Below are 144,179 nucleotides of genomic sequence, written 5' to 3'. Positions count from 1 at the left end.
CCACAACCTAAATAACCAAGGTGGAACAATATTAGTAAACACAATTAAGTTATCACAACCAAAAAGTAATTGATTATGGATACCTTAGTTGTAATAGCCCTAACGAGTCTTTTCGGCCATTGAATGAAATGATTAAGGGCATGTCCCACTATTTGCACTTCATCAATAAGGAAAAGAACTTGAGCATTTGAATCTATAACCTCTTCGATCACCACCCTGACATTATCATCCTCTATTTTCTTGCGGTGTATGGTTGACCCCAAATTGTACACTTTTCCAATTTCCACTAAAAGGGGAGGATCAACATCAACATATAGCTCACATAGCTTATGCATATCAATGTGTCTGTCTTCTCCCGATGGATCAACATCAATAAAATCCCTCTTGTGCTTATATGATTTACTAATGGTTCCATGACATTATTTTGTTGAGAAAGATTAGAGGGAAGTCTACCTTAGTTGTGTTTGTACAAAAGAGCTAAACAACAGTATTACAATAGCATCTTAGCAACAAGTTCTGAAATATTTTACAAAGCATAAAGTTAGAAACATACTTGAGATTAAAACCATTAAAGAAATTGACTAATGTTCATACTTAGCACTAGACAATTGAAATTTAGTAGTGCTTATAATTAGAAAGGTAGAATTAGACAAGTAGCAGTGCTTATGAGTTAAAACCTAAGAAAATCTAAGAATGTGTGTAATAAAGAGAGAGTGCAGAAAATCTAAGAATCTAGCAAAAAATAAAAATAAAAATAAGCAACACATATCTACAGCTTCTAACTACTAGAAAAGTTCCTTTTTACGTCGCCATATCTATATTGGTTATATAAAAACCGATGTAGTAAATGATACAGTGGCATTTTTGAAAATAAAGCAAACTTTTTTAATCCAGCTACGATGGTATTATAAAATTGCCTTCGATGTGAATGTTACGAAGGCGGTTTTATAAAAACTGTCTTTGTTAGTTGATCTAACTACTACGGTTTTTAAAGACCGCCTTTGATTGAAGTTATAATTTTTTTAATTATTTTATTTATTTCATTTTCCCTTTGAATTAATAAAACATACAAAACACAGCTAGCAACAACCCTAATGCAAAGCTCGTCTCGCTCCCAAGACCTCCACCGTCTCCCTCGTGCTAGAGAGAGAGGCGGTGATGTCTTCAATTAGATTCCTATGGATCCTGATGGTGTCTTTGAAGGTATCATGCGTGTTAAGCCAACCGCAGAAGCTATCAGCCTACGATGTTCTGATGGAGTACGGGTTCCTGGTGGGTCTTCTTCCCAAGGGAGCCATAGGGTATTCGCTTAACAGAGACAACGACAAGTTCGTAGTGTATTTCCAAGGAGCATGCAGCTTCGACATAGAGTCCTACACACTCAAGTACAAATCCACCATCACGGGTGTCATCTCAAAGGGCAGGCTCTATAATCTCAAAGGTGTCATCGCCAAAATCTTGCTCCTTTGGCTCAACATCACTAAGGTCTCTTGTCAAGGGAACAATATTTACTTCTCTATCGAAATCACTTCCGTTGATTTTGGTGTCAAGAATTTCCTCGAAAGCCCCCAGTGTGGTTGTGGTTTCGATTGCAAACCACTACCCTTAAACGGTGACGTTTCCGTTTCCTCAATTTAATTACACTTTTTTTGTGGTTCAGGATCCTAATGATTCAGAAGACATGATGGTATAGTAATACTATTTAGTGTAAATAGAGAAGATGTGATGGTGGTAGTGCATGTGATAACGTGTAGCTTGCTTTTGGCTTCCAAAATGCTGCGACTTTTATCAAATATGGATTTGTGTTCAATTATTTCAATTTGCATCATGTTTCTTTTTTTTTTTGTCATGATCCTGAATCATCATTTCTAACATTTTGTTTGGAGAAATAAATGATTTTTTTCTTGGAAAATGTGTACATTTGTCATTTTATTGAACATCTTCAGAAGATCAAGTTTATTTTTTACTGCAACTCAGTGAACTTAGTTAGTCCTTCCAAAAAGGTTGATGTTTCTTGTGTCTCCACCTTAGTGTGATGTGATCAGGTTAAAAGTGAGAAACATGCAAGTATCTTTGCTTGAGTTGGGTTATCACCTGGTCTAGAAGAATGTATAGTAATTCTTTTGTTGTGCCTGCATCTCATAGATGTTCATAGTTTGCTTTTTGCATGTTGATTGCATGTCAAGTTCTCACTACTTCCTCTGTCTTTGATTGCTAGGTTATGCAAGTTGAACCCCTGATATCAAGAATTCACACTTCAGGGCTCAATATTTTCCAATAGATGAAGGATTCTCAGCATTGTCTCCCTAATGAATTAAGTTCTGAATATTTACAGGTAAAATATTCTGCTGATCAAGTAGTTAAATTGAGATCCCCTTTTAGTCGGATTTATATGCTTATTAAAGGGAAAAAACATTGGATGTATAATTAATGTAAAAATTGCAGCTCTATTCACAAAAACTCAAGCTTCAATTCTCAGTTGGAATCGCGATGAGGACAAGCTCCAATTCTCAGTTGGAATCGCTTATGCGGACTTTGCGGCTAGTAGCATCTATGTATGAGTCCCACTTGTAGTTGTAGCATAGACTGTTTGATGGGGTTGCAAGTTAGATGAACAAAGGACTGGTCCAATAATAAATAAGGCTTAAAACAAACTTTAAGATATTTTAAAAAAAAATTAAATGAGAGTTATATTTCAGACATCTTTGCAAACATATGATGTTTTTTTTCAATATATGGACCCTTTTTTCTTTATAAAAAATAATAGAAAATATTTATTTGTTTTATTCTTGGCCAGCCTTGGATGAACCAGCCAAGTGGTTTTGTGTTATCTTGTATTTTTCTGTTGTGATGCTTATTAAATAGGATTATTATGTTTATGATTTGTTGGATGTTTAGGTAGAGCTTCAACATCATAATAATGTGAAATTTAATGTCAATTTTCCAGTTGAGAAGCAGGTCCAAAACCAATAGATGGCTTATGGGCCCCTTGGTGGTATAAAAATGTACACAAATCTACTGGCTTTAAGGAAGAAAACAAGTATCCTCAGGTATGCATTTGTTTTTTGGTGTGCCTTCACTTTAGTTCTTGTTGCAAGGAGTCCAGGCCATTAATTCTCTCCCTTTGTAATATTTTATTTTTTCCTTTTTCTTCTTTGCTTCTCTTTTTATATAGGAAATAATTAATCTCCATGTAATGATGTCATGTGCTTAATGGCTGCTTCAGAGTTGAGAATTAAGTTCTGGTGCTGTGTGCTTGCGAATTGACTTGGTTTGAGACTTTTCCAAATTTTATTTTCGTAATCTTACTTGATGAAAAATGTTTTATATATTGATTGTTTTTGTGTAATAACAATTGTCTAGAACCAACTCTTCTAAAAGCTTAAGACCCAAACATTGCAGGAATAAGACCCATTGCAAGAATAAGACCCAAACATGTCCGTTACATTTTTTTTATCTAACAAATTTTATAAAATAGACCTCTTATCCAAATTATGTTAACATTTTTTTATTCATTCTATTAGCCTTATTTTTTTTTATTATCAGTGGGATAGAATCAGACGCTTCTTTCATCCAAAATCAAACTTTAGTTTACAATATTGTGAAAAAAAAGCCTTATTTTGTCCGCTACAGCAATATCGTTGGTATTTTGTTACCCTTGTTTGTTGATTATTCTCTTTTTGTCTATTTTTTTGTGAAGGAAAAACTGCACTTTTCATACCTTAACTGCACTGTAGATATTTTGTGTCCTACAACTAATCTCATTTTTTTTTGTCAATTAGTATTCAGTAGTTATGCACAGGACTCCAACTTCTAGTGGCCTAGTCTAAAGACTAAAAGTAGAAAATCATTTTGTTGTTACCATTATGATTCTTTTCAACTATGTTACAAACATTTTGAATTTTTCTTAGGGACAATTGGCTAGTAATGATAGGGTTATGTCCTTTCTACACTAGTTATATATGACTATGAGCCCTGAAAAGAGTGGCCAACATCACACTCACGACAGATACGTATGAATTTCGTGCATGGGAAATCTTTTATGTCTTTGTTTGGTCAAAAGAAAGTCAATTGTCTAATTGCTAGTCTTGATGAGTCAAAGATTGCCAATGAAGGGCTAAACTCTTGTGTGGAAATTTCTTTATTATAAATTATAGTTACCACTTGAATTTGGATGGAATTATTTCCAGGTAATTAGAAAAAAAAATAAAATTTATAGAATAATTTACACTGGATTAATCTTTCATGTTGTGTGGTCATGCTTTTAGGTCCTGTGGCTTGGTGGTACATTTTTTTTTAAGAGTTAGGACTCCCCAGAACTGAAACTGTCCTTGGCTTCTTAGCTTTCAGATGATGCTAAGATACTTGTATATAGCATTTGAATCAATGTGAATGAGATCATATGACACTACCTCAATGGAATTTTCACTTTCTCCCTGTTATGCTTGTCCCTTGTTGTAGATTTTTTGGTTGCTCGATTCACTCATATCACCCTCAAGAGAGAGGCTTGGGTTACCTATAGTGCCCTTATTCCTATTGTTGCTGGAGTTGTCATTGCACGTGGGGTATGTCTTGTTCTCTTTAATTTAATCTCGCTGCTTTCTTTTGATTTGTTGTATTTAAATGTTATGAATGGTCATGGATGTGTTTCTTTTTGAGATTGGGATAGGGGACTCTTGATTGATTCATATTGGTGTGTGAAGGGTTTTTGTGTGACTATAGAGATATGTCAATGTTGCATCATGTTCCTTGTGCCACTCTAGATCTGGAGTGGTGTTGGACAGATTAGGTGGTGGTGGTTTGTGTGATTTTGTTGATTTGTGATCGTTTGAAAGGTATAAGGAATTTGTTTTTCATGAAGTGAAACTTGCTTGGAAGTTAATGAGATCTCAACTTTTCAAGAACTACAAATCTATGACAATCACTGGGAAAATGATGCTTCTTGGCATTATTCTTTGTTGTCTTCTTCTTTTGGATCTGCACTGTTCTAGTTTATTAGCTTATATCATATAGCTAGGTTTTTGGGATTTTTTTTAAATAATCAACTAGCATTGAAGTTACTTAATTATCATTTTATTTTATCTAATCACGTTATAGATATGATTATGATGCCTCCCCTAAAGCTTTTCATGAATTAGGCTCTTTGTAGTTATGTACTTATTAAATGTCATGGCATTCATAGTATTACACACCATAATATAATATGTTATACCACTAGCAAGTGGCAAGATCATAGCAGTTCCTTTCGACTAGCATCATGTATATTTTTCTTTTTGTTTTCCCGACTTATTCATTTTGATTCTATAGAGCTTCATATTTTTCTTATTGCTTGCAAGGCGAGCTAGGGTTTCACTTATTTGGATTCATTATGTGCCTAAGATTGCAAGCTTTGCTTCAAATAAATAGGACATTTTCTGACAAAGGTGAATTAAATCTTCATTTAATATTTGTTGATGTTTTGTGAATTACTTTTATTAGCTAGTTTGTATTTATCATACTTTCAAAAAAATAATAATTCTAAGTCGGTTATGCAAAAAAAACCGTCTTAGTATGAAATATCTACTAAGACAGTTATTCAATAACCGATCTAGAAAGATAGACACAGTATTCAATTTTTAAGACGGTTATACGCATAACCAATGTAGAGAGGCGGGTAAACTAATGCATATCTAAGACGGTTATACGTATAACCGATGTGGAAAGTAATACAGTTTCTAGATTGGTTATCCAAATAACCGTCTTAGAAACACTGATATACTAAGACAGGTGGAAAACCGGCGTTGTAAAGCACACCATATTTTACGAAACCCTTGTTTAAGACGGGTGAAAATCGATGTAGAATGGATTGAATAACCGATATAAAAAAACTTATTTGTAATAGTGTCTCTGACAATAAAGTATATAAAAGCTAAGAATGCAACCTAACATCCTTATCCTCATAAGAAGAAATAAAATAGAAGGTAAGTTCTAGGATATCAACATGCTGTAATATAATATTACAAAAGTCTTTTAAAAGAGAAAGGAATGACATTTTAAATTTAAAATGGGTCTAGATTGCAAATGAAATAAATGTGACACCAACTTAAGCTAAATGTATGAACTAGAATCCCTGATTCTGGTGTCACATCACAAAATTTATTGGCTTTAATAATAAGAGAAAGAGATGATAATATATTAAGTAAATGTAATATTTTTAAAAATAAATGGAACAATTTTTGGTGAACATACAATTTTTTTATTTCTATATTAAGTTACATACGAAAATAAGATATTTTCTCAAATCAATTTTTTGTCTATTAAATTGTAATTCAATTATTATTTTTAAATAAAATTCAACTGAAATTTTATCACGATTATCTATGTTATTCTAATTTTTGTTACTTTATTAATTTTAACATGTTTTTAATAATTATTTTATAAATAATTTATTTAGTGCAATCATTTTTTTAATACCGAACAATAGCCCAGTTGTTATTCCATGGACCAAAATTTGCATGAGTCAAAATTAATAAGGGATGAATATAAATATGTGACTATTTATAAAATTAGAATGTCTATTTAAACTATTTCTATATTTTTTATTATCACCCAATTTATGCATTTAATAGATTTTTGATAGACGTCTCAAAAAAATTGATTATTAATTTAAAGTTAACTATTAATTTGACCTAAAACTGCAATGTTCATTTGTTAAAATGTAAATGGAAAAAATTGTTGACTTTTCTTATAAATAATATTTTAAATAGAGATAATTTGTTTTTTCTTTCAAATTTACCCGTGATTAACATCCATATCCACTTAGATAGTTATAATAATTAACATAATTTCAAACTAATACTCCTATATTTTAATTTGAATTAATTAACATAATTATGACATGTTTTAATTAAAAACGTAAGATTATTTTATATTAAAGATAAGAAAAAAAAATAACAAAACAAATAATCATTGAGACAAAGAATATCAAATAATCAATTGTGCAATACATTTTACACTGATAATGAATCTTGATTAAACTTATTTTGTAAAGAAACTAAATCATAAAATTTAATATAACATATTTTTTAAAATACACAAATTTTCACATTAAAATTATATAAGATGCGTCAATATAAAATTATTTAGATTTATATTAATATTCATAATATATTCATATACATATTTAGTTATTTACTTGACAGATATTTTTTGTAAAACTAAAAAATAAATTATAATGTCATAATAATATAATATTATAAATTATAATTATAAATTTAATACACGCGTGCAATGCAGAGTTGTTACACTAGTATGACTAAATGGAAGTTGAAAAACTCAAAAGTATTTTTATTTTTTAAGTAACAAAATTTCCCGTTCTTATTTTGTATCTTAAAATTCAAAATATATATTAAAATCTGCAAAAACACATTCATTTTTGGTAAGGCATGAAAAGTTCAAAGATTTTAAATGAAAAATTAGTATATGATTCAATGCTAATTAGAAAAGGTCATATATATATATATATATATATATATATATATATATATATATATATATATATATATTAAATACATATACATTTAAATTGTACAAATTTCCTTTTTTTATTTTATATTTAAAAATTCTCAAAATCAAATCCCTAATTTAGATCTCAGTGGATGTTTCATCCTATTAGTCTTGAATGTAATAAAAGATTGAGATAAATATTCACATTAATTCTTGAAAGATGAAAAAATAAAATTTGTTATCAAATGCATAAAAAATGATAGATTGATCATTAAGTTATAATTTTAAAGGATTAATTTAATAATAAGTTATATTTTTTAAGGATTAATTTAACATTAAGTTAAGTTTAAGAACAAATTATGCGGGGGATCCGTATCATTTTTTGTATATTCTAAAATTAAACTTGAGTGTTTCATCTTTTTTAGAGACTAATTTATTCTTGTCCCATGCGACCAAAACGAATATTTAAGGGAAGGTTTACGTATTTACAAGATAGTGGTAGTAATTACTAATTAGAGCAATGCACGCAGATGAATTTGAAAATGAAAAAGGGAAATGTGTATCCATTGTCGTAAATGATGTTTCCCACGTTATAACATGGCCTTTGCTAGTTGGATTTCAACCCTACCACCATCTACCTATTCCTCTCCCGAATCCCCGCGTCCTCTTTTTCATTTATTTATATCTCCCTCTGATCGAGGTCATACCCGAATCAAATAAAAATAAAAATTAAAATGTAGTAACTAGGAAGTGATCCTAGGTCGTTTCCCAACGAGCAATGATAAACCAAATGTTTATAACAGATAGTAGGAAATAGTAACAAATTGGGGGGCGGGGGGGGGGAGGGGGGGGTTGTTTGCTTTTGTAAATTAAACAGCGAGTAAAATTGAATTAGAAAATATCAGAATTAAAATGCGTTGCTTCCCCTTGATTCACAAGCAAGTCTCTTATCCTAGGTTGCGAGAATTTATCCTTTATTAGTTTAACCACTTAATCCAACCCTAAATTAAATTACTAAGCGAAATTTAACATAAGACATTCATTATGTGATTAAGCAACACATACACCAATTATTCATAAACGATCATTAAGAATGAACGTAAATTAAGCGCAGAGACAATTAATCAAGCACTAAGCATGCATGAATTAATAGCAACAAATTCAGAGTAATTAGTAAAGAGGAAAAACTGAACAAAATTTAACAGTAATAATAGAACATCAAAGAGAACTGTGCTTGATCCTCAAGAGAAAACAACGCTGGGGACTTAGCATTCCATTAATCAATAGAGAACGAAATTATAGATTGAAGAACGAAATTTTATTGATAAAACTAAAAGTCAGAACTGGAATTGCCAAAAACGAAAAAAAGGAGAAAGAGAAGAGAGAGAGAACTAAACTAGAACCTTGGTGCTGTTATATAGTTTTCCAACCGTAAGGCTTACAAATCTGTTTTAAATCCAAGCCCATAAATAAAATAAAATCAAATCTAGATAAGATAAGATAAGATCTAGATGAAATAATATCTAGATGAGATCAAATCTAAATAATATCTAGATAAGATAAGATAAGATCTAATTTTGTAGAATAAAATAGTCTGCCCTCTTCAAGTCCAAGTCCAATTATGGATTCAAGCTCAATGCTTCATTAATTCCTGAAATTAGATTAAAAACATCAAATTAGTTGAATGGGCCCAAATAATAAAGCTGCCTAATTAATTTGACAAGACTAATCAATAGTAAAAATGGTGCAAAAAAGGGTTAAGAAATAGGAGAAAATAATGACACATCAAAACCCCTCATACTTAGCCTTTTGCACTCTTGGGCAAAATGAAATAAAGAACAAAAGTCAAGGATATCAAAGAGAGACAAACACAAACATTTACATATTTCTCAATGAACATCAAGGAATGAAAGGAATGGGTAACATCTAACATGAAGAGATCCAAAGAGTCAAGACATTCGTGAAAATCATCCAAGCACCCAATCATGGAAAAATAGTTAATCAGCTCAAGAATGAAAAGTGATAAAGCCTCATAAGATATACACTTTATCTCTCAAGTGTCTAGGCTACTGTTTACTCTCGAAGCACCCATGAAAACAAGCACCACATAGACTTGGCAAAATTCTAAAATTGACAACTTGACAAACACATGCACATGAGGATCAAAAGGTCTTTAAAGGTTGTAATGGGGCCAAGGACAAGGTAGGGAAGAAAAATATGGAACAAGTAGCTAAATCCCAAAGGAATAGAGGAGCAATGGGGAATAAGTGGAAATTAAGCACAAGTAGTAAACCCAAACCCTTTAATATTAACAAAATCAACCAAGGCTCTCAAATCAAGTCCTCATAACAAGACCTCATTTATTCAACTTCACTTCTTTTCTTCTTCTCTTTTTTTTTTGAACAATACAAATTTGCAGAATCTGCAGCAATTGATTTTTTTTTTTCATTTTTTTTGCAGCAATTGAAGACTAAAGCAAGAACTAGGCAATATATATACATAAAGCATGGCCAAAATAAAACATTAAGCATGGCCAAAAATCATATCTTCCAATGAAACATACCCCCCCACACTTATTCCCAACTTATTACCAAAACAATTCCAAAGCTCCAAAATTCCTTAAGGGTAATGGGATATCATGGTTTTTCACTTAAGGCTTGTAATGAGCTTCAAAACAAAGAAAGGGGAACATAGGCTCAAAGGGGCTATCAAAGGAATTAATTCAAGGTAAGTTCATTTGGCTAGAAGTTTATAAGAATAAAATTGCCTAAATCATTTCCAAATATGCATGTGAATTAGGAAGCATCAACAAGAATCAAGCCAAGGCTATTGTGCAAGCAATCAATGGGGCGAAACACACCAAAAGATTATGATGATGGATGGCTCAAATTCTCATAGAGGTAAACTTATCAATTTCAAATTGAGCTTTCAAAATTATCATGATATGTAGAGGAAAAACAAGGATATTAAATCACAAAATGTCAAGAGACTTTTATTTTCAGAACAATTACCCATTTCTTGAACATATCCTATAATTCAAAGAAAAATATGCAAAGTTGTACATGCAAACAGAATTGACCTAAAATATTAAACTAGAAACCCAACAAAACTAACAAATTTAACACAAACTAACTAAAAAAATTACTAAACCAAAACCAAAGAACACTCCCCCCCACACTTAAACAACACATTGTCCTCAATGTAGCACAAGTAAAAGATTAAAAGCAATTAAACCATCAAATAGAATCGGACAAATGTAATAAAAGTAAAGGAGGAGATAGGAAAAGAAAAACTCCCTAAGTCATGGTGGAAAAGAAGTAAGCTGAAGTAAGGAGATCTTTTGAGCAAGGACAACCCCCAATGTGTAATTGGATGCATCGCATATTAGCTCAAATGGGGTTGTCCAATCAGGTGCCTGAATGATAAGGGTGGTAGTTAGTGCTCTTTTGAGGCAATGAAAGGCCTCTTTGCATTTATCATTAAATTCAAACTCCACCTCCTTTTGCAACAAGTTGGATAGTGGAAGGGCTACCTTGCTTAAATCTCTTATAAAGCGCCTGTAGAATCCTGCATGACCAAGAAAATATCGCACCTCTCGCACGCAAGAGGGGTAAGAAAATCATGAAATAACATAAATTTTTGCAGGATCTACTTCAATGCCATCAAGGAAACAGTAGTGAGATTTACCTGCCAGGCGTTCAAGCACCTGGACGGGACTCACCCATTGGTTGTCGGAGATAGAATAAATGATTCTAGCTTGCAAAAGCTTGGTTACCTCCTTCTTCACTACATCAAGAATCACCGGGTTGAGTCTTCTCTATGACTGTCTTACTGGTTTAGCTACATCTTCTAAATTTATTCGATGCATACATGTGGATGGGCTAATACCAGGAATGTCTGCCAGGGTCCAGCCTATAGCCTTCTTATGCTTCTTGAGAACTGATAACAACTTCTCCTCTTGCTCATCAGCAAGGAAGGCAAATATAATTACTGGAAAACTTTTGCTATCATCCAAGTAAGCATATTTTAAATTTGATGGCAGAGGCTTCAATTCTGGTGTGGGCGGCTGGATAATGGTAGAAAGAGATGGTTTCTCAGCCTGTACCTCATAAAGAAAGTCAGATGTATATGTACTTCTTGAAACATGGTTAGTTCTATCTAACTCTATAAAATCAATCTCAAGAGGTAAAACATCACCAGACATGTAATCAATATCAAATTCAGATTCACTCTCAGCATCAAATTTAGATATATGATCAAGTACAAATTCAGATGCAATGCATGAAGAGTGACAGGCATGCAGATTAGAATGAAGATCAGTCATGTATTCATCAACAATATGGTCAATTATTTCAGCATGAAATACAGAAAGATCTTCAGATGGGTGTTTCATAGCATCAAAAATATTAAAATGAACAGTTATATCACCAAACTCCATAGATAGTGTGCCTGCATATACATCTATCTTAGTTCTAGCAGTTTTTATAAAAGGTCTGCCTAGAATGATGGGAACTGATCATTTAGAAAATCCCTCCTCCATATTCAAAATATAAAAATCAACAGGAAAAATCAGTTCACCAACTCTAACCAAGACATCCTCTATGAAACCAGCAGGATAGGCAATACTTCTATTAGCTAAATGAATTACCACATCAGTTGACTGCAAGGGACCAAGAGATAGAGAATTAAAAATAGATAGAGGCATAACACTAACAGAAGCTCCTAAATCTAGCATGGCATTGTCAAACTTACTGTTCCCTATAGTACAAGGTATGCTGAATGTACCTGGATCTTTACATTTTTTAGGGATTTGGGGAACAGATTTACCAATCAATGTAGAGACATTTCTGCCCATACTAATTCTTTCACTTCCTTTAAGCTTCCGCTTATTAGTCCACAACTGCTTCAAGAATTTAGCATATCTTGGAATTTGCTTTATTGCATCCAGCAGAGGTATGTTTACCTTTACTTTTCTAAATGTTTCCAATATCTCCTTCTCTGTCTCTTCCATTTTTTTGTTGGAAATTGCTCTTGGAGGGAATGGAAGAGAGATATGCTGCTTCTCTTTAGATTCACTTGCATAGAAATTGTTAGGTAACTTACTCTTTAAATTTTTGTCATCATCTTTTTCTGGAGTAGAGTGAAGTTGGGCAGGTTCATTTGCGGATGAGGAAGATGTTGCTGGTTGAGGTTCTTGACACTGCTTTCCTGACCTCAATGAAATGGCACTCACATTTTTGGGATTCTGGACAGATTGAGAAGGCAATCTGTCAGAATTCTAGGACTGTTGTTGATTTAACTGTGTAGTCAATTGTCCCATCTGATTAGTTAAGCTTTGAATGGAGGCTCTGGTCTCTTGTTGAAACTGCACGTTTTGCATAGTCATTTGCCTCACAAGTTCTTCAAGGGAAGGTTGCGGATGAGCCTCAACTGTTTGCTATTTCTGGGGCTATTTCTGTTGTTGCTGCTGGATTGGTGGAGGAACGTATGGTTTGCTTGGGCCAACAACATTTTGAAAATAAGGTTGTTGTTGCTGCTGTTGTGAAGAATTCGACCATCTAAGGTTGAGATGATTCCTCCACCCGGGATTGTACCTGTTGCTGGAGAGGTCATAATTGTTCTGTTGTGGCTAATTTTGCTCCTGAGGTTGAGGAGGTTTGTTGTAGATGTTTGCAGCATAAGCTTCAGGCTGTTCAATTGCTTCAGATTGTTGCACAGAAGGGCAAAGGTCTGTGTGGTGGTCGGCAGAGAAGCATAAACCACAGAGTCTGGCGACAGGTGCAGATTTTTTATTCATGGCCAGTTGGGTTACCAGGTTAACCAAGGTATCTAGTTTACCTTCAAGCTTCTTAGTCTCACCTGATGAATATGAATTCGTGGTTACTTCATGCACTCCTCTAATGACAATAGCATCACTTCTGGCACTAAATTGTTGGGAGTTTGAAGTCATCTTCTTAATTAAATTTCTGGCTTCAGCAGGGGTCATGTCTCCAAGGGCTCCACCACTGGCAGCATCTATCATACTTCTCTCCATGTTACCGAGTCCTTCATAAAAATATTGGAGAAGAAGCTGCTCAGAAATCTGGTGGTGAGGACAACTGGCACATAGTTTCTTAAATCTCTCTCAATATTCATATAAGCTCTCTCCATTGAGTTGCCTAATTCTTGAAATATCTTTTCTGATGGTCGTGGTCCTGGAAGCAGGGAAATTTTTTTCTAAGAATACTGTCTTGAGGTCATCCCAGCTCGTGATAGACCTTGGAGCAAGGTAATGAAACCAGTCCTTTGCCACTCCTTCTAAAGAATGAGGAAAGACCTTCAAAAATATGTGATCCTCCTAGACATCTGGGGGTTTCATGGTGGAGCAGACAATATGAAATTCTTTCAGATGTTTGTGCGGGTCTTCACCTGCAAGGCCATGAAACTTTGGAAGCAAATGGATCAGTCTAGTTTTAAGAACATATGGGACATCCTCATCAGGGTATTGGATGCACAAGCTTTCGCAGGTGAAATCAGGTGCAGCCATTTCCCTTAGAGTCCTCTCACGGGGTGGAGGTTGTGCCATGTTCTCAAAATGTTCAAAATCATAATGTTCAAAACAATAATGCTCAAAATCACCAATAACAAAATGCTCAGGATCAAAGGGTTGTAAGTCAGATGGATTGCCTCTAGTCATACACTATATTCAGCATGCACAATTAGTTGCCTTCTTATGCAAGTAACTGTGTAGGTTTGAACTACAACTACCTTCAAATGATATCCAAATGACTTGAAATTTTTGAGCAACCTTATAAAATGATGAGAAGGTAGCACAAAAAATTTCAAAAAAAAAATTCAAAGTCTAACTATAGAAGCTAAAAATGACAAGTTAAGAAAAATAAGAGAATAATACTTGGAAAATAAAAAACTTTTGACAGAATTGCGATTTTGGAAGAAGGAGACCTCAGCCGGCCTATGGCCCGCTGCCATGGCAAGGGAATTTTTTTTCTACCCCAAATACATATATAATAATTGTGATTCTGATAATCGGAGCAAAAGTTATGGCCGTTTGAAGTTTTGACAAAAATCAAATTTCCTACTTTTTTGGAACTTTCAAATCTGACCAAACTAAGGGCTCCAGCTATTTTTCCCACATAATATGGATCAAAAGAAGTGATCACAAAAAAATTCAGCCAAAAATAACAACTATAGCTACCAAAACAAAAAATCCAAATTAATTCAGCAAGGGTGGTCTCTAAAATCTGTCGCTAAGGGATTTCCACTACTACCCTGTTTTCCAGTAAGTGTTCTATTCAGCAAAAGTGGTCGTTAAATCCGTCGCAAAACACTATTCACAGCAAAACACCAAAACTAAAATAGGGGAAGCACTGAATGGAAAAAAAAACTAAAACAGAACGCACAATAAACAAAATAACAAGGTACTAAACAATACTAACACAACACGAAAGAATTAAACACTAACACAACACTAGCTATTATGAACCTTTGGACACTGCTCCCCGGCAATGGTGCCAAATTTGATTGAGGTCGTACCCGAATCAAATAAAAATTAAAATTAAAATGTAGTAACTAGGAAGTGATCCTAGGTCGTTCCCAACGAGCAATGATAAACCAAATGTTCATAACATATAGTAGGAAATAGTAACAAATTGGGGGGGGGGGGGGTTGTTTGCTTTTGTAAATTAAACAGCGAGTAAAATTGAATTAGAAAATATCAGAATTAAAATACGTTGCTTCCCCTTGATTCACAAACAAGTCTCTTATCCTAGGTTGCGAGAATTTATCCTTTATCAATTTAACCACTTAATCCAACCCTAAATTAAATTACTAAACGGAATTTAACATAAGGCATTCATTATGTGATTAAGCAACACATACACCAATTACTCATAAACAATCATTAAGCATGAACGTAAATTAAGCGCAGAGACAATTAATCAAGCACTAAGCATGCATGAATTAATAGCAACAAATTCAGAGTAATTAGTGAAGAGGAAAAACTGAACAAAATTTAACAGTAATAATAGAACCTCAAAGAGAACTATACTTGATCCTCAAGAGAAAACAACGCTGGGGACTTAGCCTTCCATTAATCAATAGAGAACGAAATTATAGATTGAAGAACAAAATTTTATTGATAAAACTAAAAGTCAGAACTAAAATTGCCAAAAACGAACAAAAAGGAGAAAGAGAAGAGAGAGAGGACTAAACTAGAACCTTGGTGCTGTTATATAGTTTTCCAACCCTAAGGCTTACAAATCTGTTTTAAATCCAAGCCCATAAATAAAATCAAATCAAATCTAGATAAGATAAGATCTAGATGAAATAATATCTAGATGAGATCAAATCTAAATAATATCTAGATAAGATAAGATAAGATCTAATTTTGTAGAATAAAATAGTCCGCCCTCTTCAAGTCCAAGCCCAATTCTGGATTCAAGCCCAATGCTTCATTAATTCCTGAAATTAGATTAAAAACATCAAATTAGCTGAATGGGCCCAAATAATAAAGCTGCCTAATTAATTTGAGAATTAAGACTAATCAATACTAAAAATGGTGCAAAAAAGGGTTAAGAAATAAGAGAAAATAATGGCACATCACCCTCCCTCTTCACCCCAATTTAAATCACATTAACTTTCTTATTATTAAAGCGCATAAATGTGACACCAAAGTCAGCGATTGATGAACTTAAAATCAATTGAAGACAATGGGAGGAAAGATGATTTTTGTGATGTGGAAGAGAACATTGTATATATTTGCAAACTATATACTTACCAAAATATGGAGGGAATTGACGTAGTCGGGATCGGTTCTACAATCTCCCACAAATTTACAGATGTCCTCCACCCCTGGGGAACACGAGGGGGACCTGCAAAGGGCTTCGACGCTCAAGTAAGTAACTGAATTAATTGAGAATGAATCCAAAGGGGGAGATATACCCTAGTATTTATAGTGTTGGATGAAAGCGTCATGTTCTTGATTGTAGGGACTGTTATAGTAGCATAATTAACAACTCTTAGATAATTCATTACTTATTGACTTATAGATAATTCATTGCTAGTATATAAGTATGTACCTACAACTTGATAAGAGAATAACAACATTATCATTAGAATTCAAATATATAGATATATATTAACAATTTATCGGTCCAATAGCCTGGGTGCTAAGGACGTTCTGTGCGTGCTCCTGTACAAAGATTGATGAGGAGCGTTGACATGCATATTTTAACGCCAATTTTGTAGACCCCAATACACGAAGAAATTAAGATTGGTGCAAGGAGAGTACTGCAGAGTACACAGAACATGTAAGTCAAGGTTCTTTTGTTTTGATATGAACTTTGCCTTCCATCTTATTTAACTAAAGTAGACAAAATTGAAATTAAATAAATGAAAAGTAATAAAAGTAAAAGAAACTAAAATGAAATAAAAGTAAATTCAAAAGATTAGAAAAAGAAATTAAATGATGCAAAAAAAAAACTATAGTAACTAAAAGTGAAGAATAAATAACAAGTTTTTATCCAAGCAATATTACCTTGTGAAGAGAATATGCATGGTTTTTTTTTAAAAAAAAATTAAAACTAAAGTAACATGAAAGATTTCTTGAAAATATCCAAATTTTTAAACAACTTTTGTTTTCATCACAAAGAATAAGACTAGCTAACACACGAAGCTAACACAAAGAACTAGCATAAAGTTTTAAAACAAAATTGCATCTGAATGCAACACTGAAAACCCAATCCTAAATCATAACTTAGTCATCTAATAATTACTTAACTTTCTACCCCACTTTGAGGCATGGGTTTTATTTGTCAAGATGTAGGTATAGTATAACAAAGAATTAAATGTTAAATGACGAATAGAAGTCGCATAAGCTGTAGTTCTCATGGTTATCAAACATAGATTTCCCCCAAATCAAAACAAACCCCAAAATGCTAAAGCAAAGTGACAAAGGAGAGAAGAGGACATGGAAGCATACGATTATGGAGTGGGGGGCTTTTCTCACACTAAGATTATGACGAATTCAGGCATAGAAGAAACAAAATACAGAGAGTAGAGAGAGGGTTTCAAAGACAAATGAAAAGGTGTAGCTGAAACGTCGAGAGCAGAGAGTCGAGGGTTTTGAAGTTATGCTTGACGACGGAGACGCAAATGTCATCGCGATGAGGGTCTTGCGTCGGAGTTTAGAGTGGGGGTGTGCAACGTATGGTGTGCAATGTGGGGAGGGTTTTCTGAAGAGGCGTGCGCTATTGTTTTAGGTTTTGTTTGAGAGCATAGTTTTTAGATAAGATCGGTTTTGAGCTAATCTAAATACAACTTTCTAAATCAAGTTAAACTAAATATGACTTAAAAATCATACCAATGTATAAATTGGTTTAAAAAGTATTTTTTACATTAGATACACTACATCTGATCTAAAAAAGACATTTTATTTTCAAAAATGTTACCATATTTTTATTACAATAGTTATTTTTGAACTAATGTAAAAGGCTACACAAAATTCTATTTTTTGTAGTTGTGTAATAACAATAGTCCATAAATATAATTTCTTTTGTTGGTTGCAGGATTTCCTGGAAGAGCAGTCTGCACAGGGTAGCTTTGTTTCTCATGGACGTCAGAATGTATTGATTACTGTCATTGGGTGACCAGAGCAACATGGTTGTGTCCATGCTGCTGGAGTCGATGTCACCATCAGACAATGCTTTGGACCACCATCACATTGCTCCTACACATGTACATTGAGAGACCCAAAAGAGTTGGATCGACTGAAACAAAATCTTAAAGAGGAGTTGACATAGAATATTAGAGATGAGTTGGAACAATCGATCACCGAAAAGTGATGAAACAACTAATGTTATCATTTAGTCAGATGCAATCCTAGCAACCACATCTAGTTGAGTCAGATGTAGCTCTTTCTGATGCCCATGTGAGTTCAAAGGAAAGTTGTGTTGATATTAATGTTGATCCCTCAAGGCAGGACCCTGACACTAATATCTCAGATAGGTATGGGTTGTATGTTGATGGCATTCCTCTCCGCTTGCTTGCCCTTGGGAGAGTTTATGAGGGGTCATCAATCATACACCACGTTCGTTTGGCCAATGATATGGTGAATGTGGGTGTTGAAGAAGTTCGAGATGCTGATGTTCATGTCCCTATACCTATTGAAGAGGTTAATTCGGTGGGGAAGGCCTTGAATACCTTTATTGCATGGCCAAAAAAACTTGTAAACCCTTTTAAAAAAAATATATTTCCTTTTTGTTGTGTTTATTGTTATTAAAAAAGGGTTTGACCAAAATAAAGTTTTGACTATCATTAACTTATGTTTATTAACTGTGTAGGATAAGCAAGTATCAAAGAAATCGAAAAAGCCTGTTGATAGGCTGGAACCTGATGATGATCCCATATAGTAAATGACTTTGATGATCCCAAAACTTTTTCTCAAGCCTATGCAAGTGTCATGGAATGCAATTATGTTTGGGGTGTACAATGATAATATTCCCTTGTACATAAAGCAGGAAGATATTGGAGAAATAACACATGATGGTCAATGTCAAACATCGCTCTTATGCAATTATGGATTATGTGAGTACATTTTAATTATAGTCCATTACCTAATTGATTGTATTAAATTGTTAATAATTTGCATTATTTCAACAAAAATAGGCATATGAATGAGCTAAGTATGCAATCGGGGAATGGTTCTGTGTATGGATTCCTTGAGCCATAGTTCATATAGAAATCAAGGCAATCATAGTTTGAATGTGAGAATTATATTAAAAGATGGATGTAGAAATCATAGAGAGAGAGTCTTTTTGAATAAGTAAGTAAAACTTAACAAATACATTTAAATAATGTAGGCATTATAATAACTCAATATTCTCCGATGCATTGGACATTGGCAGCTGGTGATTATATGTCCTAAGGAAAATGTTGTCGCTTGGTTTTGTTCCTTGCACAATAAGCCTGACAACTACTTTAAAGGAATAGTTAACAGACTAGTTTTAATTTGTAACACATTTACTTTATTCTTAGTATTATACATACATATTTTAATTGTACAATATACATGCATGTTTCTCTTAACAAGTGCTTTGAAGGGGTTTGATGGTAAACATGGAAGCAAATCCAAGGCAAATACTAAATGCATTTTAGTTAAAGTAAGTAATTTAAAAAATGCTTGATCTCTTCAAAATGACATTTTATTAGTTTGTACAGCAATTTGGGGATAAAATTGAATTTCTTATTGAATATAGTGTAATAAGCAAAAAGGAAACACTGAGTGTGACTATGACATTATGCATTGGATGTCAACCATAGTCCAAGGAAGTTTCAAGGATAACTGAAAAATGATAATTGTTTACTTTATAGTAGATTTTATCTATTATAGTTGTAATTATTTTGACTGATTAAGTTATGCTTTATTATATGATGCAAAATTTTACTAATCCAAGAGCATTGGAATCACAGAGAATAAAGACAATTTGCATTGAGTGGACAAAATATTTATTAAGAGTTAGAATTAATGAAGCATTAAGTGTTTAAGAAATTTTAGAATTGTTAAACTTATGTTTAGCATAACTTATAGATGACATTTATGCATTGAGGTCATTGTTTCTTTGAGTTTGGTATACTTGTTTTATGTACTTTTTAAACTTATGTTTAGTATATTTTATGTTTGCATTTTAAGTGTTTCTTTATTTAGTAGTTTTTATTCAATAATGATTTGAATATATACATATACATATATATATATATATATATATATATACATATACACACACACACATATATATATATATACCATTAATATTGCTTGGACTAGTTCTGATTTTAATTTACAAGTTTGGTTTCATTTAACAAACAAACAAAATATAAAAAAAAAATTGCAAAACAACAATGGTTTTAACCAAAACGATGTGGTATAGTACATTTCAACTTCGATTTTGACAACCGATGTTGTATAGCACATTCAACATATGTTTTCCTAAAACCGATGTTGTATACGACTTTCAACATCAATTTTGTCATAATCGATGTAGAAAACACTTTAGATATTACACAATTTTGACCACATATCTACATCAATTTTGGGAAGAATCGATGTAAATAATGATTTCTAATATCAGTTAAATTACCGATGCCAAAAATGACATACTTTTAACGACTACATTGGTTCAAAATCGATGTTGAATGTCCTCTAGAATCAATGTTAATAACCTATTATATAGTAGTGTTATTTATAACTATTCAACTTCTAGTTAACTTTTTAGCTTTTAAATAGTTTTTTTTGGATCAAAGATAAAAATATATTTCCAAAAAACAAATAAAGTACAAACCGATCATAACGATCCAGGTCTCACAACGACAACAGCGGACTACAAGACAAAGAAAAGGAAACAACGACTGCTATATATTACAGAATCAATTTAAATTCCTGTTGCTAGTAGCTCTCAATAGGATAATATCAATCACATCCCTGCTACGAATTGTCCCACCCGGATTTGGTTGGAAAATAATCTTGTTACGACAAGTCCAAATTGCATATACAACCTCAGCTAAAGCAATTTTCTAGAGACTAATTTTTCTACCTTTACCATTCGTCAATTGACAAATCCACTACAATTCTGAATGCCAGCCCCCAGGAATACGCATAATGCTAATCCACCTAAGGATATCCGCCCAAACTTTTTTAGTGGTAGCACACTCAAAGAAGAGGTGATCACATGTCTCAATTAACCCGCAAAAAACACATTTACTGTCAGTGACCACACCAAAGCGATGGAGGCGATCTTTGGTGGGAAGCTTATCCAAACAAGTCATCCATAAAATAAACTTAGCTCTCAGCCTAACCAAATTCCCATAGAAGATTTTTCTCCATGTCACTTTAGGCTTATCCCCTCTCAACATATGGTAAATTTTTCTCGTAACATACTTTCCTGTATTTTGGAACCCCTTCCAAACATCAGATTGCAAGAGATCATCCCGATGTTTGAACATAGCTTTTAGGATCCAAGAGCATTGGATATCAGGACAGCTTTTAAATAGTTGCTAAACTATTTTTGTCAAATAATAATAACAATAATAATAAATCGTGTGCATTTTTGTAAGTTTTATTTGATTCATACAATGTACGACAAAAAGTATTTAATAATATATTTTAATAAATGAAATGAAAATTAGATGTGGACATATTCAAATTCAATAACTTTTCATGAAGGCCGAAAGTTTTTTTAGAAAAATAAAATGAAATACTGCATCACAGACAAAAGGTTCAATTGTTATGATGAAAAATAAATAAAATATAAATAATAAAACGGGTTTGAGACAGTGAGGGGTTAAATCAAAGGTTATATAATGATTTAATGGCCCAAACAATGATTCAATAAACCAATCCAGGAGAATTCTATTAGTTACTAGTTAGTACAAAGTTTTGGTGAAAGTCCTAACTTTAAAAATGGTCTCTTGGATATATATCCCTCTCTTATCTCAATTGTGAACCAATTCTATATCAGAGAGAAATTAATAGCAGTAATCTCAAATTCTTATTTACACAAATTACACACAATGACCACAAACACAATTGTTACTCAGCAACCTCAACATTCAAGACTCGAGAAATACAAAAGATGGTTGCGAGTGTCCCTTTATACAATCCTTCTTCTTGCAGGCCAATGTTCAGGCACTCTCTTGGTAAGGTTTTACTTTGTCAAAGGTGGTAAAAGCATATGGATTCAAACATCTGTTCAGTCAGCTGGATTCCCTATACTAATTCCACTCCTATTTCACTCTAAAAAACATGACAAAACAAATGTGCCCAATAATGATACCTCCAAAACCAAACCAAAACTTCCCATCACATTTTTCTTGTACCTAGTTTTCGGCTTAATGATAGCAGCTATGGACCTTACGTATGCATGTGCACTTTTATATCTTCCTCTTTCCACTTTTGCACTAGTATGTGCATCCCAATTAATCTTCAATGCAGTGCTCACTTTCTTCATCAATTCCCAAAAGTTCACTGCATTGATCTTAAACTCTATAATCGTCCTTACCATATCAGTTACCCTGATTGCACTCAATACTGAATCTGAGGAAACAAAGAACCTTTCCAAACAGAAGCAAATAATTGGGTTCTTCTGTGCCCTAGGTGCATCTGCCATATTTGCATTGCATCACTCTCTTATGCAATTTTATTTTGAGAAAATTATAAAGACTGAAACTTTTTCTACTGTATTAAGCATGATTTTTTACCCAATGATCGTGGGTACAATTGGTGGCCTTGTGGGATTGCTTGTAAGTGGAGATTGGAGAACTATGGGAATGGAGATGAAGGAATTCGAAAACGGTAGTGTGTCATATGTAATGACTCTGGTTTGTACTTCTGTGACATGGCAGATAGGTTGTGTTGGTATGTTGGGGTTGATTTTTGAGGTATCTTCATTATTCTCAGTTGTAATAAGTAATCTGGAATTGACCATAGCTCCTATCCTTGCTGTTATGGTCTTTCATGACAAGATTTATGGGGTTAAGGTTATAGCCTTCTTGTTAGCTATGTGGGGATTTCTGTCTTATATTTATCAACATTATCTAGATGATCAAAAGGCCAAGGAAGATAAAAGTGATTGCCTTGAGATTTTAAAAGGAAATGGAGAAATTTGAAGATGGAATTTATAATAATGGACCTCTAATTTAGATATTGAGCTTATAGTAGAGTTTAGGGTCTTTGGTCATGTTGCTGTTGAAGCGTATGCAATGTATATTAGTTGCTAGAATTGGTATCCCAAGCATAACTTGGTTTTTGTTTATGTTGCAGAGGTGAAGTTTATATTTACAGAATAAAGGCCTCTGTAATTCTATTTTTTATTTATCTTAACTATAATATACTAACATAAAAGCTTTTTTATACGTACTGATATTTAATCCCACACAATATATATATATATATATATATATATATATATATATATATATATATATATATATATATAATACTTTGTTTACATTTATAATTGATAGATAAATATAAAAATATTTAGAATGAAAGTATATAAAAGATAACTAGTATTTCTTGGTTTCATATATAATTATAAAAAATTATATCGCTACTATTTTATTATTATGTGCATTACACAAAATAAATATTTATATTTTGATATACTGTTGTTTTAATTATAGATAATTTCTTTTTTAAAATATTTAAAATTTCAAGTTAAAATTAAAACTGTTAAATATGACATATTAAAAGAGATATATTGTTCGGCCAACTCGAAACCTTACTTAAAAAGAATGAGTTTAATATCGCTCAAACTAATAACTTATTTATTGATAATTGTTCAATTGATATTAAAAATATAAAATAATATATCAGATACATATTAAAAACATATTTGAATTTCAAACATTTTATATATATGTTTTTCATGGGGCTTTCTGTCCTATATGTATCAACATTATCTAGAGGACAAAAAGGCCAAGCAAGATAAAAGTGATGACGGCCTTGAGGTTTCAAAGGGAGAGCTATAAATTCGATGATCGAATTAATGGACCACAAGTAAAGTTACACAGGAATATCTATATTAGGAATTGAGTTTAGACTAGAGGTTGGATAGTTAAAGGACTCTAACTCTATTGGGTAAGTATGAATGTGAGTTTTGAATAGATAATTATTATAAATTCCTGATATCAATTTTTTATTACTTTAGATAAAAAAAATTAGAGGTTGAACAAGGGTGTGTTGCTCTTGGAATTCATGCAACGAATATTTCTTAGTATTCAACCACCATAATATAGTTTTTGTTCTTTGTTGTAAAGCGTAAAGTTTAAATTGAAAGAATAAAGCCTTCTGTAATTTGAAAAAATATATTTTTTATTTTGAATTTAATTAGAATATATTGACATGAAAGCTTTTATATTGTTATTTAATTACATAAAATTATATATGATAAGTTTGTTAATTTTTATAATAGTTATTTTAAAAGTTTAGACTTTTAATTGATCAATAATGTAAAAAAAATAATAATACTGAATTTGAATGATAATTAAACTCTAACTTGTTTTTGGTTTATATAATTTTAAATATATTATCTTATTTTATTTTGTTTTGATTTCAAAACTTAAATAAAAAAACTATAGAAAAAATATGTTTTTAGTGATTCCTGTGCAAGTTTTGAAATAAGAAACTAAATAAAAATCAGGTTTAATTGTAGATTTTACCATTCAATTATCATTATTTCTCAAAATTTACCGTCCAAGCTTTTTTCCCCACATTTTACAATCATATTTTTTAATTTTTACATATTTTCCCATCATGTTACTAACAAAATACTGATGATGTTCTTTAGAGTCATATCAACACTTCATTACACATTTGACATATAGGTAAAATGCACTAATAAAATTTAAATGATAAATGTGTAATTAAGTCTAAAAAATTAAGTCACATGTTTTGTAATTATCCTTGTCTAGTTTTAAATTTGATAATAAATATTTAGTTACCAACATTTTATTGTTCATCGGTTAAATCAAATATGTAGCTAAAAAATTGCAGTAATAAAAAATTATGAAGACATATATTTTGAAAATTTTATTTTATCTACACAATGGACGCTAAAGAAACTAAAAAAGTATACGTATATGAATATTTAATAAAAAAAAATTAAAAATATATATCTACAGATTCAAATTCAACAACTTTTCAAGAAGGCCAAGCGTGTTTTGTTCTTTGATAAAAAGATGTGAAATACTGCATCGGAACGAAGAGTCGATGGCTATGGTGAAAAATAATATAAAAAACCGGGTGAAAGAGTAAAAGGTTAAATCAAAGATTATGTAACGATTTAATGGCTCAAACAATGATTGAATAAACCAATTCAGGCAAATTCTATTGGTTAGTACAGAGGATTGGTGAAAATCTAAAGTTAAAGATTGTCTCCTCCACCCCGCAACTCTTCTCAGTTGTACACCAATATTTTTATAAGAAAATATTTGATAAACACTAAATGTGTTATTTAATATCTAGACAAGTTAAAAAAGAAAAAGAATATAAAATTCGTATTATTATTTATGATAGAAAGAGATTTATGATGTAATTGAGAAAGATTCATAAAGAAAAACAATAGATATTGATGAGATCTTTAAAATAAAGATTGATTTATGCATTATTATTTTTTTATTTCAGAAAGAAATTAATAAAAATTCTTATTTGTAATCCTCAGGAGATTACAAAGTGCACAACTTGCACACAATGTCCACAAACATAACTCTTACTCAGCAGCCTCAACATTCAAGGCCCGAGAAATACAAAAGGTGGTTGTGTGTCCCTTTATACTATCCTTCTTTTTGCAGGCCAATGTTTAGCCACTCCTCTGGGAAGCTTTTTCTTTGACAAAGATGGTAAAAGCAAATGGATTGCAGCATCTGTTCACCCAGCTGGATTTCCTACACGAATTCCACTGCTATTTAATTTGACTCTCCAAAACATGCAAAATCAACAAATAAGTTCACAAATGATATTCCTCCAAAACCAAACCAAAACATTTCATCATAGTTTCCTTGTACCTAGCTTTTGGCTTAACGATTATAGTGATGGATTTAGTGTATGTCTATGGACTTTCATGTCTTCCTCTTTCCACTTTTGCTCTAGTATGTGCATCCCAATTAGGCTTCAATGCAGAATTCACTTTCTTCCTCAATTCCCAAAAGTTCACTGCATCGATATTAAACTCCATATATAGTTGTGCTTACCAGGTCAGTTACCCTTATTGCACTCAATACTGAATCTGAGGACACAACACACCTTCCCAAAGAAAATTATTCATTTATTCTATATGTATGTACTTGTTAATTATCCATTTTTATATTGAATTTTACATATCGTATCTACAAGTATGCTTTTTTTTTTTTACATCCCTAATAAGAATTAATTTCTTCCATCTGAAGACCAGATAATTAATATAGATCATTTAAATGTATTGTTAGAAATATTACAAATTTAATTTTTATAGGAAGATTTAATATTTTAGAAAAGTATTTCATATATACTTTACAAAATTATATGCTAAATTATTTGTCTAAACTTAAGAATTTAAAATTAAATCTTACAAGCAAATTTTAAATTATTAAGTTTGGACAACCTAATCCAAACAAAATCACCAGAAAAAAGAATAATATTATATCTTCCTAAAAAATTTCTTACTATTGTAAAATAAAAGCAAAAGCTTGATAACTTAAAAGCAAGAAAGATAGAGAAATAATAAAATAGAGAGAGCAAGAGAATATGAATCATAAAATAATAATATATATGATTTAGTGTACGCACTAATACAAAAGTTATCTTCCACGAGAAGACCGTTGTTATTATAATCACGGTGGCATTTTCTTAATTAATTGAAAATGTTCAAGGACGGTTTTCGTAAGACCACTCTCTCTTTGCAGCTCTCTCCTCAGAAGACTATAAAATGCACACAATGTCCACAAACATATCTGTTACTCAACAACCTCAATGCCAGACACTAAAAAACTACAAACGGTGGTTGCGTGTCTCTTTATACCATCTTTCTTCTGGCAGGCCAATATACGGCCACTGTTTTGGGTAGATTTTACTTTGACAAAGGTTGTAGAAGCAAATGGGTTGCAGCATTTGTTCAATCAGCTGGATTCTCTATACTACTCCCTCTCCTATTTTACTTCCCAACACATGTCAAATTAACAAATGATCCCAACAATGATTCCTCCAAAACCAAATCAAAACCTTCTACCTTATTTCCCTTGTATCTAGCTTTTGGCTTATGTTGACAGCGTTGGACTTTATGTATGCCTATGGACTTTTATATCTTCCTCTTTCCACTTTTGCTATGTGCATCCCAATTAGCCTTCAATGTAGTATTCACTTTCTTCCTCAATTCTCAAAAGTTCACTGCATTGATATGTAGTCCTTCTTACTATATCAGTTTTCGTGCTTTCAATCAATGCTAAATCTGAGGACTCAGAGGATCTTCAACTTCCCAAAGAAAAGCAAATAATTGGGTTCTTCTCCGCCCTTGCTGCATCTGCCACATTTTCTTTACACCATTCTCTTGTGCAGCTTTGTTCTGACAAAGATATAAAGAGAGAAACCTTTTCTACTTTGTTGGGCATGCTAGTGTACCCAATGATCATTGTCTCCTGTGGTGGCATTGTGGGATTGTTTGCAAGTGGAGACGGGAGAACTTTAGGAATGGAGATGAAGGAATTTGAAAATGGTAGGGTGTCATATGTAATCACCCTGCTTTGGAATGTTGTGAGATGGCAATTAGCCGACATTGGTATGTTGGGGTTGATTTTTTAGGTATCTTTTTTATTCTCGGTGTTAGGAATTTTATAATTTTCAATTAATTAATTAATGTGGACTACATTTTATATTATAATATTTATATTAGTTATTTATATTTTTTATGCGCTTAATATAAGCGATCTAATTTGGTGAACCTATTAGACTATCAACAGAAAATTGATATGAGCTTAATGAACGGAAATCAGTTTAATCCATTAGGAGATAATGAGAACCTTAATAGGTTTAAAACCTGAGGTATGATTATAGTCCCTAATATACCAAATCAAAAAACCGTTTCTCCTCTCCTCATTTGAAGAGAAAACGACAATCTTATAAGGAATAAGGTGATTTGGTTGAAGAATGTCATTAAATCAATTGTTCATGATTGTTCTCCAGATTTCATTGCGCTTATTTGATCAATCACTATGGATCCAGATATTCTTAAAATTCTTTTTGATAATCTAACATAATGTATTCTTGATGATTATTGATATTTTATAAGAATCCCCTAAGATTCTAGCACTAAGTTGTAATAGGTAACATGGAATTGACCATAGCTCCTATCCTTGGCATCATAGTCTTTCATGACAAGTTCAATTGGGTGAAGGCTATAGCCTTCTTCTTAGCTCTATGAGGCTTTTTGTCCTATATGTATCAACATTATCTAGATGACCAAAAAGCCAAGGAACTTGAGTTTTCAAAGGGAGAGGTAGAAATTTGATTACGCAATTAATGAACCACAAATAAAGTTATGTGGAAAATCTATATTTAGGAATTGATTGAGTTTGGATCAGAGCTTGGACAAGGGCATGATGCTGTTGAAATTTATACCATGTATATTTTTCATGCTATTCCATAATAACCTACTTTTCCTTTTTATTTTTCTTTGTTGAAAATGGTGAAGTTTAGATTGAATTATCGAAAGAATAAGGGCCTTTAAAATTTTTAGGTAAAAGGCCCGTATAATTTGAAAAAACAATTATTGTTTTGAATTTAATTTAAATGGATAAATAAATTTTTATTTTTTATACTTTTAATCAAATGTGGTAAGGGTTCTTATACTTCCATATCAAAGAATTTGGTTCTCAAACCTTAAAATATAAGCTTTATTGCACTTTTGGTCTTTTAGATATCACAATTGTGTAATTTTTAGTCTTCTAAGCTTCAATTGTGCCAATTAGATCCTTGAGGTATCACAAGTTTGCAATTTTAGTCCCTTTGTCAATTGGAATATGTTGACATGACATTGATTGATGGCAAGCCTAAGAGACTAAAATCGTAATATTTGTGATGCCAGGGAGATACAATTGGCCTAATTGGAGCTCAGAGACTAAAATCGAATATTTACAATAAGTGGATGACTCAATTGACAAAATTGAAATCTGAGAGACTAAAATTGCACAATGGAAATACCTAAAAGACCAAAATTGCAATTAAAACCTAAAAGCTATGTGGACTAGTCTAACCTCTCTAAGAATTCATTATGATTTTTAAAGTTAAGATGGACTAAATGTTTATGTTTTTTTTTATATAGTTTGAAGACCAAATTCATCAATGTCAAAATAATGGGGCCATAACCATGTCTAACAAAAAATATAGAGACTAAAAATACATTTATTCCAAACTTAAGTATATTGGTAATACTTATAAACACTACTACATATATTGTAATTTACGACACAATAATTACGACGGTTATTGAGAAAACGTCGTTGAAGGATACGCAATGACAGTATTGTAATTTTAATGACTACATACAACGACGATTATTGAATAACCGTCTTAGAAAGTGAGTTTAAATTTTATAAATGTTTACAACGATAGGTTGAGAAAGATCATCATAGTTGTATGAATTTACAAAGACGGGCTTAACCTTTTAACCATCTTTGAATAATCTACTTTTTAATTATTATTTCCTGCAAATATTTGTTGCAGCAGACAAGCATCCAGCGCAACATCCACCACGTCCGCAAAAATCACACACCGCAATCCTAGGGTTGCAGTGACGATGCTCCCCTACGCTTCCATCCCAGAGGCCGCGGCGGCGCTAGGCCGCAACCTCACCTTCGCGGAGACCCTCTGGTTCAACTACTCCGCCGCCAAGTCCAATTACTTCCTCTACTGCCACAACATTTTGTTCCTCTTCCTCTTCCTCGTCTTTTCCCTTGTCCCCCTCCCCCTCGTCTTCCTCGAATTCAAGCGCTTCTCCTTCGTCTCTTCCCACAAGATCCAACCAAAAGTCCACTTGTCCCTCACCGAAACCTTCAAGTGCTACAAAGACATCATGCACATGTTCTTCCTCGTCGTCGGCCCCTTCCAACTCATCTCTTACCCTTCCATCCAAGTACGTTCCCCTCACCGTCACCATCACCGTGCTCATCGAGGGAAGAGATTTATTTATTGATTTATTAATCACTATCTTTTTTCTCGTAGAGGATTACACCAATTACTGGATCCATAGGTTTCTGCACAACGATTGGGGGTACGAGAAGATTCACCGCGTCCACCATGAGTACCATGCACCCATTGGATTCGTCGCGCCCTATGCTCACTGGGTCGAGATCTTGATCCTCGGGATTCCCTCCTTTCTTGGACCTGCCATGGTTCCTGGCCACATGATCACCTTTTGGCTCTGGAAAGCCTTGCGCCAGATTGAAGCCATTAACACACACAGCGGGTAACTAAAATATACTTTCGATCTCTAATAGTGCCTTCCTTGTTTTATTTTTCTTTGATTGTGAACCCCCCATGGGTCCTAGCATTAAATTATGTCCCTAAAACACGCATTTAAAATTGCACTTCCAACAGTTATACAGTAACTATCTAGATGTGTGCTAATTTGACTGCCCTGAATACTGTTTCCATCTTCCTGCTTTGCACATGGACACTCTGTTCTGTTTTGTTCTCCTTTGTTTCTTCCGTTTAGACGAGAAAGCGGGGTGTGATTTTTGCTACCCTTCCTCATGAAATACTGGACATGACAAACAAATTCATGACAGATCCAGTAAGGATCCTTGTAAAACGTGATGAATTGACATTGGAGGTAAGCAAATGTTTTCATATTCTTATTGATGTTTGATTTTTAAATGGATATGCAATTTTAATATTCTTATTGATGTTTGATATTTAAATTGATATTGATGCAATTGTCTCACCCCACAATGACATGGCATCAAACAATTTTTTGTTGCCGTTGAAAGGGAGGAATGGAAGTTTGATACCCTCTTTGATCTTTATGATACCCTCACTATCACTCAAGCTGTTATATTCTGTAACACTAAGCGAAAGGTAAACGAAAACTATCAAATATTCCTAGGATAGATTTTATACTATCTGTCTATGTTTGCTCATTATGATCATTTCTGTCACGTTAATATTTATATCCTCTTGGTACAGGTGGACTGGTTAACTGAAAAAATGCGTAACAATAATTTCACTGTCTCATCAATGCATGGTGACATGCCTCAGAAAGAAAGAGATGCTATTATGGGAGAATTTCATGCTGGAACAACCCGTGTACTAATAACAACTGATGTTTGGGCCCGTGCTCTTGATGTACAGCAGGCAAGTTTGTGGTTCCTGTCTTTCTTTGGGTCTTTTACTTTCCTATTTTTTTTTTTTTTTTTTACAGTAAGATGAATTCATATCATTAATGTCGCATACAATTTTTAGAGTATGTGATAATAAGTCATGACTCAAAACTCTATTCTTTGTTGCTTATAATGGCAATTTGTTTATTGGTCTGAAGAAACACAATCGAATGGAATTTTTTGATAACTGAGTATCTATTAAAATTTATTGAGAAATTCTTTTCTTAATTCCTATTGAATTGTACATGGAGGAATTAATTGCTGATATTGATCATTCATATGCTTTTGTTATCAGGTTTCTCTAGTTATCAATTATGACCTTCCAAATAATCGTGAGCTTTACTACATTCATCGAATTGGCCATTCTGGACGTTTTGGAAGAAAGGTATTATGATTGTCTGAACAAGTTCAATTTATGTTTATTAAATTGAGTAGTCACTTAGTCTAATTTTCATATGGGAAACTGTCTTGCACTTTAGGACAATTCTTAGAGAACCTCAGCTTTAATTCATCACCATCATTATCTAGTACGCATATCAATAGGACTTCAACCAAAAATGAAAACGTATACAATTAATAAATGAAGTGCAAAGTGATTTCTAAATCCATAATTAATGTTCAAGAAAAATATGAAACTATTAATTCAACCTATTTTATAAAGTCAAACCCCCTAGTAATAGATACCTAATCCTAAGAAAATCTAATAGTGTTCCTATTTATAAGATTTAAATTTAAAATAATATTTATGTCTTTTTTATAAAACACAATATATAATGCTCCTTACATTAATTATTTTTATACTAAAAATATATCTTATTAAAAAAGAAAAAAAATGTATTAATAAATCATTAGAAGAAAAAGTGCTAATAACAAAGATATTTTAAGTAAAAATTTATAAATTAAGATTAATTTATAATTTTCAACTAAATAATCACTTAATATTCATAAATTAAATAATTGAGTCTAGTAAATTTAAAACAGAAACCATTTGTTATGTATGAACACAATTGTTGCTTATGAATGGAAATATTTTTGGTTTTTAAAAAATTAAGCAAATTCCATTCAAAATTGTTGCTTATGATTTTTTACTGAGCTTAATTTGTTTTTAATTGGATTACATATATGAACGATATTTTGTTAAATTTCGTTACTAAATCGCAACAAAATATAATGACAAAAAGTTTACGGCTTACAAATTTCACCGCTAGTTATTTTATAGCATGAATTTCAAAATATTAGAGACAGAGGAATTATTTTTAATTGGATCACTTACGTATATATGCACGATATTTTGTTGAAATTTATAAAATGTTTTTTTTAGAATATACACGCCCCGGGCCCAGCGAGAGAAAGTATATATCAGTCTTAATAAATGTCATGATATATCCGGAACAAAGTCGATTTCACATGCGGCATAGCATATTTTTCAATTGAAATTGATAACATGTGTTTGTATGTTGCTATCTGTTATGGCCGAATTTCTAAACTACAATTCCTAGAGTTCGAGAGCTAGGACTCTCCGAAAGCAATAGAGGAGAAGATAAGTTTTATTTATTCTGCCCTTTTCATTACATAGTGATAGTTTTATAGAGTTTTGTGAATTGATACTAACAGAATTATCAATTCTGATAATAGGGCCTAACAGAAAAGTTTAAAAAAGATTCAAGAAGATTCTATCATAACGGAATTGCAAAGCTAGCAGACAAGATAATTCTATAATGGGCTAGTCCTTGCACCACATCAGCTTTCTTTTTTAGCCAACAAAGTCTTTAAGGTATTGTGGTTTGGTCATTCTTCTCTTCTGCCTTTGGTTCATCTCTGCTGATAACTGCTCTGTTTGTGTTTCTGTCGATAACAATTGTGTAGTTTCTTTGCCTTTCATAACACTATCTCTTTTCCTTGTCTCTTTTAAGACGGTCTCAGTTAAAAATCGTCTTAAAATATGTCATTTCTAAAACGGTAATTGTTAGCAAATAATTGTTTTAGAAAGTTTGACTTTTCTATTATGATTGTTTTATAATCGTCGTTAAAGATATTAACTTTCGACGACACTAGATATAAAAACGGTTTATAACTGTCGTTGAATGTTTTTATTAACTGTCGTTAAATGCCTCTTTTGCAGTAGTGAAATATTATCGCCCAATTACACATTATGGTAATGTCTGATAAGATATTGTAACTAACTTCAAACCTTTTTTGCTAATTAAAATGTTTGTTTCATTGTAAGGTAAACAAGTTTTTTTTAGTAACTTCTAGTATTTTTTTGAAAAGTTAAAATAGCATTTTTTTAAGATATTAGTTTCTAGCTTCTTATTTTTTATTTCCTTGTTGTCCTTGAATGTTTATTCGATTTCTTTTTTATCTTTTTCTATTTAAGGTAAGATTTTTTTTCTCTTCTATCACTCATATAGTGTAGGATTTGATTATTTTTTAATCTTTTTTTATATAAAATGAGTTTTTTCATATTACCTTTTTATTATATAAGATATATTCATAATGATATATAATAAGTTTTTTAATATTTTCATATTACATTATTTATTGTAAATATTCATTATACTATTCACAATATTTATTTTATTATTCCAACTTATACATCAAGATATTAAATTAATTGTAATATTAAATTATTTATTTTAACCATTACTCTATTCACAATATTTTTTGGCAAAATTACATTTTTGGTCCCTATAGTTGTTTTCAATTTTGATTTTGGTCTCCCTTTAAAATCATTGACGAATTTTGTCCTCCTATTTTATCCAATCACGCAATCTTGGTCTCCCAATTCAGAATTGGACATTGACTGTGACAAAGAAATGTTAACGGTCACGTGTCACGTTTTTACTGGATGATGACTACCACGTGTCATGTTCTAATTGAATGTCAATTCCATGGAAATGTATTATTGTTGTCATTGGTCAATTAGAACATGACACAAATTATTATCCAATAAGAACGTGACACGCGGCAGTCAACATTCCTTTGTCACAATTAACATCTAATTCTAGACTGGGGGACCAAGATTGCGTGATTGAATAAAATAGGAGAACAAAATTCGTTAATAATTTTAAGGGAGACCAAAATCGAAATGGGAGACAAATTTACAATTTTGCCATATTTTTTTATTATTTTTAATAATATATGTTAAGATACTCTCATGATATGTCAACTGTTAGACTCATGAACCCATAAGATTAATGTAATAATGTAAGATTTCATTGAGTTTAGATGTGAGAAAATAATCCAATTTGTGATAGAATGTATGTTCTATTTTTTTCATAAGTAAAATTTTCTTAAACACAAGCCAAGTATTGTAGACAGGATCTAATCTAACAAATAGAAGAGCACTCCTTACTATTAAAAAATATGTTTTCTACATCAATCTTTAATCGATGTTGAAAGTGTCAATGTTGAATGTATTATCGTTAACATCGATTTTAAAAAAACCGATGTTAACTACAACATCGGTTATTTAAATAACCGATGTTGATAATAAGAATTACACCCAAAAAAATGTATTAATGTTGATAGTTAACATCGATTTTTTAAAAAAATCGATGTTAACGTAACTTAACATTGGTTTTTTTTTTTTTTATAAAAAACTGATGTTAACGTATGTGTTAATGTTGATAATTAATATCAGTTTTTTGAAAGAAAAAAAAGCCTCATTTGGATAGATCGTGTGCCGCATAAGATCCTTAAACCAACGAATGTTAATACTCTAAAAATATATTTTTAATGACAGTAGAAATTTTCTAAGAGCTGAGAGAGAGCTATATATGTACGTCTATGCTTGTATCCTTTTTTGTGTGTTTTGTGAGCACGAAGCTAAATATTTGTAGGCAACGTGCATAAACAAATCAGCTACGTGCAGCAACTAGTAACGTTAAAAAAAAAAAAAAAATAGTACGTATAACTCAACGTGTGGAACAACTTTGAACTGATAATTAAAAAGCCAAAACTTTCCCATCGTGCAAGAGCTAATAATGTTTCCAATAATTAACTTAATGAAAAAGTGATGTCTACTTCAAATTAAGCATGTTATTTAATTTTATTTTAAATTTGATTAAAAATACTTTAGGACATAGTATAAAATGAGTAGTAAAAAACACAACATGTAAAAAGTGTAACAGTTGAAAGTAAAAACTATCATTAAAATAATTGAATTATAAATAAAAAAACTACAACCGTTTAAAATTAATAAAAACTAAAATTATAAATATTCCAAAATATACATTTATAAAAGCATTACATAAACATGTACATTTATGTTATTTTATATTTTTCAATTATTTTAATAGATAATTATGATTCACTAAAATAAATAAAAAATGATATTAAAAAAAACTTTAAATGAATAAAATAAAACTCCTTATTATTTTATAGGGATCGAAAGTTATTTAGGCCAAATAAAATAAAATAGATTTAAATTTTTTGCCTTGTATGTAAAGATGCAAAAAATATTTTGAAATCTCTTTGAAAATACAATTGTATATCTTCTTTTCGTAGCAATTCTATTTGAAGCACTATCAAACACTAAATTAATACTAAATATGTGAGGATTTTTTTTAACAAAAATTAGAACTTTCATTGGCCACGTTAATTCATTTGTGTATTTTTAATTTTATTGAATAAATCAATAAATTATAAAAATTATACAGTTGAATACTATTGAAAAAATTATTTGATTTGACCAATACAGTTTACATTTAGCTTTTCATGTGGCCAAAATTAAAACAGATAAAAAGGGTGAAACAATGTACAGCCGTACCTAGAAGAGCCAATGGGTGTGATGAAAAATAATATAAAATGGGTGAAGGTAAATAAAATATTTAAAAATTACACAATCCAAGCTGACTGTTAAGTTCTAATTCAAAAGATTAAATAAAATATTTGTCAAATAAAAAGTATGTTGAAGAAACATTTAACGGTCGAGATTTAAAAAGAAAATAACCTGAAATAGTGCACGAGGAGTCGAAGAGTTCATGCGGGTGATGAAAATAATATAAAATGGGTGAAGGTTTAAACAATTAAAATATTTTATTATTTAAAAATTACACAATCTAGCTGTCTCGTAAGTAGGGGTGGGTAAGCGGCTGGCCCGTCCCGTGTAAGGTCTACCTGTCCCGCGTAAGGCCCGCCCGCATAAGTTCGTATTGGTAGCGGACCGGTCCAATCCGCCCCGCTTCTTACACGGACCAAATAAATTGGTTCGCCCCCGCCCGCGGAACCCGCAGGTTAAACGGGCTGATCTGCCGGCCTAGTTTTAAGAGAATTTTAATTTTAATAAAAATATAATATAATCAAATTAAGTTCAATACAAATGTAAATAAAATTTCAATAATTAGTCAATTACATCAATAAAATAAATAATGTCTTAACAAAATAAAATCCAAACAATAAATATAAAATATGAAATTTAAACATCTCCAACAACAAATGATTTCATATTTGAAGTAGCTTGAGCATTTTCCATCTCCATATCTTCATCTTCTTTTCCTAAATCTCGAAATAATAATAAATATTAGAATAAAATCAAGTTAAGTGATTAAAAGACAATAATTATTACATATTATTTACCCGACATATCAAATACTAGTAACCAATTTTTAGTACATATTGTCAACAAGAAGCCTAATTCGATATTTCTTAAGCACACGTGAGGAGAAAAAAATGTTCTTAGCCTGTTACAACTACTAAATATGATATGAGCTATTTTTTATAATAAAAATATATTGAAATATCTTTAAAAATATTTATTTAACAATTATTTTTGGCTTAAATGATAAGAATTGATATTTTTATTATTTATGACTTTCAGATATGAAAATGATAGATTAAAAGAGAAAAAAATCGAGAAAATATCAAAAAAGAAGATTTTTAGCATGTCATCACTTATCTTTTTATCTTAATCTTTTATTTTTGTTATCTTTTATTTTTCTTATCTTATCCTTTTTTATCTTTATCATCTTTTAATTTAAATCTTTTATTTTTATCTTTATATCTTTATATTATCTAATATATTTCTTTATGTGTTATTTTAAAAAACAAGTTTAAAGTGAAAAAGAGAAAATCAAACCTAATATAATTGGGTCAGGATCACACAAATTAAACCTAATGTAAGCTGCAGGCAACCCGCGGACCTGTGGGCCAAACCCGCATAATCCGCGGGTTAAGCAGGGCGGGTCCAAAAATATGACATAACCATGGACCGTTTAAAAAAATTGGTTCGTAACCTGTGCGGACCGTAGGCCCCACGGGTCAGTCCAAGGACCTGAGCACGTTTACCTACCCCTACTCGTAAGTTCTATTTGAAACATTAAATAAAAGATTTCACAAATAAAATATTTTAGAAAAGTATGTTGAAGAAACTTTAGGAAAAAAAAAACTTTAAGAAGAAACTTTAATTTTGATTCATGAAGACAATGCTTAAGTATTTCTTTTAGAAAAATATTTTCAATTATATATTAGCAATTACTTTATGTGTTGTATATTTTTAATCCAAAATTAAAAATATAAAGTAATAGACACAATTCATTTCAATGGAAAATATCAATAAGTGAGACTTAAGTTTCACCTTTGTTTAAAAAAAATAAAAATAAAGCGTCAATATGAGTAGGGATTTAGAGTGACTTTTTTATGTAGTGATATCTCAACCCATAATTAAAAATAAGATAAAAAATTTAAATAATAAAAAATAAGGACTCTAAGTTTGGAGTTTTGATAGTGGAGATTTCCATGAAAAAACATCCAAATCAAAATCTCACTTGAGATGGTTCATTGCCCTCTAACTTACCGTCTAACTTACATAAAAGATAATTAAATTATTTATATGTATATTATATCGATTTTAATTTATATGAACATAATTTTATATTACTATGAATTTTGCATATATAATCTATGTGAAATGAATTTTTAATCCAAAACTAAGTTTTTTAAAATATATTATTAAGTTAAAAGTTATAAAATAATATAATAATTATCAACAAAATTTACATGAACAATTACACAAGGAAACACTACTAGAAAAATGTTTTCCACATCGGTTTTTTAGCACATTCCACAACGGTTTTAAAATCATCTTTGGAGCCGTAGTCGTGGAAAATGTCAATTCTAAGACAATTTTTTAGAAAAACATCTTAGAAACTTCATATTCTAAGATGGTTTTCCAAAAAAATCATCTTAGAATACAAGATTCTAAGACGGTTTTCATTGAAAATCAATGTTGTTTTTTTTGCATTTTTTTTAATTTTTTTTCTTTTTACATCAAACCAAACCTACAATTTTAGTAATCTAGACCCATTGTAATAAAATATTACTAATTTTTTTGTTATAATAATTATCAATAAATTATTAACTAATTATAATGTTTACAATAAACTTGTCATCTTCAATTAATCTAATTGTACCACTTTTGTTCCTCTACAATTGACTCAAGGAAATAATGAATTCATGAGGTAATAATATTCCTTACTAGTTACTACAAGAAAATATAATAGCAAATTATGCTAAACAAGTTCTAGCTAGTAAATATGTTGAAATGAAGCCGAATGGGACAATAATTAACTAAAAAAGGAAAAGAAAATAAAAAAATATATACTACATCAGTCAGATTGTATATAGAATGGTCACATTCACTGGCCAAGAGAACGGGAAGTTATTCAAAGGTTGAAACCTTTCCATGTCATATTTTCTCACACCACAATCGTTATTGAAAGCAATAATATGAGTTGCACTACTGCAAAAGTTTCCATGTCAACCAATGTTCATGTTCCAAATTGAGACAAATTAAATATACCATGCTCCATTCATTCTTCAAACCTCCACTGACTATGTTGTACATCCAATGCATGACATAATAGTCACACTCATAGCCTCCGCTTTGAACATGACTGTAAATTCAATATGAAATATATTTAAATCCCATAATTACAAAGTTACAAAATATCACTAGTTGGATTAAAAGCATTGATTAAATAACTAATCTTTACTTCAATCCAGTGAGGTGCAACTTGATCAGATTTAGCATCCATACTAGTCTTTAATCCCTTCATTGCACTGGTTGAAAAAAACATCAATGTATATATGAGGATAATTTTTTTTTACCTATTGATGCTAAGAATAGAGTAAATGAGTTATAATTTTAAACTTAATTTGTTAATTGTGGCTTTGATGTGAATATCAGGCTTCTTACTTAAGGAACAAAGCTAGACAACAAAATAATTCCTAAGACACACAATGACAAGCTGCCAATGACCCCTAAATTTGAGAATAATTAGCTACTTATACTGTAAACATTCTTTTAATGCATTTGTTAAATTTTACTTATTTTTTCAAGTAAGGTCTTAGGTAGACCTCTATTTTATGTTCCTTCACCCATGTTTCAATGTAATATTGACATTCATCGTGTCTATCCTTTGCATTATGTATGGACTGAAACTCAAGGAATCCATACACGAAACCATGACCCAACCTTATACTCGACTCATTCATAAACCTATTTATAATATTAGAAATGAAAATTGTTAATCATATATATCATAAGGAATATTAATTATTAGTTAATGAAAATAAACCTCGAAATAGAATTTACTTATATCATCCATAACTGTAGTATAAATATGTTCAAACATTTGTCACTTGATATTATTTCATTTACATTAAAATATGTTATGAAGAAGGATGTTTCTACATTCGGAATCCCAAATTTAGTCTCATCCCACAACAACTCAAGAGGCTCCTCGTAAAGATCATACAAATTTTGAATCAAATAAACTAAGGGATCAATTCCACCAATGGGAGTTGACCTATGAAGAGGTTCAACCTATTTCTTTGGATGAGTTTGTGAATCCTATTTAGTTAATAAACATAATAATTATCCTAATGTCAGTAAAGAGTTTTTAACAATATAAGAATGTCTTAATACTATTAAACATAAATAAATATCTCATGTGAAATAGGCTTTATAAGATGTGCCGGCCATACAATGAATGTGTCAAAGTTCTGTCTCACATACTGAATCTCTAATGTGGGAAAAAGGACTTGGGTGTTACCTTTGTAAACTTTTCCAACACTCACCTTAATCACATCATCTACATAAGGCAAGTTGTGTATGGTGGACACTCCCTCATATACTTTTCCCAAGGCCACCAAGCAGGTAGAATGATCATCTTGAACATACAACCCCATAGTAGGCATCACATCAGCGACATGTTCTTCCCTTGATGGATTGATGGCAGTATCAACACAACTTCCCTTTGTGATGACACATGAACCAAATACTTGTATATCTGCCTCAATGGGGGGTGAGTGTTGGGATGCCATTTGGCTAAACTCCTTCTTTATGGCCTCCTTTAACTCTACTTTCATTTTCTCTATACTACATTTGTTAACGGTTTGGCAAGTGTACCAAATGTCCAAGTAGTAAAGACTCGGAAGTCTGAGTGTCAATTTCCACTCTGACTTTGTTTTGTTCTTGCGTTGGAAAATTTTCAATTTATAGGAGGAAAAAATAAGATGAGGTAAAAGATGAGTAAAAAGAATAGTAACTAAGTAATAGATATCAATAGACAAAGGAAATAATAGAAGACAAAAGAATTAATAGGGAATTCAATGAGATGAGAATGTTAGGACCTAACATGCATTATTTGTCTAAGATATATTATTTTTTATTTCTCTTTATCAATAAGGTGAATTTATTCTATCCACATCTATTAGATTATTTGCCCCTGATATCTCACGATGACAAGCCTATTTTACCTATCTATCTCCCAAATGTCTTTGCAAAGATTTAATAGATAAAATGCATGAAGTTCTAATTCTAGATGGTTGCTTTGATGCATGTGCATAATGCAATCACTCTATGTCTAGCAATGATTTTATTAAGATACCCATTCCTTTTAGTTCTATTAAAAATTACCCTCTATCGAGAGACTAATTCCTAAGACTGATGCATGCAAAACCTTCCTTGTATTCCTATTAAGGATTATCCTTTGTCGAGCACCTAACCCCCGAAGATGATGCATGGATGAATGATGCATGAAATTAAAAGTAAGAAAGGATAATAGGAAAGAAAATACCTGTTTGCATTAATAAATATGAAGTGTACAATATATCTTTTGGCTTTTTAGGCCTGTCAGACCCTAACTAAGGGTTTAGCCTCTAATAGCCATAAGGGACCTTACACTAGAAAAATGGTATAGGAACTGATGAAAGAGAATGGATGGAAAAAGGGAATAGAAAATTATGAGAGAGAAAAAAGAATTCCCTAAGGAAGAGTTCTCAGGCTTTAGGTGTGTATTAGAGTGCTTTGAGACTTGGTGTGTCTTTTCTCCTTGGCTTGACTCCCTTTTTATAGTTGCAGGAGTGGACTTGGGCCTCATGCCAAAACTCTTACTTATTCATATTTTTGATATTTTCTGCATGTTTTTGGCTTTTAATCCTTCCTCTTTATATCTGCAAGCCATAAATAAGAAAAATATAAATTCCTAACATTTAAGACAAAAATAATTGCTAAATACATATTTTTAAAGATATTTCCATTATATTTTCATTATAAAAAATAACTCATATTTAATCGTTATCAAAATCCCCCAAATTAAAAACTTTGCTTGTCCTCAAGCAAAAACAAAAATGAGAGCAGGCTCTGAATGCTCCAACACTTTCAATAGCTGCAAATTTTCAAATTCCCTTAGTTGGACCTTCTTGCATTTGACATGTTCTTGCAATGGAAGCACAAATAACCATTGAGATAGAATTAGTTAGTAGTAGAAATCAATCAGGTCGACTTGCCTCACTTTTCCTCACAAGGCTTTAGTGTTTCTCTCTGCGCACAAGTGTCTTGGATGAGTGTTTAAAATCTCTACAACCTATAATTAATGTTCCTAATTTTGCATTTCATCTTAGTTAAAGTTATCCAACTTACATTTGGTGGATCACTAAGGACTTTTATTGGCTTGTAATGTGGCCTAGCTAATAAAAAAATTATGGTTTTTTCGGGATTTAAAAAATTAGGGTTATAAGAGAACTCTTATCCTAGAAAAACTTCCACTTATTCAGCGTAGACTTATTTGTTTTACAGCCTTAATTCATTGTTTTTTTTAATAGGACTTATGACACCTATTTATTTTCTGTCTTTTTTTTAATTTTTTTATAGAAACTTTGGGCTTACAAGCTTTTTTAGGGTGCCTTATTGTGTGCTGTTTTACCTTCCTGAGACAATTTTTTACCTTACCGCTCCCCCAAATTAGGGGCATATCATGACTAAAACCCTTATGCTCTCTTAAACCCTAAAACAAGGTAAGAGATAATTAAAGTAGGCTTAGGGGTTTTACAAAAAACATGATTATAATTTTTGACTCAAATAAGGTGCAAGTGATAAATTTTTGTCAAAGGTTGGCTTTTAGGCTAAGTGGTTGAAAATAAGAAGAAATAGAAACATGGCCTTCATCACTTCCACCTCATGTAATTAATCTAATAGTCTAAGAATGATGCAAAATCAGGAAATTAAAAACAGACGTTCTCTTATAAGTAGGTTTCGCATAACTCACTGGGATAAGACAAAGTTATTGGCTTACCGTACCATAATTTCTTCCAGACAGACTAACCTTTTCTCTATTTGTTGTGATTCATACTCCACTACTTAAACTAATGCTTGCCTTCATGGAATCAACATTTTCACAAAAATGGTATGCAACATTCCAAGTGTTTGAGTCCTTCAGAAAAAGATTTAGCAATGACTTCATAAATATCATGTAATTATTTGAGAGAAATAAAAAATAAAAACTAAATAAAATCTTGCTTTCTTCAACCTAAGTCTGGCCATGGATCCCAATCAACTGCCAAATCTGCAATGATGTCATCCCTAGCTCCGGCTTCAGTGGTATCTTTGACCTCAGAGGGCCCATCCCCCCCATCAGTAGAGGGTTGGACCCCTGGCCAAGCAACCTGCTAGATGAAGGCCTCTAGGGTGATCAATGGTGGATCCATCCACAGGTGGATTGAGGGTTTGTGAAGACTCTAAACAAAATCCTGCTTTTTTTATATAATTGAAGAACAAAAATTAACAAAAATATTGTGTTGCCTCCCAGTAAGCGCTTAATTTATCGTCTTTAGCTAGACGTTGTTCTTCATTTTATGGATATTCAAGTAGACAACACTTGTTAATCTTTCAAACTGGCCTCTATTGTAAATTTTTAAGTGTTGTTCATTGATGATCCATCTTTTCTCAGGAGTGCCTGCTGTAGGGTCCCCCAATTCCATAGCTCCATGGGGTCTTACTTCTTTGATCACAAACGGCCCTGACAACTTTGACTTCAGCTTTCCTGGAAATAAACCGGAGTCTGGAGTTGAAGAGCAAGACTTGTTGTCCTGGCTGGAAGTTTTGTCTTTGTAACTTCTTGTCATGATACGCCTTCATCTTTTGCTTATAAATCTTGGATGATTCATATGCGTTCATCCTTATTTCTTCTAACTCTAGCAACTGTAACTTCATCTTCTCTCTAGATGTAGCTTAATCAAAGTTAAGCAGTTTGAGGGCCCATTAGGCTTTATGCTCCAACTCCACCATATCTGCAAAAATGGCCAACATGCACATCTGAAATATGGCAGGTGCATTACATAATCCAAACAACATCTGTCTGTAGGCAAAGACACCAAAAGGGCATGTGAAGGTCGTCTTCTCCTGATCCTTGGGGTCCACTGTAATCTAATTGTATCCAGAGTATCCATCCAAGAAGCAGTAATAAGCTTGTCCCACAAACCTCTCTAACATCTGGTCCATGAAGGGCAAAGGAAAATGGTCTTTTCTTGTGGCTTTGTTGGCCTTGCGGTAGTCGATGTACATTCTTCAGCCAATGAAAATCCTTGTTGGGATTAGGTCATTCTTTTCAATCCGAATGACTGCCATGCCCCCTTTCTTTGGTACCACCTGGACTAGGCTTACCCAAACACTGTTGGAAATGGGGTAGATAAGCCCAGCCTCTAGAAGCTTGAGCACCTCTTTCCGCACCTCTTCCTTCATTGATGGGTTGATCCTTCTCTGGGGTTGTCTTACTGGTCTATAGTCTTCTTCCATGATTATCTTGTGCATACAGTAAGCAGGGTTGATTCCTTTTAGATTTGATATGTGCCACCCTATTGCCTCCTTGTGTCTCTTGAGGACCTCCACCAACCTATTCTCTTCCTCTTTTGTTAGCTCATTGTTGATCACCACAAGCTTGCTCATGTTCTCCTCCAAGAACACATATTTCAATTGGTTGGGTAGGATCTTCAGCTCTACCTTGGTCTTCTCGGATGGACCACCATTTTTCAATTCTTCAAAGCTGGTCCCCCTTGCAGGAATATTTTCTTCACGATCTAAGTCTTCAAAGTAAGCCCTCAGATCCTTCTCCTCTTCACTGGTTAGACAATCCATAACATTGATCAAAGCTTTCTCCAGTGAACTCTATGTGGTTTGAAGAGCACCGATGTCTTCTTTATCGATTTTCTCCACCTTGAAGCACCTTCTATCTTCCTCTGGGTATTTAATTGCTTCGAAAAGGTTGAAGGTTACCTTTTGGTCGTCGACGCACATTTCCAGATTGCCATTCCCCATATCCACCACGTAGTTGGCAATCGGCATGAAGGGTCTGCCTAAGATAAGAGGAATATTTGTATCTTCTTCTATATCCATGATGACAAAATCTACCGGAAAAGTAAAATGGCGGACTTTGACCAGGGCATCTTCCACTACCCTGTACGGTCTTGTGATTGATTGGTTTGCGAGCTGGAGCGTCATCTTGGTAGAGTCTATCTTCAAATTTCCAATTTTTCTACACATTGACAGGGGCATCAATTTGATGTTTGCCCCTAAGTCAATGAGAGCCTTCCCTACTGACTCATTCCCTATGGTGCAAGGGATTGTCATGCTCCCGTGGTCATTAAATTTCTTGGGTAGCTTCCTCTTTATCACTGCACTGCAATTGCCTCCCACCACAATGCTCTCTTTGCCAATGTACTTCCCCTTCTTGGTGAGGATGTCCTTCATGAATTTGGTGTAGAGCAACATCTACTACAAGGCTTCCCCAAATGGCATGGTTATCTCCAGCCCCTTGAATATCTCCAAGAAACGCTTAAAGTAGTGCTCCTTATTCTTCTTTGACAGTACTAAAGGATATGGGGGCTCCTTTAGAGGGGTTAGTGGCTCTTCTTTCCTAACCTCTTGGGCTAGCTGGCTTTTGGTCTTAGAGGTTAAGAACTTCTTCTCTTCTTTTCTCTCTTCTTCATTCTTCTTTTCTTCCTCTTTCTCTCCTTCTTTGTCTGCCATTCCTTCCTCAGACTGGTCTCCTTTAGCTTCCTCTCCTTCTCCTTGTGCTCTCCTCTGCCTTCTAGTCAACACTACCTTGCATTCCTCCTTCGAGTTCTTCTTTGTGTTGGCTCTAAAGCTGCTAGTGGGTCTTTCAACCATTTGTTTGGCTAATTGTCCCACTTGTATCTCTAGGTTCTTGATGGATGACTCTGTGCTCCTATAGTTGGACATGGATATCTGTATGAATTGATTCAGTGTATCCTCAAGCTTGCTGGTTTTCTCATAAAGATCAACCCCTTGGTTGGAATTTTGGACAAGTTGACTTCTTTGCTGCTTGTTGAATTGGTTCCCTAAATGATTCCTCCAGTTTGAGCCCTGTGTGAAATTCCTCCCTTGGTTGAATCCCAGTGGTCTTCCTTGGTTCCCCGAATGATTCCGTCAGGGCCTCTATCTGTTGGGTCAATAGCTTGTTTTGGGCTAGTGTTGCATCTTGGGTTATGAGTTCCAAAAGGTTTCTCTTTGTTGGCGTGTATGCTCGATCACGAAGGATGGCATGATCACTGGCCGCCATGTTCTCTGTCAGCTCCATTGCCTCCTCCAGTGTCATCAACTTGATTTTTCCCCCTACGGATGCATCAAGGAGTTGCTTTGACTGTGGTCGCAGACCATTTATGAAGATGTTTAATTGCACTGGCTCACTGTACCTATGTGTAGGCGTCTTTCTAAGTAGTCCTTCAAAGGAAATGGTCGAGCGCTTCAACTTGATGGAATGAAGATATTTCCATCTTTGACTCTAGGAAGTATTTCTTTAAGAATTTTTTGACAACTTCTTCCTAGGTCCTCAAGATATTGCCTTTGAAGGAGTGTAACCACCTTTTTGCTTCCCCTGCCAAAAGAAAAAGAGAAAGATTAAGGCCTATGTCATTCTCGGGAACATCAACTATCTTTACCATGTTACAAATTTCTATATAGGTGGTGAGATGAGCATAAGGATCCTCATTTGGTAGACCGTGGAAGAGGTTTCCTTGTATCAACTGTATGAAAGAGTGAAGATAAGATATGTTGGTCGCTTGAACCTCCGGCTTTGCAATACTGGTAAAGAATTATGGGGTAGTTGTACTAGAGTAGCCCTCTAGTGTCACTCGTCATGCATGCTCCTCTTCCATTTGATAGTAGCTTTGTGGAGAGGGTGGAGGTGAGGGTTGACTGCTCCCTTGTATTTCTTGCTCTCCTCTTTGTCTCGCAGCATTGTTACACTTGCAAGTGGCTTCAATTTCTGGATTTAGGGGAGATAAATCTTCAGTTGCAATTCTACCTCGCATACACAAAAACAAGCACTACCGTACAAATTATAGAAGAAAAATAATGGAGAAGAAAAATAATGGATAGAATAAAAATTGTAAAATAAAAAAAGAATAAAAGAATTAATACTTAAAAATTGAAAATGTATGGCAACCAAGTACTAAGAACAAAGTCCCCAGCAACGACGCCAAAAACTTATTAACGGTTTGACAATTGTACCAAATGTCCAAGTAGTAAAGACTCGGAAGTCCAAGTGTTGATTTCCACAGGGACTTTGTTTTGTACTTGCATTGGATAATTTCAAATTTATAAGAGGAAAAGATAAGATGAGGTAAAAGATGAGTAAAAAGAATAGTAACTAAATAATAGATATCAATAGACAAAGGAAATAATAGAAAACAAAAGAATTAATAGGGAATTCAATGAGATGAGAATGTTAGAACCTAACATGCCTTATTTGCTTAAGATGTATTATTTTTTATTTTTCTTTATCAATCAGGTGAATTTATCCTACCTACATCTATTAGATTACTTGCCACTGATGTCTCACGATGATAAGCCTATTTTACTTATCTATCTCCCAAATGTCTTTGCAAAAATTCAATAGATAAAATGCACGAAGTTCTAATTCTAGATGTTTGCTTTGATGCATGGGCATAATGCAATCATTCTATGTCTAGCAATGATTTATTAAGATACCCCTTCCTTTTAGTTCTATTAGAAATTACCCTCTATTGAGCGACTAATTCCTAAAATTGATGTATGCAAAACCTTCCTTGTATTGCTATTAAGGATTACCCTCTGTCGAACATCTAACCCTCGAAGATGATGCACGGATGAATGATGCATGAAATTAAAAGTAACAAAGGATAACAGGAAACAAAACACAAGTTTGCATTCATAAATATGAAGTGTACAATACATCTTTTGGCTTTTTAGCCTTGTTAGGCCCTAACTAAGGGTTTAGCCTCTCATAGCCATAAGGGACTTTACACTAGAAAAGGAGTATAAGAACTTATGGAAGAGAAAGGATGGAAAAAGGGAATAGAAAATGATGAGAGAGGAGAAAGAATTCCCCAAGGGAGAGTTCTTAGGCTTTATGTGTGTATTAGAGTGCTCTGAGACTCGGTGTGTTTTTTCTCCTTGGCTTGACTCCCTTTTTATAGTTGCTGGAATGGATTTGGGCCTCATGCCAAAAAAATTTCCTTATTCATATTTTTGATATTTTCTGCATCTTTTTGGCTTTTGATCCCTCATTTTCATATTTGCAAGCCATAAATAAGAAAAATATTAATTCCTACCATTTACGTAAAAAATAATTACTAAATAAATATTTTTAAAGATATATCCATTATATTTTTATTATAAAAAACAACTCACATTTAGCAGTTATCAGCATTTGTTATCCTCTTCTAGTTCTCTCTTCACTCTTCTTTAAGGTTTCCTATTATCTCAACCAATTGTTGTGGGTTGATCAATGTAGAGGAACTGTTGGAGGCAGGTCATGCCTATCCAAAGTATTGGTTGATTGTCACACCACCTCCCGCAGCATAAACACGACCTGGGTGCTCTAATCGTCCAATGCCAATATTAAGTATATCCTCACGACCATGGGGAACAAAGTGGTCTTGTGTCATCTGCTCTTGTAATGAGTCCTCTAACAACCACGACATGTACATAGATCAAATGCGGTTATTATTATACAAAAAGAACACATGAGACTGATATGAACTCATAATTTTATCAAAAAATTCTTGTGTCACCTTAGATGTCATCTGCCGATATAGCTTTCTGCGGGTCAACTTCAACTTCACATGTCTTTCAATGGGAGATGAAGGGTCAACAATCATTGTTGAATCCTCAATCAAAATTACTTCCTCTTTTCTTTTCTTCCTTTTCTCCTCCATGAGGTTCTTGTCAAGCAAATCATAACCCCTGTGAGACATTTAGTATGGACAGTCATTGTATTTTTGAATTTCCTAAGTCTTCTTTCTGATTCCTGTGGTAAATTACATAGAATTTTAGCAAGTTATTAAAATCAAATTATAAATTTCAATTCAAATTTAAAGAAAAACACATTCACATCTAACTTGCCAATTAGGGGTTTTGCGGCTTGTAGCAAATTCCTCCCAAGTTTATGGATCCAGACCATACTTAAAACAAGGAGCTTGATCATTTTGACCCTCATTGTCTGCATATACATATTTAGTGGCTACTAATGGCATCACCTTTTCTTGGCATTGGATGCTTCTGAGATATCAATTTTTCCCTGCATAAGAAATTGTTATGTAATAGTTAATGAATCACAACCCTTTCAACTTAAATGAAAGAAATTCAAAAACATAGATAAGTAAGTGCACATACCAAAATGTCATCCTACACTCAATTCTTTAGAGATTTCAATACAACTTTCCATTTGGAATGGACAATAGGAATCTTTTCTCTACCTACCACCCCCAAATAGCTATGGAATTTCTCTTTATGTGGGCTTAAACCTCTCCCAGTGGTAGGATTGACGTTAACGATTGGCCTGGGCTGAACCAAGTCTCTTACAGTCAAGCTTCCCAGTCATGTGAATTGTCTACTACTCATAAACATACACTTTGAAGGATCTGATGAATGGGGAGGGGACCTTGGGGGTGTTGCCATGACTCTATGCAAATAAAACAAATTTAAAATTAACATCAATTGAAAAGATACAAAAGTAATAAATTTTAAATATGAAAATTAAATAAATTGATTACATATCATGTAATATCATAAAATTTATTATCCACACACCAATTTAATATTTTCATTTTCTGAATATAGACTTAGATTGTCTAGATGGGCGACCACCTTTAAGGCATGGCTCTGCATCATTACCTTTTCTTCATATGGCCATGGCACAGAAAGTCCTTGGTAGGTTGAAATTGAATACTATAATTTATGTCTATTGTCTAATTCTTGTTTCATGATAACATCATCATTCATAATGAAGGACATGTTTGATTTACAAAATTTAGAGTATACTAGTTTTGGAAATACTTCACAAATGTCTCATAATCATTAAATAACATGAATGTATTAATCATTGTAATTAAAAACATAATCCTTTGCTCATTATGCAAAACAAGTATTTTAAGATTGGCCGTGCAAATGTGCATTTACCCAACGACTTTGAACCAAAAGCTACAATTCACAGTTACAAAAAAAGCTTTAATGGAAAACGACACTATTAAAACTTTGGTATTGTAACAGAAATGGATAGTGTTGTCTATATTTTCCCAAATAGGAAGAGTTATTTCTAGACGACTAGACCATGGGACTTCATAGGAATTTTGCAGCAAATCCAAAGAACTGGTTTAGAGAGTGACATAATTGTTGGAGTAATAGACTCAAGAGTTTGGCCAGAGTCTAAGAGCTTCAGTGTCATTATTTTCTCCTATTTCTTAATCTTTTTTGTCACCATTTTAATTACTGATTAGCCTTATTTGTCAAATTAATTATGCAGTTTATCATTTAGGCCTACTTGACTAATTTTGTATTTTTAATTTAATTTCAGGAGAATTATAAGCAATTGGGCTTGGATCCGGAATTGGGCTGAACCGGCTTGGACTTGAAGAGAGCAGACAATTTTATTTTATTTTGTTTTTGGGCTTGGACTTAAAACAGATTTGTAAGCTTTAGGGATGAGGACCTATATAACAGCACCAGGGTTTTAGTAGAAGGAGACTGTTGACATAGGAGAAAAATTTTAGGGTTTTGCATTTTCAGTTTCGTGTTACGTTCACGCGCACTGTTCACGTAGCAATCAAATTTCATTTTCTACTTCAAATTGCAATTTTGTTTTCTGCTTCTGCCTTTGAATTCGTTTTCGTTTCTGCTGATTAATGGAAGGCTGAGTCTCCAGTGTTGTTTTCTCTTGAGGATCAAGCACAAATCTCTGAGGTTTTGTTATTACTATTGAATTATGATCAGTTTTTCCCTTCACCTATTGCTCTGTATTTGTTGCTATATTAATTGTCTCTATGCTTAATTTGCGTTCATGCTTAATGGACATATGAGAGGGATTAATTGGTGTATGTGTTGCTTAATCACATAATGACAGCCTTATGTTAATTTTCGCTTAGTAAATTAATTTCGGGTTGGATTAAGTGGTTGAACTGATTAGGGATAAATTCTCGTAACCTAGGATAAGAGACTTGCTTTTGAATCAAGGGGAACAACATGTTTTAGTTTTGTTATTTTCTTATTCAAGTTTGCTTGCTGTTTAATTTGCAAAAACAAACAACCCCCCCCCAATTCGTTACTGTTTTATTGTTATATGTTATGAATGTTTGGTTGATCATTGCTCACTGGGAGATGACCTAGGATCACTTCCTAGATACTGCATTTTTAATGTTTATTTAATTCGGGTACGACCTCAATCAAATTTGGCGCCGTTGCCAGAGAGTAGTGGTCCAAAGGTTCATAATAGCATTTAGTTGTTTTGTGTGTAGCTCTGCTGTTTAGTGTTGTGAGTGTGTGTTGTTTTGTTTTGTGTAGTGTTCTGTTTTGCATTTCATTCGTGTCCCCTGTTTAGCGCTCCCCTGTTTCAGTTTTGTGTAATGCTGTGAATAGTGATTAGCGATTGATTTTGCAATTTAATTGGTGATTTTTGTTTTGATAGCTAGAGTTGTTATTTTTAGCTGATTTTTTGTGTGGTAGTTTCTTTTGATCCATATTTTGTGTGAAAAATACCAGAAGCACTTGGTGTGGCTGTATTTGAGAGAGACAAAAAATTTGGGAACTTGTTTTTAGCAAAACTTAAAACAGCCATAACTTTTACTCTGGTTATCAGAATGACTATTATTATATATGCATTTGGGGTAGAAAAAATTTGCCATACTATGATAAACAGCTTTAGTGGGTTGGGGTTTCCCAAACTTTAAAAATTAGTTGTTTACTAAGTTTTTTTTTATTTTTCAAGTATTATTGTCCTATTTTTCTAAACTTTCCTTAGGCAGTTTTCGTAGTTAGACTTTTAATTTTTGTCTGAAAATTTCTGTGCTATCTTTTCATGATTTTAGGGTGTTGCTCACAAAATTTTAGCTCATTTGGATATCGTTTGACTATAGTTGTAGTTTTAACCCTCCCCTAGTGCTTGTTTGAGAAACACATGATTTGCTGCATATAGTGCATGACTAGGGGAAATCTAGGTGATTTACAACCCTTTGATCCAAAAATAGATAGAACCTTTCATAGATTAGTTAGGCATAGTGTGCATTTTGAGCATTCAGAGTATTCTGTTGCTGGTGATTCTGAACATTTTGATTTTGAGCATTCGACTACTAATTTTCATACTGAGAACATGGCTCAACCTCCACCTCGTGAGAGGACTCTTAGGGAGATGGTTGCACCTGATTTCACTTATGAAAGCTTGTGCATTCAATATCCTGATGAGGATGTTCCATATGTTCTCAAGATTGGACTAATACATTTGCTGCCCAAGTTTCATGGTCTTGCAGGTGAAGATCCTCATAAGCATCTTAAGGAGTTCCATATTGTCTATTCCACCATGAAACCCCCTGATGTCTAGGAAGATCATATCTTTCTAAAAGCTTTTCCTCATTCTCTGGAGGGAGTGGCGAAAGATTGGCTGTACTACCTTGCTCCCAGGTCCATTACCAGCTGGGATGACCTTAAGAGGGTGTTCTTGGAGAAATTATTCCCTGCATCTAGGACCACTGCCATCAGAAAAGACATTTCAGGCATTAGGCAACTTAGTGGAGAGAGCTTGTATGAGTACTGGGAAAGATTCAAGAAATTGTGTGCAAGCTGCCCTCACCACCAGATTTCTGAGCAACTCCTTCTGCAATATTTCTATGAGGGACTTAGCAACATGGAGAGGAGTATAATTGATGTTGCCAGTGGTGGAGCTCTTGGTGATATGACTCCAGTTGAGGCTAGGAATTTGATTGAGAAGATGACTTCCAACTCCCAACAATTCAGTGCAAGAAATGATGCTATTGTCCTTAGAGGAGTCCATGAGGTGGCCACGGATTCATCTTCATCTGCTGAAAATAAAAAGCTTGAGGGAAAACTTGATGCCTTGGTCAACCTAGTAACTCAGCTTGCCATGAATCAGAAATCTACATCTGCATCTGTTGCAGGAGTTTGTGGTCTATGTTTTTCTGTAGATCACCATACAGATCTCTGTCATTCTTTGCAGCAATCTGGAGTCAATGAGCAACCTGAAGCTTATGCTGCAAATATTTATAATAGACCCCCTCAGCAGCAAAACCAACAACAACAGAATAATTATGATCTTTCAAGCAACAAATACAATCCAGGTTGGAGGAATCATCCAAATCTGAGATGGGCAAGTCCTCCATAATAACAACAGCCTGTCCCTCATTTCCAGAATGCTGCTAGTCCAAGCAGGCCATATGTTCCTCCTCCAATGCAGTAGCAGCAGCAACAACAACAACAAAGACAACAAGCAACTGAGGCTCCTTTTCAACCTTCCTTAGAGGAGTTAGTGAGGCAAATGACCATCCAGAATATGCAATTTCAACAATAGACAAGAGCCTCCATTCAGAGTCTGACAAATCAGATGGGGCAGATGGCTACTCAGTTGAACCAAGCTCAGTCCCAAAATTTTGAAAAATTGCCTTCACAAACTGTGCAGAATCCGAAAAATGTGAGTGTCATCGCCTTGAGGTCTGGCAAGCAAATTGAAGTGCCGCCACTAGTAGCAGCACCTGCACCTGAACCTGTCAAGCTTCATTCTACACCTGAAAAAGAGGATGAGATAGTTGCATAAAAGAGAAAGCTTTCTGATCATGAGGGAGCTAACAAAAATTTTCATGCAGGTGGACCTTCTTCTAGTAGTTCTGACTTGCAGTAGCCTCCTATCCCTCTTCCATTTCCACCTAGAGCAATTCCAAACAAAAAGATGGAAGAAATGGATAAGGAGATCTTGGAGACCTTCAGGAAAGTAGAGGTGAACATACCTTTGCTAGATGCCCTCAAGAAAATTCCAAGATATGCCAAGTTTCTAAAGGAGTTGTGCAGCCACAAAAGGAAGCTCAAAGGCAATGGAAGGATTAGCATGGGCAGAAATGTGTCAGCATTAAAAGGTAAATTTGTTCCTCACATTCCTGAGAAATGTAAGGACCCAGGTACTTTTTGTATACCTTGCATAATTGGGAACAACAAATTTGAGAATGCCATGCTAGATCTAGGAGCATCAGTTAGTGTCATGCCTCTGTCCATTTTCAATTCTTTATCTCTTGGACCTTTGCAATCTACAGACGTGGTGATTCATTTGGCAAATAGAAGTGTTGCTTACCTCGCAGGTTTCATAGAGGATGTGTTGGTTCGGGTTGGTGAACTTATTTTTCCTGCTGATTTTTATGTTCTTGATATGGAAGAGGGATTTTTCCGTGGTTCAGTTCCAATTATTTTAGGCAGGCCATTTATGAAAACAACCCGAACCAAGATAGATGTTTATGCTGGCACATTGTCTATGGAATTTGGTGATATTGTTGTCCATTTTAACATTCTTGATGCCATGAAACATCCATCTGAGGATCGTTCTATTTTTTGTGCTGAGATACTTGATCAGATTGTTGATGATTATATGTTTGATTTTGATTCTCTTCATGGTAGGAAACACCCATTTTTGTTTGATCTGCATACTTGTCATTCCTCATGCAATGAATCTGAATCTGAGTTTCAATTTGATCTTGTATCTGATTTTTATGCTGAGAGTAAATTTGAATTTGAGTTTAGTTCTGATTTTCTGGGTGTTGTACCTCTTGATGTTGATTTTTTAGAGTAAGAATGCACTAACCATGTTGCAGGAAGTACATATACTTTTGACTTGCTTTATGAGGTATAGGCTAAGGAACCTTCCTCTTCTCCTACCCTGGTTCCTCCCATTGTTCAGCCACCACCCACACCAGAGTTGAAGCCCTTACCAGCAAACCTCAAGTATGCTTACTTGGAGGACAAGGAAAAATTTCCAATGATCATCTCTGCTTCCCTTGCTGCTGAGCAAGAGGAGAAGTTGTTGCTAGTGCTCAAGAAGCACAAGAAAGCCATTGGATGGACTTTAGCAGACATTCCTAGTATTAGCCCATCTACCTGCATGCATAGGGTACTTTTAGAGGATGGAGCTAAGCCAATGAGGTAGCCACAGCGGCGACTCAACCCCGTCATTTTAGACGTGGTGAAAAAGGAGGTGACCAAGCTCTTACAAGCTAGAATCATCTACCCCATTTTTGATAGCCTGTGGGTGAGTCCAGTCCAAGTGGTTCCTAAGAAGACAGACCTCACAGTGATCAAGAATGAGAGGGATGAGCTTATTCCCACAAGAGTGCAGAACACCTGGCGAGTTTGCATTGATTATAGGAGGTTGAACCAGGCAACCAAAAAAGATCATTTTCCCCTGCCATTCATTGATCAAATGCTTGAGCGCTTGGCAGGTAAGTCTCATTACTGTTTTCTTGATGGTTTTTCTGGTTATTTACAAATTCATATTGCTCCTGAGGATCAAAAAAAGATGATATTCACCTGTCCCTTTGGTACTTTTTCCTATAGGAGGATGCCCTTTGGCCTATGCAACGCCCCTGGTACCTTCCAGTGGTATATGCTTAGCATTTTCAGTGACTTTTTAGAGAGTTTCATAGAGGTGTTTATGGTTGATTTTATTTTTTATGGATCCTCTTTTGATGCATGTTTGGATAGTCTGGATAGAGTTCTTAATAGATGCATTGAAACTAACCTTGTGCTGAATTTTGAAAAATGTCACTTCATGGTAGAACATGGTATAGTTTTAGGGCATATCATTTCCAGTAGGGGCATAGAGGTAGACCCTGCAAAAATAACTGTTATTTCATAATTTCCTTACCCCTCTTGCGTGCGAGAGGTTCGTTCTTTTCTTGGCCATGTAGGGTTTTATAGGCGCTTTATTAAGGACTTTAGCAAAATGGCCCTTCAACTATCCAATCTGCTGCAAAAGGAGGTGGAGTTTGATTTTGATGACCGATGCAAATAGACTTTTGATTGCCTCAAGCTTGCGTTGACTACCACCCCTATCATTTAGGCACCTGATTGGACAACCCCATTTGAGCTGATGTGCTATGCTTCCAGAACTTTGGATGCTGCTCAAGCAAATTACACTACCACAGAGAAGGAGCTATTAGCGATAGTTTTTGCTCTTGAGAAATTTCGTTCATATTTGCTTGGTACTCGTGTTATTATTTATACTGACCATGCAGCTCTGAAGTACATGTTGAAGAAGGCTGAATCAAAGCCTAGATTGATCAGGTGGATGCTTTGGCTCCAAGAGTTTGATTTGGAGATCCGTGATCGGAGCGGTGCACAGAACCTCATGGCTGACCACCTGAGTTGGATTGAGTATGCGTCTGAGGACTCACCCATTCGAGATGATTTTCCGGATGACCATTTGTACATTCTGTATAATATTTCTGATTCCTTCCCCACTCCTTGGTTTGCTAATATTGTGAATTATTTGGTTGCTTCTATTTTTCCTCCCTTAGCATCTAAAGCTCAAACTGATAAAATTAAAAGCGATGCTAAGCATTATATTTGGGATGACCCCTATTTGTGGAAGTTGTGCAGTGACCAGGTTATTAGGAGATGCATTCCAAACTATGAGATTGACTCGGTCTTGCAATTCTGGCATTCTTCCGCACCAGGTGGCCATCTTGGCATACAGAGGACAGCTCGCAAGGTGCTTGACTGCAGTTTCTATTGGCCCACCATCTTCAAGGATGCATGGAGAATCTGTAGCACTTGTGAGCCTTGTCAGAGAGCAGGCGGCTCACTTTCATGGAGACAGTAAATGCCTCAACAACCTATGTTGTTCTATGAGGTGTTTGATGTCTGGGGTATAGACTTTATGGGGCCTTTCCCTGCCTCTTTTTGTTTTGTTTATATTCTCCTTGCTGTTGATTATGTTTCAAAATGGGTGGAAGCCAAAGCCACTAGAACTAACGATGCTAAGGTTGTTGTGGATTTTGTTAGATCTAATATGTTTTGCAGGTTTGGAGTCCCTAGAGTCATCGTTAGTGATCTAGACACACATTTTTGTAATAGATCCATGTATGCCTTGCTCAAAAAGTATGGGGCGTGCACAAAATTTCCACACCTTACCACCCCCAAACTAATGGGCAGACTGAGATTTCAAACAGGGAAATAAAAAGGATCTTGGAGAAGATTGGGCAGCCGAACAGAAAGGATTGGAGCACCAGGCTGGATGATGCTCTTTGGGCGCATAGGACTGCTTACAAAGCACCCATAGGAATGTCTCCTTATCAGGTTGTCTTTGGCAAGGCATGTCATCTTCCTGTAGAGATAGAGCACAGAGCCTACTGGGCTGTAAAGACTTGCAACTTCTCTATTGATCAGGCTGGAGAGGAAAAGAAGTTGCAACTAAGTGAGCTAGATGAGATCCGTTTAGAAGCCTATGAGAATTCCAAATTCTACAAGGAAAAGACCAAGAAGTTCCATGACAGCTTGATATCTAAGAAGGACGTCGTGGTTGGATAGAAAGTTTTATTGTATAACTCTAGGCTCGGACTCATGAGTGGTAAGTTGAGGTCAAAGTGGATTGGTCCTTTTGTGGTGACTAATGTTTTTCCTTATGGTACAATTGAGATCAAAAGCGAATCCACAGATAAAAGCTTCAAGGTCAATGGACACCGACTAAAACCATTCCTCACAAATCCTTCCTTGGTGGATGTAGTGGTGGAGGAGACCTCCTTACTTCACCCTACTTCTCTTCCGCCATGACTTAGGGAGTCTTCTTTTTCTGTCTCCTTTTTTACTTTTATTGCACTTGTCCAAATTTATTGATTGTGCTGATTGCTCTTGATCTTATGATTGTGCTACATTGAGGACAATGTGTTGTCTAAGTGTGGGGGGGAGATTGTTCTTCATTTGGGGTTTTCTAGGTTAATTTTGTTATTTTGGTTTTATGTTTTGTGTACAACATTGTATGTTTCTCTTTGAATTTTGGGTTATGTACAGGTAATGGGTAATTGTTTTTGAAATAGGAGTTTCTTGGCATTTTGTGAATTGAAATCCTTGTTTTTCTCTACATGTCAAGTTAGTTTTGAAAGGTTGAATTGAAAGTGATAGATTTACCCTTGGTGAGATTTTGAGCCATCATCATCTATTTTATTCGGTGTGTTTTGCCCCATTGATTGCTTGCACAATAGCCTTGGCTTGACTCTTGTTGATACTTCTTGGTTCACATGCATGTTGGGAGATGATTTAGGCATTTTTGTTCTTATAAGCCTCTAGCCAAATGAGCCTACCTTGAATTAATTCCTTTGATAGCCCCTTTGAGCCTATGTTCCCCTTTCTTTGTTTTGAAGCTCATTACAAGCCTTAAGTGAAAAACCATGATCTCACCCTACCCTTAAGGAATTTTGGAGCTTTAGAATTGTTTTGGGAATAAGTGTGTGTGTGTGTGGGGGGGGGGGGGGGGGGGTATGTTTCATTTGATGATATGTTTTTGTTGGCCAAGCTTGATGATGTATTTTGGCCATGCTTGATGTATATACATATATTGCCTAATTGTTGCTTTATTTTTCAAATATTCAAAATGCTTTTAAATTTTCGTTTTCTGTTCTAAAAAAATTCAAAAAAAAAGAAAGACAAAAATAGAAAAAAGAGTGAAGTTGAATAAATGAGGTCTTGTTTTGAGGACTTGGACTGGTTTGAAGACTTGGTTGATTTTGTTGATACTGGAGGTTTTGGGTTTAGTACTTTTGCTTAATTTCCACTTATTCCCCATTGCTCCTCTATTCCTTTGGGTTTTAGCTACTTATCCCATACTTTCCTCCACCTTGTCTCTGGCCCCATTACAACCTTAAAAGACCTTTTGATCCTCATGTGTATGTGTTTATCGAGTTTGGTTGTCAATTTTAGTGTTTTGCCAAGTCTATGTGGTGTTTGCTTTCATGGGTGCTCTGAGAGTAAACAGTAGCCTAGACACTTGAGAGATAGAGTGCATATCTTATGAGGCTTTATCACTTTTCATTCAATTCTTGAGCTGATTGACTATCTTGTCATTTTTGAGGTGCTTGGATGATTTTCATGACTGTCTTGATTCTTTAACTCTTTACGTGTTGGATGTTGCCCATTCCTTTTATTCCTTGAGATTCATTGAGAAATATGTAAATGTTTTTGTGTTTGTTTGTCTCTCTTTAATGTCTCTGGATTTGTTCCTTGCTCTGCTTTTTGATTTTGCCCAGGAGTGCAAAAGGCTAAGTGTGGGGGAATTTGATGTGTCATTATTTTCTCCTATTTCTTAACCCTTTTTGTCACCATTTTAATTACTGCTTAGCCTTAACTGTCAAATTAATTATGCAGTTTTATCATTTGGGCCTACTTGACTAATTTTGTGTTTTTAATTTAATTTCAGGAGAATTATAAGCAATTGGGCTTGGATCCAGAATTGGGCTGAACCGGCTTGGACTTGAAGAGAGCAGACAATTTTATTTTATTTCGTTTTTGGGCTTGGACTTAAAACAAATTTGTAAGCTTTGGGGATGAGGACCTATATAACAACACCAGGATTTTAGTAGGAGGAGATTGTTGACAGAGAAGAAAAATTTTAGGGTTTTGCGTTTTCAGTTTTGTGTTACTGTTCACGCGCACTGTTCACGTAGCAATCAAATTTCATTTTCTGCTTCAAATTGCAATTTCGTTTTCTGCTTCTGCCTTTGAATTCGTTTTCGTTTCTGCTGATTAATGAAAGACTGAGTCTCCAGTGTTGTTTTCTCTTGAGGATCAGTCCCTAAAGTTTTGAATTAGTCCCTAAAGTTTACATTTTAATTCTCAAAAGGTACCTGACGCTAAATTTTTTTAATTCCGTTAGTTAAAGAATTTTAATGATAGGGACCTTTTGGGAATTAAAATGTAAACTCCAGGGACTAAAAAATCCACTTATTAACTATAGGAACTAAAATGGATAAGTTTGGAATTATATGGACTAAATAGGTAGTTAAACCAAAAAATATATTAAAACAAATGGTCGATTATAAGCGAACAAATATATATGTTCCAATCAACCACGCACAGACAAACTAATTATGAGCAACTTAACAAACATAGGAAGACAACAAAAGGGAAAGAAGGAAAATGAACCACAAATGGTGAGGCAGAGTGAAGCGATCGTGAGTGCTAGGGCAAGCGGTCACGACGATGAAAGCATAAACAACCTTTGACAGTGGCGTTGGACTACTTCAACGATGACTAACACAGAGAGAAAGAGGGCGCAAAGACACTGAGAGGCATGAGAACGAGTGAGGGACTCTGAAAGCTAAGGGTGCGAGACTGTACGAGAAACACTTCACTTTCGAAGACAATTTTCCAAAATCATATTTGAATTATCGATTTCAATGAAGGTTTCATTAAAAATCATCGTCGATTTGCGATTTCAACAATGTTTTTTGAAAAAATCGTTGAAATAGTACTATTATTTACAACAATGCTATCACCTCGAAAACTGTCGTTGAATCCCCATCATAAAAGCTATGTTTTCTAACAGTGAAAACAAATTTCTTGATCATCATCAAACAATAAGTCCTTCCGGAAAGAAGGACAAGGCTAAAAAATACCACCCCCCCAAACAAGCATAATCAGCCAACTTGTCAGCAGGTTTATTCCCTTCTCTATACGAAATTTCCTGAAAGAATCCAACAACTTATGAATAGATTGAACCAAAGTTCTCCTTGACATGTTCCCAAACTTAGTACGTTTTAAAGCACTAACCACTACTTTTGAATCACTCTGCAGCAAAATATTCTGGATACCCTTTTGATGCGCAAGCTATAGACCTTGCTAGACTCCCCAAAGCTTAACTACATAGACATAAGCTCGACCAATGCATTTAGCTAAACCACCCTACCATTGACCATGACAATTTGATAGGGTGCTTAGAAAAAAAGGAACTTCCTGCAATATGAGGTCAGGAAGGGAAACCTCCAGAAGCAAAGAGGTGAAATAGAATTTAAGGGTGAATTTTCCTGTCCTTATTCTATGATCATTCATGCTTATATAAGCAGCATAGTCCACTGCCTTAGACACAAAACGACACCGTGCTCCTAACAACACCACTCACTAATGGACACATGTACTACAGAATAATTCCCCCATAACAAAATTAGTGATTCTCTCCTAACAAAATACACGATCTCATCATTACAAGGGATTATGATTCCTAACATCCTAACAGCCTAATGGACATAGTCCTCCCAGCCTTGAGGCTTCTTACCCATATGCTTGGGCCTATGGCCACAATCACTCTAGTGCAAATTGCTATCATTATCTCTAATTAATCCCCCACAACCAGCTATACCACCATTACCTTTCACAGCCCCATCAGTGTTAAGGCACGCCCAACCTTTATTAGGATTAACCCACTTGATGTGAACCTCCTGTCTACCAATATCCCCCTCCATAGTATTGACTTTGTGAATGGATATATACTCCTGCCATCTATCTCTAATAAAACACCAAGGACGAATGAAAAAGGTATTATGAATCTGCTTATTTCTTCATAACCACGGGAAGTAACAAATGGAAGTCCAATTCTTAGCCCAAGGATGAAGATGATTATGACCTGCCAAATATGAAAGATTGGAACTTATCCACTCAGCCAAAGTTACTCCAAAGAAATTGCTTTTGTTCTCATAAGGAATAAAATGAATCCATATCTCTACCACAGTAGGGCAATCCTAGAGAACATGGAAAATATATATGTGTGTGTGCAGATAAATAGAGAGATAGACATACAAACAAACAGACAAACTAAAGAGACAAAAAGATAGATAGACAAATAATATACTAGTTTCTCAACTAGTTAATAACTTAAAGTTATTAAATGAGTTTTTCAATCATAAGTGATTGATAAAATTATTTGTTGAATATAAAATGAGAGAAATTGATATATTTATATGATATTTTTTATATAAATTCCAATTTTATTTTATTGATGACAAATATATTTTGGAATATATTTACAATTTTAGTTTTTAGTTAGTTTTAAACACCTGTAATTTTTATTTATGGATAAATTATTTTAATTATATTTTTTACTTTAAATTATTATATTTTTACATATAGTGTTTTTTTACTATTCATATTATACTATATCCGAAAGTATTTTCAATCAAATTTAAAATTAAAGTAAGAAATATACTTTTAAGTAAACTTGGCACTTTCAATCTTATAAAAAATCATCGCACTTTGTTAAGTTAATTAGTGTAATGATTAAAATATCTTATAGTGTAATTTTAAAATTAATAGAAAAATAACGTGAATAAAGTAATGCTTAAAATAAATAATTTAATATTAAAATATTATAAAAAACCAAACAAACCTACCATTTTATAATATCAATATCTTGAAGAATAAGCTGAAATAATAAAATAAATATGGCAAATAGTATGATGGTTAAAATAATTAATGTAATTTGAAAATATCCAAAAAAAATATTAATAAAAATAAAATAAAAAATGAACTTACTGTATATCATATGTAAAAAAAAAATCTTATTTTATAAGTGGAATATTGTAGAACAAAAAGAGGATAAATAAAAAAGATTAGAAATTCAAAACTAAATTTTAGGAAAATACTACGTGAAGTAGCATATCAAAAAATTATACAAGGTACTTATATATATATAAAAAAAATTATTTACTATTAATTCTAAATAAGATACACAACAAATAATAAATAGGACCAAGGTTATCAAGAGTGCATATAAATTTGCAAAATTATATGTTTTTATCATGGTTCAAATATAATTTTGTTTATGTAAGATATATATGCAATACAAATTCCGAATTAGTTCGGACCCACTGCCTTGTCTTCTTGTCGTGGGATGTAGTTCAGAATTCAGATAGAACAAACATACTATGAGGAGTGAGATATGAAGCTACGTGGGGTATAGGCATTGGGTGAGTTTGTTTAAAGTTATACAAAATAACTTTAAAATGAGTATTTTTAAATAAAAAGTATTTAGAGAAACACATTAAAAAAAATAAAAATCTGCTTATTTTATTAAAAAATATTTTTTTATAAATAAATTTAAGCAAATTGATTCTGGGATATATAACAAAAGTGTATGTACATGAGTTAACCAAGGAGTTATTCAAAAGAATGCTTTTAAAAAGGAACTAAGTTGCTTTTTAAATTAGGTTATTTAAAAAGAATTATATATTTTTTTAAAAATGCTTTTTAAAATTAAGTTGCTTCTAAACATGAGTTAACCAAGGAGGTCTAGCTTGGTTGAGTTGAGTAAAGTGTGTGATTCCTAAGAATAAATTAAAAAACAACATGAGTTAAATGTTAAAAATATTATGATTCCTAGCTTTGTTATAAATATTATTAATTATATTTAATAGATATTTCTCGACATATTTAATATAACTTTTATGAATCTTAAAAGTAATAAATACTTGTAAGGAAACCTCAGTAGTCAGTTTATTTGAAATTATTTATTTAAAATAAATAATTGTTTTGGCAATGTCTTTTGAAAAACCTCTAAAAATAACAATTATTTTAAGGGAAAAAAATACTCATAATAAACCAAAACACACTACATTATGTTATTGTGTATCTCAATAATTAATAGTGAAATCATTAAATGATAGGATACTCGTGTGTCTATCTTCTTGATAATTTTTATATGATATATAATTAAAATTTTCAATTTACTTAAAAAAGCTAATAAGATAAAGCCACTAAACACGTGAATTAGCCGGCATGGATGGTTTCAACTTCACAAGAAATCTCTTATTCAAGTCCTCAGTATGCAACAATCTTAAATACTGAGAGGGAAAGCTTTGTTACTCATGATGGTTGTACTCAATCCTAATACAATTGCCTCAAACGAAAAATATTAATACATATCGTATAGAAAAAAAAAACTATATAAAGATTAATTTGGTCCATCGGTCTTAGAAATGTAATGATTTTTCTCCTTATATGATATGTGATCATATAGGGTTAGTTTGTTTAAACATAAAGTAAGTATTTTTATATGTGTTTTTTTTAAGAAGTAAATATGATTTGTTTCTTAAAATAAATAAGTAAAAGTAATTTAGACCAACACCCTAAAAAATAAAAAAAATTACTTATTTTATTAAAATAAACACTTATTTTAACAACTAAGTTTAAACCAAGTTACTCATAATCCCAACTAATTTAAGCTTCATGTAAAATCATAATTCATGTGGAACAGAGATTGCAGGACCATATATAATAATTTATTCTCTCATATAAAGGCCGTGATGTGAACTTCACAAACGCAAAAAGGTCATGTGCAATCTTCAAGAGGCATTATAGGGTAATTAACTTGCTCGTACTATTAATAGAGTAATTATGTGTAATGTTAAGGTGGACTCGTATAATTACCTACCTTATAATCATTCTCATTCTCTTTTGTATTTTTCAGATGACAGAAGAGTGCACCGAAACAGAACTCACTCATCAGCAACCTCATCAACGTCCAAGGTTCAGAAATTACAAACGTTGGTGGCGTGTATCCCTATACATATTTCTTGCTCTTGGAGGCCAATCTGCAGCCACTCTTTTGGGAAGGTTATACTATGACAGTGGTGGCAATAGCAAATGGATGGCAACATTTGTTCAAACCGCAGGATTCCCTGTACTTCTTCCACTATTTTTATACTTCCCAACAACACATGACAATTCTAGTAACATGTCCAATGATAATTTCTCCGAAACCAAGCCAAAACTCTACACTCTTGTTTTCCTCTACATAGTTTTCGGCTTAATTGTTACAGCGAATGACTTGATGTATTCCTATGGACTTCTATATCTCCCTCTCACCACCTATTCTCTAATAGGTGCAACCCAATTAGTCTTCAATGCAGTGTTCTCTTACTTCCTCAATGCCCAAAAGTTCACAGCATTCATAGTAAATTCCATAGTCCTCCTCAGCATATCAGTTTCGCTTCTCGCGATCAACGGCGAATCTAACGACCCAATGGGCCACTCTAGCAAAGAAAAGCATATGTATATGTTTGGGTTCATTTCCACCCTTGTTGCATCAGCTACGTTTGCTCTACACCACTGTCTTGTGCAGGTTTTTTTTTGTTTTTTTTATCACTAAATATTAGTTTACGAGAATGTTAATCTTTTTAGGGATGTGAAAGTAAGTACGAACCCAATGAGTCAACCCGGCTCATTCAAGGGTTTAGGCTCAGCCAAATACAAAAAATAAAGCTAAATACAAAAAATAAGAATTTGAGCTGAGTTGGTTCACTTAAAAATATAATAATATTATTTACTAAAATATAATAAAGTAACTAATGAAAATAAGACTTTAATGTTATTGAACTATGACTAATATTTGAATGATTAAATTTCATTTTAAGATCATAGTATTTTAAGACTTTTAAATGATATTTATGTATTTGAAATATTTAAATAATTATTTAAATAATAATATTAGATTTTGAATGGTTACTTGAGACATTCACCTATTAATAATTATATTTGTATTTCAATTATTTGAGTGTTTTTATAAAAAAAATGATATTTTTTTTATAAAAAAATGAAAAAAATGTTTTATTTTTTATTTTAATTTTTTTTTACAATTTGAGAAGTGTCTAATCCATCAATCCATGGTGGATCAATTCAAATTAATATTTTCATAACCTAGGTGAGTTGGACTAGTTCCACCCATTTAACTCTCAACTCAAGGTATGGTGGGCCAAACTAGTTTATTTTGACCGGCTTAATTTTATTAAGAGAGGGGATGACAACCTTTTCTCTCAACCATCAAACTCATCATCTTATATCTCCTGGTGTATTGGCAGGTTGCTTTCGAGAAAGTTATTAAGAGACAAACCTTTTCAGTTATCTTGGACATGCAACTTTACCCGTCCCTGGTTGCTTCGTGTTGTTGCGTCGTGGGGATGTTCGCAAGTGGAGAATGGAAGAGTTTGGATAGGGAGATAAGGGAATACGAAGATGGAAAAGTGTCTTATGTGATGGTTCTGTTTTGGACCGCCGTGACATGGCAAATATCATGTATTGGTCTTTTTGGATTGATTTTTGAGGTGTCTTCGTTGTTCTCGATTGTAATAGATACTATGGAGTTGCCCATCGTTCCCTTCCTTGCTGCTATTTTCTTTCATGACAAAATCAACGCGATGAAGGTTATGGCTTTCGTATTAGCTTTGTGGGGCTTTCTCTCTTATGTTTATCAACAATATCAGGACGACAAAAAAGCCAAGGCAGATACAAATACAAGTGATGATGATGATAATTTTGTTGGGGGCTTGAGGTTACAAGGGGTTGAAGAAATGAAGGAATTACAGACCAACTGTTTGTGAAGTTAATTATAGCAATCTCTTTTGCTATTGAGCTGAGACACGGGCCTCGACAATGGTGGATGTTGTAATGTTGTCGTTTTGTCTGTGTTGTTTTGTCTAATGTTGTAATGTTGTCCTTTTGTGTTGATCAGTAGATGTAAAATGTGAAAGAAAATAAATTTAATAAACATTAATTTAAAACAATTTATTTTGATTGATATAAATGATTCCTTAATAATTAAAAAAATCAGAATGTAAAAAACTATGCTTTTAAAACTTTTAATTTTAAAATACTTTAAAATTTATTTAATTAATAGAATATCATTTTAATATGCTTTATAAAATCTAAACGTGCTTAGTTTTTATTCAATAAAATTAAGTATTGGTTAAATGAAGAATCCAAAGATATCCTATAATTGAATAACTATATATGGCAAAAAAATATTAATTTGGTTTTATATATATATATATGAGCTCAATATATTTTTTATATGGGGCTAAACGCCCTAGCTAAAAGAAAAACAGAAATTGAAGCATATAAGTGCAGTTAAAATTCTTATATATTTGTGTATTGATAAGAATATTTTTTTTCTCAATTCAAAGGACTACAAAGTTCATGGCCAAAAACCAAGGTTTTTAAGATTAGACCGATAATTGAATTAGTAAAGATACTCGTTCAAAGTTCAAATGATCCGATCGTAGTTAAATCTTGACTCACTACTACAAAAAGTAGTTTTAACATCGGTTTATTAACATCGGTTTTGTACAGAACCGATGTAAAGTTAAACGCGATGACATATTTGTAAATAAAGTATCATTCTTAACATCGGTTTTCTAAAAAACCGATGTTAATGCATACACGTTAACATCGGTTTTTCAAAAACCGACGTTAACTAATGATGTTAATATCGGTTTTTCAAAAACCGATGTTAACGTATAATATGTTAACATCGGTTTTTCAAAAAACCGATGTTAATACATACACGTTAACATCGGTTTTTTAATAACCGATGTTAACTAATGATGTTAACATCGGTTTTTGAAAAACCGATGTTAACGTATGATATGTTAACATCGGTTTTCTAAAAAACTGATGTTAATGCATACGCGTTAACATTGGTTTTTTAAAAACCGATGTTAATAGCATTAGTTAACATCGGTTTTTGAAAAACCGATGTTAACGTATTATATGTTAACATCGGTTTTCCAAAGAACCGATGTTAATGCATACACGTTAACATCGGTTTTTTAAAAAATCGATGTTAATATAAACTTTTTTTTAAGTATTTATATATTTTAAAAAAAATCATATATTGCGTTATTAATTATATTTTAATTAAAAAAATATAATAATTAAGAAACAATTATAAATTCAAAAGGTAAACATTTAAAAATTAAACTAAATTTTTAAAATGAATTTCGTAATTTTAATTTTATTATTATATAATCAAAAAAATTTGACCAGACTTCGCCATATTTTTTGTCATTTGACTAAGCAAAGTTTTTTCTTCACTGCTTAAATGACCAATATACAAATGGAAGTGAAATTTAATATTTTAGTTATTACCAAATGCATTGTGTTAAGAGTAAATAGTGGATGCTACTAAAAAAAAGAGTAAATAGTGTATGTTAATAATTTAATTTTTTACACTAATATTTAATAATAAATTATCATGTACAATTTTTTCTCATGTTAGTTATCCTAAAAATTGTAGTAATAATAAATTTTAACTAATGAATGATATAAAAAAATTATATGGTTTCTTTATAGAAATTAAAATCTTGCGTAACTTTTTTTTGTCAAAGATCGGTCTACCGCAAATGTCCAAATGTAGTGTGTGACTACTATTCAAGTAAGTGTAGGGTCGGATTGATTAATTTTTTTTATTTGTAAAAATTAAACATAAAAATATATAATAACTGTTCAACCAAGAAAAGACAAAAAAAAATAATTCTTTAGTCAGATCTCTTTGACTATCAAGTCAAGGGTAAGTCGTAGATACCATTTACGACTTTAGAGTTTTTTTATTTTTGGTTTTTTTAAAAGTCGTGAAAATTTCTTTGACTTTATTATGAAATCTGATTTTTTTAGAAGTTGTTGGGCCTGTGACTTTTTAGTTTTTTTTTTTTTAATATGTTTGAAACAGAGGTCGTAGAATATGTAGGGAGTTCTTTCTTTTTTGAAATAAGTATTATTAAAATAAAAATTTATTTAATTTATTTAATATGATTATTTTAATATTAAGGATAAAATATTTATTTACTAATAAAAGGTAAGAAAAATGCGAAAAAGAAATAAATAAATCATGGATAAACTCATGACTTCAAATTGGAATTAAACAAAAAAAATGAGGTTGCAAGGGGTTTCATGACTTTGGTGAGGACAATTTTTTTTAAGAAAAGAAAATTAAGAACATTTTAATATAATTTTTAGAACATAGATTTTACTGTGTAAATGTGGTTTACCAATTGTTTAGATTAATAAAGAGAAAAAAATTAAAAGGAATGAAAGAAAACAAATAAAAATTAAGGATAAATATAGTCGAAAAAGTGTTGTTTAGGCAAATATAAAAAAAGAAAAATAAGTGCAAATATTAATATTACTTGTTTGAATGAACGTAAAAGAAAACAAAAATAAATAAATAATTATATTAAAGCCTAATGTTTTTTGCATGTACTATAAAAAATGAGTGAGATAATGTTTTATCAGTGCCTCAAAAACACCAATTAAGGATGTAATAATAAAAATATTTTTATTAAAATCCGTAAAAATATACTCCTCATATAATTCATTAACTAATACCTTTAGAACTAGCAAAATCCAAAAGTTAATTACATTGAGGGGACATCGCTATCAGGACATTTTCATGCGATTTTCTAAAGCAGTCATGAACTAAACAAAGGTTTAAATGTCTTGAAAAATTAATTAATTTAAATTTATATAAATAATTAATATAATTTTATTTGAAAATATAAAATTAGGAAGAGAAAAGTATGAGATAAAATGAGTAATTAATATGATAGACAAAAATAAAAATAAAATTTGTAACTAAAAAATTATTTGATCCATAATTTCACTAGAATACATATTTTTAGTTGTTGAAATTAATTTATTCTACTAATCAATTATGTCATATAATCAATTTATATTAGCTTTGAATGATTTCTTTATCACGTTATTAGTTTATGTGATTTATCTTAGTATAAGAACCAAAAATATGTATTTTAATAAATTAGACGTTAAATAAAAATTATAAGAAATAAAACTAAAATTATCTAATTTTTAGGTGATAAACCACTTCTGGCATAAAATCTATTACTATTTTGAAACTGAAAGTGAATTTTAAAAGATTTAAATAAAATTAAAAAAAATGGGAATGATACATAGTTATTATAATTGGATATTATCAGAGTTAATATAATTATTATAAAAAATTAATAAACTTAAAGTTATTATATATAACACTTTCTGATTTAACACGTAAAAATCCTTTATACACCAAATGGTGATGGTTGTAATATTTTTGGTGGGATAGAGCATGGGCTGGAGGCCCAAATGTAGATAAAAATGAAATATCAGTTCGAAACAGATAAAAATGTAGAAAACTGCTACTTCTCGACCCACTTTTGAAGTTCAAAACTTAAACCCTAGTTCTCTCTCTCTCTTTCTTCTGCATCTTCAACCTTGGCAAGGGAAGCCACAGCTGTTGAGCAACATCAATGCCTGCACTGCCGTCGTTGACATCGTTCGCACCACCCTCGACCCTCGCGGCATGGACAAGCTCATCCACGATGACAAGGGAGCCGTCACCATCTCCAACGACGACGCCACCATCATGAAGCTCCTCGACATCGTCCACCCCGCTGCAAAAATCCTCGCCGACATCGCCAAGTCTCAGGACTCTGAGGTAACTTTAACTTCCCTTCGATCTCATGCAATGCCACTGCTTTCAAGATCTGTTCATTTTCGCTTCATTCAGATGCTTTACACTGTGGAATTGGAATTTTAATTTTGTTAGTAAATGAACTCTTGTATTGTTGTGAATGTGAAAAAGGTTGGCAATGGAACCACCACTGTGGTGTTGCTTGCAGTTGAGTTTTTAAGGGAGGCCAAGCCATTCATTGAAGATGGTGTTCACTCTCAAAACTTTATAAAATTAATATTTTATATAATAAATTAAATTTCATATACGGTAAAAAATATTACAAATTAGTTTTATTAATTATTTTTTTTACATTTTAAATTAAAAAGTTTAAATATATCTATTTAAATAATTTTATATATTTTTTGTAATCACTAAAATAAGTTCATGTTAATTAAATTTATTTAATATACTACAGTATTTTTTATCAACATATCCTTTCATTGATTGAGACAGTTATTTTATATATATATATATATATATATATATATATATATATATATATATATATATATATATATTTAAGAAAGAATGTATTTTTTTTATAATTTAAGAAAGAAAATATTGTATCTATAAAAATAGAAGTCCAGAAGCAAAATTTGTTCACGTAACATGATTTACTATATGATTTGAGTGTTTGAACTGATTAGTGGCAAGATATGGATAAGATTTATGCATATCCTAACTCAAATTATCAACGTTAATTAAATCCGCACTAGTGAAGTGAGTTGAAGCTAAATAAAAAAGAAATAGTAGCATAATATAGGTCTATTTTTTAGATGCTCCATGTGGGTCCCACTATAGGTCTAATTTTTAGATGGCATAATATACTTGGACCCCTTCATTCATTTCTTTTATTTATTTTTTAATATATATGTTGATTATATTAAAATAATTGCATATATTGTATTTTGTTTGTATGAGTGTAACATCTTGCACAGGAATTTGTATATTTTTTCTTTTTTTTTTCTTTTTGCTTTTTTTTGGGATTTTATTGTTTTCTTATTTATCAAAGACAATAGTATTTAGTTTTGGGGGCACACGGATAATATTTATTTAAAAAAAATGTGTTACAATTATGAGGAAAATTGGGGTATGAATCAAGATATGGTGCATGGTGGTAGAGAGGCAGGGTAAGATGATGGATGACAATTTGACGCTTTTTAATTTTTATCATTGGAGAACGTTAAGGACCATGTGGTCCTACGAGTGCCACGGTCAATTCCTCTTGTTTGCAGGATTGCAATTACCATTAACAATATCTTCTGCAATGATACCATGAATATACTGTGTATAATTGGACGCATCCAATTCTTGGATGAAATTAATGTTGGTTTTTGGCTTAGCCAATATCTCTTAATCTATTCTCTAGTTTGGACGCATCCAATTCTGTCTGTTGTCCGATAAATGTATAAAATATTAAATTAGCATTAATATAAATTATGAGGTATTTTATTATATTTTGTTTGTATTTACATACGAATACGAATTTTTTGCATATAGTTTAATTTTGTCCCTTGTGATCTCAAATTTTCCAATTAAGGAGACAGCAGTAACTTTTCTCTTATTTTCTAATTTCTAATTAGGTTAATGTATATAGGTGTGGATTTGGATGAAAGTGGTGTGTGACTGAAAATGTGGGGGATCCCGTGACTGGGCCTGTCCACAGTGCAGTTCTATGATCTTGTGAGAAGTAATAGAAGTTATTGGTGTCTGGTTATGTTATGTTGTTAAGGTACGTAATTGAAATAAAAGTTCTACTTATATATATATTTTATGTGTGTGTACACTAATTGTAGTTAACGTTTAATTAATATTCAAATTTCAATATGTATTTAGTGTAATAGACAAAAAGGAATCACTGAATGTGGCTACTACGTGATGCATTGGATGTCCACGATAATCTTAGGATCTTTCAGGAATAATTAGGAGACGGTAATTGTTTATTTCAAACAAAGTTGGTTTTTTTATAATTGTTATTACATTATTAATTTATTTTTTTATTTGATCATGCAGTATTTTAATGAAGTTAGACCATTGGAAGCAGAGAGATTCAAGGCACTTCGCATACAGTGGGCACAGTATTATCTAAAAGTTAGAGATCAAACATAGGATGTTAGGCAACTATGTAACTTTAGGTTACTTAATTAGTTTACATACTTTGCATTACATTTTTTACAATTGTTGTTTCATCTTAACATTCAATAACCTTTGTTGATAGCTAGTTTTTTGCTAAAACTTATTTGAAAACAAAATGCAAATGATATATGTTGTGTGCTGTGAGGTCTGATTTTAAATTTACGGGTTAAATTTTGGTTTTTTTGTAAAAACAGAGACATTATTTAAAAAAAATTCCTAAAAACAACATCGGTTTTTTTTTATAAAAACCGATGTTAACTGTCAATAATAACACATTCGTTAACATCGGTTTTCTGTAAAAAACCGATGTTAACTATTAACATCGGTTTTTTACAGAAAACCGATGTTAACTGTCAATAGTAACAAATTCGTTAATATCGGTTGTTTACAGAAAACCGATGTTAACTAACGTTAACATTGGTTTTTTAAAAAACCGATGTTAACTGTCAATAGGAACACATTCTTTAACATCGGTTTTTTACAAACAACCGATGTTAACTGTCAATATTAACAAATTCGTTAACATCGGTTTTTACAGAAAACCGATGTTAACTAACGTTAACATCGGTTTTTTAAAAAACCGATGTTAACTGTCAATAGTAACACATTCGTTAACATCGGTTTTTTACAAAAAAACTGATGTTAACTAACGTTGACATCGGTTTTTTCAAAAAACCGATGTTAACTGTCAACATTAACACATTCGTTAACATCGGTTTTTTGTAAAAACCGATGTTAACTTTCAACATTAATATACATTTTCTGGATGTAATTCATATTACCAACATCGGCTATTTATATAACCTAAATAACCGATGTTGAAAGTCATAAATAACCGATGTAGAAAGCATATTTTCTAATAGTTAACCATTTTTATATTTTTTAATATTATTATATAATATTTTGATTAATAAAAAATTTAGACATAAAAATTAAGATTTAAAAAATTATAAATCAATATAAATGACTAAATTATATGTTTTATTGATACAAAATTAATAATAAGACAAAATAATTGATATATATATATATATATATATGAAATATTTTATATATATATTTTTTTTATCTTAAAAAATAATTTAGATTAAATAAAAACTTTAAAAAAACTAAAAATTAAAAAAATTTAAGAAGAGATACTAGTTTTTTTGTCGATTCAACTCCGATTTTCACTAATTTTGGGCTGATTCACTGAATTCTTTACTGATTCTAAAATATTCTGATTTATAAGAGTGTTCAGACTAGACTGATTCTCAATTAAACCAATTGAATCCTAATATCCAATTTTCACAACATTGTCTAAAACACACAAAAACTAAGAAGAAACCGTAGAAGGGGACAAATACCCTTTCGCCACGTTCACAACAAGAAGAGGAGCATGAATATAAAACACAATTCCTTACTTCCATTGAAGACCATTCTTGGCGAAAGCATCAGCAGCGATGTTCCCCTCCCTGGGAATATACTGAAAAGTGAAAAGTGACATTCATATAATCTGAAATACTCCCACGTATAGCGTCCACAATATGGCTATAAGAATGGTCCTTGCGCACCCTTCATTGATCAATTTGACAGCATCTAAAGAATCAGAATGCATCTCTATGAAGTTGAATCCTCTTTCTCTGGCTAACCGAATCCCATGCAAGAAGGTTGACAACTCTGCTAACGACCCAAGTTACAAGTGAATCCTCAATAAATTCCAGCGCTATCTCTGAGTAGATCTCCATAAGACAAAATTGAAGTTTGATTTGATCTTACACATCAACATTAAGATGAATTGTATTTGCTCTAGGAAGGCACCATTTGACACTAAGTGCAATCCCTGCAGCTATGTTGCAAGTCTTGACAGACTCTTGAAAATTATTTGTATAAATAATCTCCTTCTGCAACTTGTTAATTTTCCCTACCATTTCTTGATGAGACCACTTTGTACCATGAAATACAAAGTAGTTTCTTCGTTGCCAAATAACATCCAGCACAATACCAAGAGTCCTTGGCCAATTTGGAGGAAAATATGTACCTCCTTTTAAATTTCTCATTAATTAACCACTTGGATTTGTCACCTGCAAAAAAAAAAAAAACGTTAGTAAAATTAGGAAGGATTCCCTTCCAAGCTTATCCACAAGGCTGCAGTCCCAAAGATAGTGGATCTCTGTCTCCTCATCCATCATGCACATAGGGCACATGGAAGATTCAACAATATATCTCTTCCACCTTGCAGTGTTTGTAGCAAGAGCACCCTTTGCTACTTTCCAATGAAAAGCTCACCCTCTTTCAAGACCCTTTTAACTCCAGACTAGGCGAAATAAAGGAATATCAATCTAATGGTGATTATTCGATATAACTCTATAACCACTCTTAACCTTATACCTTGTGTCATCAGAATCTTGCCAAATAAAAGAATCTTCTCCTTCATCGATACCACTAGGAGCATGATCCTTTACTACTAAGGGCCCGTTTGGATGTGGCCCAAAAGATCTTTTATTATCTTATCTACTGAAAAAAGATCTTTTTATTTTTTAAGAGTGTTTGGTTATTTTTTTTTTTTAGCTTTTACAAAAGCAAAAGCTCTCAGCAGATCTTCCTCTCAAGTTTAGATTCACAGCTTCTCAAATCTCCTTTTCGGGAATCTGATCCCAAAATAAGGCTTGGACAATAATGTCCTCAAGAAAATTTCAAAATGACAAGCATACCCTCCTCGTTTTTCTCTGAACCCTAAAATTTTCTCTCGTTCCTGAGAACTTGCGGTGCTGTGCCTTCCTCGGAATTTTTCTCCCATGCTTCCAATCTCCTTCGTCATCTCTTCCGATCATCCTTGGTCATCTCTTCCGATCATCCTTCGCCATTTTTTCTTCTTCCTTTGTTAGCATCACAGGTTCTTCATTAATTTCTTTTTCTTCTCAATATTGTTATGGATTAGGGTTATGCTTTTGTTTGTTTCATTAAGCTTGTGAAATGTCTCTCAATCAAGTTCCTGTGAAAAGAAAGAAAGCAGAATGGTGTGATAAGAATACTGAGATTATGTTGAAAGTGTACATAGAAGAGGTGAATGCTGGAAATAAACCTCAGAACCATTTCACTAAGCTTGGTTGGGCAAATATTGCAGAAAAGTTCAATAAGGCAACAAATTTGAGATATGAATATAAACAATTCAGAAATAGGTGGGATTCTTTGAAAAAGGAATGCCAATTATGGGCTAAGCTTATTGGGAATGACACAGGTCTTGGCTGGGATGGGGAGAAGAAAACCATTGCAGCTAGTGATGAATGGTGGGAAGCCAAAATTCAGGTATTTGTTATTCAACAAAAATAGAGTTTTTGTGCATTTTTGTTTTTATTTTGCTTCATCTCTGTATATCATCACAACTTCAGAGGCTTGGTTCTAGGATTCAACTTCCAAAGGCTTACTTACTCTAATATATCTCTGATTCAAATTGTTCTGTGAGTTTTCCTGTTTTAGTCTGAGGCTTTGAGCTTTGTTTGATAGATATGCCAAAGGCAAATTGCAGTTTCTAATTTGTTGAAACTACAAAGATTGAGTTTAGAACTGATAGAAGAGTTACTGTGTGTATCAAACTAGCATTAGAATTGGTTATGAGTGTTTGTTTTTCACGTTCTTAGTTCTTATACACTACTAGAAACTAGAAAGAAGTGATTGGAATTTCAATTACCATTGTTGGTTTAGAGGGCAGAGGCTCCATTGAGTTAAAAGAATTATATTGTTGTATGTGATTCATATTTAGGTGCAGAATTGGTTATGGCTGCAGAATTTTTAAATGCTTAATATTAAGGTGCAGATTCTCAATTTCACTTCTGCTTCTCTTCTTTATATTGTTGTATGTGATTCATTACATTGCACGGTTGCCAGATTGGCCACGCTTTGTTCAGTGTATTCAGCAAATTATTAAAGAGTAGAACTCTGAATTCTCTGCTCTGAGAGATGTTAAAGTTGGTTGTTTCTGCGTCTCCTCTTCGTTTGCAGTTATCCTCTCACCATTCCATGTCGTTAAATCTACCACATTCTGCCAATTCATTAGAGTGAGTGGCAGGTTTCCATGTAGAACTAAAAAACAAAGCACACTTCAAATCTTAGATAATTAATTGTGGCATCCTCCAAAAATCTTTTAAAAACATAAAATAAAATAAACCAAATCATCTTTGGACTTTTCTGAACCTTTTCCTTTTCCTTTTATGGCACCATAAGTTGGTTCCATATATAATTTTATTCAATATTTTGGTACTGTCACTGTCACATGTATCTTTCACCACATGTGGGGTTAATAACAATTCCAATTTTTATCATATATTCAAAGTCTATTTCCCTATTCATTCTATTTAATTTATTCTTTAGCTTTCCTTTGATTTATCCTTTCTTTTCTTTCTTTGCTGTTACTGGTTGATTTGGATCATGCTCATGTCCTCCAAGGTAATTGATTGCTTGCTTCTTATTTTGTTTTTCATCTCTCCTCTTCCCTCCCTCTCTTAACACCGGTTAGATTCATGGGGAAATATATTTTAAAAAAATAAAGTATATAAATAAGTTACTTCGTTAACAGCTTGTGCATATTCAGAATCTAGAACAAAATTTGTATCTTAAGCATAGATGCGGTATTTTGATCTTTTATGAGCATACTCATCAGTGATGGTAAATTTGAAGAGTGGTTCTAGTTAAGGAGTTTTAGTCCCCAAAAATCCCTTTCTTAACTGAATTTCAGGTGGTCTTCAGGATTTTTCTTAAAAATTTCATGACAAGAGGCTTTATTTTGCCATGTTCTTATGTTGCTTAATTTCAAGCACATACCTTCCAACAGATATGGAAACCGGGAAAGAATCTTCTAACATGGTGTGAAAATTTGGTTTTTTTGTACTCTAATTTGCTGCTGCATATAAAGCAAAATCATGTGATTCAGCACCGAAATTCTGATACTTAAGTGTTTTACTAGGATGTTGTAGGATAATTAACAAGTAGGCTACCACACGATCCTAGAGTTGCATTTCAAATTTGGAAATATTGGAAAGTCTGGTTGGTTCTCTTTGATGTTGTATATTTAACTCATACTCATAAATCTTTGTACTTTGTATTCTACGTAAGTATGTAATAGAGTTTAGACTTGACAGATTTGCCCTTAGCATGGCTGTCTAGGAAATTGGGATCCGAGTTTTATGTGTGTTTAGGAATTAGCATTTTGATTGTTTTACCACTGACATATGATCCTCTGGGAATAGATTCAGCAATTTCTAACTGATTTCAACTAATAGTAAGGAGTGCATTTAAAAGAGTGGGTAGTGTGTTTACTAATTCACTTATGGCAATAATTTATTCTGTGCTGTAAAAATTATCCTGTTACATTTGTGGGCTGAGAATGTGTTAGCTTGTAGGTAACATACACGTAACATGGAAAAAGAGTGAGCAGGTGTTAGATTTAAAACCTTCATGCTTTATTATGGTTTAACTCTTAAAGATTCATCTTGTCATACATAATGGTTATTTTGTCAACTTGTCATATTTAATATATAATAAGGGTGATTAATGCTAGAGAAACTACTAGTACTATGCTGAAAATCATAAGATTTTCCCCTTGAGTTGGTATTATTTAATTTTCACTCATAGTTAATGCCTATAATTAAGCAACATAATTAATGCCTATAATTAAACTTAAAACTAGTCTAGACTCAACTACACAAGTTTTGGCTTATGAATGAATTGCCTTTCAACTAAATGATTTAACAGAAAATAGTGCAGAGCTACAAATTGTTCAAGATGAGGGAGACATAACATTATTATTAACCCCAAACACTCTCAAATCATTATGTTTACTGTTTAAGCAACACATTACAGCTAAAAAATTGCTCACTTTTTCTTAAATCCTCACTATAAAATGAGTTGTAGTGAAGCATAAGAGTATCCAATTTTTACAGGTACATGTATAAGAATATTTTTGCTACTGCATATGCTAGTGAAGCATGTACTGCTAAATATTAATAAATGGCATCAACGTGGACTAGAATGTGTACAGTACAGAGCATAAATAAATAGGTTGACTCAACACTCTACACCAAGAAGTAATACTTAGAAGCCATAATAAAAACACAATTCTCTTGAAATATTAATTTAGGAATTGAAGGACGCCTTTGAGGCAAAGCAATCTAGAAAGTGCAAACAATTACTATGAATCTTATTATGTTCAAACAATTGATATTTTATTCTCAACTCACCAATGCACCTCTTACATCTTAGACTCAAATTAACCACACGCACGACTTCCCAACTCACTGATATATGTTTTTTTTCCTAATTCAAACACTTATGGTTGATATCTTACTATCAAAGTCACCACTCTGCTCTTCTGACTCCCGAAATGAATGATCCTACTTAATTCTCACAAGATTCTGATGCATGGTTTGATGAGGTATATATATATATATATATATATATATATAAGACTACCCTACTTTTACTTTGCTGCTTTTTTGGTCCAAAATTCAAACCTTGCAAGTTATGCTTGTTATATATATATGCTACACTTTGATTTTTAACTTCTGTGACTTAAAAATGCTTGTTTTCCCTTCTAGTTTCTCTCATTAGCCACTTCCTACTCATGAATGGGATCAAAGGAAGATCTTTTTTTTTTTGTTTGACATGTCAACTGATTGCCTCAGCTTCCCACACCACTCATGCTGCTGCTTCTTCTTTCTTGTTAGCTTTTAGTGATGTTAGTATTGCCAGCCTAGCCTACTACTCAATATGCTCTATGTAGTTCATGATGTGTCTTAGTACTAGCTATATCTAATATGCTTTTTTTCCATCACTATTGATACCTTTACAAACTCTGTGGCTTTGTGCATCATTGCGAATATGCTTGAAGCTGTGCACAGATTATCAAACTGTAATGTTGAGATCATAGTATAATTGCATTGCACCTCCGCTTTGTGTATGCCATGAGCTTTGTTACTGGTCTATTTTTCTCTGACATTAGAACATTTTCTTCACTATACAAACAGTAACATTTGCATGGAAGTAAAGATTCTTGTTGAAGATGCAAGAGGAAAAATTGATGATCATATATACGAATGGAACTTATTTTGACTGAATTGAACATCTGGTCTAAACTGCGGTTGCAGGATTTGATCAAAGTTTTTCTCTGGTTACAGGATTGGTTTTGCATGTTGAGTCAGCAATTGAGTAGTGGTTCTTTGTGTGATTAGAGCTCTTGTTCTGGTTTTCTCAGTATTTTAGATAGCTTAATGTTTAATGGATGATTGATGTGGATTATTTTTAATGGAACGAAATAATTTGTTTTGCTTCATTGCTTTCCTTGTGAGCATATGGTAGGACCTGTTCTATAAATATTCTTGGTTTGTGACAGCTTTAATGTGTTGGGTAGTTGGTAGGCACGTAGCTTTTATGGTATGACTTTTTGTAAATATGGGATTTTGAGTTATAATATTTGAAAGCAATACATGCGCCTTATTGTTAGACAATGGCATTATATTGAGAATTGTCAGGTTGTTGTTAGGAGGACTTATATTATTCCACAGGTTAACATATGCAAAAATTCATATTAGATTAGCTTTTGCTTAATTTAAATTATATAGGAATGTCAACCTTACCAAATATATTATAATGAGATTGATTTTTATCTCTTAATTCTCATGCCAAATATATATTATAATTCTTATTTTTTATTTTATAGGAGGATCCTGAAGTAGCAAAGTTTAGAGAGCAAGGCCTCAAATTCTTACCTGAGATGGAATTCCTTTTTAAGGGTACTATTGCTACTGGTTTTGCAGCATATGCACCATCTGAGGATTCAAGACAATATGAAGGATTCAACACAAGAACAGAAGAGACAAATGATAACATTGATGATAACACTGACATGGAAGTGAATGAGCCTGAGATAGACACGACAACTCAGAACACGTCTTCGGCAAAGGAAAATGGACAGAGGAAGAGAGGGTGATAAAAGAATTGGGGTTGCTGCCAAGCTTTCCTCACAATTAGATCGTATTATTCAAACATTTGAATCTAGTGTATCTGCTCAAGACCCAACTAGTATTACTGCATGTGTAGCAAAGTTGAAAGATCTACCAGGACTTGAGTGTGGGAGTGAACTATTTTACAAAGCCACTAAACTTATGAAAAAAAGGGCAAACATGATCACCTTTGTTGCTTTAGAAGAGCCTGAGCTACAACTTGGATGGATCAAATCTGAAACTTAAGCACAAATTCCTTAATTTCTCCTCTATTTGATATCATTGACACTTGCTAGTTTTGCTTGGTTATGAACCTTGGTTGTGTTATGGATCTTAGTTTTTAATTTTAGTTATGTCATGGATCTTTGATTTTAATTTTGGTTATGTTATGGATATTAGTTATGGTTTGGCTCTTGATTTTTTTATTTTCAGTTGTGTTATGATTTTTTTTCCTTCTACAGGATGTCTTCATCATTATCATCAAATGACTCATCACTATCATCAAATGACTCTTCATCTAACGATGACGATCACATTACGAAGAACAAAGTGTTGATGTTTGCTGTAGCTAATGTTACCAATTACTTCATGAAATATGTTGTGAAAAATCCATGTAGAGATTCAAGCATGACAGGCCATCATTGGGTATCTGAAATTCTAAATGGTCATCCAATATGTTGTTATCAGATGTTTAGAATGAAGAAACTTGTCTTTCTTGAATTATGTGATATCTTGGAAACCAAGTACAACTTAAAGAAAACTCGAAATGTCAGCATTTATGAGCAAGTTGGCTTGTTTTTATACATGTTGAGTCAACCAGGTTCTGTTCGTAATTGTGAGGAAAGATTTCAACATTCAGGTGAAACAATATCTAGACATTTCCATAATGTCTTAGAAGTTGTGTGTATGTTTGCAAAGGATATAATTAAGCCTGTTGATCCATCATTTAGGGATACTCCTGATGAGATTCTAAAAGATGCTAGATATCGCCCTTACTTTAGGGATTGTATTGGTGCAATAGATGGTACTCATATACGAGTTTGTGTTCCCTTTCATCTACAAGGAGTCTATATTGGTCGGAAAGGCTACACTACCACTAATGTCATGGCTGTTTGTGACTTTAGCATGTGTTTCACTTTTGTTTGGGCAGGTTGGGAAGGTTCTGCACATGATACTAAGATATTTATGGAGGCTTTACATAAGCCTGCATTGCATTTTCCACATCCTCCTCAAGGTACTTAAAATTTATATATTATAAATATATGTATCATTATAATTTTGTGTTCTAACATGCTCTATTGTTTTATTCTTTAGGTAAATATTATCTTGTTGATTCTGGTTACCCTACTTTTATGGGTTTTCTAGGACCGTACAAGAAAACTAGGTATCATCTCCCGCAATTTAGAATTGGGCCTAGAATCAGGGGAAGAGTTGAAGTTTTTAATTATTATCATTCTAGTCTTCGAAGTACAATTGAACGTGCATTTGGTTTATGTAAAGCAAGATGGAAGATATTGGGTAATATGCCACCTTTTGCTTTGAAGACACAAAACCAAATCATTGTTGCTTGCATGGCTATACATAACTTCATTCAAAGAAATGACAAGAGTGATGGAGAATTTGATTCGCTAGATGAAGATAATGAAAATATAGATAGTGATGAAGATGAAAGTGAAGTTGGTCCTAGTATTACAACATGGGAAGAACCGGATGCTCAAAGTACTCTACAAATGGAACGATTTAGAGAATCTTTGAAGAATATGTTTCCAACACGTATTTAATTTCTTTATTTTTTAATACTACAAGGTTGCATGTTTATGGTATGGGTACATTTGAACAATTTTATATTGAAAGACATTATTGATCGTATTATCACCAAGTTAATGATATTTTATATTTTGTTATAAATTATAATTACATAGATAATAATTAAATTATAAACTAGAATGTATGTGACCACATTACTAAAACAATAAATTAATTAGATTTTAAATATGAAAAGTAATTATGTAGAAAGGTGTATAACTATATTTTTATGAGATACATTTATTTTATTTTTATAAAAATAATTATTTTTTAATCAAAATTTCTAGAAAATATATAACAATATTTTAAATATAATGATAAAGTTAAAATATTTTTATAAATGAAATAGAAGAAGAAAATAATTTTTATTATTTTTAATAATATTTAATTATTTAAGGCATTTAATAATTATATAATAATGTTTAAGTATTTAATTATTAGTTTTAATAATGTCAAAGCATATAATATCCTTTTTGGTAATTTTAATTATGCAAAAGATCTTCTACAATTTCATCCAAACACCATATTAATTTAAATAAGCACTTAAGAGTTTATCATCCAAACATCAAATTAACTTATGTAAAAGTAACTTTTCAGATAAGAGCTTCTTGGATAAGTTCTTTCTCTATAAGGTCTTTTACAATAGTGCATCCAAACAGGCCCTATGTCCTTCACAATCCCGGGGAAACTATTGCATAAATACTCATCTTGCCAATCATTTTCTTCGGGGAAAAACGCCTCCACAGAAATTGAGTAGTCATCAATATCCAGTAATCGTACAACCACCTTTTTTAACTGGCCAATCTCCTTTATCCACCAATGCCCTCAGAATTTAATATTCCTTCCATTAGTGACACTCCATAGACAATTTGGTTCAAACACGTCCCAAATGACCTTAACACTACTACAAAAATTACTTTTTACTGAAAAATCGACTTAGAAAGAAACACAGTAATATTTTTGTAAATAAATGCAACAACTATATAACGGTTTTGCAAAAACCATCTTAAAAGGTTGTCATTCTAAGATGATTTTTATAAAATCGTCTTAGAATAATTTTTACTGTTTTTAATATTTTATTTCTCCTTCCACTCTTTCGCACTCTCACTCTTCAACTTTCCCTCTCACTCTTTGACTCCCCCAAGCCATCACAAGAGGGACCAAGGCCACCTCTCTGTCAACGCTTCCAAGAGCAAATCCAACACCTCAATTTCACCAAAAGCTGGTTATTCCTTCAACGCCAGCAAAGATGAAAGTGAAACCACAATGTTCGCTTTTCACTCTCTTTCCGCATAGCATAAATAAAAACCATTCTTCCTCTTCTCCACCATCCAATTTCCCCCTTCGTTCTTCAGCTGATGACGACATCATTTGGACCAACCACCACCTTAGCGTCGCTCAAGGACCACAAAGTTCAGATCCCAAGCTTCCATGGCTTGAGGTCTGGCTCCGCCTCTGCTCTCGCCCGCAATGCCCTCTCCCTTCCTTCATTGTTGAATACTAGCGAGAATAAGGACGTGAGGAAAGAAATTGATAGCACGTATAGTAAAAGGTGAGAAAGAGAGACAACAGTGTGAATAAGATTTCTTGTCAGCGACTGTGCAACTTCATTTGAGTTCCAACGAATGAGATTTCTTGGTTATCATTCAACTGGGCTATTATCTACATGTTTAATCATAAAATATTTATATTTTTTGTTTGTTTTCAATTAACTTGGTGGATGTACCGTTTATTAATTTTGTTGACTTTTTCTTCTAATGAAATGATGCCTTATTTTCCTTTTTCTTCCTTTTGGACCCATGTATTGCCTTCTTTGAGAGAGAAGCACGATGAATTTATGTTGAAAGAACCTATGAAGAGATGGGCGAACCATAAAATTGTGGTTCGGTGGCTTTCTCGATTCTTTCCTATTTGTATCGAGACTTTATTGCTCAGTTCTTTGAGAGAGAAGCACGATGATTTGCTTCCGTGATTTGGTAACATTACAATGAACCTTTTGTTATGCCGCGATAATTCTTTCAATTAGTCTTGTACATGTTATAAATAAAGACAAACTCTGTAGTGCTAGTGAAAATTGGATGGCTTTCCTATTATTTTCATTTCATTTAATGCAACTTCATTAGAAAAATAAATTCATGGGTTTTATTATTTGTAGGTTTACAAGGAACTAAATGTGAAAGTTAGAGATGCAATTATTTCACTTGTATGTTTTTCTTCCTTAGTATGCTAGATTTCCCATGTTTATAAATTTAGATCAATTAACAAATCCATTTTTGTTTATAAAGATTGATTAAGAATGGGAGGGAAAGCAGATTGATCGAGATCTATTAAAGAATGTATTAGGCATATTTGTTGAAATTGGAATGGGGCAAATGGATCACTATGAGAATGATTTTGAAGCTGCCATACTCAAAGACACTTCTTCTTATTATTCTTAAAAGGCTTCAAATTAGATCCTAGAAGATTCTTGTTCTAATTATATGCTCAAGGTGCGGCTTCTCATTTACGCTTACTGTAACTTGGTTTCTTCATTTGCATGACTTTTTTGTCCCTATTTGATCTTTATGTCTTTTATTACATGTTGAAGAGTGCTTAAAACGAGAGAAAGATAGGGTTGCTCATTACTTGCACTCTAGTAGTGAGCCAAAGTTATTAGAGGTTTGTTATTGACTTTATGATATTATTTCAGCTATTTGGTTTTCTGTTGTGCACGATGGTGTATTGTTATACAACTTCTAAAATTTTTCAATGGTTATAATGGTTTCTTTTGTTTGACTCATTTATAGTTTCTAAACTTTTTCTCGTCTTTTCTTTTGTTCTTCTAGAAATTTCTCGTTTAGAAAGTTCAAGATGAGTTGCTATCTATGTATGCAAACCAACTCCTTGAGAAAGAACACTCTGGATGTCATGCTTTACTTAGAAATGATAAGGTACTCATGAAACTCTATTTACTTGTTATGCGTACAATATTTTTAACCAAGAGTATGTTGTTCTCACCACATGTGTTCCTTTAAATGCTTAGGTTGAAGACTTGTCAAGAATGTTTAGGCTATTCTCTAAAATACCTTGAGGCTTAGATCCTATTTCCAGTATAGTTAAACAGGTTGGTCATGTTGAACCTATCTTTATGGTTTTTCCCCCTTTTATATATGTCAATGTCAATATTGGGCTCTCATGTTCTGCTTGCTTTCTTGCTCACTACTTATCTTTCTCTCTTCCCTTTCCCCCAACATGTTACCACTGAAGGTATGGCTTTGGTGAAGCAGGTTAAAGATGCAGCCAGCAACAAAAAGGTGAATGGTTTACAAGATTTTGAAGTTGTTTTCTTGACAAGGTGATGTATTAATTTCCTCTTTTACTTGTGATTTTCTTAATGCTGAAGTTATGAATGATGTCATATTTTGGGAGCAATTTGCTTTGTTACTGCCCTTTTTATTTTGTCCTTTTAAATGAAAATGTCTACAAGCAAAAAAAAAAGGATATTATAGGTCTGCAGAAGCAGGCAATAAAAAATTTTTTTTATTAATTTAACTGAATTTTTTATTCATTTGTGGAAATTAAAATTAGTCTCTTGCTTCAGGTTTTTGTTCAGAAGGTGATTGATCTACGTGATAAGTAGCTGGCATATGTGAATGATTGTTTCCAGAATCACACTCATTTCCACAAGGTCTTGTTTTGAATAGAAAGTAGCTTTACAATTATGGATTGATATGTGTGCATGCAAATCTAATGTTTTAATCATATAGGCTCTTAAAGAGGCTTTTAAGGTCTTTTGCAACAAAGGTGTTGTTGGAAGTTCAAGTGTAGAATTGCTTGTCTCCTTCTATGATAACATTCTTAAGAAAGTAGGAAGGGAAAAATTAAGTGATGAAGCAATTGAAGAAACTCTTGAAAAGGTCTGCATTATTCTTGATGTTCCACATATAGTTCTATAAACATGATTTAAGTTGCTTGCCTATATTAGTAACAAAGACTTGTTTGTTGAATTCTATAGGTAAGATAAAAGGGGAGGAAAATTTGTGTGATGATTACCAAGTTGGATATGCTTGGCGAAAAAGGAATTTATATTGCTTGGTTGGTGTTTCAATCTTTATCTTCCACTGTGTTGTAAAAATTACTTCCACTAATCCTTGGTTGTTTCTGACAATTAAATGTGCTTTGTAGCATGTGTTTCCTTGGTTTTGGTGATACAATACCAATAATGGGCCTTCATTATTTTGGGAGTTGGTCCTTAACATAATATCAGAGGCATGTATGATCATTTGGTTAGGAGTCAATCCTTGGCATCCGTATTGCTCTAGTTGAATCTTGGCATTGCCCATGTTTCAAACCCAAAATGATCTTACTTATGTTGGCATGTTAAAAGATATAAAACTAATATTTGGTCTTTACCTAACACTTTAAGCTATAAGGAGAATTGGTCCTTAATTTAATTCATGTTTACTTGAAAGTGTGATGAATATTTTTGGAAAAGATTAAAAATCGAGATGAATGGGTAGCTAAAATGAAATTGATAATGGTGGGGTAAAATATGGAAATAAAGAGATAAAATGGAGTGCAATTATTTCAAAAAGAAAAATTATCTTAGTTTTATTCTACTTTTATGCCTCTAGACCTTTTATCATTTTTTCTAAATGACATTATAACATGTTTACTTCTTGCTTGGTTGGTTTTAGGAAGAAGCTTGCTCGAAGGCCTCTCTTTGACAAAAGTGCCAATGATGATCATGAGCGAAGTATTTTGAAAAAATTGAAGCAACAATGTGGTGGATAGTTTACCTCAAAGATGGAAGGAATGGTCAGCTATTTCTAATCTCCGTAAACAGAAGCTGATATGCTATAATGAGCGTTTTGGTGAGTTGATAAAAGAAAATTTAAATGCTTTTGCTTTGCTATCAGGTTACAGAATTTACACTGGCAAAGAAGAGTCAAACTAGCTTTGAGGATTATCTAATCAATAATCCCAATGCAGACCCTGGCGCATAGACTTGACAGTTACTGCCCTATAATGCTAAAACAATGCAACCCATCTTGGAGACGAGATTGGTAGTTTATTATTTCTTCTCTTGATCTAAAATTCATTAGTATGTGCCTAGAGCTGGCATTCTCCTTCTTATTGTCTTGCATTATTTCTTCCATTCTTTCTCATTAAATTGGGGAGAAGATGATTAAAAAAATTGTATAGTGTGGTTTGGCCATGCAAGAAGGCTATAAAGGCTTGAATGTTGTTGCTTTATTAATATTGTTTGTTAATTCTAATTGTTTTGACTAGAAATAACCCATGATAGTTATCTAAGTTGTAAGAAGTGGATTTTCTACAAAATTTTGCAAATTAATGTAAGGAAATTGCCTCCCTAGAAACTATGAATGATTATTTATCTGCTTTGTACAGTCTGTCTAACTTATAATATTTTTAATTTTTTAATTTTTTTAAAAAAGACATTTTAAAATGATTTTCTAAAAAACCGTCTTAGAATCCTCATTTTTTTTTATAAAAAAAAGACATTCCAAAATGATTATCTGAAAAAGTGTCTTAGAAAGTCAACTTTCTAAGATTGTTTTTTTTTGGAAAACCGTCTTAGAATCCTCAATTTTTTATTTTTTTTTATAAAAAAAGGACATTCTAAAATGGTTTTCAAGTCAACAATGTCTTAGAAAAATTGTTATTCTAAGATGATTTTAACTTGAAAATTGTCTTAAAACGATACCTTTCTAAGACAGTTATTTACCAGAAAACTGTCTTAAAATGATATATTTTATAAGATAGTTTTTTAGGAACCGTCATGGACAACCTTAACTTTCCACAACATTGGCTTCAAAGATGATTTTGAACCATCTTTGAATGTATAAAATAACCATCATTGATTAACATTTTTCCAATAGTGTAATAGCATTCCACAAATTCAATCCTGGTTTTTTCTTATCAATATGGGGGAAAATATTATCACCACAACCATATTTCCATTTGAGAACTTCTATCCATAAATCATCATTTTTTGTGCTCAATTAAAAGGCTATTTTTTTTTCATAAAAGAGTGACTAACAAACTTGGTTTGCCTTAGTCCAAGGCCCCTTGCATTTTTGGCTTACAAAGGGATTTCCAAGACACCCAATGGATCCTCCTATTACCTTCAAAATCTCCCATAAGAAATTCCTATAAATTTGATCCAACTTTTCACACGCATTCCTAAGCACAAAATCGGACTGCATGGTATACATAGGCATAATACTTAAAACTGACTTAATAAGATTAAGCCTACTGACAAATAGCAAGGTTCTAGCTTTCTAGACACTCAATCTTTGCTAGACTTTATCAATGACTAGATTGTAAGTTTGTTTAGTAACTCCCTGATGAAGTTAAATACTAAGATACTTACCCTGGTCATCTATACTTTTAAATCCCAACCCCTAAAAAATGTCTTGTCCCATTCTCCCATTAACATTCTTAGAGAAAAACACTCTAGTTTTCTCCTTACTCACTTTTTCTCCCAAGTTCTCTCAAAAGAAGTCCAAGCAAGCAGTAATCACCTCCACTTGATCCATTGAAGCTTATGCAAACAAGAAGATATCATATGCAAAAGCTAGATGAGACAACAATGAACGTTTTCTGCCTAACTGAATAGGCTTCCACATCTTATTCTCCACCGCCACATAGATAATATGACTTAACCTCTCCATACAAATGGCACAAAGGTAAAGGGATATGGGATCCCCTTGTCTGATACTCCTAGTAGAATTTTCAAGCATTTCCCTATTCCACAACATCTAAAAAAAAGGCTGCAGAGATACAAGAACAAATAGAATGGATAAAAGAATCAGGCAAACCCATCTCCTTAAGCGAATAAACAATGAAATTCTAGTTAAGTCTATCATCTATTTTTCCAAGTCAATCTTAATGGTCATCCACCCTTTCTTTCCTCTTCTATTTTTCATTGTGCGAACCACCTCCTGCGTAATACTAATATTATCTATATTATGCCTTCTAGGAACAAAGCTACACTGATTCAGACTTACAATTTTCTCCATAACCCCTCTCAATCTACAAGTCAACACCTTTGTTAATGTTTTATAAGAAAAATTACACAAACTTATAGGCCCAATATTGATAAGAATATTTACTACTTCTTGAAGCTTAATCTCTTTCACGGATACTGAAAAAAAAGCACTCTCACAACCATTTATGTAACTATGATTATGCAACACTTATGAGGAATAAATATGTATATCCAAGACTCAATCCATCGACCATCATGTAACTAATTCTAGTTCTAATAATAAAGTATTATTATAGTTTCATTATGATATTCAACTATAATAAAGTTGATTTGACAAGGTCTTTGATTTTAAATGATGGACTTGTTATCATAATAGAAATTATGATAATGCGAAATAAGTCTTTTATAATTTTAATCTAAATTGTTCTTTATCATGAGATTATTGTTAATTGGATAAAAATTAATATATCTCATTTATCAATTTACACATATAGATTATGGACATGTGAATGTCATCATTGAACTGACTCAATTGAGAATTTCTAATGGTTAACATTACCTTAATCTATCAATAGGAAGTTCACAAGAAGAAATATAATAATAGTTTTCTTTGACAAATTATCATAGTAATTGACAAGTTATTTATAATATTTTAATTTCGAACATCTAATGTCTTAAGGCACTAGTTGAATGGACCTTGAATATGATTAAATACTTGTAGGGTTAATGATGAATCAAGAAGGAATCCATCAACTCTTGACAATGAGTTTGATCTCTATGATATAATTAAGACCTTGGCCAAAAAAATTAAATGAAGAAAAAATGAGTTGCTTAATTCATTTACTGATTAAATATAATGCGTTAACTTATTAGAGTTTGATAGTAATATCATACTCTAGAGTTAACTTAGAGCTGCAAATGATGGAAGAAAATATTATATTATTCTTTTATTGGTTTTTGAAGCTAAAAGATGTTATTTCATGTTGTCTGGAGGTTAAGGAGTGTTGCTAGTTGCTTACCTTGATTAGTAACTTAATTATAATTAATTTACTGTTGATTTAATATTGAACCTACAAGGTCACACACAAACAAGTGTTCAAATTTTGCATAAGAAAATAATTTATTTGATAATTAAATTAGAGAATTTCATTTAAGAAAATAAATATTTTAGTGGAATATTATTATATTTTTTGCTAACACCAAGAATATAACTAAGATTTTTTCTTAAATGTGAAAGTTGTCCATAAAAAATAGCACCAAATTCTATTGTTACACATAAGGATTAAATCATGTGATTAGTTACTATAATTAATCACGCAATTATTTAGAAAGTATCTTTGCCTTAAATCAGGAAGGTTCTTATAATAAAGAGATATGTGATTTTAAATCTAATATCTCCTTTTGAAAACACCCAAATTCATATCTCTTTAACACTAAATAAATTCCTCTAAAAAACACTATAAATAAATAAAAGTTTTTGCCTAAGAGAAAAATACACCAAACACAAATTAGAGAAGAGCTCAACAAGATTTTAGTGTCTAAGCTTGAAAAGTAGAAGGGGCTTCTTAGAGTTCCACTAATTAAAACAAAGATTGATGTCAGTGTGGATACAAGTAAAGTAATTGAAGAAAAATGTGTTGCTTCAAGAACGCACATCCGATTACACAATTCTAAATTGCTCTAGCTATTATTATCATAGTATATTTTGAATGCAAAATGCAAAATTTATCCTATTATTGTGTTGCAAGTGTTAAGAACATTCATTTATAACTATCAACAACAATACTTTGTACTTTGCTATTAAAATTGGTCACCGTATGAACCAATTTTGATTATTAATAAAAGTGTTCTTACCAAATTTACTAGCCGAGTAATCTAATCTTCTCTTTCATCTAGTGTTAGTATGATCTTTGATCCTCTTCTTACTGTGCGATAGGGGTACCTATAAAAGAGACTCTGACGATCAAGTTAGTTAAGTATGAGGTGTTTGTGCTTGAGAATGAGTAAAGCATACCTTTTTTCTTGGGTGGTCAAGTATATGTATAATGTAAATGGGAGGTTACTTTCTAGTAACAACTCTATACTGGTCCATAGTGTGCTTACCACATGCAGGTCATGTTGGGTCATGCTCAAGTATAGGACATTTGCCCAAGTAGGAACTGAGCTTATGACCTGTATTTTATGTCCAAGTACAAGTCGAGTTTGTGACTTGTATGGCACACAAACCCCCCAAGTTCTAAGTTCAGTATAAACAAAAAAGATTAAGATATTCACCGAGTATAAGCTGAGTTTATGACTTATACGGTACATAATTCAATATGAACGAAAGAGGTTTATGTTCATTTGACCAAATTCTCACACAAAATTAGATGAGTTATGATGTTAGTATTTGTCATAAGTTGTATTGTTTAGAGACATTGTATTATTTTATTGTATGGAGATATTTTAAATAGTTGTGACACGTGTTGCAAACCATAAGTGTGGCTTCTTACTTTTGAAATGACGTTTATGGGTGTTGCCTCGTGTAGTGCTCCCCATATTAATGATGACTATTAAAGTAGCTCTTGGAGAATGAAAAAGAACCACTAATGAGTTGTTTCTGGAATTGAAATGTTCTTAGATGTGAAGAGTTTTAACGATGGGATGTTACTATCGGTTAAGGAAAACAAAGAGTTTTTATGGTGAGTGACCAATGATTAAAGGGTTTTACTTTTGCTTATAAAGGAGTTGTCTACAACATTTGGAAGATATCGTTTCCTCCAAGCATAAACACCTTCAGCTTCTTTTCTTTGCCCTTTATTTCTCACATACAGAGTTTTGGGTTGTTCTTTTGTCCTTTGATGTTTTTCCCCTTGAACTAGTATAGTACGCCCTCTGTGTTTCTTCTCTTTTACTTCTAAAAAATTTTCATCTTTAAGTATGCCTTCCCATTCTGATTTTAGGGATGAGTCTCCTAATGTTCACCAAAATTTTCTTTTAGGAAAAATGGTTAGGAGTATTGGGGAATCTGGTAGTGAGGGTGAAGTTTCTACTTCTCCACCCTCTGATTTTGAAAAAATGAATGAGTTATTGAGAGATGATGAGGTTACAACTGTTAAGAGGAATAGGAATTGCAATTCTCAGGATAATCAACCTAATGTTGAAAATAATGAAGATAATGATGATGTCAAAGTTACTAAGCAAGTAAATAAGAAAAAAAAGAAGGTTTATAGGAAATCTCATGAAAAATGAAAAAGCAAAAATACGATAAAGAGTTTAAAGGAATTAAAAAGGATAGGAGAAGAAGGAAAGATAAGTTTTCTCCTATTATTGTTCCTGTGTATGAGTAAGCATTTGGGAGGTCAATTCTTATTCTACTCATTTTCAAACTCGTGAATCAATAGTCGTCCTTAAGAAAAAAGTCAATTTGACGATTTTTGATGATTCTGAGTTGTTAATCGTAGAGCCTTTAGCCCACATGAGTGTGTGTTTCTGAATGCTTATGAAGATGAATTTGACTTCATATATTTATATGAAGATGTGTTTAAATAGTTGCATGTTCAACTTCCCTTTACGAATTTTGAATGTGAAATGTTGATCAACACGAATATTGCTTGTATTCAACTCCACCATAATAGTTGGGTCTTTTTGTGATCTTTCCAAATTCTTTGCAAAAGTTTGAAAATCGTCCCTCTATCAATAAATTCATGTATTTCTATCAATTGAAAATAAGGGTTAAAATCAGTTGGACTTCCTTGAATGCTTATAAATTTGGGAAATTGTTCTTCATTTATAATTAATCATGGAAGAATTTTAAATCTAATTTCTTTCAAGTTTATCCTAATTCTGAGTGTAGAGACTTGAAAGAGTTACTTTTCAAGGAGGATGGAAAAACTCCCAAATTTCCTTTTTATTGGCAACATTTTCTATTTAAATTCAAATCTCTCTCTCTCTCTCTCTTCAAGTGTTGTCACCGTAGGAAATTAAGGATATTAAGATTATAGCAGAATGGCCTCACAAAATGTCTTGTAAATTCATTTTGGCAATTCCTAATTCAAATCATCCTGATCGGATTTTGAGCCATGATTATCTGTTTTATTTTTGCAGTGTTGATTTATTCAAATGTTTGTTGAGTTCTAATCGATTTGTTTTATCCATTTGTAGAAGTCATGAAGGTTTGTGATTACAATAGTTTAAGGAAATTGGTTGTTGATGACCAAATGTATCCTCTATTGGATACTAGTAAATAGAAGAAAAGGAAAAAAAGTAAAGGAATCCTCTAAGGCAAATCTAAATAAAGATTTTTTTAATGCCGATTTGGGAGTAGTCTCAAAACCATATGGTGGTAGCGATTTTGTTGGTGATGATGTGGTTGTTGGTGTTGCCAGACTTGTTCAAAATGAAAAGATTATCGGTTTGACCATGCCAAATGTTCAAGTTGAGGAAGAGAAAGGGAAATAAAAAGAAAAGCAACAAACATCTGATGACAGTGCAGATCTCAGAAAATAAAATTTAAAAGATTGAGTTACAAATGGTGAGAAGATAATGTCGTCCTCTACTACTCCTAATCTTCCTCCTCCTTCATCTCAAGACAAACAAGGTAGTAAAATAGGTGCTCCACCTTTGACTACGGTGCACCGAGAACGCGCCAATAAAGCCATTTTTCTGGAAGCAAAGCTTCATGATGAATCAAAAATGATTCAAAGGTGTTTTGATGATAACAATGATGACAACAAAAGATCATGACAAAGGTGTTGAACAAAAAGCTCAAAGATCAAAGAACAACTCAAGTGAATCAAGAAGAGTTCAAGAATCAAGAAGGATTCAAGATCTCAAGAATCAAGATCAAGATTCAAGACTCAAGATTCAAGAATGAAGAAAAGACTCAATTAAGATAAGTATTAAAAAACTTTGAATAGCACATGAGTTTTTGACAAAACCTTTACCAAAGAGTTTTTACTCTCTGGTAATCAATTACCATATTGTTGTAATCGATTACCAGTAGCAAAATAAGTTTGAAATAGTTTTCAAACTGAATTTACAACGTTCCAAATATTTTCAAAAGGCTGTAATCGATTACAAGGTTTTGGTAATCGATTACCAGTGTCCTTGAACGTTGAAATTCAAATTTAAATGTGAAGAGTCACATTGTTTCACTCAAAAGCTTTGTGTAATCGATTACACTTATTTGGTAATCGATTACCAGTGTTTGTTTCTGAAAAATCTAAAGATGTAACTCTTCAAAAAGGTTTTGACTCTTTCAAATGGGTTTTAAGTTTTTCTAAAAGTTATAACTCTTCTAAATGGCCTTCTTGACCAGACATGAAGAGTCTATAAAAGCAAGGCTTTGTTTTGCATTTTTAATCAATCTCTTACAATCCTTTACAAGCCTTGAATCTCTTTAAACTTCTTCTTCTTCTTTTGTATCAAAAGCTTTCTGAAGTTTTATGGTTTTCTAAACCTTGAAAACTTGTGTTATTCATATTTTCATTCTCTTCTCCCTTTGCCAAAAAGAATTCGTCAAGGACTAACCGCCTGAATTCTTTTTGTATCTCTCTTCTCTCTTTTCCAAAAGAACAAGGGACTAACCGCTTGAATTCTTTTGTATCTCCCTTCTCCTTTGTCAAAGAATTCAAAACGACACAGTCTGAGAATTCTTTTGATTCTTCCCATTCCCTAATACAAAAGCGTTCAAAGGTTTAACCGCTTGAGAATTCTTTTGTATCCCCATTCACAAAGTATCAAAGGTGTAACAGCCTGAGATCTTTGTCTTAACACATTAGAGGGTACATCCTTTGTGGTACAAGTAGAGGGTACATCTACTTGGGTTTGACTGAGAACAAGAGAGGGTGCATCTCTTGTGGATCAGTTCTAGTGGAGGGTACATCCACTAGGGTTTCAAAGAGAACAAGGGAGGGTACATCCCTTGTGGATCTTTGCTTGTAAAATGATTTTTATAAGGTTGAAAGAAATCTCAAGGACCGCAGGTCGCTTGGGGACTGGAGGTAGGCACAGGTTGTTGCCAAACCAGTATAACAACTCTTGTGTATTTGTTTCCTTCTTCCCTACTCTTTTACTTTCCGCTGTGCATTTAATTTTCGCTTTTACTTTCTGTTAAGTTTCTCTTCTACTCCATATTCTCTTAACAACAAAAGTAAAAGCCTTAAAAGAGTAATTTTTAATTGGTAAAGTTTTAGGAATAATTAATTCAACCCCCCCTTCTTAATTATTCTGAGGCCACTCGATCCAACAATTTTGTGTTATCATAAAGGTGAGTTGCTCCTTATACTATTACACTTTGGAATGATGATCTCATTGGTCCCTAATTTGTTCAATTTTCCATTTTTCTAAGTCAAAATGATCAAGATATGATGAAATATGTTGCCCTAGTGGAGAGTTTGGGTGCAACAGAAATTTTCCTTGGGCAAGCTCTTATTGTAGTTTGTCATTGGAAATAGACAATTGTTAATGCTAATGAAAAAATCAAAGCTGTGAAGATTCAACTAAAGAATATGAAAATCGAAGTTGAGAAAACTAAAACACTTGAGATGGCTCTTTCCAGTAGTAACAAATTGGTGACCAAATTGCAAAGAGATTTGGACAAGCATGTTTCATCATTATCTGCTAAGTCTAAAAAGAATGATACTTAGTGTATCTGAGTTGTTGCCTTGGAAAAATTTGTTGCAGATGCTAAAATCAAATTTGATGACGTGTCTTCACAATTTGTTGTTGAGCAAACAAAGAACAAAAATGTCGTGGAAAAAAAATAAGAGTGTTGAAGACAAATTGACATTTGCTAATGAAAAGGTTGCCAACTTAAAAAAGATTGTTGCAAGATTGGAAGGTGAATTATGTGACAAAGATAAAGCTCAATTTGACTTGATTTCTAATTTAGATGAAGTGAAGAAATTGATTATTACTAATCACCGAGAAGGCTTCCAAAAGGCTCAACTTCAAGTTGTTGTGTTTCTGCCATATTTTGATTACAAGAGACATGATATGAGTTACGATGTGGTTGATAGTGAGATTATTAGATAAACTCAACCCTGCTCTGATAAGGAGGAAGAAGAAGAAGAAGAAGAAAAGAATGAAGTAGACTTAAATGTGACTAATTAGTTTGTTGTTCGTGTTTTCTATTGTGTTTTGTATTTTTTTTTAACTGTAGGTTGGGTTTAATGTTGACGTAACCAACACTATTGATTAGATTGACATGTAAGTTTATATATGAATGAAATGATAAGTTATTATGTACGATCTTTTAAATTTATTGAGTTATAACATGGCTACATTAAATTGTAGTAAAAGCACAATGTAAGTTTAAATGAATTAGAAATAAATCAAGTTAGAGAAAAATAAACAAGGCTAAAGTGAGTTACTTAAAAATAAATCTAAGTTTTGAGTCGATCTTAGGTACAATTTGGATATGAATTTGTAGAGTTGCTTGAAAAAAGCTTAAGCAAGGTTCGGATATGACCTTTGGAGAGTTTCTTGAAAAAGCTTAAGTAAGGTTCATGCACAACCTTATGAAAGTTGCTTGAAAAAGATTACGGAAGGTTCGAATGCTACCTTTAAAGAGTTGCTTGGAAAAGCTCATGCACGGTTTGGATATGACCTTTAGTTTTAAGTATAGAATGATATTAAGTTTGGTGTCATATAAATATGGAAATCATACAATAGTATAATAAGATAACAAAATGAAACTTATCAAAAATAATTGTAACTCGAAAGTAATTTAAAATGCAAAAGGATTTCATTGATAACTTAGATCTTAAACAACATGAAAATGTAAGACCATCCTTTTACATTCATAGTTAGGTGTGCCTTGTTATAACCTCTTCAGCCAAAACCCTTATCTTTTTACATTTGGAAAAAAAAAGATTGAAGTAGGAAAAAATACACCACCTAGATTTAACTGTAATAAGGCTTTAAATGAGTTTCATTTTGAGTCCTAAGAATGACCTTTCCTGCTAGATCTTCGAATTTGCATGCTCTATTCTGCAGTGGTTCAACTACTTGAAATGGACCCTCCCAATTTGGTGAAAGCATTCCCTCTAAATGGTCTTTTCGAGCATCACCTCTCATTCTCCAAAATAGATCACCTGTTATGAAATTCCTTCTTCTCAACTTGGAGTTGTATTTCCTAGTTACTCTTCTTTTGCATGTTTCCTCTTGGATTCTTGCTTCATTTCTTACTTCTTCGACCAAGTCCAAATCTACTAGTAGAGCTTCGACATTGGCTACTACATTATATATCATTCTTCTAAGTAAGGGTTTCCCGATCTCTACTAGAACATGGTGTTAATGCCATAGGTCAACCTAAAAGGTGTTTCTTTCATGGTTGATTGTGGAGTACAGTAGTCCCAAACTATGCTTGGAAGTTCTTTAGAGTCCTTTTGGTGCTTTTGATAATCATTTTCTTAACTCAGTAAGAATAAATTTGTTATCCACTTTAGCCTACGCATTTGTTTAATTGTGTCCAACCTGTGATGCAAGATGTTTCACTTCGAGTTATTTAAGGAACTCTTCATATCCTTTTTCGATGAATTGTCTTCCATTGTCAGTTACAATAGTTTGAGGTAAGCCATGTATGCATATTATGCTCTTCCATGTGAAATTTTGTACTTTATGGGTTGTAATTGTCATCAAAGGTTATACTTCTATCCATTTAGTGAAGTAGTCTATAGCAACACGTAGGGATTTGAATTGACCTTTAACCACTCGAAATGGACCAAGTATATCCATTCCCCATATGGCAAAAGGCCAAGGAGATGTGATGCTATGAAGTTCCTCAGAGGGAGCAAGCTAATTATTGTTGAACTCTTGACATTCTTTACATTTCTTGATGTACTCAACATAGTCTGCTCAAATTGTTGGCCAATAGTATCCAACACGTATAACTCGTGTTGCCATGCTCTTGCCTCCTATGTGCATTCCACAAATTCTCCTATGCACTTCATCCATAACATATTGTGTCTGATGTTCATTGGTACACTTCATCAAGGGCCTTGATATTCCCCTTCTAAATGTTTCATCGTTCATGACAACATAATGAGAGACTTTGAGTTTTACCTTCTTGGCTTTCATCTCTTCTAAAGGTAACATATTGCTGATGAGGTAGGTTCATATTGGAAATACCCAACCACTTCGAACAACTTGATCAAATAAGATTTCAGCAATGTTCGTGCTTGGTGCTTTTAAAGTTTCCTAAAGGAAGGTTCTATGCTGACCTAATTTTTTGGTGTTGGCAAAACAAGCTAAGGCATCAGCACGATCATTCTTCTCTCTATCAACTTCTATGTTTTGAGTGGTTTTGTACATGATTTTTGGCCTTCTTTAATGCATTATATTTGATTTTATTGGCATAACTCAGGATTCTGTTAAAGTGTGATACAGACAGGATGAGAGTGATAGTATGCAAAAATCCAACATAAAAAGAGTTGAAAAAATGGTCTAAAGAGCACACCCATGCTAAATCCAGAGCACACCTATGTTGAGTCCAGAACACCCATGCCTAAAAGAGTACTCTAATGAAGACAACAATTCTTCTCTTTTCAGCATGGTCGTTCTCATACCCTTGTCTTTCTTTCTCATGTATTTAAGGCTATTGTTTTGCTTTATCTGTACCTATGGATGTTTAAACCCCTGTTTCTAGGGTTGCAGGAACAATGTTGCCACAGGGAGGAGAAGATGGCCGAAGCAAACGCTGGAAACAGTAGACAACATGAGCTACTTTGCGGGATTACCTCGCCTTTAGTGTGGGAATCACTACGGGTATACAACTCACCAGGACCAAACTTGTAAGTTGAGGCATGGATTAATCAACATGATTCAAAGGATGCAATTCCATGGCCTACCATCAGAACATGTAGTCCATCTTAATAAGTTTTTTAAACTTACAGACACAGTGAAGAGTTCGGCCAATGCTCCTGACTACATTAAATTGGTTGGTTTCACATTCTCATTAGCAGGAAAGACTGAAGATTGGTTTAGTGACTTGTTGAGTTAGAGCATCACTACTTGGGATTAGTGCTCACTAGCATTCTTGAACAAATTCTTCCCTATAGTGAAGTCTGAATAGTTGATCAGAGTAATTGGAAATTTGGCCTAGTTGAAACAAGAATTTCTATATGAAGCCCATGAGCAATTCAAAGTATTATAGAGAAGCTGCCGCACCACGACTATCCACCATAGAGGTTAGTCCACATCTTCTATGGAGGGCTACCATAGCAAAATCGATCATGCCTGGATGCTACAACAAGGGGAAACCTCATGCACAAACTAACTGATGCAACAATAGAGATCATTGAGGTCATGGCTTCTAATGCTTACAATGGTGTAGGAAACAGAAGGATTCTCAAGAGGCCCACTGGAGTTCATCAAGTGGTGACTGATCCATCTAGTTCTTCTGTTGAACAAAAGATGGATATGTTGACCAAGAGAATGGAGACTCATGTTGGGTCATGCTTGAGTATAGGACATTTGTTCAAGTAGAAATTGAGCTTATGACTAGTATATTACATCCAAGTACAAGTCGAGTTTATAACATACGGTACAAAAATTATTATCTTTGCCTATAACAAGAAAAAAGGGGAAAATATGAATCAAAATAAAAGAGCACATTAACAAAAGTATTAGCTTAACATAAGTGTGCTTTTGTATTATGTATAGTTGCAAATGATACATGTTGTTTGAATCTTTTTGTAAATCCTAATTTGGCACACCAGGTGCTTCTTTAGGTCTTTTAATTTGGCTTATATAAAGGGGAAAAAAGCATGTCCCACTCAACAAGAAACTGACCTTGATTTATATGTAAAAATCAAAGACAAGTATAAAAAATAATTAAACATCTTTATTCAACTAACTGAACTAGGCTTTTTTTAATATTCATACTGCTATTAAATCTTGACTAAAGAAATTAATAAAATTACAAAGATACCCTTTAATTGAATAATTAAATAAGAATATGAATTTGGTTTAATGTATGAGCTCTCAACATATGTGTTATGATATATGAAGAAGACAACTATAAAAGAAGAAAATTATGCTTAAATGTTATCTCATTTTTAAGAATGAGTAAAGTAAGATCATGCCTTTTTTTTCTAATTTTTACTACAAGAAACAAAATTTATACTTTCTTCATTTATAAGACTCAAATTAAAAGTGGTATTTATTCATTTTCATAAGATTCAATCCAATCCAACTCATAAAAAAAGTCTAATCCATATTATTTCTTTCTTAATTATTTTTAATTTTCATTATTTGGATACAAAACTCTACACTTAGCTAAGTTACTCTTGTATATTACGTATTAATTATTTTAGTTCAACCTATTACTATTTTACATGATACAAACGAAGTGGTTGATTTTTATGGGATATATATCAGAAGAAATATCCCAAAATCAAACTAAATCTATAGTGGCACATGATTAATTATGACTATGGGACTTTTTCGTTTGACCATTTATTCTTTATCACAATATGCTAAATTTAAATATAAACTCATAACACAGATTAACTAGCAAAGATCATACTAATCACTCAATTTCTTCAATTCATGCTAATTAGAAGAAAAAAAAATCCAATTTCTAGGATTCACACTCAGCATAAGAACACGACAATTTCACATCGAAACATCAATTGGCTCGTCCAACATATATAATTCACAATTATAATTGTAAAGATAGAATCAAAATTGAAACACCCTGATCGAGGCCGTACCCGAATCAAATAAACATTAAAAATACAGTATCTAGGAAGTGATCCTAGGTCGTCTCCCAACGAGCAATAGTCAACCAACGTTCATAATAGATAATGATAAAACAGTAACGAATTGGGGGGAGGTTGTTTGTTTTTGTAATTTAAACAGCGAGCAAATTTTAATTAGAAACTAACAGAATTAAAACATGTTGTTTCCCCTTGATTCACAAGCAAGTATCTTATCCTAAGTTACGAGGATTTATCCTTAATCAGTTCAACCATTTAATCCAACCCTAAATTAAATTACTAAGCGAAAATTAATATAAGGTTGTCATTATGTGATTAAGCAACACATACACCAATTAATCATAAACGAAACTAATCATTAACCATGAACGTAAATTAAGTGCAGAGACAATTAATCAAGCACTAAGCATGCATGGATTAATAGCAACAAATACAGAGTAATTGGTGAAGAGGAAAAATTGATCAGAATTCAATAGTAATAACAAAACATCAAATAGAGTTGTGCTTGATCCTCAAGAGAAAACAACGCTGGAGACTTAGCCTTCCATTAATCAGCAGAAAACAAAATTGTAGATAGAAGCCGAAACGAAATTGCAGAAAAGGAATTTTATTCTACGTGAACAGTGTGTATGAACAGTAAAACTGAAATTCTAAAATCCTAGAATCATTCTCCTCTCCAAAAACTCTCTAAACTAAAACCCAGGTGCTGTTATATAGGTTCTTAGCCCCAAAGCTTACAAATCTATTTTAACTCCAAGCCCATAAATGAAATAAAATAAAATCTGGACAAGATAAGATAAGATTGGATGAATAAAATCTAGATGGAATAAAATTTGGATAAAATAAAATATAGATGGAATAAAATCTGTATGAGATAAGATTTGAGAAAATAAAATTGTCTACTCTCTTCAAGTCCAAGCCTAATTCCGGATTCAAGGCCAATTGCTTATAATTCTCCTGAAATTAAATTAAAAACACAAAATTAGTCAAGTAGGCCCAAATGATAAAACTGCATAATTAATTTGACAATTAAGGCTAATCAATAATTAAAATGGTGAAAAAAGGGTTAAGAAATAGGAGAAAATAATGACACATCAAATCCCCCCACACATAGCCTTTTGCACTCTTGGGCAAAATCAAAAAGCAAAGCAAGGAACAAATCCAGAGACATTAAAGAGAAACAAACAAACACAAAAACAATTATATATTTCTCAATGAATCTCAAGGAATGAAAGGAATGGGTAACATCTAACACGTAGAGAGTTAAAGAATCAAGACAGTCATGAAAATCATCCAAGCATCTCAAACATGGTAGGATAGTCAATCAGGTCAAGAATGAAAAGTGATAAAGCCTCATAAGATATGCACTCTATCTCTCAAGTGTCTAGGCTATTGTTTACTCTCAGAGCACCCATGAAAACAAACACCACATAGACTTGACAAGACTAAAATTGACAACCACACCACAAACACATGCACATGAGGATCAAAAGGTCTTTTAAGGTTGTAATGGGGCCAAGGATAAGGTAGAGGAAAGTATGGGATAAGTAGCTAAAACCCAAAGGAATAGAGGAGCAATGAGGAATAAGTGGGAACTAAGAAAAAGTAGTAAACCCCAAAACCAAAATTAGAAATTAAGCATAAAAAGTAAACCCAAAACAAAATCAACCAAGTCCTCAAACCAATCCAAGTCTTCAAACCAAGACCTCATTTATTCAACTTCATTTTTTTTTTGTCTTTCTGGTTTTTTTTGTTTTTTTTTTCATTTTTCTGGTTTTTTTTAACGTGAACAGTAGTAATTGAAAGCAATTGAAAAATAAAGCAACAATTAGGCAATATATGTATATACATCAAGCATGGCCAACAAAAACATATCATCCAATGAAACATACCCCCCCTACACACACACACACACTTATTCCCAAAACAATTCCAAAGCTCCAAAATTCCTTAAGGGTATGGTGAGATCATGGTTTTTCACTTAAGGCTTGTAATGAGCTTCAAGACAAAAAAAGGGGAACATAGGCTCAAAGGGGCTATCAAAGGAATTAATTCAAGGTAGGCTCATTTAGCTAGAGGCATATAAGAACAAAATGCCTAAATCATCTCCCAACATGCATGTGAAGCAAGAAGTATCAACAAGAGTCAAGCCAAGGCTATTGTGCAAGCAATCAATGGGGCAAAACACACCGAATAAAATAGATGATGATGGCTCAAATTCTCACCAAGGGTAAATCTATCACTTCCAATTCGAACTTTCAAAACTAACTTGACATGTAGAGAAAAACAAGGATTTCAATTCACAAAATGCCAAGAAACTCCTATTTCAAAAACAATTACCCATTACCTGTACATAACCCAAAATTCAAAGAGAAACATGCAATGTTGTATACAAAATATAAAACCAAAATAACAAAATTAACCTAGAAAACCTAACAAAATTAAACTAGAAAACCCCAAATAAAGAACAAAAAAAAAAGAACAGTCTCCCCCCCCCCCCCCCACACTTAAACAACACATTGTCCTCAATGTAGCACAATCATAAGATCAAGAGCAATCAAAACAATCAATAAATTTGGACAAGTGCAATGAAATTGAAGAAGGAGATAGAAAAAGAAAACTCCCTAAGTCATGACGGAAGAGAAGTAGGGTGAAGTAAAGAGGTCTCCTCCACCACTACATCCACGAAGGAGAGAATTGTGAGGAATGGTTTCAATCAGTGTCCATTGACCTTGAAGCTCTTATCTATGGATTCACTTTTGATCTCAACTGTACCATAAGGAAAAACATTAGTCACCACAAAAGGACCAATCCACTTTGACCTCAACTTACCACTCATGAGTCCGAGCCTAGAGTTATACAATAAAACTTTTTGTCCAACCACGAAGTCCTTCTTAGCTATTAAGCTGTCATGGAACTTCTTGGTCTTCTCCTTGTAGAATTTGGAATTCTCATAGGCTTCTAAACGAATCTCATCTAGCTCACTTAGTTGCAACTTCCTTTCCTCTCCAGCCTGATCAATAGAGAAGTTGCAGGTCTTTACAGCCTAGTAGGCTTTGTGCTCTATCTCTATAGGAAGATGACATGCCTTGCCAAAGACAACCCAATAAAGAGACATTCCTATGGGTGCTTTGAAGGTAGTCCTATGCGCCCAAAGAGCATCATCCAGCCTGGTGCTCCAATCCTTTCTGTTCGGCTGCACAATCTTCTCCAAGATCCTTTTTATCTCCCTGTTTGAAATCTCAGCCTGCCCATTAGTTTGGGGGTGGTAAGATGTGGAAATTCTGTGCACGACCCCATACTTTTTGAGCAAGGCATACATGGATCTGTTACAAAAATGGGTGCCTTGATCACTAACGATGGCTTTAGGGACTCCAAACCTGCAAAACAGATTAGATCTAACAAAATCTACAACAACCTTAGCATCGTTAGTTCTGCTGGGTTTGGCTTCCACCCATTTTGAAACATAATCAACAACAAGGAGAATATAAACAAAACCAAAAGAGACAGGGAAAGGTCCCATAAAATCTATACCCCTGACATCAAACACCTCATAAAACAACATGGGTTGTTGAGGCATTTGTTGTCTCCATGAAAGTGACTCGCCTGCTCTCTGACAAGGCTCACAAGTGCTACAGATTCTCCACGCATCCTTGAAGATGGTGGGCCAATAGAAACCACAGTCAGGCACCTTACGAGCTGTCCTCTGTATGCCAAGATGGCCACCTGGTGCGGAAGAATGATAGAATTGCAGGACCGAGTCGATCTCATGGTCTGGAATGCATCTCCTAATAACTTGGTCACTGCACAACTTCCACAAATAGGGGTCATCCTAAATATAATGCTTAGCATCACTCTTAATTTTATCATTTTGAGATTTAGATGCTAAGGGAGGAAAAACAGAAGCAACCAAATAATTCACAATATTAGCAAACCAAGGAGTGGGGAAGGAATCATAAATACTATACAGAATGTACAAATGGTCATCTGGAAAATCATCCCGAATGGGTGAGTCCTCAGACGCATGCTCAATCCAACTCAGGTGGTCAGCCACAAGGTTCTGTGCACCGCTCCGATCACGGATCTCCAAATCAAACTCTTGGAGCCAAAGCATCCACCTGATCAATCTAGGCTTTGATTCAGCCTTCTTCAACAGGTACTTCAGAGCTGCATGGTCAGTATAAACAATAACACGAGTACCAAGTAAATATGAATGAAATTTCTCAAGAGCAAAAACTATCGCTAATAGCTCATTCTCTATGGTAGTGTAATTTGCTTGAGCAGCATCCAAAGTTCTGGAAGTGTAGTAGATCACCAGAGGCAGCTTATCAATCTTTTGAGCAAGGACAGCCCCCAATGCATAATTGGATGCATCGCACATTAGCTCAAATGGGGCTGTCCAATTAGGTGCCTGAATGATAGGGGTGGTAGTCACCGCACGCTTGAGGCAATCAAAAGCCTCTTTACATCTGTCATCAAAATCAAACTCCACCTTCTTTTGCAGCAGATTGGATAGTGGAAGGGTCACTTTGCTAAAATCCTTGATAAAGCGCCTATAAAACCATGCATGAACAAGAAAAGAACGAACCTCTCGCACGCAAGAGGGGTAAGGCAATTGTGAAATAACATCTATTTTTGCAGGGTCTACCTCTATGCCCCTACTTGAAATGATATGCCCTAAAACTATACCTTGTTCTACCATGAAGTGACATTTTTCAAAATTCAGCACAAGGTTAGTTTCAATGCATCTACTAAGAACTCTATCCAGACTATCCAAACATGTATCAAAAGAGGATCCATAAACAGTAAAACCATCCATAAACAGTAAAATCATCCATAAACACCTCTATGCAACTCTCTAAAAAGTCACTGAAAATGCTAAGCATACACCGCTGGAAGGTGCCAGGGGCGTTGCATAGGCCAAAGGGCATCCTCCTATAGGCAAAAGTGCCAAAGGAACAAGTGAATGTGGTATTTTCTTGATCCTTAGGAGCAATATGAATTTGTAAATAACCAGAAAAACCATCAAGAAAACAGTAATGAGACTTACCTGCCAAGCGCTCAAGCATTTGATCAATGAATGACAGGGGAAAATGATCTTTTTTGGTTACCTGGTTCAGCCTCCTATAATCAATGCAGACTCGCCAGCTGGTCTTCACTCTTGTGGGGGTAAGCTCATCCCTTTCATTCTTAATTACTGTGAGGCCTGTCTTCTTAGGAACCACTTGGACTGGACTCACCCATTGGCTATCAGAAATGGGGTAGATGATTCCAGCTTGTAAGAGCTTGGTCACCTCCTTTTTCACCACATCTAGAATGGCAGGGTTGAGTCGCTGCTGTGGCTGCCTCACTGGCTTAGCTCCATCCTCTAAAAGTATCCTATGCATGCAGGTAGATGGGCTAATACCAGGAATGTCTGCTAAAGTCCATCCAATGGCTTTCTTGTGCTTCTTGAGAACTAGCAACATTTTCTCCTCTTGCTCAGCAGCAAGGGAGGCAAAGATGATCACTGGAAATTTTTCCTTGTCCTCCAAGTAAGCATATTTGAGGGTTGCTGGTAAGGGCTTCAACTCTAGTGTGGGTGGTGGCTGAACAGTGGGAGGAACCAGGGTAGGAGAAGAAAAAGGTTCCTCAGCCTATACCTCATAAAGCAAGTCAAAAGTATACGTACTTCCTGCTACATGGTTAGTGCATTCTGACTCTAAAAAATCAACATCAAGAGGTACAACACCCAGAAAATCAGAACTAGACTCAAATTCAGATTCATTCTCAGCATAAAAATCAGATACAGGATCAAATTCAAACTCAGATTCAGATTCAATGCATAAGGAATGACAAGTATGCAGATCAGATAAAAATGGATGTTTCCTACCATGAAGAACAAAATCAAAATCAAACATATAATCATCAACAATCCGATCAATTATCTCAGCACGAAAAATAGAATGATCCTCAGATGGATGTTTCATGGCATCAAGAATGTTAAAATGAACAACAATATCACCAAATTCCATAGACAATGTGCCAACATAAACATCTATCTTGGTTCGGGCTGTTTTCATAAATGGCCTGCCTAAAATAATTGGAACTGAACCATGGGAAAATCCCTCTTCCATATTAAGAACATAAAAATCAATAGGAAAAATAAGTTCACCAACCCAAACCAGCACATCCTCTATGAAACCTGCGGGGTAAGCAACACTTCTATTTGCCAAATGAATCACCACATCTGTAGATTGCAAAGGTCCAAGAGATAAAGAATTGAAAATGGAAAGAGGCATGACACTAACTGATGCTCCTAGATCTAGCATGCCATTCACAAATTTAATGTTCCCAATAATGCAAGGTATACAAAAAGTACCTGGGTCCTTACATTTCTCTGGAATGTGAGGAACATATTTACCTATCAATGCTGACACATTTCTACCCATGCTAATCCTTTCATTGCCTTTGAGCTTCCTTTTGTGGGTGCACATCTCCTTTAGAAACTTGACATATTTTGGAATCTGCTTGATGGCATCTAGCAGAGGTATGTTCACTTCTACTTTCCTGAAGGTCTCCAAGATCTCCTTTTCCACTTCTTCCATTTTTTTGTTTGGAATTGCTCTAGGTGGGAATGGAAGAGAGATAGGAGGCTGCTGTAAGTCAGAATTACTAGAAGGTCCACCTGCATGAAAATTCTTGTTAGGAAGCTTTCTCTTTTGTGCAACTATCTCATCCTTTTTTTCAGGTGTAGAATGAAGCTTGATAGGTTCAGGTGTAGGTACTGCTACTATTAGTGACACTTGAATATGGTTGCCAGACCTCAAGGTGATGGCACTCACATTTTTCGGATTCTACATAGTCTGTGAAGGTAATTTGTCAGAATTTTGGGACTGATCTTGGTTCAACTGAGTAGCCATCTGCCCCATCTAATTTGTCAGACTCTGAATGGAAGCTCTTATCTCTTGCTAATCTACCCCATCTGGATGGTCATTTGCCTTACTAACTCTTCTAAGAAAGGTTGAGAAGGGGCCTCAGCTGCTTGTTGTCTTTGTTGTTGCTGCATTGGACGAGGAACATATGGCTTGCTTGGACCAGAATCATTCTGGAAAAGAGGGACATGCTATTGTTGTTGTAGAGGACTTGCCCATCTCAGATTTGGATTATTCCTCCAACCTGGATTGTATCTGTTGCTTGAAAGGTCATAATTATTCTGTTGTTGTTGGTTTTGTTGCTGAGGGGGTCTATTATAAAAGTTTGCAGCATAAGCTTCTGGTTGCTCATTAACTCTAGATTTTTGCAAAGAAGGACAGATTTGTATGGTGATCTGCAGAAGAACATAGACCACAGACTCTTGCAACAGGTGTAGATTTCTGATTCATGGCAAGCTAAATTACTAGGTTGACCAAGGCATCAAGTTTTCCCTCAAGCTTTTTATTTTCAGCAGATGAAGATGAATCCGTGGCCACCTCATGGACTCCTCTAAGGACAATAGCATCATTTCTTGCACTGAATTGTTGGGAGTTGGAAGCCATCTTCTCAATCAAATTCCTAGCCTCAACAGGAGTCATATCACCAAGGACTCCACCAGTGGCAGCATCAATCATACTCTTCTCCATGTTGCTAAGTCCCTCATAGAAATATTGAAGGAGTTGCTCAGAAATTTGGTGGTGAGGGTAGCTTGCACACAATTTCTTGAATCTTTCCCAATACTCATACAAGCTCTCTCCACTAAGTTGCCTGATGCCTGAAATGTCTTTTCTGATGGCAATGGTCCTAGATGCAGGGAAGAATTTCTCCAAGAACACCCTCTTAAGGTCATCCCAGCTGAAAATGGACCTGGGAGCAAGGTAGTATAGCCAATCTTTTGCCACTCCCTCCAAAGAATGAGGAAAAGCCTTTAGAAAGATATGATCTTCTTGGACATCAGGGGGCTTCATGGTGGAACAAACAATATGGAACTCCTTAAGATGCTTATGAGGATCTTCACCTGCAAGACCATGAAACTTGGGCAGCAAATGTATTAGTCCAGTCTTGAGAACATATGGGACACCCTCATCAGGATATTGAATGCACAAGCTTTCATAAGTGAAATCAGGTGCAGCCATCTCCCTAAGAGTCCTCTCATGAGGTAGAGGTTGAGTCATGTTCTCAGTATGAAAATTAGTAGTCGAATGCTCAAACGATATCCAAATGAGCTGAAATTTTGTGAGCAACACCCTAAAATCATGAAAAGATAGCACAAAAATTTCCAGACAAAAATTCAAAGTCTAACTATGAAAATTGCCTAAGGAAAGTTTAGAAAAATAAGACAATAATACTACAAAAATAAAAACTTAGTAAGCGGCTGATTTTTAAAGTTTAAAACAGCAAAAGACTGCAGGTCAACTGCCACGGCATGGGAAATTTTCTTCTACCCCAAATGCATATATAATAATAGTCATTCTGATACCCGGAGCAAAAGTTATGGCCATTTTAAGTTTAGCTAAAAACAAGTTCCCAAAATTTTTGTCTCTCTCAAATACTGTCACACCAAGTGTTCCTAGTATTTTTCACACAAAATATGGATCAAAAGAAACTACCACACAAAAAAACAGCCAAAAATAACAACTCTAACTATCAAAACAAAAATCGCTAATTAAATTGCAAAATCAGTCGTTAACCACTGTTCACAGCAAAACACAAAACTGAAACAATCGCTAAAACAGGGAACGCGACTGAAATGTAAAACAGAACGCTACTCAAAACAAAACAACACACACTCACAACCTAAACGACAGAGCTACACACAAAACAACTAAACACTATTATGAACCTTTGGACCACTGCTCCCCGGCAACGGCGCCAAATTTGATCGAGGTCGTACCCGAATCAAATAAACATTAAAAATGCAGTATCTAGGAAGCGATCCTAAGTCGTCTCCCAACGAGCAATGCTCAACCAACGTTCATAATAGATAGTGATAAAATAGTAACAAATTGGGGGGTTGTTTGTTTTTGTAATTTAAACAACGAACAAATTTTAATTAGAAAATAACATAATTAAAACATGTTGTTTCCCCTTGATTCATAAGTCTCTTATCCTAGGTTACGAGAATTTATCCTTAATCAATTCAACCACTTAATCCAACCCTAAATTAAATTACTAAGCAAAAATTAACATAAGGTTGTCATTATGTGATTAAGCAATACATACACCAATTAATCATAAACTAAACTGATCATTAAGCATGAACATAAATTAAGCGCAGATACAATTAATCAAGCACTAATCATGCATGGATTAATAGCAACAAATAAAGAGTAATTGGTGAAGAGGAAAATCTGATCAGAATTCAATAGTAATAACAAAACCTCAAAGAGAGTTGTGCTTGATCCTCAAGAGAAAACAACGCTGAAGACTTAGCCTTCCATTAATCAGCAGAAAACAAAATTGTAGATTGAAACCGAAACAAAATTGCAGAAAATGAATTTTATTCTACGTGAACAGTGTGTATGAACAGTAAAAACTGGAATTCTAAAATCCTAGAATTATTCTCCTCTCCAAAAACTCTCTAAACTAAAACTCTGGTGCTGTTATATAGGTTCTCAGCCCCAAAGCTTACAAATTTATTTTAACTCCAAGCCCATAAACGAAATAAAATAAAATCTGGAAAATATAAGATAAGATTGGATGAAATAAAATCTAGATGAAATAAAATCTAGATAAAAAAAAATCTAGATGAAATAAAATTTGGATAAAATAAGATTTGATAAAATAAAATTGTCTACTCTCTTCAAGTCCAAGCCCAATTCCGGATTCAAGCTAAATTGTTTATAATTCTCCTGAAATTAAATTAAAAACGCAAAATTAGTCAAGTGGGCCCAAATGATAAAACTGCATAATTAATTTGACAATTAAGGCTAATCAGCAATTAAAATGGTGACAAAAAGGGTTAAGAAATAGGAGAAAATAATGACACATCACACCCCAAAACTCATCTCAATTGATCCTCTAAGGATTCCTACACATGTTTTCACTACTCACCAATCGTGAATAACTCATCCCTTACCTTTAAGCGGGATCACGTGTGTAGTTCGGCTAGGATAGCGATGTCTCTAGCGGTTCCCTAAGATTTCTTAAACTTTTTCTCTGGTAACTCTATTAAGATTTCCAAGCGTTAGAGAGAAAGAGAAGGAATTGAAGCTTCAATTTCACTGTCTCCATGCAAGAGGTATTTCTCTCTCTACAGACATTATTTCGTCTATCCCAACGGTGGGAATGTTCGTAAATGAGTTCCCATGGTGGTGTACAAATTTCAGAACGACCAAACGGTTAACAAATCTGAGATCATAGTTTTATTGAGACAGATTTAAGTGTATACAGGAAAAAGAAATAGTTTTGGGAGAAAAAAAAGAGAGAACGAATTTGGGAGAAAAGAAAGAGAACACAGAAGTATCGTAATTATAAAAAATGACATAATATATCTCTATTTATAACTAGTGTACTTTTATGCTATTATTGACTCTATTTTTCTTTATTTTATTATTTTATAAAAAAGACTTTATTTTACTCTTTTATTAAATAAATAACCAATTAAAATATTCCTTTATTTTTCTAAAATATCATTTTACTCTATTTATTTCCTAATACTATGAAACTCTTATTTTAATTAACAAAAATTATTTTCTCTCATTTATTTAATTTCTAAAAATTCTATTAATTTTTAAATAAAATTCTATTTATTTAATTCCTCATTTTACAGCATTTGATATGATATTTTGATGGATTTACTATTCACTTAGTTAATGGCACTTTTGAGAATCTATCCATTACTTATATATATATTTTTCTGTATTGCAGCCCATCTGCTTAATTGTGGCCATTACTCCAGCAAATCAAGATATAGCACATCAGATGCCATCAAGGTTTCCAGAAAAGTTGACCCTGCAGGTATGCTTGCTGCATTTTGTTTACCATTATGCTTCAACTATAGAAATTGTATGCATTTATTATTTTTATGATTTTCTCTTGAGTCCTGACACCGCGTTCCAAATGTTTTTCTTTTAGGGGAAAGAACGTTCGGTGTGCTGACAAAGCTTGATTTGATGGACAAAGGAACAAATACTCTCGATGTAAGATCTTGGCATTTCTAGCACACTCGGTGTAAAGTCATGAGATTATAATTTTTGGCCTGTTATGAAACCTAGTCCTGATTTTACATGAATCTTATCGATACTGATACAGAATAATTTTCACATACCAGCCTTAATGTTTTCATTTTGATTATCCTGTAGGTCCTTGAGGGAGGATCTTATCGGCTTAAAAACCCTAGGGTTGGAATTGTAAACCGTTCTCAGGCAGATATTAATAGGAATGTGGATATGATTGCTGCTCGGCAGCAGGAGCATGCATTTTTCACTACCAGTCCTGATTAGTCACACTTGGCCAGCCAAATGGGCTCGGAATATCTAGCAAGGATTCTCTCAAAGGTTTATATTAATCCTACTCTTATCCAGTTTAGAGTGTTGGGAGTGCATGTTTTTATTTTTCCTCTTGCAACTTTCCAGAGTTACTCGGTTGGTTACTTATAGAACTGAATTGATTTCAGCATTTAGAGTCTGTGATAAGAGCTCGGCTTCCAGGAATTGCATCTTTAATTAATAGAAACATTGATGAGCTTGAAGTAGAGTTGGCACGCCTTGGTAGACCAGTTGCTGACTTGCTGTTGATGCTGGGTTGAGGAGTAATTTTTTGCTGTCTGCTGCTGATATAAGTTCAAATAATTCCTACTGTGATATTTATCTAGCTTCCTATGATTTTATCAGGCCCAGCTGTACACTATTCTAGAATTATGCCAAGATTTTGAACGAGTAATTAAGGAGCATTTAGATGGAGGGTAAGATTTTCATTTTACTTTTTTGGTTCAAACTGGCAACAGTATATCAATTTATTTTTTTCATGAATTAGACCTCATTATATCAATGTTATTAATTCTTATTTGCTGCCAAAAATAAGAAGTTATTTTAACACAACAGGAAACTGAAACAATATACTACAAACTGAACAAGGTTTTGGAAGGTAAAAAAAATGGAAGACTTCAAGAAGTTACAGTAACTATAGTGTAATAATGGGGATAAAACATAATGAAGTTGTAATTTAGATCATAATTAGCCTTGCAAATACTTCATGGCCATAATTACAATGCAGGGATTATAGATGATACTCAACCTACTTTGACATTTGAGTGTGTAAGCATCTAGTTTTAAAAACTGGACACAATATTTCTGCGTAGGAAAAGCCTTGACCCAGCTAGTTTCTTGAATTCTCCCTCCTAGGTGGCCAGGTGGCGATCGAATTTACGTGGTTTTCGATTACCAGCTTCCTGCTGAATTGAGAAAGCTTCCACTGGACCGTCATTGTAGTTGCAAAATGTGAAAAAAAGTGATTTCAGAGGCAGATGGGTATCAACCTAGGAGAGCTCGCTTCATTATGTCAAAGGTCCTGCACAAGCTTCTGTGGATGCTTTAAGTGCTTTTGCTTTAAATAGTTTGATCCAGTCCAATTCCTAGATTGAAAATAAGCTTTTCCAAAAAAAAAATCTACATAATTGATCTTGTTTTATGCTGCTGTCTGTGAGACTAACATTAATCCTGACTATATTTAGCTAGCTACCAATATTTGCTATTTGTGGAAGGTTCACTTCGTACTGAAGGAACTCGTGAGAAAGTCAATTGCAGAAACGCAGGTTTGAGTTTAATTATTGTCATTTTTTTGGCTCCTGAGGGGGTGGTTGAGTTTTGGCTTTCCTCAAGTAAGTACTAATGGTTTATTCTACATGAAATATGCTTTCATTTAAATTTGACAATGGTTACAGGAATTGAAGCGCTTTCCAACTCTTCAAGCTGAAATAGCAGAAGCAGCTAATGAGGGGTTAGAGAGATTCCATGATGACGGTAAGAAGACAACGTTGCGGCTGGTGGAAATGGAATCTTCCTATATCACCGTTGATTTCTTCGGGAAACTCCCTCAGGAAGTTGACAAGGGAAAGAATTCAGCTTCCTCCTTGTTAGATGATCAGTATGCCAAGGGACACTTCCAGAGGATCGGTTCAAATGTTTCATCTTATGTTGGGATGGTGTCACAAACGTTGAGGAACACCATTCCAAAGGCTGTGGTTCATTGCCAAGTGATGGAGGCTAAGCGATCTTTATTAGACCGTTTTTATGCACAACTGGGCAAAAAGGAGGTATAAGACTTAAAAATTATGAATCACCTTCTAACATATCAAACTGCATTCACATATCACTAAAGGAGTCTAGCTCAGTTAGTTAAATGCATGTGAGTTGTTTTAAACCTCTTAGTAATGTGTTGGATTATTGCGGACTAAAAAAACTGCATTCAGATATCACTTCCATGGTTCATCATCCTATTTTAGAGGGAAACATCTAATGGAGACATATAATGGGGCATTGGATGATTGAACTACTACAAAGTACTTCACACACTCAGATAAATGTATTTCTCAGCCATCTTGAAACAATGCGAAAACTTAGTCTCTATTGACAATCAAAATACAAAAACCCAAAAAAGAGAGTGGGGGAATGTCAGACGAAAATTTGCTCATATTTTTGGTGGTTTATGTTTTCAGGAAAGGCAACTCGCATGGATGCTGGGAGAAGATTCTGTGTTGAGGGAAAGGAGATTGAAGCAGTTTTTTGGTCGGGATAAAATGAATCTTGAGTTAATATACGAAGGACCTCTCTTAATGGGAAAAGAATGAGATGATGGAGTTAATTGATATTGTTACAATTAGCAGCAAGCCAGCAACGGCTCCATTTGTTGATTTTTTTCTGCTTAAGCTGATGTCTGATTCAGAGCTCGAGTGATATATACGTGGGTAATATAACAAATTAATTCTTAGTATCGATTAATTTAATTTTTAAAATTGTAAAAGAAAAAAAAGGCATTACTCTATGAAAATAAATTCGTTAATTTATTTGTCTCCTACGTTGACAGCTATGAATGTGATTCATAACTTTAATAATTACATTCAACTTTTTTTTTTAAAACTGTGCAGAGTTTTACCTAAGGATTATCCCTCCCAAACATTAGAACCTGATTGATAATCTTTAATGATTTTTTTCTTTTCAATTACATTTTTTCATTCACAATATTTGAACCTAAGAAAAATTTGATTGTTAAGCTTTAGTGGGGTCTTTTTCCAATCTCATTTTTTTCATTAAGACAAGATCTTGTTTAAGGGAACTCAATCTAGTATCACTCAAATCAACCATTAGTTGATATTGCATTCAAATTTAGTTAATATTTGGACATATATTAGTCAATTAGGTCTTTAATGTTAGTGATTAAATTAATTAATATGTGTCAAATTTAAAAATTAAATTATTTAAAAATGTAATATTAAATTGATGGACCATGCAATTTTACATATCAAATTAATTGATAGTAGTTAATTTTGTGGACTAAAATTTCTTTTTCACGATTTTAGGGCTAAATTGGCTAGTACTTATAATTTTAAGGATTAGTTTAACAAGTAGTCAATAAATTTATTGCATAACCATTCAATTTGGAGATAATAATCATTTTTATATATTTGCAACACTTGAGATTCGGCTGAATTTGGATAGATATTTTTTGAATTTATTGATTTACTTTTTTATTTATGATTTGTTCTTTTTTTTAACAAAGTTCAGCCAAGTTAAAATATGCGTGTTACAAATAAAAATAAAAAAGGTACACGTTTTTTTTAATTCACCAAAAAAAATTGTTTTTTTTGTCGACTCCAAAAACTTGTTCTAATTAATCAAGACTCAAAAGAAAATCTGCTTTAACTGATTCATTCAAAGGCCCAAAATTAAAAGGGAAATTATTATTCTTATCTCCTTTTAATTAAAAGGGGTTGCTATTGACCCCTACAGATTTGTTTTGGTCCTTACCATCATTCAAAAATTCCAAAAACATGTTTTCCCAAAATGCACAATGAAAATCGTAATTTTATTATACTAGGGGGTGCAAAAAAAAAATGTGTAACAGAATAACGATTATGTGGTACAAAACATGCACAATCGAATTATGATTTTATTGTACAAATGAGGGTCAATAAAATATGCACAACAGATGCATGACTCTATTGCACAAAATAATTCCATTGTGCAAGTGAGGGTTAATAAAGTATGCACAACAGAAGTATGACTCTATTACACAGTGTACAACGGAATCATACTTTCGTTGTGTATTTGCATTTTTTTTTTTGTTTTTTAATGGTTTGACAAATAGGTATGAGAAATGAAAATAACTTGTGTATTAAATCAAATTTAATAGAAATGTCTACTATATATAGAGATACACATTCGTATATTTAATTGGATACATATTCAACGTTTAACATTATTTCAATCCATGAAAATGTCTACTATATATTGAGATCCTCTAGTTGAATGAAATTGTATTGAGTTGAAAGCTTGCATGCATTTCATGTAAGACTTTTGTCATGAACAGGGTTTCAGGTTTGTAGTATCTTCTTCATTATGGTACAACAAGAGGCAAAAATCAATTATCCTTTAAAAGAAGTTATATTATCATACAAAAGATGGAGTTAACAAATAAATGAATATTAACTTACAAAAGTAAATGGTAACTTTAGTGAATAATACATACCTACACAAAGTAATTTCCATTGCAAATCCAATTGCAATGAGACAGGACGTAGATGGTGCGAGTCTCTTAAGTGGAAAGAAGGTCTAACTTTGCAGCAGAGATAAGTGGACCAATACAACATTATATCGACTTACAATAACATAACCCTTATCGGGAATGGTCATCCACTTCACTACGGGTATTAGGCCATGTTCAACATAAAAAGAGGTTATTAATACCAACAGTCTTTCTTCTAAGCCAAATAATTCAACATAGAGATTGTCATGTTTGAAGTTCCCAAATCGAATCTTGGCGAATGAGAGACCAAGACTTCTAACCCTGGCCTAGTAAAGATGTAATTTCCTTGTAACCACAATTTCCATTTGGTGTGACATCGACAATGTTCAGAATGTATTGTTGCAACTTATTAGGAAATTCATCCATATAATGATTCATTTCTTTCTTCTTTTTGTTATGGCCAACCTTGCAAGCCACACTTAGAGTTCCTGAACTACTGACCATCGTGTTCATTTCATCGACGCGCTCCCACATTTAAGGTTCACACTTGATAGATTTCATAGACTTCGGTGGACCCTTTGTTTTTACTTTCTTTAGAGGAAGACACATTGAAGTGGTATCCGAAAATGCAAGCTCAAAGACTTTAGTCTTTAAAATGATTTTACAACACACATCTAGTTGTGAACATCTCTTAAACAATGCATCAACCTCATGTGTTAGGGTTAAGTCCCCCCCAAGAGTCATATGTGTCTTCTGAACTACAAATGGATAACATTGGAACTTTGAACTACGAATGGATAACATCTTCCAATGTACATGAATTGACTTCAATGGAATGGAGCCATACATATTGATAAATTCAGCAAGTTGACAAGCAGGTGGTAGACCACGAGTAACTTTAAGTGTAGCCACAAGAAAAACAGTCAATACCTACAGTGTTAACCTATTGCAGCTCATAGAAAATGATGTTTTGTGCTTCTTTTGATACAAAGTTGTGTAACTTCTTATATACCAGGGTATTAAACCTGTGCTCAACCACATTTATATTTTTGTGAAATAAAGCCTTAATTGTCGTATGTTACAAGATAAACATGTTATTCATTGTATCCCAACAACTACACAAATGTCTCATGCTATCGAAAAGCAACTTCTTCAATCTCACATATGTGCCTTCAATCCTATTTTGCAACTAACAAAATGAAATGTTAAAAAATGATTAATTTCAACAAATTTATGTAACTATTTGTTTTTTTGTTTCCAAGATGCATGACTCAATCAGTCCATGCTTGTGCAAACTTCTCCTTAAAAGGCATTAACCATGTATTTTGGACATAGTCAACAAATACTTTATAACGTGCATACCAGTTTGCAAAGCTTTTCAAGTGTTTAGTATACGATTCTTCATTCAAAGATTAAAACAATATTTCCCAAGCATCCATTACATTTTGTCACTCTTCAGCCTTATCCACGTGGATTTTGCATTTTGCACTCATGAAAACACGATTCTTATAACTGACAATAATCTTAGACAACAAATCATCTTTCACAAACAATCCTTTCACCTTACTTAAAGCCCATTCAAAATTATCCATTTTCTCATAACTTAAATAAGAAAAGGCAACAACAGAAGTCATGTTTGTTGAAGTGATACTGACAATTTGCAATAGCAGAAGTCAATATGTGTTTGTCTTGTAAGTTGATTCACAAATCAACATTGTTAGAATTGAATACAGGAGTTTGATGGAATCTAGATGTACCCATAATATATCTCTAACGACGATCTTTATTGTCCAGCCGTCTAAACCAGTAAACATATTCATCACATTCTATCAACTTCATGAGATGTTGTATTTTCGTTCTTTGACCCTTTGTTCACGACGATATTTCTGATGTTCATTGTATATGACTTTGATGGTGTTGACATTTGTCTGATCTTGATCTTTAATTGTCAATAAAATTTGACCAGACTTTACCATGTTTTAGGACAATTGGTTAACCATGATTTTTTCTTCACTGCTTAAACAACTAGTATATGAATCACCAAGCAGTGTTGCCATCACTTTATGATTATGGAAACCACATTCTACAGTAACTCTCCACCCTATGATTCTCACAAAACACTCTTTTAATTTAAAAGGACACCCACATTTGCTGGTTCCAGTGGACTTGCACATTAACTTGTCTTTGTACTATTTGTACTTCTTTCCCCCCCTTTTCGAACTCAATATTACATTTTTTTGCTTACTTCTGACTCTTGAATCACAACCACAAACTCATGCTCATTTCCCATACTTCAAGCCCAATTTAACAAATCATCGTGCTCTTGAAAAACCTAAAAGAATCGAAAAAATGATTCAATAACAAAACACAAGGATTCACAAAACATAGACATATAAATGTTATGTAATATACCTCATCGGGCATGAAATAACTAGAAAAGTCAAGATAACTAGGTTGTGGCTGCTTATTAGTGTCATCACCACCCACATCGTCAGCATTATCATTCCTCAACCCTGTATCGTTAGGCTCGGTTCCATATAAGAGGTCGAATTGGTAAAAGAAACATTTGCTTCCATCATCCATATTTCCCCATCTAGGTGACATTGTAACCTCAAAAGATATGAAAGTATTCCAATCCATTGACCAACAAAATCAATACAAAAAAAACTAGTTATGTCATTCAAAAATTTGTCTGTTGCATAATTTGTAGTCCAACGGAATCAAGATTCTGTTGTGTCACAAGTTTTGTAACACAATGGAATCACATTTCCATTGTTTTACACAAATTGTTACACAATTGAAATGTAATTATGTTGTATTACATGAGGGGAAAATTTGTTGCACAATGAAATCGTGATTCCTTGTGTTACCAAAAACCCAAAAAAATGAAATAATAATTCCGTTGTATGTAAATTATATAATGAAATCATGATTCCGTTTACAAACACGAAGAAAAAAATATTTACACAAGAGAGAGCTAGTGAGGCAAGGAGTGAAGAAAGGAAATGAAAAAAAATGAATGAATGAATCAAAAAAGAAAAAGAGAAAAGGATAAAAAAAATGAAGAAAGAGATAAAAACAAGAGTGGTTGGGTGAAGAAGAATGATGTTAATTATTGCAGATGAAGTATTTTGATCTTTACTCGGTTTTTGTTAAATTTAAATTTTATTGCTTTCATTATATATATATATATATATATGATTCAACTCTTAAATATTATTTCTTAAAATATTTCTTATGAAATCTAAGTATTGATTTTGATAGTTGATAAATAATATTATATTTAAGTATGTAATTAGGAATTTAATTCTTAATTTATAGGTAAAGAAAAACATTTATTAAAAAACGTGAATTCTTAAATGAATCTTAATACTTGAAGTTAATCATCGGACTCCCGACTGAAAATATCTCAACTTTATAATATGAAGAACTTGGTGTAGAAAAAACTGTTTATCTCAAACGATAAGAACAAAAAATTTGCGTGTCTCGGAGAAGTTTCCTTGGATGTACCACAAGTATAGATTATTATTATTACTTCCTCTATCCCTTTGTTTCACATCACAATTCACAAATTGATGATTACAAATGGCACGCTGCTGGGTCCAGTGCCTCTATCTGATGTGGTTCAAGGGACTACCTTCGTATTCGTGGCAGTCTTTGTCAGCAGCACATCCCCTGATCACAGGTTTTTCAAAGAATCAATTCTTTCAACCAAAGTACATATATGTTTGAATATAAAATTTATAATTAGAACTAATTTGGATAACTCAACATTAATTATATTAAAATCAATTTAATCTAGCATTTATCCAACTTTTAAAACAAGTGCGCCTACCATTGATATAAGAACTACCAAGTGGTCAGGTGTTCGACCCTTATTATAATCTCATTTTCTTAATAAAATATATAGAACTCTACATTTTTTTTTGAAGCACTATAGAAGTCTACATATAAACAAGTTAAATGCTTTCACCTAATATATATCATAAGTGTCTTAGCCTTTTTGAATGGTTAATTTATGCCATATATAAGAACTACCTGATGGTCAGGTGTTCGACCCTTATTATAATCTCATTTTCTTAATAAAATGTTTTTATTGGCCAAACTTCTAGCTCAAGGTATAGCTTTAACATAAATAAGTTAAATTTGGATAATTAAGGATGTGTTTGGTTTGTATTTTCATTTTCTGAAAACTGTTTTTATTTTCTGAAAATTGTTTTAATTTTTAAAAGATTAGAATTCTAAAAACATGTTTGATTTGACTTCTTGCTTTCTGCTTTTAAGAAATAAAAACATTGAAAATGCATTTTCAAAAGGAAATATATTTTTAGATTTACTTAAAATTACATTCCTTATCACCACGTTTTCATTTTACCTAAAATGAGGTTCCTGGTTTCAACTAAAACATTGAAAACGAAATTTTATTGTTTTCAGTTTTTGGTTCGTTTGAGAAAATATTTTCACTGAAAATGAAAACAGAAATTTAACCCAACACATTTTCATCACCATTTTTTATTTTCAGTAAAAATGAACACAAAAAATAACCAAATCAAACATCCCCTAAAAAATTTCATTAATATTTATGGGAGAACAAATTAAAAAGGTAAAATAAGTTAAATTTCTCTTATAAATTAAAATCAACTTGTACACCTTATTTTTTGGAAAAATTAAATAAGAAAACTTATATAAAAGTTAAATTGATTTTATATATGTGAGAAATTTAATTCATTTTTTCTTATTTTCTTAACTTACAAGTATACGTATTTTATACATATAGAGTTTTAGTTTATGATAGGTTATGCTATATTGCTCTGCATAAAACTCATGAAAACTTGGCAGAGCGACTAAGCCAACAAGAGCTCCCGGAATTGATAGAAATTTTAAGAAATTTTGGCTTTTGAAAATCACTATATGGTGACATATGCCCACAACGTTATGACATGACATTCAAACGACCTAGCAAAAACAAAAGGTGATATAGATGTGGAGGACTCCACCAAGGTCATTTTCTAATCATGACGAGAGTCTGCTCCATTTGCATTGTGTCCTCGTGAAATGTGATGGATATTTCGTACGCACCTTCCACATTGAGATCAAGGTACTTACTATGTGATCTTTGGCAAAGCGGGAATTAACTCAAAAATATGCGTGACATATATAGGGTCATACCCATATCAAAGTGTAGAAGGGCCTAACTCTTCGCCCTTGTATTCCATTCAAATTCAGGCTACTTCATATTTTCAATTCAGTACAATTCAATCTTTGGTTTTAGCCTACCATTTAGGTGAGCAAATTTCAATTGCCTCTCATAAGTCATAATCAAACGTCTATACTTGTGAATGAAAATAATGCAGGACAATTAATGAGATATAAGAAACTGAGTTTATTATTTAACCACCCTGCTGTCATTAAGAAAGTGGATAAGAGAGAACTTTATTGCTAACTTAAAATAATAGGAAAAGGTGTGAAAATATCATTTGCATCTAGATAAACTAAAACATACATATTTAACTCATGATGTATAAAATGAGAAAACATAGATACGTACATACATTTCTTGATCTAAACTAGTTTAAACTTAAAAAGATATTTTAATTTAAGCCATGTTGGAAGATGTGTACGATATATACAAAGAAAATACAAGATTCATCAAGTGAAACCCACTTGTTAGGTCAGTCTCAATTGAATCCTCTGTAGAAAGAGACTAAACAGTACCCATATATTACACTATCACAAAGAGCATAAAGAGCATATGCAGGAATCCAATTTAGATTCTTAACTCTTTCTTGATGGCTCTCTGTAGTGACATAAAATTCAAGAGTATTTACTATTTTTCTTTCTAATAATGGAACCCAAGTTGAGTTCTTAATATAAGTAGGCTTCATAATAAACTTCACATCTTTATATTTTTATTTGAAATCATTTTTATTATAAATTAAAATATTAACTCATATATTTTTAAATGTTTAAAAATAATAAAATTATAAATTTATTTAATTTATCACAAAAAATTAAATAATGTTGCTCTATTTTAACAACCCAATTAATTGCATTGGAGATGTTATAAGGGTTACTTGGAAAACATTGACTCCCAAAGAAACTCTTCGAGCAATTGGTTTCCATTGGAGAGCAAGCCGCATGGACTATTTATATAAGAATAGTTGTTTGAGAAAAGAATTATGCCTTTTCTACCTTTTGCGCATCTGGCATATTTTTCAACTGTGTCTTATGTGAGGCTTTTCAGAAACTTTCTAAGTTGTAGGATCCATTATAAAACATTCTTATAATTATTTTAGAGTTGTTAAGTTGAAGGAGACAGATATGATGGAACTGCTTAAAATGGTGAAAATGGCAAAGCATTATGATCAGAAATTGTAAAAATATATAAAAATCAATTTTAACAACAGCTCAAGATAATCGCTTAGATAAAGTTCTTAATTACTTCAAATTAATTAATTGTAAATGCATCTTTATTTTTTTTTACTTTATATATTTTCTTATTCATTTCACAGTAGTCAAATAAAAAAAAATACAAAACTTTAAAGTGGCGTTCTCGTCAATTTAAGTCGACAAATAGCATGTAGTCTAGGCAAATAACTCATGGTATCAAAATTCCCCTTATTCAAATTTGTGAATAATTAATTTAATTCTATACGTTTTGGAATGTCAAAGTTTATAACATTGACCAATAATATTTCTCTATAAATAGGAGAAATCCGGTTCCCTCCATGCATATTACTAAGTTTTTCTTCCTATCTTAATTGCTTTAATAATTCTTTCTCACACATGGCTCTCTCTCTTTTGTGTCCTCTTCTTGCCACCTTTCTTTTCATGCAAACTATGGCAGATACTTCATTTGTTCAATCTCGTGCAGCATTTTACCCAAACTCTCAAGAAAATGGCACAGACGGTAAGAAAATTACTGATAAAAAGATAACAAAATGTAAACATGAAATGAGATTTTGTTAACATGATTTTAATTAATTTAATGTAGTTGGTGCATGTGAATTTGGTTCCTTTGGTGCCACTGTTAATGGTGGGGACGTATCAGCTGCATCTAATCTTTATCGAAATGGTGTTGGCTGTGGTGCCTGTTACCAGGTGAGTTCTCATCAAGTTCATATAGGTTTTGTATGAATAAACTAAGCACTTGAAAAGATAAGTAAAATAAATTTAACTTTTTTTATAAACTAAAATTTATGCTTAAATTAATTTTAACTTGTATAGATTTATTTATATTTTACTTAGTTTTTTTCTCTTATGAGTGTTCATTGAAAAGCTTATCCAAATACTATAGGATGATCGTAGTTACGTGGCCGTGCATGTTTTCTAAAGATAGTAACAAAAGTTAATTATCAAAGCATAAACTACATATAGATTTCCCTTTTAATACACAGGCTCACACACACATACACAAACAATTTTTTTCTTTATTGTTATATTTGTCATTTAGTCCGTGTAATTCTCGCGTTTGCATGAGTTCACCATATATTTTTATACGCGCGACCGATCAATAGTTCAAGATATATTAAAATAACAATATAGTGCATAACAAAATTCAAACTAAGTTATTTTAATATTATCTTAATTTTTTGAGTTGTACTTAATTAATAGGCATTCTACAACAGCACTTTGCAATATGACGGTGTATACATTATAGTTCTTTCTTTGAAAGTAATATTTCTCATTTTGTTTTACCAGGTGAGATGTGGCAATAGTGCTTTATGCTCAGGCAATGGTGTGACTGTGGTTATAACTGACCAAGGCTCAGGTCATAACACTGACTTCATTCTTAGCCAACGAGCCTTTGGGAGAATGGCTCTGAACACTGACGCAGCTGCTTCTCTATTAGCTCTTGGTGTTGTTGATATTCAGTATAGACGGTGAAATATTCTTCCACACAGAACAATCTTTTTAATTCATGCATGCATTAATTTTTTATTTTTTTTTAATGTAAAATTATATGTTGAATGTTGTCAATAAATCAAAGACTTAACTAGGCCTCTCTTGTTATCTGCAGTGTTTCATGCAGCTACCCAAACAAAAACATTACAGTTAAGATACATGAGAGCAGCAACAACCCTCACTATTTGGCTTTTGTCATATGGTTTCAACAAGGAAATAGAGACATAACTGCTGTCCAGATTTGTGAGGTATGCTTTCTCCTTCCTGTGGTAATTAACTAGATTGTCAAATCTATGAATATATAATTTAGTCAAGAGCCTGGTGAAATTTGAGTATTTAAGATCATTTATTGATTTTCTATAATGGCCCTTATAATGTTTTGACAAATGTTAATCAATGTCTCTACTCCACTACACACAAGTTAAGGAAGTAAAAAGACAATTTTTTTATTGACTGCATAAAAATGTGCTTGCTGTAATTTTTAATTGTGTTTCCATATGATTGTCAATAAAAAAAAAAATCTTTCTCTTTTAATTCCTTAACCAAAAATCTGATTAGCTAGACCATAATATTTTACCAAATAATTAACTTTGATATAGAAATCATATGACATGGCATCCTTAATTCAATGTTAAACTCTTCCTTCAATTGAAATGGATGTATCAGTAGGGTCCAGAGTTAGTTAGATTTAAAGTATTGTAATGAGTGTAATCTCTTTTTGCTGAGTGCAGACTCAGAACTTTGTGTGCAAGTTACTGGACCGGAGTCATGGGGCAGTTTGGACCACTACAGCTCCACCTAGTGGACCTTTGTCTTTAAGGATGTTGTTTAGTCCTGAAGAAGAGGGAGAAGAAACATGGGTGGTTCCTGTTAACAAGATACCACAAGACTGGAAGGCTGGACAAACGTACGACTTAGGGGTACAAGTGGACCAATAGGAAAAGCAGCAAAAAATTATTATTAATCTGCTATTGTCTGTAATGAAATAGTAGTAAAAAAATAAGTTCAGTCGATTTACACTATTTTATTCCCCTTTTAACAATTTTGTTTTCTCATAAGTAGTGAGGACTGAGGAAATTCTATGATCTTACTAGACATGCTATGCATGTCACCCAAATCCCCAGTTATTCATAATTTAAAATATCTCAATTTTATTCACATAATGAGCCACTGAAGTTGTCATATCATTATTCATTCACAAGGTAAACATGAATATCAATAGATAGAAAATGCTCAGAACCAAATGCTCAAAGTTGTCACTAAGCATTAGACAAAGATTCGGTCATTATACTCCGCAAGCAAAAAGAAGCTATGAAATATTAATAGGAATGGAAATAAATTTCATTGTAATGGGTTGAAAATCACATGACATATGTCCTAAGAAAATCTAGATGTTGGAAGGTCAAGTAATGCTTTCATTTCTTCCAAACAAGCAAACAATTATGGAGAAATGACTATATAACAGGAGAATAAATAAACTTTCCCAAAATAATAATTAATAAACTCAAAGAAAACAATTCCTCCAATTTTTATTTGCTAGCTCTTCACACAACAACACAGGCACCTGCACCCACGCTTGTGTGGGCAGAGATTGGAAGGTTTCAAAAAAATTTCATTGTCATGATATTTTACATGTGCACATCAAATAAGCTATTATACAGCTATGAATATGATAAAGAAAAATTCAAAATTACAAACATTTGAGTGCCAAGATGAAGATATAGATATGAATCTTGAGGAATTAGTCAAGTGAAAGAAGGCAGTCTTGAATCCGCACTTGCCTCCTTGAGACAAGATAAGTGTAAATATTTTGTAAGTGTTCTTTGTATATAGGTGTTATTCTTGTTTTGGACTGAGATAAAATTCTCTCATCCTATCATTTTTACTCTAAAAAGGATACAGATATATGGCTGTCTGCTTCTTTGATATCCTTTTATCAAGGAAGGTGAAGAGGGTCTAGAATCAGATGGCATAACTGCATTTCTTGATCTTTACTACCAGCCACTCTTTTTCCTTTAAACTCCATTTCGAATATATGCACCGGCAAGAATTTTCACTTGAAAAACAAAGTTGATGAAACCTTGTATACGCATTCAATCTTCAATCCATTGTATAAATATCTCTTCTCTACTGTGGATTTTATGGATTGATTATCTGAGTGGCTTAATTATGCAAGACACTGAGCAAGTTATTCTTCATCAAATAAATGATCTCTTGCCAGAAAATTCAGGGACCCAAAATCTTTGGTGAAACCAAGCTGGACCTGCAGCATCTACCAGATCCTTACATGATCATAGCATCCCCATCCTGCAACACATAGTTTTTAGTGGCAGCCTCTTTTATGAGTTATGACATCTTTTTGCCTGATATCAATCATGACCTCAACATCTTGTTCCTTAACTTGCAATTTGCTTCTCTCCCAACAGCCTCCGAAATAGAGACTCTTATCTTTATCTTGGTATGAAATTGTCTTCCTTAATTGAGTGTCCAACAGATAATTTCATCTGTGTTCCTAATTCACTCAACATCGAGTACATTATCTTTTTCCTATAGCCTGAATTATTCTTAACATATTTAGATTCAAAATCTTCAAGATGAACCAAGCTGGATGCTGCTTCTTTCTGCAACCCCTTTTCTTTTATCATCAATCTCACATGTTCAACATCATCCCATCTACCTTTAGCAGCATACATATTTGACAGCAAAATATAAGGGCCAATATCTTGTGGCTCCAACTCAATAAATCTCTTGGCTACAATCTCTCCAAGCTCCGAGTCCAAGTGGTTACTACAACCAGAAAGTAATGCTCCCCATATTGCAGATCCAGCCTTTACAGGGACCATCCTTATAAGCTCTTCTGAGTTTTCCACCAAACCAGCTCGAGCCAGGAGATCAACCATGCAACCATAGTGTTCAACCTTGGGCTCAATTTTGTAAACTCTTTGCATAAGATCAAAGTACCACCAACCCTCCATGACCATTCCGGCATGCGTACATGCAGATAACACACTGATAAAAGTGGCATCATTTGGTTGCTGGCCTGCCTTCTCCATCTCCAAGAACAGTTCAAGCGCTTTGTCCCCAATCCCATGTAATCCATACCCCATGATCATAGAGTTCCACGACACAACACTTCTCACCGGCATCTCATCAAAAACACCCTTGGCCAAATCCATAGCCCCACATTTTGCATACATCGTGAGCAGACAAGTCAAAAGCAAGACATCAGGCTTAATGTTGTTACTTCTGATAAAAGAATGAACCCACATGCCCATACTGAGCTTCCCTAAATTTGCACACGCGGTGAGCACACTCACTAAGGTAGCCTCATTCGGCACTGCCTCTCTTCCTTCCACCATTTTACCAAACAGCATCAAACACTCACCATAATTCTTCACCCGCGCATGCAGCGCCAACACAGAATTCCATGAAACCACATTCCTCACAGCCGCGGGCATCCGATCAAAAAACTTAACAGCCAGAGAAACATTCCCAACCCTCGCACACCCATCAATCATGCAATTCCAAGACACAGCATCCCGCTCAGGTATTGTCTCAAACAACTCATTCGCAGCATCCAAATCCCCAACCCCAACATACCCCGCAATCAAGCAGTTCCAACTTAAAACATCCCTATCAGGCATTTCATTGAACACTTTGCGGGCAGCACCAATTTCCCCATTCTTGACATACCCATCAATCATGGAGTTATAACTAACCAAATCCAACCAACAACTTTCATCAAACACCATCCGGGCATTTCCAATTCTGCCGAAAACAGAGTACATTCTAATCAGCGAGTTCCGGGCAAACAAATCTGACCCGAACCCGAATTTGACAATCCGGGCATGACCCTTTAGCCCTTCTCGGAAAGACCCAATGTCGGTACATACTTTGATCAATAGGGGGAACGTGTAGTGGTTTGGGGGGACGGAACGGGCGAGCATTTTGCAGTAGTAGAAGCGGAGAGCAGCGGGGAAGTCGGGTTTGCGAGCGTAGGCGCGGATGATGGTGTTGCAGTGAAAAGCGTCGGGGTGGTGGAGATGATCGAAAAGGAAAGTGGCGCGTGGGAAAGTGACGGAATGGGAGCAGAGTTTTTTGATGGCTGAGGTGGCGAAGAGAGGGTGCTGGGAGAGGCCAGAAACGATGAGTTGGGACAGAACCTGGTTCAATTCGTGGAGGTTCTTCCATGACTCAAGTGCCGCAAACAGCACTTCGTGTTTCCCCCTAACTGCCATTTACTTTTGACGCAAACACTGCATTTTGTTCTTTCTTTCACTTTTGTTTGCCAGCGTTTCAACTTAGTGAGATATAACTCTCCCCTGTGCGTCTCACGCATTCATTGTGTTTTTTATTTTCCTACTGGAATTTATTAGTGACTAGAAAGAATCCAAATCCCTTAATATGGGTCTCTAGAATGAAAGAGTAAAAATCCTTATTTCATTTTAGTTTTTAATTGTTATCAAACTCGTATTAGGCTCGGATTGCAAGGTCTCATTTTAATGTTGTGGTGAGGATGAATTAAATTCGTTGGAAAGAAAAATTCTATTAAAAATGACTAATTAAATTTTTCTCATAATTTTAGTCGAGGCAAATTTACGAAAGAGGATTCCTTTTAAAAACAATTTATGAAAGAGGGTCCGTTTCAAAACAAATTCCGGTGGGGGTCTGATATTTACGTGCAATCCGCCATTACTACTGGCGGCAAGCTTGTATCGCTATCGACAGCAGCGGGACGCAGGCGGTATCGCCATTGGCATCAGCGATACACTTGTATCGCCATTGGTAGCTGCGGAACAAAAGCTGAGTCACTCTGCGTGCCGCTATTCAAGCTGGCGATACATGCTGACTAAGCATGTCGCCATTAGGACTGGCGGGACATGCCAACGTGGGCAGTCCCGCCATTGGTGCCTGCGAGACCAAGTCAGCATTGTTTTGCATTGATTAGCGGAATGAAGGTCACATGCATTTGTAGGTTATTCAGACTGATGGGCTGTGACTCAACAAGCTAGGGCACGTTCTTACTTTTTGCAAGAAAACTAGACCATTGCTTTGTAGATAGGGCACTGTTATTGCATTGGTCTTTGTAGATAGGGCACTGTTATTGCATTGGTTAGGACAATGAAGGTCACATGCATTGCAGTTGAGGGTATTCAGACTAGTACTAGTACGTAGGAGGTAGGAGGTGACATGCATACAGGTTCCTTTGTTTGATATTACAGATAGCTTTGGTGTAAATTTTGTTTAAATACAGCAGTTGGAATGATACTCCATACTTGCAAAATTTGATATTGAAGAGAGTAAGAAAGACTTTGAAGTTTGCTGAGGAGAGAGGAAGAAAGACTTTGAAGTTTGCTCAGGAAGAAAGACTTTGAAGTTTTGAAGTTTGCTGATTCTATAGTAAGATTATATTTATTTAAAGAAAGTCTTATTTAGTTTTGTTTATTTATCATGTACAAATTTTTTATTTTGAAGTAATAAATTTTATGGTTAGAATACAATTTTAAGGTAAAATTGTATTAATTTTGTAAATTAGATTTTTAATATAGAAATTATTAGCAATAATTAATTGTAAGCCTTTTTTTAATGGTTTTTGTGAATGAAATTAATTTCTGTATTTGACATATACAATTGTTTTGGTATTATTTGACATATAATTTAATTTAAGACAAAAACTAATTATATGTTATTTCTTAACTATTTTGTGGTTTGTTTTGAGTTAAAAACGAAGTTTCATTTTACTTGTGATAAAATTTAGTATAAGTTAACAAAAAGAAATTGTAATTTTAATTATAAAAAACAATAACGAAACTACAAGGAAATTAAAATTAATGATATGCAAAATAATGTATATATAAATTTAATTTAAAAGTCCCGTGATTTAATTTACTAACATAAAAACTAGCATGGGAATAACAATTTTTCATTACTATATTTATTAGTAATTTATTGATTTTTAATAATCTTAAAAGAACTTTATCTAATTTGGACTTTTAGATTATTTGATACTTTATGGTAAATAAGAAAAATATTGAGATAACAAATTAGCACTAGATCAGGTCTAATTATTTCTTCACTTTTCGAAAAATCATAGGTGAATATTCTATATCTCCATTTTGTGTTTGAAATTTTTGTGAAGTTGAGGAATTTTTCATAAATTATTTAATTAGAGTAATTTTTTTTAGAATAAAGTATGAATGTGTAGTTTAAGTTTAATAGAGCAAGCAAATAAATATTTTATATTTGTATCATTGACAAAATATTTAATTTAAGTAATAATTTTATTTGTTAGACTAAAATTTGAAGGTCAAGTTTAAGTGAATTTTTTTTAATTAGAATTTTTATTTTAAAATTAGTTTGAGTAATTATTTGTAATCCTCTTTGTTCATGGTTTTTGTGGCTTAGAAGAAATTTGACATGTGACCCTTCTGGTTATAAATATTATAGGTGAGTCTTTAAGTTTTTGAAGGATTATTTTTTTGAATTATTTAATTTGACGCATGAGTAATTTTTTTTTTGTTAGAATGATATCTCAATGTTTACTTTAAGTTTAATAGAGGAAGCAAATAAATTTTTTTATTTTTATGATTCACAAAATATTTATTTGAAGTAATAATTATTTTATTTAGAAACAAATTTTAACACGTGAAGTTTAAGCCTATTAATTTTTGTAATTAAGTTTTTTACTTTGAAGTTATTTTTTAATAATGTTTACTTATTTTAATTTGTAGTTTAAGTTTAAGTTTAATTTTAAGTTTAAGTTTAAGTTTAAGTTTAAGTTAGTAGATCAACCAAGCAAATACACTTATTTATTTTAAAACTACTATTGTTATGATTAATTATTTTTAATTTTGATCATGTAGGTATATCATGAATTCAATTATTACAGTGTTGTATTTCAATGGAAGAGTATATGAAGACAATGATGGTGTAATATTTGAAGGCAGTAAAAAGGTCATTCAGATTAAACGCGGAATTAGTTTCAATGCTTTGAAAAAAAATTGGAGATAAGGTAAAGTTAGAAAATAATGAAATTATTTCTACTATAAGTTATAGATTTTTAGTTTCAGGAAAATATGTTGCGTTGCAAATTTGTGATGACGAAGATGTTGAAACTATGATCGAAAGTTTTCAACAACAACAATAAATGTCAGTTCTAGAATTATACGTAGAAAAGGATGTTGCTGGTGGTTCTATGTTTCATGTTGCAAATTCTGTTACGTCATGTGGACGTAATGTATCTCATGATGACTCGGAACTGCCAAGAAATATAAGCAATTTACATGTTGATGAAGATGATGATGATGATGATGATTATTATCTTGCATCTAACTCATACGTTGAAGAGTCTTTCGATGAAGATGATAGTGATGATGGAATATCTGATACAGACGATGAAGTCACTGACATCGTTGAACCAGTTTCAATTGTTCACCCAAGCCAAGGTAAATGTTTGTGAAATACAAAATTAGTTGAATACATCTATCTTTTTATGAGAATTGTATTTAATGGTAACTAAATAGGATTAGTTTGTTGACGTGATTTTTTTATAAAAAATTATTAGGTGTACCAGAAATTCAAAATCCATTTTGGAATGATGCTATGCATTATAATAATATCAATTGGAGTCATCCGGATGAGGAGGACATTTGTGGTCTGGACATGCCAACGACTTTTAATGTTGGACAAGAATTATATGTTGGCATGGATTTTGACAGTAAAGATGCGGTCAAAAATGCACTCAAACAATATGTGATGAAGGTGCATCAAAGTTTTAAGGTTGTTGAAACGAAATCACACAAATATATCGTTTGTTGCCCGAACAACACCGAAGAGTCTCCTTGCCCTTTTTATATGAGGGCAATTTTATCCAAAAAAACTGATGCATGGAAAGTGACACAATGAGGTGGACCGCACACATGTCTAAATATGACTATGACACAAGACCATGAGAAGCTTGATTCAAATTTAATTGCGACTTGCGTAGTAGGTACGTTTTTTATGTTCATATTATCCTACTTTTGTGTTATTTGTTATTTTAATTTGTAATTTTATTTAATTATTTGAATTACAGGCATGATCAGAGAAGATCCATCAATAAAAATTTCTTTGATTCAAGAAAGGATAAATAGTGAATTTTCCTATAAGGTTTCATACATAAAAGCATGGATGGCCAAACAAAAGGCGATTGCAATTGAATATGGCGATTGGGAAGAGTCGTATGCGAAACTCTCGTCATGGCTAACACACATGCAAAGTCATTCTCCTGGCTCTTACTTTCAAATACTACATGACGTTTTTATTGTTGGTAATAGGGTGAGTCGCGAACATCGTCAGTTTCATAGAGTATTTTGGACATTTGGTCAATGCAAGGAGGCTTTTAAGTACTGTAAGCCAATCATACAAGTTGATGGCACACATTTATACGGCAAATACCGTGGGACCCTATTAATGGCCACATCGCAAGATGGAAATGGTGGTGTTCTTCCTCTAGCATTCGCCGTGGTCGAAGGCGAGACGCTAATATCATGGTCATGGTTTTTGGCCTACTTGCGTGAACACGTCATAGATAAGAATGGAATTTGTCTAATATCTGATCGTCACGCAAGTATAAAGTCTGCTGTCGCTAACGAAACACTTGGTTGGCAACCTCCCCACAGTTATCATGTGTACTGCGTCTGACACATAGCCAGCAATTTCAATCGTAAATTCAACAACGCAAAACAAAAAGAGATGTTCAAGAAATTGGGTAAGGTTTATTTTATACATTAATTTAATTTGAGTTTCATTTCTACGTACAACTTTTGATGATAACAAATTTGATGCGGCGTACACTCCTTGCAAGCATGTGTTTGATCAAAACTTAGAAAAATTTCGTCAATTGAGTCCAGCCATAGCAAGATGGATTGATCGCATTTCAAAGGAAAAATGGAACATGGCTTACGATACATCTGGACGACGATATGGTCACATGACAACCAACCTATCAGAATGTGTGAATAAGGTGTTGAAAGATTGTCGCAGCATTCCAATAACAGCGTTGGTCAAGTCAACATATAGTAGGTGTCGAAAGTACTTTGTTGATCGTGGTCGCCAAGCCCAAAGACAATTAAGAAAAGGCCAAGTTTATTGTTCTAAGCTTGTTACAAAACTTAGGAAAAATCAAGAACAAACTTGTTCGCACATCGTTCGCGTGTATGATATCCACTCGACAAGGTTTGAAGTAGAGGAGACCTTCAATCCTATAACGCAACGTGGCGGACAAAAATGGACAGTTAACTTGAATGGCCATTATTGTCAATGCGGAAGGTATTCTGCGCTTCACTATCCATGTTCACACATTATTGCAGCTTGTGGTTACGTGAGCATGAACTACTACCAATATATAGATGTTGTTTACACCAATGAGCACATCTTAAAAGCATACTCCGCATAGTGGTGGCCTCTTGGGAATGAGGCGGCAATTCCTCCTTCTGATGAGGCATGGACACTAATCCCTGACCCAACTACAATTCGTGCGAAAGGTCGGCCAAAATCAACAAGGATAAGGAATGAGATGGATTGGGTCGAACCATTTGACCGCCGACAAAAATGTAGTAGATGTGGAGCTGAAGGGCACAATAGGTGTCGATGTCCAATGCAATCTGACCGTGGGAGTAATTCATTTAATTGATTTATGTATGTTACATGCATGACTTGTATTGTTTTAGGTTTTGTTCAATGTATTTACTTGTTGGTCTTCAATGAAATCGTCAGTTACTTTTTGTTGAATGTGTGCTTCTAATGAAATAAAATTACATTTAGAAGTTGAAATAAATGGAGTGGATCGTTGAGTGACATTGGTGTTGATCGTTAGTTAGAAACGTTAGTGTCTAAGTATTTTGTCTACCTTAGTTTTTTTTTTAACTATCTACAATGACAAACTATGGACTTAGTCATTATGGTTTAGTGTCTAAGTATTTTGGTTTAGTGTTTAGGGTCTAAGCCTTTGGTTTAGTGTTTAGAACTATGTGATTAGGGTTTACGCTTTATGTTTTAAGTGTTAGGTTTTAGTTTTTTCATTTTAAGGGTTAGGGTTTAATTTTTTATTTTAAGGGTTAGGGCTAAGTTCTTTTTATTTTATGGTTAGGGCTAAGTTTTTTTATTTTAGGGTTAGGGTTAATTTTTTAATTGTATGGGTTAGGGTTAGTTCTTATTTTTTATTTGTTAGGGGTTACTTCTAATTTTTTAGGGGTTAGGGGTTAGTTCGTATTTGTTAGGGGTTAGGGCTAAGTTTTTTTTATTTTAGGGTTGGGGTTAATTTTTTTATTTGAAGGGTTAGGGTTAGTCCTCATTGTTTTAGGGGTTAGGGGTTAGTTCTTATTATTTTAGGGCTTAGGGTTTAGTTCTTATTTTTTATTTTAGGGTTTAGTGTTTATTTTTTAGGGGTTAGTGTTAAGTTCTTTTTATTTTAGGGTTTAGGGTTAATTTTTTTTATTTTAGGGGGTAGGGCTAAGTTTTTTAGTTGAAGTGTTATGGTTTAGTTCTTAATTTTGAGGGCTTAGGGTTTAGTTCTTAATTTTGAGGGCTTAGGGTTTAGTGCTTATTTTGTTGGGGTTAGGGCTAAGGTTTTTTATTTTAGGGTTTAGGGGGAATTTTTTTTATTTTAGTGGTTAGGGTTAATTTTTTTATTTGAAGGGTTAGGGTGTAGTTCTTATTTTTGAGGGGTTAGGGCTAAGTTTCTATGATTTAGGGGTTACGGTTAAGTGTTTATATTTTAGGGTGTAGTGTTATTTTTTTAATTTTAGGGGTTAGGGTTAAGTTTTATATTTGAAGGGTTAGGGTTTAGTTCTTATTTTTGAGGTGTTAGGGTTTAGTTCTTATTTTTTAGGGGTTAGGGCTAAGTTCTTTTTATTTTATGGTGTAGGGTTAATTTTTTAATTTGAAGGGTTAGGGTTTAGTTCTTATTTTTTAGGGGTTAGGGCTAAGTTCTTTTTATTTTATGGTGTAGGGTTAATTTTTTTATTTTAGGGGTTAGGGTTGAGTGCTTATTTTCGTGGGGTTAGGCTTAGTTTTTTTATTTAGTGTTAGGGTGTATTTCTGAACATTTTAGGGTTAGGGCTAAGTTTTCTTATTTTAGGGTTTAGGGTTAATTTTTTTAATTTTAGGGGTTAAGGTTAAGTTTTTTATTTGAATGGTTAGGGTTTGGTTAGGGTTTAGTTCTTATTTTTTAGGGAAATAAAATTACATTTAGAAGTTGAAATAAAATTTCTTTTTTTTAATGTGTATTTCTAATGAAATAAAATTACATTTAGCAGTTGAAATAAAATTTCTTTTTTTAATGTGTACTTCTAATGAAATAAAATTACATTTTTTAATGTGAGGGTTAGTTTTTTATTTTAGGGTTAGGGTTTAGTTCTGAACATTTTAGGGGTGAGGGTTAGTTTTTTATTTTAGGGGTTATGGTTAGTTCTTAATTTTTAGGGTTAGGGTTAGTTTTTTTATTTTAGGGTTAGGGTTTAGTTCTGAACATTTTAGGGGTGAGGGTTAGTTTTTTATTTTAGGGGTTAGGGTTAGTTCTTAATTTTTAGGGTTAGGGTTAGCTTTTTTATTGTATGGTTAGGGTTTAGTTCTGAACATTTTAGGGGTGAGGGTTAGTTTTTTATTTTAAGGGTTAGTGTTGGTTCTTATTTTTTAGGGTTAGGGTTAGTTTTTTATTTTAGGGTTAGGGTTTAGTTCTGAACATTTTAGGGGTTAGGGTTAGTTTTTTACTTTAAGGGTTAGTGTTGAGTTCTTATTTTTTAGGGTTAGGGTTAGTTTTTTTATTTTAGGGTTAGGGTTTAGTTCTGAACATTTTAGGGGTTAGGGTTAGTTTTTTATTTTAAGGATCAGTGTTGAGTTCTTATTTTTTAGGGTTAGGGTTAGTTTTTTATTTTAGGGTTAGGGTTTAGTTCTGGGTTGTGAAGGAGACTCTGGAATTGGTTGTTGCATCCCAAATTGTTTCAATACTCTGTCCGGTTGGTGCCACTCAATAACTTGGAAACAAATTAGTGGCACCACCGCGTACCGCGCGAGACTTCCGACTAAACAAACGGGAGGCAACAGTGATATTACGGTTGATGGGTACGGCTCCCACACAAACTACATATAACAACATAGTTATGAATATTTTAGTAAAATAACACATATAATTTTTTATTTTACAAATAGAATAACATGTTCTTACCTCATGACGTTTCATAATATCTAACTTGCGACGAAAAACTCTCACATCATCATTGCCGATATGTTGGTTTCCACGTCGCAGCCACCTACAAAGATTAAAATTTAATATATGCTAAAACCATTTATTCTATTGAAATGAAAGACGCTGCTGAAAATGACTAACCTATGCCCCAGTGGTGTATTTTCTACTTGGGAAGGAGTCCTCTTTGGAGCCAAGGTTGGACATCGTTCCCATGCCCACATTTGTAGTAAGATGCACATACTTCCGATTGATTTAGTTTTATAATCGATGGCATTGCACATCTCTCTGTATAGAAAACCAAGTACGGCAGCTCCCCATGCATATCTGCCACATTCTTCAAAGTCACGTAAAAATTGAAGGTATCTTAGCGAAACTTTGTTACTGCTTTTATCAACGAACAAGACACCTCCAATGAATCTCAATATCCATGCACGGGCAAACCTTCGTACTTGTTCTTCGTCGTCGTCATTATTTATTTGGGAAAAATGGTGAGCCAGCCAACTTAATTTAACCACACTACCTCTAATTTCATCTTCTTGTGGTCTGACTCCCAATAATTCCTCACATAAATCAGCCCAATCAAGATTTGTTGGACCGATTAATGGTAAACCATTCACACTTATACCTAACAATACAGAGACGTCTTGGAGAATAATAGTACATTCTCCGCATCTCATGTGAAAGGTATGTGTTTCTGGCCTCCATCTTTCTATCAGAGCACTAATTAATGAGGCATTTATTTTTAAGTACCCCATCTTGATAATCCAGGCGAAACCAGATTGTAGAAGAAAAGGAAAAATTTGCTCAGGAATTTGTTTTTCCCCTTGATACGTGGGGACAGCTCGTCTGATATGTAGTTTCCTATCTTCTTTCTCATTCCAAACATGTTCTGAAACATGTTTAGGTTGCATCCATATTACATCAGCATCAATGAGGTCAGACTTAATGTTAACATGTGATGAAGATGATGATGAAGATGCCATTGCTACTACAAAAAAAAAAAAATATAATACATTATTTGTAGATAATATAAATTAAATTAAACTACACACATTTATAAAAACATTATTAAATATATAACAATAAATTTGAAAAAAATCAAACTGGCCAATTTTTAATATATTCTATACATAAATTAAAATACATGTGAACAAAACTTTAAATAAATAATTTTTTTTCTACAATTAACAAAAAAATAATTGAATAAAATATGGACTAACAAATTATTTATAATACAAACAAATATTGAAATGCAAAAAATTATTTAAAAATATATATACAAAAATTATAATAATGTACAATCTATCATATATTTAATAACATAAATTTCCTAAAACAATTAATATTAACCTACAAACTAAAACTAACACTGATCATATATATATATAACTAAAAACTAAAAACTAAAAATTATTAACTCAAACAATATTAACTTATTTATTTAAAACTATACTATCTATATATAACATACAAAAATATATAACACACAAAAATATAACACTAATAAAGCAAATTTACGCATCTCTAATATTACAATTATTTATTTACGTGTAACATGCTTAATATTATAAAAAAAAAACTTCGTACCTCATTGCCCAAAGGCTCTTCGCTATGCGAAGGTATGGGGGAGGGATGTTGTATGCAACCTTACCCTTGCATATGCAAAGAGGCTGTTTCCGGATTCGAACCCATGACCAACAAGTCACCAAGGCACAACTTTACCGCTGCGCCAGGACTCGCCCTCAACATGCTTAATATTATAAAAACTAAAAATTTATGTCTACCTAAAATTTACAAATATGTACGCTAATATTAATTTATACCTAATATTTCTACCTTATCTAATATTACGTGTGTGTCTAATATTTCTAAGGCTAATATTAAGTGTGTCGGAACGTTTGGCTGTGGCTTACTAAAATATCATATATATACTACAAACTAACCTTCAAATATATACTACAAACTAATAACATCATACTTATTTTTATACAAACTAACCTTCAAATATATACTACAAATCTCAAAATATATACTACAAACTAAATAATATTTTTATACTAACTAACCTAACCTAACCTACTCTTCAAATATCCGTTACTACATAAAAATTAATAACAACATACTTATTAATTTATTAATAATAATAACTAACCTAACCTTACTATACCTATTAATCTTAATTAACCTAAACTTACAATACCTATCTAGCTAACCTATTATTTTAAAAATATTAACAAACAGAATATATAAATCATAATATATAAATATATAAATGTAATTTAAGAAAATCACTTACCAGGGCAATTAGGAATTATGAACTATGGAAGAAAAAAACTCAGCAAAAGCAAAGCACCAACAGCACGCAGAACACTCAAGAAATTCAAGAATGGAGAAAAGCAAAGGTAAGGTAGAAGAAAAGAAGTGTGAATCCAAAGTTTACGTTCAAGTTATTTTATAGAAGAAAAGCGTATACAATGGTCAAAAGCTACTCAAATCCTACTCTGCATCCCTAAACAATGCTATGCTGCATCCCTAAACAATGGAGAGCAGAACCTTGAAGCCTGCAAGCCTGAAAAGTTGAAGCCCTGCAAGCTTCACGTGAAGCATGGCTGTCTCACCAGCACCGTGGGCGAGTCCCACGTGGCCTATCCCGCCAGAAAGGCTAGCAGCTCCAGCTGGGGTGTGTCGCCATTCCCATTGGCGACACTCTCCTCTGTCCTCCTACGTGGCCTATATCGCCACTACCAGTGACGATACTCTCCTCTCTCCAGCTTTGCCGCCACTGGCAATGGCGGGTTCAGCCTTGCCGCCAGTGGCAATGGCGGTTTCCCCCGAGAAACAGACCCCCTCCGTTATTTCTTTTGAAACAGACCCCATCCCGCAAAAAGTTTTTAAAATAAGACCCCTTAGGTAGATTTGCCTTTTAGTCGACAGCAAAGTACATGTTTGTATAATTTGTTAGTTGTCTTTAACCTCTACAAATATATTTAAAAAGTCGATAAATACTTTATACTGTATTATAAAAAAAAATCCTTATTAGTTATTGACTTTTATGGCTTTATAATCTCAAGAACTGATATCTTATTATTCCAAGCAGTAACGGAAGGAAACTTAATCAACCGATGACAATCATATCAGTACCAACTATAAAATGAATAATTCCTCATTGGTCATGAAAATTGTAATTATGGGTGTAAATGAGACATTATTTGTGAATTGTTCAAACTCAGCTTGTTAAATGTTAGATCAAGTTTGTTTGTTTAATTAAATAAATAAACTTAATCTTGAAATTGAGCTCAATTATTTAAATGAGTCAAATTTAAGGTTCATAAGTTTTGATATTAATAATTCGTAAATAACTCATTTATATATTATCAAAGAAAATTAAAATTATATAAGTGTCACAATATCATATCACTTAGTAAGTTATTATCTAGTATTATCATATTTTATTAAATATTAAATTGATTATGCTAAAAAATAATTTCAGAAATGTTTTTGCAAATTAAAAAAAATTAAGTTATAAATGAATTAAACAAAGTCAACTCCAAGCTTTTACTTGTGTTCATTTAAATAAATGAACCAAGCTTGAGTCATTAATTTTTTTTTTAGAGTCAAGCTTAAATTTTCAATGTTCGGCTCCCGCTCAGTTACAACCCTATTTGTAACTGATTATTTTAATCTTGACTCTGCAATTTTATTTTATTTTTATCTTAGTCTGTGATTCTATAAAACATCATCCACATTTTTTATGCTAAGCGCATATTTGGACCAGCTTTCAAATGTGAATATACATGCATCGATCATACTTTATTATGTGTAGCTTTTGCTTAACGTGGGGCGGGAACGCAGTTTTAAACATATCTAAGTGAATAAAATTTTGTAAAATCGAAGACTCACTAGAGCTTTTAATTTCATGGACTAATTAAAATTGAGGTTTAGTTATTCCTTTAAAAAAAAGTACAGTTGTAACACTAGATCTAGAAGGACTGGAAACTGAGATTTTCTTCATTTGAATGCATTCCTAGGCTACCTTTTCATAATTAGGATGAAGAAGGGAAATGAAGACATTTATCTTTCAATCAAAGTAAACAATAATGAATAACCAACTAACCAAAGAGCTGTATTACATTAGTTCTTCAATTGTTACCTCTCCACTTGTTTCCTATAATTTCTCTCACATAAAGTTGTTTAAGTCTAAAGGACTAATTAATCTTTACAGATCTGAGGCAAACACATTCCAAAATAAATAGCAAGAGACACAATAATACAAAACTTCAGGGCAAGGCACATTCATTCAGCAAGAACATCCCCCTGACTGAGGTTGGGAATCATGGCTACCAGAAGACCTCAGGTTCACGTCGACCATATCTTCCTGTTTTGTTGTAGATAGTGTTTCCATTCCGGGTAATGCAGCAGCAATTTTTCGAAAGAGGGCCTAAATATAAAAAGTTTGGTAAAGCAGTACAAATGAAAAGTCAGGACTAGGTATATATAACAAGTAGATATATCATAATGCCAGCAAGTATATCCAACATATAATTGAGGCAAACTTAAGGAAAATTTTAGGTTGACTTGTAGAAACAACCAACTGTTGTATTCATTCTGCAAGACACATCTCATCGGGAAATGACGCATGACACCATAGTCCAGATGGATTTTATCGACTATCCATATTTGAACCATTTGTAACATCTCATCCGAGACAATGCAATACGCTTATTATAAAAGAAAATCATATTAACTTCCAAGACAAATTATCACTAAAAAGAATACATGCTCCTTAGGACCTGGTGAGATACTGATATTTATTGAATATCTATGGCATAGAAGGGAGAGGCTTACCTTTATATTAAAGCCGGCTTTTGCACTAGCCTCAATAAACATAACGTTTAGCTCTCGGGACTTTGCTTCCCCTTCCTCTGTAGAGACTTGCCTGAAGTGTTAAATGTATAGAACATTATTCATAATGAAAAGTCAATGCAAAAACAACCTTGTTCCTGTAACCATTTTGTCCTGGATTAGGAACCCAAGGTGAATTCTTAAACATTTCACTGGCTACTACTTGTATATAGTAGATTTTTAAATATTATAAAATCATTAGTCATTGTACCATAGAAATCCCCATGCTGGAAATAAGCTACCGAAAGGGAAATGGAAAGCATGCCATTGTTTGTATAAGGCATCGAAACAAATATGCAGAGTGCAAAAGAAGCATTTCAAGGGCCAAACCATTCAAGCTACTAAAGCCTATGAGAAAATGTAAGTCTCACTTCCTTAGGGACTTAGTGTTAGAAAATCAACTTAATTATGGTCATCCCTAACTCGCCTTAGTAGCGGTCTCTTTGAGGGCTGCCTTAATTGCAACCTCAAGGATGGTGTTTAGTCTCACATTGATTAGAGATATAGTTTAAATAGAGCTTATAAAGCTTGGGTAGTCTCCACCTTACAAGCTAGTTTTGTAGGATTAAGTTAGGTCCAAAGCCCAAATGACTTGGACTATCATAGATATAGGGTTCTGCTAATTCCTTTCATATCATCTTGCATGGATAACAGTGACCCCCTTCTGGCATGTTTCTTAAAAACTAAGCAACATTTTGGATTAGCGTATTTTTGGGGAAAATAACTTTTTTTTTTCTTGTGCAGCTTCATGGACAACTTCTCAATAGAAAGCGATTATTTCACCCGAAATAAGCTTTCCTGTGCATGGTTAGGAAAATGAAGCATGTTCCAAACTCACCTAGTCAGGAAACAATATCCAGTCTTTAGCAAGAAAAAAACATATTTTAACAGTTTTTCCTGAAAATGTTGCAAACATAGTGGAAGGACAGAAAGCCAAATTGGACAACATCTTTCACTGTCCCTCCTCCCACTTTCCCAAGATATCTCTCACTTAGATGTACACATACCTGATAATAAATATATTGAAGAAAAGAAGAAACTGAATGAAGACCTTAAACTATGCCATGTTGAAGACAATGGAGGAGGTACTCTTCGGCAAACTAGATTATTTCATAGTTTTCTCTAGGTCTTTCGTACATTGCAAATGAAGTTTGTGATGTATATGTCTAATATATAGCTTAAGATGTTTTACATTTTATCTTAATGGACTACTTGTCATGAGTCATTCATTCTCAAGGAATTCTTGAGGCTATTCAAGGCTTGAATCAGTGACACGGCAACTATTCCAGTTGTTTGAAGATCTGAACCAATTTATAACTCATTCACCATATAAAACACTAATCCCCCTTCATATGATTGATGAATTTTTCTATTAGCTTTAATCTACTGCACACAGTATTGTTTTCTCAGTCTCGTCCCTCATCCCACAGTCTAGCCTGTGAAGAATGAAATGATTATTTGTGTAGTTGTACTTCCCTTGATCACAACAATTTCTTCTTCACTAACCCATAAACTTTCTCTAAGTGTTGAATTAGTAATTAGTCAAAAATCAAAATCAAATAGTTCATTAGATAATACAGAACATAGGAGTCATGTCATGAAACCGGCCAGTATAAACTATCTGATGAAGTTAGTCACTACCATTGATTAGCCATTACCTTTTATCCACAAGATCAGTTTTGTTCCCAACAAGAACCACAATAACATCGCTGCCTCTTTCACTGCGCACCTCTTCAATCCACTTTGATGTGTTTAGGAAAGTCTGACGGCCTATATCGTAAGAAGGCTGAATAATCAGAAAGTGTCCATCAAAGTGTTTAGGAACAGTGAACAAAAAACTATGCACATGTGATATGAATCATCTAGAGAGATTCGAGCTGTCTAGGAATAACAGGCAGCACCTGTTAGAGAAAGCTACTTCTTGAGAAGTTCTGGTTCCTGATAATTGGCACAGGTACCTTTAGAATCTGGGGAAGGCCACATGTTCATCCCATATTCACTTTCTTTTTTGGTTAAAAGAATTCACCCACTTTATGTGAAAAATGAATATTTCACTCAAATCATATCCCAAAGAAAGGAAAAGGAATAACTTAAATAAGGCTATTTTTTTTAAATGGAGCATACATATTCCTCAAAGATATAAATCTTCTTCCTTAATAAGTTTTTGAGGAAATTGATGATGAATAGCAAACTCAGCTCTTCAAATTCAACACTTTTAATTAACCAGCATCCAAAAAAAAACTTAAATTAACTATTAATATATTATTATAATGAAATGAAAAACCTGCAAGAAAATATAATTTGTCATGAGGGAATAGTTGAAAAGAAAGTAGGTCAAAATGGCATACTTGCAACATCATAAACAATGACAGCAACAGATGAGTCCCTAATGTAGCTTGGAATAAGACTTCTAAATCTTTCCTGTCCAGCTGTATCCCTGTCACAAATGAAAAAAAAATTAAAAGTGAAGGTGTTGAGATGAAGAAAACTAAGAGAATTCAATAAAAAAAAAAAAAAGCTATAGTGTACTGCTTATGTATGGAAACTCAACTAAATATTGCCAATCAAACATTTAAACTCCACTGAACTCAGTCCGGTTTTCCAATATGCATCAACTTTTGAAATAAAGCCAAG

General features: G+C 33.2%; 12 protein-coding genes, 2 non-coding genes and 2 pseudogenes across 19 annotated transcripts in view; 12 read left to right on the top strand and 4 right to left on the bottom strand.

Moving 5' to 3' along the window:
- Positions 1-1,158: 1,158 nt before the first annotated feature.
- LOC114411613 lies at positions 1,159-1,644 on the top strand. The gene has a single exon (XM_028375231.1). The coding sequence runs from the start codon at positions 1,159-1,161 to the stop codon at positions 1,636-1,638; it is 480 nt and encodes a 159-aa protein (XP_028231032.1). The 3' UTR covers positions 1,639-1,644.
- Positions 1,645-13,565: 11,921 nt separating this feature from the next.
- Positions 13,566-13,672, top strand: LOC114413936. The gene has a single exon (XR_003667075.1). It is a non-coding gene; the product is annotated as a small nucleolar RNA R71 (small nucleolar RNA).
- Positions 13,673-21,854: 8,182 nt separating this feature from the next.
- LOC114412255 (probable purine permease 10) lies at positions 21,855-23,347 on the top strand. Its single transcript, XM_028376072.1, has one exon. It carries the CDS (start codon positions 22,051-22,053, stop codon positions 23,143-23,145), a length of 1,095 nt encoding a protein of 364 aa, XP_028231873.1. The 5' UTR covers positions 21,855-22,050; the 3' UTR covers positions 23,146-23,347.
- A 6,387-nt stretch (positions 23,348-29,734) lies between these two features.
- LOC114412253 (methylsterol monooxygenase 1-1-like) lies at positions 29,735-30,467 on the top strand. The gene is made up of 2 exons (XM_028376071.1): positions 29,735-30,140; positions 30,230-30,467. The coding sequence occupies exons 1-2, from the start codon at positions 29,805-29,807 to the stop codon at positions 30,362-30,364; spliced, it is 471 nt and encodes a 156-aa protein (XP_028231872.1). The 5' UTR covers positions 29,735-29,804; the 3' UTR covers positions 30,365-30,467.
- A 259-nt stretch (positions 30,468-30,726) lies between these two features.
- Positions 30,727-31,877, top strand: LOC114411086 (eukaryotic initiation factor 4A-III homolog A-like). The gene is made up of 5 exons (XM_028374850.1): positions 30,727-30,839; positions 30,965-31,084; positions 31,193-31,360; positions 31,682-31,771; positions 31,866-31,877. The coding sequence occupies exons 1-5, from the start codon at positions 30,774-30,776 to the stop codon at positions 31,875-31,877; spliced, it is 456 nt and encodes a 151-aa protein (XP_028230651.1). The 5' UTR covers positions 30,727-30,773.
- Positions 31,878-44,833: 12,956 nt separating this feature from the next.
- LOC114411085 lies at positions 44,834-45,436 on the bottom strand. The gene has a single exon (XM_028374849.1). It carries the CDS (start codon positions 45,434-45,436, stop codon positions 44,834-44,836), a length of 603 nt encoding a protein of 200 aa, XP_028230650.1.
- A 7,252-nt stretch (positions 45,437-52,688) lies between these two features.
- Positions 52,689-52,795, bottom strand: LOC114413843. The gene has a single exon (XR_003666989.1). It is a non-coding gene; the product is annotated as a small nucleolar RNA R71 (small nucleolar RNA).
- Positions 52,796-63,751: 10,956 nt separating this feature from the next.
- LOC114411084 (probable purine permease 11) lies at positions 63,752-65,403 on the top strand. Its single transcript, XM_028374848.1, has 3 exons — positions 63,752-63,796; positions 64,443-65,096; positions 65,389-65,403. The coding sequence occupies exons 1-3, from the start codon at positions 63,752-63,754 to the stop codon at positions 65,401-65,403; spliced, it is 714 nt and encodes a 237-aa protein (XP_028230649.1).
- A 375-nt stretch (positions 65,404-65,778) lies between these two features.
- LOC114411464 (probable purine permease 10) lies at positions 65,779-66,474 on the top strand. Its single transcript, XM_028375138.1, has one exon. The coding sequence runs from the start codon at positions 65,884-65,886 to the stop codon at positions 66,349-66,351; it is 468 nt and encodes a 155-aa protein (XP_028230939.1). The 5' UTR covers positions 65,779-65,883; the 3' UTR covers positions 66,352-66,474.
- A 3,391-nt stretch (positions 66,475-69,865) lies between these two features.
- On the top strand, positions 69,866-72,403 carry LOC114411463 (T-complex protein 1 subunit eta-like). 4 transcript variants are annotated; one of them, XR_003666452.1, is made up of 3 exons: positions 69,867-70,238; positions 71,840-71,988; positions 72,093-72,155. XR_003666452.1 is itself a non-coding variant. In XM_028375137.1 (2 exons), exons 1-2 carry the CDS (start codon positions 70,104-70,106, stop codon positions 72,363-72,365), a joined length of 231 nt encoding a protein of 76 aa, XP_028230938.1. In that variant the 5' UTR covers positions 69,866-70,103; the 3' UTR covers positions 72,366-72,403. The 4 variants fall into 4 exon arrangements, 1 of the variants encoding a protein (XP_028230938.1); XR_003666451.1 differs by having other exon boundaries at positions 69,874-70,238; positions 71,854-71,988; XM_028375137.1 differs by lacking the exons at positions 71,840-71,988; positions 72,093-72,155 and adding an exon at positions 72,270-72,403 and having other exon boundaries at positions 69,866-70,238.
- Positions 72,404-73,540: 1,137 nt separating this feature from the next.
- On the top strand, positions 73,541-82,263 carry LOC114412252 (L10-interacting MYB domain-containing protein-like). Of its 3 annotated transcripts, none has more exons than XM_028376069.1 (3): positions 73,541-75,680; positions 80,086-81,602; positions 81,683-82,263. In XM_028376069.1, exons 2-3 carry the CDS (start codon positions 80,831-80,833, stop codon positions 82,147-82,149), a joined length of 1,239 nt encoding a protein of 412 aa, XP_028231870.1. In that variant the 5' UTR covers positions 73,541-75,680; positions 80,086-80,830; the 3' UTR covers positions 82,150-82,263. The 3 variants fall into 3 exon arrangements, with proteins under 3 accessions (XP_028231870.1, XP_028231871.1, XP_028231869.1); XM_028376068.1 differs by lacking the exon at positions 73,541-75,680 and adding an exon at positions 76,735-76,817; XM_028376070.1 differs by lacking the exon at positions 81,683-82,263 and having other exon boundaries at positions 74,978-75,680; positions 80,086-80,793.
- A 1,674-nt stretch (positions 82,264-83,937) lies between these two features.
- On the top strand, positions 83,938-87,182 carry LOC114411083 (annotated as a pseudogene).
- Positions 87,183-92,153: 4,971 nt separating this feature from the next.
- On the top strand, positions 92,154-114,869 carry LOC114411082 (annotated as a pseudogene).
- Positions 114,870-123,260: 8,391 nt separating this feature from the next.
- Positions 123,261-125,575, top strand: LOC114412251 (expansin-like B1). Its single transcript, XM_028376067.1, has 5 exons — positions 123,261-123,422; positions 123,507-123,613; positions 124,214-124,395; positions 124,533-124,665; positions 125,149-125,575. Exons 1-5 carry the CDS (start codon positions 123,299-123,301, stop codon positions 125,353-125,355), a joined length of 753 nt encoding a protein of 250 aa, XP_028231868.1. The 5' UTR covers positions 123,261-123,298; the 3' UTR covers positions 125,356-125,575.
- Positions 125,576-125,916: 341 nt separating this feature from the next.
- Positions 125,917-128,786, bottom strand: LOC114412250 (pentatricopeptide repeat-containing protein At1g08070, chloroplastic-like). The gene has a single exon (XM_028376066.1). It carries the CDS (start codon positions 128,653-128,655, stop codon positions 126,868-126,870), a length of 1,788 nt encoding a protein of 595 aa, XP_028231867.1. The 5' UTR covers positions 128,656-128,786; the 3' UTR covers positions 125,917-126,867.
- An 11,933-nt stretch (positions 128,787-140,719) lies between these two features.
- The window catches only part of LOC114412249 (ras-related protein RABH1b-like), a 5,346-nt gene continuing 1,886 nt past the window's right edge, over positions 140,720-144,179 (bottom strand). The window contains exons 3-6 of the mRNA XM_028376065.1: positions 143,894-143,982; positions 143,204-143,315; positions 141,489-141,579; positions 140,720-141,081 (exon numbers count right to left, since the gene is read on the bottom strand). Of these exons, the coding sequence (XP_028231866.1) occupies positions 140,941-141,081; positions 141,489-141,579; positions 143,204-143,315; positions 143,894-143,982 (433 nt within the window). The 3' untranslated portion in view covers positions 140,720-140,940. The remainder of the gene's footprint in view (positions 141,082-141,488; positions 141,580-143,203; positions 143,316-143,893; positions 143,983-144,179) is intronic.

Source organism: Glycine soja, chromosome 5, assembly GCF_004193775.1.
Source record: "Glycine soja cultivar W05 chromosome 5, ASM419377v2, whole genome shotgun sequence".
NCBI lineage: Eukaryota > Viridiplantae > Streptophyta > Magnoliopsida > Fabales > Fabaceae > Glycine > Glycine soja.
Note: the sequence above shows the minus strand (reverse complement) of the source record. Positions and strands in the feature narration are given on the sequence as shown.

Bases quoted from the DNA above. Each gene is read 5' to 3' on its own strand.
- LOC114411613 (XM_028375231.1), top strand. From the start codon at position 1,159: ATGTCTTCAATTAGATTCCTATGGATCCTGATGGTGTCTTTGAAGGTA.
- LOC114412255 (XM_028376072.1), top strand. From the start codon at position 22,051: ATGACCACAAACACAATTGTTACTCAGCAACCTCAACATTCAAGACTC.
- LOC114412253 (XM_028376071.1), top strand. From the start codon at position 29,805: ATGCTCCCCTACGCTTCCATCCCAGAGGCCGCGGCGGCGCTAGGCCGC. The intron at 30,141-30,229 runs GTACGTTCCCCT...TTTTTCTCGTAG, and splicing joins TCTCTTACCCTTCCATCCAA to AGGATTACACCAATTACTGG.
- LOC114411086 (XM_028374850.1), top strand. From the start codon at position 30,774: ATGACAAACAAATTCATGACAGATCCAGTAAGGATCCTTGTAAAACGT. The intron at 30,840-30,964 runs GTAAGCAAATGT...CCACAATGACAT, and splicing joins GTGATGAATTGACATTGGAG to GGCATCAAACAATTTTTTGT. The intron at 31,085-31,192 runs GTAAACGAAAAC...CTCTTGGTACAG, and splicing joins TCTGTAACACTAAGCGAAAG to GTGGACTGGTTAACTGAAAA.
- LOC114411085 (XM_028374849.1), bottom strand. From the start codon at position 45,436: ATGTTGCTCTACACCAAATTCATGAAGGACATCCTCACCAAGAAGGGG.
- LOC114411084 (XM_028374848.1), top strand. From the start codon at position 63,752: ATGGATGGTTTCAACTTCACAAGAAATCTCTTATTCAAGTCCTCA. The intron at 63,797-64,442 runs GTATGCAACAAT...TGTATTTTTCAG, and splicing joins ATCTCTTATTCAAGTCCTCA to ATGACAGAAGAGTGCACCGA.
- LOC114411464 (XM_028375138.1), top strand. From the start codon at position 65,884: ATGCAACTTTACCCGTCCCTGGTTGCTTCGTGTTGTTGCGTCGTGGGG.
- LOC114411463 (XM_028375137.1), top strand. From the start codon at position 70,104: ATGGACAAGCTCATCCACGATGACAAGGGAGCCGTCACCATCTCCAAC. The intron at 70,239-72,269 runs GTAACTTTAACT...TTGATCATGCAG, and splicing joins CCAAGTCTCAGGACTCTGAG to TATTTTAATGAAGTTAGACC.
- LOC114412252 (XM_028376069.1), top strand. From the start codon at position 80,831: ATGTCTTCATCATTATCATCAAATGACTCATCACTATCATCAAATGAC. The intron at 81,603-81,682 runs GTACTTAAAATT...TTTATTCTTTAG, and splicing joins TTTTCCACATCCTCCTCAAG to GTAAATATTATCTTGTTGAT.
- LOC114412251 (XM_028376067.1), top strand. From the start codon at position 123,299: ATGGCTCTCTCTCTTTTGTGTCCTCTTCTTGCCACCTTTCTTTTCATG. The intron at 124,396-124,532 runs GTGAAATATTCT...TGTTATCTGCAG, and splicing joins GTTGATATTCAGTATAGACG to TGTTTCATGCAGCTACCCAA. The intron at 124,666-125,148 runs GTATGCTTTCTC...TGCTGAGTGCAG, and splicing joins CTGCTGTCCAGATTTGTGAG to ACTCAGAACTTTGTGTGCAA.
- LOC114412250 (XM_028376066.1), bottom strand. From the start codon at position 128,655: ATGGCAGTTAGGGGGAAACACGAAGTGCTGTTTGCGGCACTTGAGTCA.